This window comes from Meriones unguiculatus, chromosome 5 (genome assembly GCF_030254825.1).
Source record: "Meriones unguiculatus strain TT.TT164.6M chromosome 5, Bangor_MerUng_6.1, whole genome shotgun sequence".
In the NCBI taxonomy this organism is placed as follows: Eukaryota; Metazoa; Chordata; class Mammalia; order Rodentia; family Muridae; genus Meriones; species Meriones unguiculatus.
The window spans coordinates 12,187,392-12,331,570 of NC_083353.1; positions in this window are offsets into that span (position 1 = coordinate 12,187,392).

Consider the following 144,179-nt stretch of genomic DNA (forward strand, 5'->3'; position numbering starts at 1 on the left):
AAGCGTAGAAATAAAAACTCAATGAATAATAAAAATACTAGGGATGAAAGACACAGTTAAGAAAAATACATTTTGAGGAACAGCCTTGCTAGGTCACAGAGGAGGACATGGCAGCCAGTCCTGAAGATACCTGATAAGCAAGGGTCAGATGGAAGAGGACCTCCCCTAGCAGTGGACTTGGAAGGGGGCAGGGAAGAAATGAGGAGAGAGGGCTTGGGAAGGAATGAGGGAGGGAACTGTTCTTGGGATACAAAATAAATAACCTGTGATTAATATAAAAAAATAAAAATTAATAATAAAAAAAGAAAAATACATTAAATTACCTATAAAAAAAATTCTGGGATATAACCAATAAACCAAACCTAAAAATTCACAGGATAGAAGTAGCTGAATAATCAGAGAGCAGTCAACTGAGTTCATGATAGAGGCAGCCCCTTATCCTCTTCCTCAGAGATCAACATTGAGACTGAGCTACCAATCAGCCACATCTGAGCAGGGGGTCTAGGTCCTCTTCATGCATGGTCCTCCATTGGTGCATCAGTCTCCTCGGGACTCCCTGGGCTCAGATATTTTAGTTTTGTTGGCCTCCTTGTGGGACTCCTGTCCCCATCGTGTCCCTCTAATCCCACCAGTTGATTGCTCTCTGGTCACTTGCCGCTGATGATGCACCGACATGGAGGAAGAGGATCCAAGCAGTCCTGATGAGACTTAACAAGATATGGGCAGATGGCAATAGTGGACTAGGGGAAGAGGTAGGGGTAAGAGGGAAGGAAGGTGGAAATGGGGGAGTTGAGGAAGGGGCCTTCAATCGGGATATATAATGAATAAATTGTGAAGAAAAAATAAAAATTAAAAAAAAGAAGTAGCTGAATAAAAAGTCACAGATGATCTTTTCAATGAACTTACAGGAGAAAATTTTCCAAATAGGAAAAGAAATGGATACCAATTATAGAGGCATTTAGAACCCTCAAAAGACATGAATAGAGAAAAGTATCTCCATGAGATATTAAAGTGTCAATTATTTGACATATTAAGATGTCAAAACTACAGAGCAAAGAAACAATATTAAAACCTGAGTTGGAAACTATGGACCTACAAGGTAATGAGACCAGCTCTCATATCAACAACCCTGTAAAACAAAGGAAATCTCAAAGAATTTTTAAGCCCTAAAATAAATAAATGCAAATATTATTGCTGTGCCCAGATACATAAGAACATAAAATACAAGATACATAGATACATAACATTCTGAAACAAGCACAAAATAATTATTAATATTCAACTATTAATTTCAACTTAATAATTTGTGTGTACACACATTTATGTGCAAGTACAAATGGAGTCCAGAAGAGAACATCAGATACCCTAGAACTGAAATATCAGGTGGTCTACAACCACCTGATACAGATGTATAGAACCAAATTCTGGTCCTTTACAAAAGCATCAGGTGTTCTCACCAGCTCAGCCATCCTTCCATCCCTGAATGCCTTCTTCCTAATCTGCATTAACGACAGTACATGTAAAAGCGTAGGTCAAAATGTGATTGATAAGGCAAAACAGAATAACCTTTCTACTTCTAGTAGTAGAAGAATGTATCAAGAATGTGGTTTCCAATGGTTCTGAGTATTTGCTCTTTATACTTTCTCAAAATATCAATTTAAATAAGTAAATGCCAATTAGAGTCATATGCTTTCTTGTCCTAGTTAGGGTTTCTATTGTTGCAACAAAACACCATGACCAAATCTACTAGATGAGGAAATTATTTATTTTAGCTTGGGGTTATAGCTGATCATGAAGAGAAGTGAGGCCAGGAACTTAGGATGGAACCTGGAGGCAGGTAGGAGCCATGGAAGGGTGCTGCTCATTGGCCTGTTCTTTGTCTTGTGACCTACTTCACCTAAGACCACCTGCCCAGAGGTGGCACACCCACAGTGTGTTGGGAACCCACATCATTCGTTAATCAATAAAATGCCCTCACACACTTGCCCACAGGCCAATCTTACGCAAGCATTTTCTCAATTGAGATTCATTCTTCCAACAGTTTGTCCCAAGTTGGAAGAATAAGAAAAAAAAAAAAAAAAAACTAACCAGCACATTGGTCTTAAGCTCTAATAATCAAAACTTCAATCCAGAAAGCCGCATTCTCTGAGATGAGAGTTAATAAAATATTTAATGCAATAGTGTTTTCCTTCATGTCTGAAAGCATTTTCTTTTTTTACGTTATTTTCTTTTTTATTTATTATTATTTTTTTTACACTTTATTCACTTTGTATCCCCCCATAAGCCCCTCCCTCCTCCCCTCCCGGTCCTACCCTCCCTCCCCCTTCTTCATGCATGCCCCTCCCCAAGTCCACTGATAGAGGAGGTCCTCCTCCTTCCTTCTGATCTTAGTCTATCAGATCACATCAGGAGTGGCTGCATTGTCATCTTCTGTGGCCTGGTAAGGCTGCTCTCCCCTTAGGGGGAGGTCATCAAAGAGCAGGCCTATCAGATTGTGTCGGTGGCAGTCCCTCTTCCCATTACTATGTAACCCACTTAGACACTAAATTGCCATGGGCTACATCTGTGCAGGGGTTCTAGGTTATCTCCAGGCCTGGTACTTGGTTGGAGTATGAGTCGCTGGGAAGACCCCTGTGTTCAAATCTTCTAGTTCTGTTGCTCTCCTTATGGAGTTCCTGTCCTCTCCATAACCTACTATTTCCCACTTCTTACATAAGATTCCATGCACTCTGCCCAACAGTTGGTCGTAAAGTCTCAGCGTCTTTGATAATCTGCAGGGCAGAGCCTTTCAGAGGCCATCTGTGGCAGGTTCCTAGGTTGTTTCCTGTTTTCTTCTTCTTCTGATGTCCATCCTCTTTGCCTTTCGGGATGGGGATTGAGCGTTTTAGTCAGAGTCCTCTCTATTGATTAGTTTCTTTAGATGGACAGATTTTCCCAAAAAGGAGTAGAAAGCATTTTCTTTTGACCAATCCACTCCTTATTCTTCCCTCTGATTTCTACACAATCCTGTCTCTCTTCCAATTTCATTTCCAGTTAGTGTTGGTCTCTTGCATGTGAATATAGTGATGTTTACTGTGGCATGAGCAACCTACCATGAGTCCCAGGCCTGAAGAAAATTGACTTCCCTTTTATTTGTCCATTTCCTATAGCTTCTCATGTTGGGGTGGAGCCTTGTGGGTACACCCTCCCCAAGCCATGCTGGAATATTGACAGACTGACCTTGAACTGGGCTTGTGTAGCAAGCACAGCTGTTGCAAGTTTATGAATGCAACTACCTTTGTGTCCTGAAGATGTATCCCTAGATGTTCTCCTTAACTGCTGGCTCTTACAAACTTTCTTTTCCCTCTTTCTTTAGGGTTCCTGAATCTTAGATGTAAGGGTTGTGCTATAAATTTCTCGTATGGGGATAACCACCTCGAGCCACTTCTGCGTTCTAAAGAGCGTGTTTCTCTATCTTAACCTCCATCCACTGGAAAAAAAATATTGGCTTATCTGATGAAGGGTGAGAGCTCACCCTGCTCTCTGGTTATAAGGTAGATCAGTGTAGCAGACTAATAGCGTAATTTCTCCCCTATACCCTCTCACAGATTATTGTCCAAGTTTACAGAACCAGGAATGAGCTCCCTCCTGTTGAGTGAGATTTAGCAGTCAAATTCCTGCTCAACATCTAGAACTTAAGAAAAAGAAAAATAACTCCACAACTTGAGCACCAAAAGCCAAAGCAACCAACCAATAAATGGACTAATTAACTGAATAAATATTCTCAAATAATGAAATACAAATGGCCAATGAATATTTGAATTAGACTTCAATATCCTTAGCCCTTAAGGGAAATACAAATGAAAACTAATATGAAATTCTATCTCACCCAATTAACAATGGTTATCATCAGAGCAACAAGTGACAAGCTTGGAGGGTGGCTCAGTCAGTCCTTGCCTTCAAGCATAAGCCCCTGAACCAACATTTAAAAAAGGAAAGAAAGGAAAGAAAAGACCAGGCATAGTGTTGTGCCCTTGTAATTGTAGCATAGGGGACAGTCAAGTCACCCTAGTTTACCTTTGATATTTCAGATCACAGATGAAAACAACAACAGACACACACACACAGGGAAAGAGAGAGAGAAAGAGAGAGAGAGAGGGGGAGAGAGAGAGAGAGAGAGAGAGAGAGAGAGAGAGAGAGAACTTCAGCTTAAAACCTAGTGGATGGCACAATATCATGTGAGGTTGCCCTCTGGTCTCCACATGTACATATACACACAAAAGCCTGCGCTGTGCATCTTTGAGCACATGTGTACACGTATACACAAGAACACACACAAACCAGAGGAAGAACAAATGAGAATGAAACAGGATGCAGAAAAAGTGGAATTATGATGGTTGTAATGTAAACTCATGCTCTGAGGGAATAGCTGTGGATACTTGATGTTTCTTTAACAATAATTTAAAAACTTAAAACTAAAAATAGACCCACTATATGACCTTGCTATATTGCTTCTGTGTATAAAGTTCAATGATATGGGGCTAGAGGGGTGGCTCGGTGGTTGAGCATACTTGCTGCCCTTGAAGAGGACCTAAATTCAGTTCCCAACACCTAGGACTCCAGGAGATCCCACACCCTCTTGCACACGCACACACACACACACACAATTAAAAATAAAAGCAAAATTTAAGTGTGGATGATTCTAGGTAAGTATGGCACGGGGATCCTTACACATATATGTTTATTGCTGAGAGACCCACAATGTCCAAATACTCAGCCATCCTGGAAGCCCCACAAATGCAGAGCTAAGGAACATGTGACACACCTAGAGAATGGAAATTCATTCAACTGTAAAAATACCAAATTATGACATTCACCAGAAAATGGTTGGGACCAGAGATCACAGAGAGAATCCAAATTCCGTAATAAAAGTATTAAACATTTCCTCTCACATGTGAAATCTAGACTTAAATTTATGCATATACACATTTATTTGTTTGTACCTATATGTGTTTGCATATATGCATCTGTGTGTTTATGTGAGACATGAGGGTAGAAACAAAAATACAGGAGAAGAGAAAGGAGTCTTTCAGCAAAAGGAGGTGGGATCAGAAGTGAGTAATGGGATGCTCCCTCCTTCAACTCCCCTATGTCCCACCCTCCCTCCTCTTCCCACATCACCTTCCCCTAGAAGGGGGAATTCTCCACCATTGCCATCAGCCCATAGCTTGTTAAGTCTCATCAGGACTTAACATCAGGACTCATCATTTTCCTCCATGGCCTGGCAAGGTTCCATCACCAGGGACGCGTGATCAAAGAGCAGTCAACTGAGTTCATGATAGAGGCAACACCTGCTCCCCTCACTCAGAGATCCACAGGGAGACTGAGCTTCCAATCAGCCACATCTGAGCAGCGGGTCAAGGTCCTCTCTGTGTGTGGTCCTCAATCAGTGCTTCAGTCTCTGTAGGACCACCCCTCCCCAGGCTCAAATCCTTTAGCTTTGTTGTTCTCCTTGTGGGGATCCTGTCCCCTCCATGTCTGTCTATCCCTACACCCCTCTTTCTTTTTCCATAAGACTCTCTGCACTTTGCCCAAAGTTTGGTCATGAGTCTCAGCATCTGCTTCCATCCCCTGTGGGGTGGAGCCTTTCAGAGGACCATCCACAGTAGGCTCTCATCCTGTTTCCTCTCTTCCACTGCTTTTGGTATCTATCCTGTTTGCCATTCTGAATGAGATTTAAGCATCCTCCCCAAACAGTAAGAGGTATAACTTAAACATAATATAGTGTACCCATCCCCACAGTTTTATTTTTTTCTGTCTCATTTCTCAATGATTAATTATGGTTAACAGATTAAATTTTTTGCTAGGGTGATGTTCCATGGTAGAGTGCTTGCCCAGCATATACAAGGCCCTAAGTTCAATTTTCAAAGCCACAAAAACAAGATCAAAATTTTAATGACTTCAGAAGTAAATGACTCATGAATTTTAAAATGCAGTCTATTCTGAGTAACACAACAGAATCACTGCAGCTGACATGAGCCTGTCTGGGATAGAAATCATCTCCTTGCTCAGTAAGGCCATACTGCAAATGTCACCCTACCGACGGTCACTTAGGAACATCTTGTCTACTGTAATTGTTGTGGCATCAGAGTACTGGTATTCAAGAAATCCTCTTTGCATTAATAATGTAAAGGGTACAGATGTTGATAATTCAGATTACTTTGCAGAAGCCATAAAACATTTCTTGAGTAAGCAAAATTCTTTTGGCATATTTTTAAATTACAACAATTCTTGATAATCTCATGCATGTGTACAATAAAACATGATCACATCTACTCTCCATTTCTTCTCTCCTATGTTCCCCACATTCTTCCCAATTTCATATTGTATGTGTGTGTGTGTTTGTGTGTGTGTGTGTGTGTGTGTGTTTTAAATAATTCACTAAGTTCAACCAGTGTTGTCCACGTGTGCATTCGTATGGGCTCTCCACTAGTGCAAATGTGAAGATTTAAGGAATGGTTATCAGCTATATACTTCCATGAAAAGAGGAAATATCACCTTTCCTCCCATGTATGACAAAATAATATGAGGCTCACGAGGCCAGGAAGGGGGGATTAAAAACTCGAAGCAAGGATCCCCTGACAGTAAGATTCTCCACAGCAGCTGCATCTTGGACTTCAAACATGGGAAGTCCATTTTAAAGACTGAAAAAGAGGAAAACCGCACTGACAGTCTGCTCACAGGTAGACTGGAAATGGTCCCTATTTAGTAGACGTAATTCCTAGTTTTAATTTAGGAATTATCTTGAAATAAAAGTCTACAAAAATATAAATTCTGTCCTGGTCAAATTCTATTTAAGATAGCTTAGCTATGCAATTTTATTCTCCTAATAGCAAATAGCAACTTATTAAAAATCAGAATGTAACACAAAAACACACTTAAAATTTTTCTCTAGTACATTTGCTAAGTACTAAGAAATCAAATGTTTCACATTTTAAAAATCCATGGATCAGCACTGCAGATAAAAATGAGAGATACAGATATACAATATAGATATAAACATAAGAATCTGGCATTCTGCATATTAAAGATTCCAGATGCCAAGAAAAATCATCTTCAAATGCATGAGATATTTTCCCCCTTATGTGTGACTAAAACCTAGTTTACTGGGCTGGAGAGATGGCTCAGCCGTTAGAAGCTACCAAAATATATAAAACCTGGATTTCTGACCTGTGAGATAAGTCTGAATGTCTTCTTCCTATGCTGAGAGACTTTGCAAAAAAAAAAAATAGATAGATAGATAGATAGATAGATAGATAGATAGATAGATAGATAACTGAAGCAGATGTGTTTAATATGAACTTGGGAAATGGGCATATGACAAGTGAGGCAAAGAGAGTAAACCAAGGCAATCTGACCAGCCTCTTTCTATTTCAGAGTAAGAAAATTCCTAAATGTATGACTCAGTGGGAAATGAAACCCTCTTGCCTGGAATTATTCCTCCACCTGACCCTGTTAAATCTTTGAGGTTCCTATATCACAATTTTATATGAATTAAGACATTAAAACCTCATTTAAAAATTCATATCTTTGGTTTATGTGGAAGACAGACTATTAGTCTCTGAAGAATTCTACACTTTTAACCTCCATAACCTGGAAATATGTTGCATTGCAGGGCACAAAAATTACACAGATGTAATTCAGTTCTCAAGATAAGATGATTACCTGGCTTTCACAGAAGGGACCAATCTTATTACATAATCCTTAAATCCTTTCCCTGGCTAGATGAAAAAAAAAAAAAAAAAAAAAACAGCATAAGGAGACATTCAAAAGTACTGGTGAACTCAACCTGCCACAGATGTTTTTAGGAAGAGAAAGGAGTCAACTGTTGGTAACCTCTACCAAACTAGCAGTTGACAGGAAAACAAGGACCTTAAGGTTCTCTATCTCAAAGGATCAAATTCCACTAACAGTTGGTATGAATAGGAAATAAGTCATCATTCTACCCGTTTTCTTTTTTAAAAGGCTTTTATTTCATCTTTAATTATGTGAGTATGTATACATATGGGTCGCATACATATGAATGCTGATGCCTGCATAGTCCCAAAGAGGGCGTCATAGCCCCAAAAATGAGGTTACAAATAGCTGTGAGGCACCCTAATGGGTGCTGGGAAGCAAACTATGGTCATGTAGCAGAACATGTATGTAGTTTCAACTACTAAGCTGCCTCTCCAACCTCAAGTCCTTTTTCTGTTACAGACTCATATTGCAAACAATCACATCTAAAAATATCCCTTGCAAATTCTTCATTAGCTGAGATGAATATTCATATTTTAAAAGAAAAAAATAGACTTCATAAGTATTAGGAACATTCATATTTTAAAAGAAAAAATAGACTTCATAAGTATTAGGAATATGCTGTGTTCCAGTAAACAGGGTGAGGAAGAGAGTAGTGGTTTCACCAATGCTGGCCCTGTGGAGGACCCTGTCCATCACCCCTGAAGCTTGCTTAGCCTCACCCTCCTTCCTTCTAAGAGAGTGTTCACCTGTTTCAGACTGGGCACCGTAAGAAGCAGGATAAGCACAGTGTTGTGTGAGTCTGAGGAGCCAAGCAACCAGGGAAGCTGGTCTGGAGCAAGAGTGAGATTGAGGCATGTCCATACCCCAAGAATCTCATCTTAAGACCAGCAGGAGGGAGACAGTTCCCTCTTTCCCCAGGGCCTACATGTCCTGGTCCACGTGTCCTTACAGCACCACCTCTGCCACCCTTGAGCTGATCACCTTAAGGCTCATGGTCAGGTTGCAGGTTAAACTTCCTCTCTCCTTATAAAATCATGTCCAACAAGCACCCAGAATTCCTCTTCATGCAAATAAGTCATTCCCAACACCTTGGCACCAGGCCAATGATGTACACTCACCCAGAAAATCTCTACCCACTCCCCAAGCTTTAACTAACCTTTGTTTCCCCCAATTAAATGAGCCTTCTCACGGAAGCTGCCTCCTGAAATCTGTTTCTTGTGCAGTCACCCTCACCTGAGGTCCTCATCCCCCTGTTGTTCGTGCCTTGTTCCCTCCTCCAAGATCCATCAGTTGTGATCATGGGCACAGTTACAGGTGGGGAAGCAGGACCAGAAGTAGCAGTTTTGGGCATTAGATGACTTTTTCAGACAAGGTTGGAGGAAATGGCTCTAAGGAAGGAAAAGGCAAATTTTTGGATTTGTGAGGGAAAATCCAGCAAGACACCTTGTCCTCAGAGCCCTTCACAAACCAGTGCTCTGACTTTTATTCCTCCTCCTGAGGCCTCCAAGGAAGAAAATGAAAGGTCTAAGTGAGCAATTATCTCAACACATCACTTTGGATTGAGAAGTTCTGAGTGAACTGTGGCCATCGGGCTACTTGGGAAATTACTCTGGTTCTTTGCAGAGGAGTGGCTGTAAGAACTAATATACTTTCCAAGTGTAAACTCATGCATTTTCCAGAAGTAGCGTAGACACATGTCAGCACCAATCTACTGAGATGTCCTCAAAGTCAGACACATCTAAACTTGCCTTCTCCTGGGAATCACAGCAGCTGAGCAATGAAGATAGAGAGCTTTCACCTTGTGTTTGTCGGGATGTATGGGTGGTGAGGAAGGTAGTGTGTGCTAAGAAACCAGATGAAAAAAAAGCTTCTCACCTCTAGGTGAAGTCCTAAGCACTATGACTGTGTGTCTTCAGAAAGTCTTTCTTCCTCAACGAGCTGCCCCTCTCTAAGACTTTTGTCCTTACTTCTACAGTGCAGCCTGCTTCCTCCCTTGGCCGCTGTGTAACAATCATTAAAACAGAAAGACTATCCATCACCTATTTGGTCTCTAATTTATATCATAACCTGATGCCCTGTCAATCTACCTACAGCCCATTCAGTAACCAAGATACAAGTTACCTCTCACTTGTGTCCCAGACTTCAGAGCCTGGCTTGAAGGTCTTATCATTTTGACTTTATCCTTTCACCCATATATCTGTTCTTCTTCTAAGTGTTACATAAACTTATTAACAACACTCTGGATAGAATGTGCTCTTGGTTCTTTCTGGTGTGACTCCCTTTCCATGGCAGTTGTGTGGAGGTCAGAGGACAACTTGTGGAAATTTGTTCTCTCCTTCCAGCATGTGGAACTCGGGGATTGAAATCTAGTCTTCAGGCTTCGTGACTGATGCCCTTCCCTGATTAGCCACCTGGCTGGCTAGGCTTCCTTACTTCTTTTCTCATATTTGCTTTACTTTGCCCTAGACTCACATCATGCTTTAGCTTAACTATGGAGTATCTTTCAATCTCACCCAACAGATTGTCACTTCCCATATTTCATTAGCAAAGCAAGCTAGCACTGATCACACTGTCATTTGTTCACTAAGTTATAAATCCAAGGAATGTAAAATTGCTTTCTGATATAACTTATGGTCTGTGACTGTGTGCTAAGAGCCTGGCATGTAATACAAATAGAATCAAACAACAATTCAATCCACTGCATTGAGTTTCCATTTAATCACCTGATTATTCAGAGAGTCTTTATAGCATGATGGTTGAGTCCACCATCATCTGGGAACCAAACTAGCCGAATTTAGTTCAGTCTCTCCCTCTGCCATCTAGTATCTATCTGCTTGATCTTGGGAAAGTTACTAAATGAAAAATAATAGAAACCTCAGGGTCACCATAAAAATTAAATTAGTTGGTAAGAGTGAAGCATTTTAGGGTAGTCCACAATTGGTAAAGGTTAGCAAATTCATTTAGCTAAACTTTCCACAAATGATAATCACTGAAGAACAAAGACATGGTGATAACTTGCAAAAAAAAAAAAAAAAAAAAAAAAAAAACATTGTTTAGAATAAGGCAGGGAATTGTTCTAGCCTCTTAAACTATTAGCAGCTATGATTATCCAAAGGAGACCTGCACAAGATCAGGGCTTCTAACATTCCACCATAATGGGAAGATTACAAGAGGCTCCTTCTCTCCCTCTAAATATGGTAGGGGGGACTCATTAGAACCCACCCCTGTTCTTCAATAGGCAGTTAAGAGTTACTGGTATTTTTTTTCAGTGGTAAAGACACCCATAAGTTGTCCATGCTATGGTAGGTTGAATAAAAATGCCCCCTCCATAGGCTCATATATTTGAATTCTTAGACACCAAGGAGTATCACTGTTTGAAAAGACTATAAAGATTAAGAGATATGGCCTGGTTGGAAGAAGTATGTCACTGAGCTGTGGGCTAGCCCATGCCTAGCCCAGAATATTTGTCTGTCTGTCTGTCTGTCTGTCTGTCTGTCTGTCTGTCTGTCTCTCTCTCTCTCTCTGTGTGTGTGTGTCTCTCTCTCTGTCTGTCTCTCTGTCTCCTCCCCTCTGTCTCTCTGCTTGAGGATCAAGATGTAGCTCTGAGCTACTGTGCCATGTTCACTATCATAAAAATAATAGTCTAAGCCTCTGAAACTGTAAGCACTCTCCCAACTAAATGATTTCTTTCATAAGACTTGCCTGGGCCATGGTGTCTTTCCACAACAGCAGAACAGTTACTAAGACACATACTTTTGTCAGTAACCCTTCACCTATGTTCCCATAAATAACTTTAGTTAAACTCATTGGTTCTCCAAGCTGTATTTGGGTAGAATCATTTTGGCAAATTAACTGGTGTCCTATCTGGAATAAATAGATCTTTGTTCATAATCTCAGAAAAAGTTTATAAAACCCATAAAAGGAAATATTTGGAGTTAAAAAAATGACGTGGCAAATTCTACACATGAGGAAAACAGCAAGATGCTGTGAGTGCATGAAGGCATGAATGAGCAGAAAGATTCACATAGGTAAAAGTCAGACTAGCAGATCACAGAGTTCAAAATACCCATTCCCAAAATAGTTTTGGCTTACTGATTTCTCCAGCGTTGGGGAGTGATGGTTCATTAAACTTGGGTAATAACTTAGAGAAAACCAAACCCTACACCCAGCCCTACAAAAGTAATGACACAAAATTAACTTACCTCGCATTTCATGTACCACCTGTATCCCCAGGGCTATCTCCACATAGTCAGATCAGCACCCATTTCGCTTCTACATGTGGCTTACACTCTTTTATTTTCAACTTCCAAAGCTATAGAACACCCTTCTAGACAATATACAAACCTGAAGGAATGCAATGCAGAATGGCAATCAGTGCCTTCTCCTTTCAGCACCTAACTCATTTTCTCCTCATTAAGTATTCAAAATATTTAAAATTATTACATTATGCCTGAGTCATAATGTTGTTAAAGCTTATAAAAATCATCTCAGTGTTAATTCCCCAAACCCAACTTTTAAAATATATTCCTCTCCAGAATCTGTCCATATTATAACTAGCAAAGGTCTTTTTTCTTTAAGTTAAGAGTACACAGAAATAGATGAAGTAAAGAAGAAAAATTACTGGCTAAGTGGAGACAAAGTTTGGATTTAGAAGCTGTGATCATGGCTCACAGACCTTTTGTTGTAATAGAACACTTTTGTCCCTAGTCACATGTACCATTCCTTGTGGGCTGAGCAGAAAACTATGTCATGAGGAACAGTTATAATGGGGCTGGAGAAAGAGCCCAGTAGTTAAATGCATTTGCTGCTCTTGCAGAGGATACCAATTGAGTTTTAGCTTAATTTAATGGTGTCAATCTGTTGAAAACAAAAGTTTCCTTCATGAGGGGTGAAAACTACACTTTCGTATGGATATGATAACAAATATTTATAATGCATTAAAGATTATACTTGTTTAATGATTTTTCTTTGGAATTCATTTCTGCCTCACAAAAGGAGGTACATAAGGTGTAAAGTGGCCCAGTGATTTCCAGCATAATCAGGAACCATGTCAAAATTTGCTAACCGCAAAAGTCAGATAAGGAGACAAATAAACTAGAAGTTTAGTTGTTACAGTTGGAGGCTCAAAAGAGCTGCATACAAAGGCTAAGCCAGAAGTGCCAGGCACTGTGGGAGATTTACAGGGAGGGTATGGGCTAGCTATCACTTTTCTGAAAATAGACCAGACTCTCTCATCAAGATGATATAAAAAAGAATCATGATTCAAAAAGGATTAAGTCACAGTCAAAGAATAAGTTAGACAAAAGATGTCCTGAAACAGTGTGTCAATAAAAAGAACTCTTGGAATGCTCTGGCATGAAAAACTAGCATGTCTTTATCATAGGTGGCTGTGATTGCACAGGAAATGTAGGTGACTGCCAGCATTCACGAAACATGTAATTATGCAGAAAATCATGTGCTGTTACAAAGAGGGAGCCCGATTTTGATGATGTAGAAGAGACTAAAAAATTGTTGACTACTACAAAAAAACTGCCTTGCTCATTCAAACAAGTTGGTATGGCTTGTTTATCTATTTATGTTAGGTGTCTTATTCCTTAACACAAAAATTATATCTTTCAGTCAAGAAAGAATGAAAACCCATGTACCAGATGAGATATAAGATCTAATAGAAATAACTGAAGCTTCATGGTGCAGTTGAATAAGATAGATAATGAATTTACACATTGGCATTACAGGCTCCAGATCTAACACTGTACTTAGCCTCACTCACAGTCCTCAGTGCTTATTATCAACTTAGACCCTGTACCAAAAGTGATAGCTAAGACACACAGCATCCCATAGATAGGCCATTTCATATCAATACCTCATGAGTGAGGAAAAAAAGATACCCTGCTTAAGCAATTCAGCTAATTTCTGTTTGCAGACATTACTATTCAGAATTAAAGCTGAGACCACTGGGCAGAAAAGAGAGTATAGCAATTTGGGTCCTTTGAAAAAACAGATGCCATCCATAGGTGCATGTATTTGAACACTTGCTCTCTAGTGGATGGTGATTTGGGGGAAGGTTACTGAGCCTTTAGGTGGATGGGCTTTTGGTGTCTATAACCTCTCCCTGCTCTGGTTCACCCTCTCTGCTGACTGCATGCTGGGACGCCATCTCCCAGCTTCCTGTTCTTCCTGCCTGCCTTCCTTGCCATTATGACCATCTTACCTTCTAGTAGAGTAGACCCAAATCAACCTTTCCTTTTTCTAAGCTGCATTTAGTCATGAAATTTTATCACAGCAGCAGACATAACTAGTACAGGAGTGCACACAGAATCACAGAACGGATACAGTTCTTAGCATAACAATCAAACAGTGCATATTAGTATAAATGGTTCTGGTTTGGGAAATAGAAAAGAAATGACTAATGAGGTGCCTGCAATTACTTCAAGAAAAGGAAATTGTTAGAGCTGTTACATTCTATATATGAACTATGACTTCAGCAACCATCAATTTTCCTCTCTCTCTCTCTCTCTCTCTCTCTCTCTCTCTCTCTCCCCCCACCGCCGTGTGTGTATATGTGTAGGGGTGTGTTTGTGTGGGCTTGCATGAGAAAAAGAAAATGGTGAGGATTTCAAATTTGTAGTAAATATTTAGGATTTGGAAGGTTTTAACACAGTTTTTCTAAACCTATTGTATTTGTAATTAGTAAAATTAGTCATTTTCATTTCTTAAGCTGAAAATGTGTATTGGATTCATTTTGAAATATTTTAGCAGTAAGATACTAGAATCTTGTAAATAGAAGCAATGTGAAATCAAATTTTATTTCTAGAATATTGTTAATTAAAATATCCTATCATGACAAAAATCAAATTGTCTTTGAAAACATGAGTACATAAAAGCCTGCACTCTTCCTTTCTTTTTAAACAGTAGCAGCCAAGCATGTTGGTATCTGGCTGCCATCCCCAGTCCTCAAAAGACTAAACCAGGAAGATGAGAAGTTCAAGCAGAGCTGGAGCGATTTTGAAAGTCCTTGCTTCAAACCAGAAGCTTTTGAAGAAAGGGAAAAGGAAGGAAGCCTACCACAGATGTCTTCTGAAAAAACTCCACCCAGCAGGAGGTTGAAGCAGATGCAGAGACCCATAGCCAAACTTTGGTCAGAGCTCAGGAGTCTTATGGGAGAAGGTAGATAGAAGGACTCAGAGGGGACAGGAACTCCACAAGGAGACCAACAAAGCCAACAAATCTGGGCCCCAGGAGCTCTACTGAGACTGATGCATTAACCAAGGACCATTCATGGAGAGGATCTAGACCCCCTTTTCAGATGTAGCCCATAGCCAGCCCAGTCTCCAAGTGAGTCCCCTGATAGGGAAGCAGTGGCAGTCTCTGACATGAACTCAGTTCCCTGCTCTTTGTTCACTTCCCCCTGGCTGGGTGGCCTTAGCAGGCCAGGGAGGAAGAGGATCCAGGCAGTCCTGATAAGACTTGATAGCTACGGCCAGATAGTAGGGGAGGAGGACTACCCCTTTTTAATGCACTAAGGGAAGTGAGGGGGAAGAAGGCGGGAGGGGGACCAGGAGGAGATGAGGTAGGAGGCTACAATCATGATACGAAGTGAGTAAATTGTAAAAAAAAAAAAAGTAATAATTTAATTTCAAAAGGAAAATGTTTGTGAAAGTAGCATACACAAAAGTGTTAGCCATTTCCTTGTATCTGATACATGCCTGTCCATGCCTTATTGAAGATTCAAGTTCTCAATTAGATAATTATATTTTTTTTCCTTAATTAAGTTAGTGATGGTATTCTAGAATGTAGATGCCTTAGGCACCTATCTGAAACAAAACACAACAAACAAACAAAAAAGCTAATTTAACAATAGTGTTTGATTCACAGAGCCCCTGATTTCCAGGCTTGCCTTGTCATTATCACCTACTTATTTTGCTTATTTTATTTTTTTCCATCCTGTTTCCTTGGTTTTTTTATAACACATGACATGGGCACTTTGATGTTCTGACTGTCCCTGCCCTGCTGAAGTGTGTTATCACCTGCATTAATAAAGGCATGATATTAAGGTGCACTTCTTAAGAATGTGCATCAAGGAAGCCAGCTGCACTATGTTGAAGAACATACTGAGATCTGGTCTGAGAAAGAGTGCTGATGTGTTTGTCCAACTGTTATTAATACATGAATGAATTAATACATCATGAATTTATGAACAACTTTTGAGTCCTGAATGATAAACGCTTCAAGAATTGAAACTAAAAGTTTTCCAATGATGTTTGTAGTGAGCAGAAAAGGCTATCTTTTAGTGAGTTGAGTGGCTTTAAGGATTGATTTGTCCTGTTTACAGGGAGGGAGAACAAAAGACAACTGCATGATGGCAAGGATGCACAAACCCAAGATAGAAGCACAGAAAATTTACATAAAGACAAAGCTAGCACAAGCATCACAGTGTGTTGGAGTGTGGCCTGATGTTTCATATTTGTTAAGTGCTTGCCTCCAGAGATTTTCATAGTTTACACACAAACTGCCATGTACCCCAAGCATTGCTGTTTAACCTTACCTAAGAAATTATTTCTAATTGGCTGATTAAAAGACCTAAACCTGGTATATACTCACTCATATAGACATACAACATAGGACAAACCCACTAAAACCTGTGCATCTAAAGAAACTAAGCAAGAGAGAGGACCCTAACTAAAATGTCCAATCCCCATCCGGAAAGGCAAAGAGGATGGACATCAGAAGAAGAAGAAAACAGGAAACAACCTAGGAACCTACCACAGAGGGCCTCTGAAAGCCTCTGCCCTTCAGACTATCAAAGCAGATGCTGAGCCTGATGGGCAACTGTTGGGCAGGTGAACGGAATTTTAGGTAAGAACTGGGAAATAGTAAGAGCTGGAGAGGACAGGGTCTCCACAAGGAGAGCAACAGAACAAGAAAATTTGAACACATGGAACTTCCAAGAGACTCATACTCCAACCAAGGACTATTCATGGAGATAACCCAGAACCCCTGCACAGATGTAGCCCAGGGCAGTTCAGAGTCCAGTTGGGTTACATAGTAATGTGAAGAGGGACTGCCTCTGACATAATCTGATTGGCCTGCTCTTTGATCACCTCCTTCTGGGGGGGGAGCAGCCTTACCAGGCCATAGTAGAGGACAATACAGCCACTTTTGATGTGAACTGACAGACTAAGATCAGAAAGGAGAGGAGAACCTCCCCTATTAATGGACTTGGGGAGTGGCATGCAAGCAGAGGGAGGAGGGAGGGTGGGATTGGGAGGGGAGGAGGGAGGGGGTTATGGGGGGATGCAGAATGAATAAAGTGTAATTGATGAAAAATTTAAAAAAAAAGACCTAAACCTGGATAGGGAAGAATGGGATAGCCTTGGGACAGGAGAATCATGGGAAGGAGAAAGACAGGAAGAGAGGAAAGAGGAGGGAGCCACAATGGGTTAATGTGGAAAAGGAACCACGTGGGCCGGGAGAAAGGACTCTGAAAGTGACGTGGAAAGGAGCAATCCAGATGAAGTATTTATAGAATTATGGGTGGGAGATAGGCCAGATAGGAATTGTTAAGGCAGGTGGTACTGGATTTGATGGAGGCTGGGAGGTAGATATGGAAGTTATTAAAGTGGAATTATTTGCATAGGTGGAATTATTTGTCCAGCCCAAGGTGTTGTAAGGCAATTATAAAACCTAACAGGTGTCTGTGTTATGCCCAGAGTGCAAAGACTACAAAGGCTACCAGGAAACTGACCACGTATGCAAGAACAATGAGCCTTTATTTCAGGCTTAAGCTCAGACTCACCACTGTCTAACACAGTGGATTAGGGAGAGAACCTTGAGAAGCTGCAAAGCTGTTTATTATTGTTGTTGTTGTTGTTGTTGTTTGAGCAAGGAATGGGACGTTCCAACTTGGTCATGACATGATTAGTTCACATTTAGCAGAAGCAAGCCTGTCATAAAATGATTGGTTGGTGCTGATCTAGCGGATAGGGGCACTTCATGGAATGTCCAGGTAACAATATAAATACAAACAGGACCTAAGCGTCTGTGGAACATTACCAGGAAACAGAAACTAGGTCTACAGTATCAAGGCTGATTATGAAGCATGTATGGCAGTGCAGCTGCTTGGGCCCTTCAGTCTGTGTCTTATTGATTGTGATAGCAGGTTTGATAATAATTATAGGACTAATAAGAAACATCATTTAGCATGATAGCATTTTTTTTTTACCAACAACAAAGAAGTTTAGGAAGTAGAAAGTTCTGTATTCAGGAATGCTTTACATAGCTGGAAGAGTTTGGGTTAGATAAACAAGAAACTGTTTTATTTGACTCTTTTCATTTTGTTTTGTTTTCATGAGTTATGGTTTGAGATGAGCAATATTATCATTTTGGACTAACCTAAGAACATCTGCCCAGTAAAGCTGTGGATGTGACTTTGTTTCCTCAAATTGTACGAACTAGAAAACCAGAGACAAGAAACAACCTAAAGATCATCTAAGTCATTAATTACAAAAAGTAGTCTATGAGGAGAATATGGCCCATGGACATTTTGTGTGGTCCAAATTATCATTTAAAAAATATTAGTCAAAAGTTTAAAAAACTTGATGATTTACATACAAATCTGTTAGTGGTTTCACATAAAACAGTGAGCTATGGCAAAGCACTCCCCATCAGACTAAAAAGTATCCAGCATTGAAGGTTTTTAAAATAAAAATAGGCACTATTTATTTTAATTGCAAAAATATGGATACATAAACAATTTCAATAGATAGAGTTGTTTCAGGGGAGGAGGGGTTCTTCTGGTCTCCATGTAGAGACCAGCTGGACAATTCAAACATATAGGGGTCTAGATCCATGATGGCGGAGCCAAACCAAATCTGAGTGCCAGGAGCTCAGCGCCTGCAGTGCCAGCAAGCAGCTGCAAAGCTGAATCTAAATTCATAATGCCAGCACCCGTTTGCCCATGTGTTGTGACAGGTGGGCCTAGAACACTAAGGCCTGCTCATAATCCCGCTGATCTGCCTCATCCACCTGCGTCGTCCAGCCTGTTTTCCTCACCTCATGAAGGCCTGAGTCTGGCAGAGAAAACATTCAATTTAGAGCCCACTCCTGCTGACTCCTGATCTACCAGACCCATCAGAACCAAGCCCATCAGAAGCCATCTATACTGACCCATCTACCTGACCCATCAGAAGCCAGCTGTACTTGGGCTCCAACCCATATCATCTGTCTGTCATCCCTGGAGGCCTGTGGGGTGCCAGAGCAGCATTGGGCTTGAGGTCCTCTTCACCTAGTCCTAAACTCCCTGACATTCGAAGACTACCATACCTGCTAATACCAGAGACATCCAGAAGGCTAGAAGTCAGGATAAAAACACAAGCAACAAATCCCAGGGTCATTTGACATCACCAGAAGCCAGCAGTCCTATCACATCAAACTCTGGAGATACTGTCACACATGAAGTACAAGAAAAAAAGATTTTTAAATCTGAGCTTATAAAAATAATAGAGGCCTTAAAGGAAGAAAATAAATCGCTCAAAATAGCACAGGAAAATAAATCAAACAGCTAAACGAATTGAATAAATCCCTTAAAGAAATACAGGAAACTACAATCAAACAGAAGAAGAAAATTAATAAAACTGTTTAAGACCTAAAAATGCAACTAGAAGCAATAAAGAAAACACAATATGAGGCAATCCTGGAGATGGGAAACCTAGGGAAGAGAACATGAACTAAAGACACAAGCATCCCCAACAGAAGACAAAAGACAAAAGAAAGCTTCTCAGGGATAGAAGATACAATTGAAGAAATTGATACATCAGTCAAAGAAAATGTTAAGTCTAAACAGTTCCTGACACAGAACATCCAAGAAATCTGGGACACTATGAGAAGACCAAACCTAAGAATAATAGGAGTAGAAGAAGACTCCAAGATCCAAGGAAATAGTTTCAACAAAATCATAGAAGAAAACTTCCCAAACCTCAATGGCAGGCTCTTTGACCTCCCTAGCCCCCAAAGGAGGAGTAGTCCTGCTAGGCCACAGAGGAGGACTACTGCAGCCAGTACTGAATATACCTGATAAAATAGGGTCAGATGAAAAGGGAGAATGTCCTCCCCAATCGGTGGACATTTGCTCAGCCATCTTTGTAGCAGCTTTATTTGTAATAGCCAGAAGCTGGAAACAGCCCAGATGCCCCTCAACTGAAGAATGGATGCAGAAATTGTGGTTCATTTACACAATGGAGTATTTCTATACAATGAAAAATAACGAAATCATGAAATTTGCAGGTAAATGGTGGGACCTGGAAAGGATCATCCTGAGTGAGCTGTCCCAGAAGCAGAAAGGCATACATGGTATATACTCACTCATATAAACCTATAACATAGGATAAACCTACTAAATCTATGCATCTAAAGAAACTAATCAAGAGAGAGGACCCTGACTAAAATGCTCAATCCCCATCCCAAAAGGCAAAGAGGAAGGACATCAGAAGAAGAAAACAGGAAACAGGCTAGGAACCTGGCACAGAGGGCCTCTGAAAGGCTCTGCCCTGCAGACTATCAAAGCAGATGCTGAGACTTATGGCCAACTGTTGGGCAGAGTGCATGGAATCTTATGTAAGAAGTAGGAAATAGTAAGATCTGGAGAGGACAGAAACCCCACCAGGAGAACAACAGAACCAGAAAATTTGAACACAGGGGTCTTCCCAGAGACTCACTCCAACCAAGGACTATTCATGGAGATAACCTAGAACCCCTGCACAGATGTAGCCCATGGCAGTTCAGTGTCCAAGTAATGGGAAGAGGGACTGTCTCTGACATAATCTGATTGGCCTGCTCTTTGATCACCTCCTCCTGAGGGGAGAGCAGCCTTACCAGGCCACAGAAGATGACAATGCAGCCATTCCTGATGTGATCTGACAGACTAAGATCAGAAGGAAGGAGAGGAGGACCTCTCCTATCAGTGGACTTGGGGAGGGGCATGCGTGAAAAATGGGTAGGGGAGGGTAGGACCGAGAGGGGAGGGGGAGGGGCTTATGGGGGGATACAAAGTGAATAAAGTGTAATTAATAAAATTAAATTAAATTAAAACAACAACAAAAACAAAACAAAAGATGGATATGACCAAATGCACTGTACATATGCAAGAATTTTTCAATAAATTAAAGAAAGGAAAATTGATTCTATCAACTTCCTCTAAAAACAAACTGGAAAATGGATGAATGAAAACCATGTCTCAACTGTATTTTTCTTGTGACAGAAAGCTAACAAAGACCTAAGGGTAATTATTGAGGTAAGATGCCATTGACTGACATGCTTTATCATTGTAGGTAAGGATAAGGCAGAACTGACTGGAGCCTTGTTTATGGTTTTCTAAGACATGGAGGTTTATAACAGCAAATGAGGACCCTTGGAAGGGCCTCTCATTTCAGTGATATCTGTTCATTGCCTATTTTTCTCATTGATAAGCAGTAGATTCCTAGGGGCCGTTATAGGGAGGACTGAATACTTGGAAACAAGACAGCAGATTATTAGTTCCATACATTGACAGCCTTGGAAAAGACTGAAGCTATGTCATGCAGGGACACAGAAGAATTCACAGCTTCCACAAGTAGACAACAACTTGTTCCCGCACTGAGCATCTGGCTCCTCAGAGGCTGTGCTCGTGACTGACTGAGCATGGAGCTCATCTCAGTGCTGCAAGCAGGACATGACTTGGAAAGATCTACTTCCTGGGGATTAAGTGACAAAGGAAACTTGGAGATGAGACATCTGAGGCACTCCTGGTTTTCTCTAATGCCAAGCAATATGATACAGGTTCATAAATTTGGCATCATCCTACAATGAAGGAACCATGCTAATGTGGAGCTAAAAACCAAAGCCAAATCTTTGAAGAGTACGTACAGATCCAAGGAGATGAAAGAACACGGCAGTTGTTAAATGGGTGCTGGAGACGTTCGGTGCTTATGGTGGGAAATAAGGAAGAAAACTCTGGCAGAGTCAGTCACCGCCCTCCCAGTTTATTTATTACCCACTTAATGCTGGGAAGTCTGACATGCCATGAATTGTCATGTTTAAATTATCTATGAAACTGTGAGGTGACCAGTGTTTCTACAAGGAAATCAGCTCTCAGAGAAGATTTTTATGTAGATGTTAAGAAAAACAGAATCCAGACAGATATTTACATTCAGTAATTACATTTTAGAATCACTGATGATGACATAGGCTAGGAATGGGGCAGAAGAAGCTGCAATGAATAGAGTCCCAGCAAAGACCTCAGATACACACACAGGAAGCTAAGGGAGGCAGTGGCCCTGGTGGAAAGCCCTGTACTCCTGCATCAAGTAATCATTACAGACAAGCTGTCAGCATGGAGGAAATGCGACCTTGAGTAAAGGCAGCTCCCTGAAGCTGAGGCAAATCTCAGGGGAGGGACTCAACTCTGTCAGCCACAGAGGAACTCATTTGCTGAGAGATTAAGCATTGACATGCCAAAGGGTGGGGGTCGAAGTGAAACACCACAGAATCCACTGCAAAGGCTTTAACAACCTGCCTGTGTTCACACAGTCATTGGTGCCAGAACTTAAACCCAAGTCTCTCCTGTTTCAAATCCATGTTCATCTTAATAGTATCCAGTTAACTCTACTGCAGCACAGGAGAGGAATGAGCGTCCTCCTGGAACATAGCTGCAAACTGGGTCTGTGCTGTTAGGTTTGAGCACAGGCCCACGAGGACAGAGCCCTACACGTCCTCTTCCCAAGCTTCTGTGTTTCACTACTCCCATAAGAAACTCTATATTCAGGTGACATACACTAAGTTCTACTCATAGGCTGAGTTTGAACAACAATTTCCCAAAACAGTTTGCAAGGTGCCACTTTCCCTTGAAGCTCTGCACAACATATTTAATGTGTATGTGATACATGAATGCATCCAATATGTATCATATGTGGTATATATAAATGCATGTATCAGCAAGATTTCTACACTTAGTAACTTTCACATTTTTGTAACTTTGGCATTTTTGTGACGCTTTCATTGTTACCAAATCCATAGTGTCCTAATTTGCTTTCTGTTGTTTTGATAAATCACTGACCACTATCAGGGAAAGGGACTCAGGGCAGGAACCAGGAGGCAGGAACAGAAGCCAGGAGTATAAGGAAATGCTGCTTACTAGCTTTTAACCCTGGCTTGCTCAGCTACCTTTCTATGCAGGTGCCGCCTGCATAGGAGTGGCACCACCTACCATGGGCAGAGCCTTCCCACATCAATTATTAATCAATAAAATGCCCTACAGACGTGCCCACAGGCCAATCTGATGAAAGCGATGTATGTATGTATGGGTGTAGTATGTGTATAATCAATAATCTATGGACACTACCATGTGCAGCTGCACAGCCCAACACATGTGGACACCAGAGGAAGATGTTGGGTGTCTTCCTGTAACACTCTTTTTTTTTTTTTATCAGTTACATTTTATTAACTCTGTATCCCAGCCGTGTCCCGATCCCTCATTCCCTCCCAGTCCCTCCCTCCCTCCCTCATCTCCACCGCGCCCCTTTCCAAGTCCACTGATAGGGGGGACCTCCTCCCCATTCATCTGATCCTGTTTTATCAGGTATCTTCAGGACTGGCTGCAAAGCCCTCCTCTGTGGCCTAGCAGGACTGCTCCTCCCTTGGGGGTGGGGAGGCCAAAGAGCCAGTCATTGATTTCCTGTTAGAAATAGTCCTTGCTCCCCTCACTTTGGGAAACCAATTGGTTACTGAGCTACCACAGGCTACATCTGAGTGGAGGTTCTAGGTTATATCCATACATGGTCCTTGGTTGAATGTCAGTCTCAGAAAAGACCCTGTGCCCAGATATATTTGGTCCTTGTGGAGCTCCTATCCTTTCCCCATCAGACTAACTCCCCTTCTTTCTTATGATTCCCTGTACTCTGCCAAAGGTTTGGTCATGAGTCTTTGCTTTGAAAACACTGCTAGTTAGAGTCTTTCAGATGCGCTCAGTAGACTCCTGTCATATGTTCAATGCACATCCCATCTGTCTTTCTAAACGAGGACTGATCATCTTACCCCATGTCTGCTCAATTGATTATCTTTTTTAGATGTATAGATTTCATTATGTTTATCATATCTTATAGGTCTATATAAGTGAGTATATCCCATGTTTGTCTTTCTCCTTCTGGGATATTTCACTCAGAATGATCTTTTCTAGATCCCACCATTTGCCTGCAAATTTCATGATTTCCTCCTTTTTGATTGCTGAGTAGTATTCCATTGTATAAAAATACCACAATTTCTGTACCCATTCCACCGTTGATGGACATCTGGGTTGTTTCCAGGTTCTGGCTATTACAAATAGAGCTGCTATAAACATGGTTGAGCAAGTGTCCTTTTTGTGTACTTGAACAAACTTTGGGTATATACCTAGCAGTGGTATAGCTGGGTCTGGAGGAAGCACTATTCCTATTTGTCTTAGAAAGCGCCAGATAGCTTTCCAGAGTGGTTGTACCAGTTTACATTCCCACCAGCAGTGGAGGAGGGTTCCCCTTTCTCCACAACCTCTCCAGCATGTGTTATCGCTTGAGTTTTTCATCTTGGCCATTCTGATGGGTGTAAGGTGATATCTCAGGGTCGTTTTGATTTGCATTTCCCTGATGGCTAATGAGGATGAGCATTTCTTTAAGTGTTTTTCTGCCATTCGATATTCCTCTGTCGAGAATTCTCTGTTTAGCTCTGTTCCCCATTTTTTAATTGGATTACTTGAATTGCTGCTTTTCAGCTTCTTTAGTTCTTTGTATATACTGGATATTAGTCCTCTGTCAGATAAAGGGTTAGTGAAGATTCTTTCCCAATCTGTAGGCAGTCGTTTTGTCCTGTAACACTCTTGATTTTTTTTTTTTTAGGAGAGAAAGCAATATTGATGTTGTTGTTGTTTTTCTTTATGTGTGTGCCTGTGTAAGTGATTACCACATGTTTGGGGATACCAAAAGGATGTGTGAAATTGCGTGGATCAGTAGTGACAGGTGGTAGTAAGCAGCCCAACATGAATACTGAGAACCAAACTCAAGTTCTCTAGAAGAGAAACAAGTACTCTTAACTCTTGGGCTTCCAGGCTTTCATCTTGTTTTTAAGAAGTCTATCATTAAATATGAAGCTCATCATTTTGGGTAGGATTGCTGACAGGACATCTCTGAGGGATGTGTAATCATGTGTGCCTTTTATATGTGCTCTGAGAATTCGAACTCAGTTCTTGCATTTACAAAAAGTGCTCTTACCCATTGAGCCATCTCCCAGACATGACAAGCATATCTTTTTTAATTACAGTGTATTTACTTTGTATCCCCACTGTAGCCCCCTCCCTTGTCCCCTCACAATCTTGCCCTCCCTCCTTCTTCTCATCCCATGCTCCTCCCCTAGTCCACAGATAGGGAAGGTCCTCCTCCCCTTCCATCTGACTCTAGCATATCAGGTCTCATCAGGACTGGCTGCATTGCCTTCCTCTGCAGCCTGGTAAGGCTGCCCACTCCCCTGTCAGGGGGAGGTAATCAAAGAGCCAGCCACTGAGTTCATGTCAGAGACAGCCCCTGCTCCCCTTACTAGGAAACCCACTTGGAGATTAAACTGCCATGGGCTACATCTGTGCAGGAGTTCTAGGTTATCTCCATGCATGGTCTTGGTTGGAGTATCAGTCTCAGAAAAGACCCCTGGGCCCAGATCTTTTGAAGCATAACTTTATAAGTTGAATTTTTCATTAGAACAGAAAATGATAGTGAGAAGAAAATATAGAGGTGTATGCACAGATACTGCTTAATGTCACTCAAAATGACTGGGAATTTTCAATTTAGCCCTTGATTCTTGTGCAGCAAAGGGAGTTGGTAGGCAATGAGCATGTAATTAGGTCCAGTCCACATAGAATTGATGGGAAAGTATTCAGTCAGTCAATCTTACTGATTAAAAATGAAAAGTAAGTGTTTTAGACAGGATTGTAGTAAGTAAGTATAAAGCTGTGTGTGTGTGTGTATGTGTGTGTGAGAGAGAAAGAAAGAAAGACAGAGAGAGATCAATGGTGTTATAATTAGTGTTCTCTGCCTCGCCTGTCAGGGAGATAGTGTGAAAATACCACTCATTTGAACGATGCATTGGGATTAGCAGGTGGGAGGCCCTGTCTACTGGCCAGGCCTGCCCCCCGTTATATACCTAGTGCCAACCTGATAGGAGAAAACTCCAATTCAGCTTCCCACCTCAACACCTAAAAATAACACAGAAAGTTTTTTCTTTCTCAGAAGTTCAGATGATAACTAAAAAAAAATCCTAAAAAAAAAAAAAAAATGCAACTGGAGTTTGGAAACACTGGAACTTGTTTGAGCAAAGCATTCTTCTGTGACTAATTATCTTAGCACCTTGAACTCACAGACACAGTTCCACCTTCAGCGCTTCACCCAAAGTCCACTTTTGCAGATTATGAAACAAAGAGCCAAAAAGAAATCAGTTTGCTTTTCAAGATCAGAAAAGCAGATCAAGAGGTTGGATACACATATGTCCTGGTTCCAGGAACAGAGCCTCCCCCCTACACCCCCCCGCCATGGAGTCAGTCTGTGCTGAAAGCAATCTGTTTACATCGGAGGTTGTGGGAATGCCTGCATAAAACAACTTTTACAAGATTGCCATAACGCCTTTGTTTATTAGTTTCTCTGCAAATTCATTACAGTAGCCACTTAATTTATATTAGTCTCTTGACTCTGGTTGCTGGGTTGTGTTAGTTACTTTTCTCATTGCTATGACAAAATACACAAAGAAAGCAACTAAGCAAAGAAAAGGTTTCCCGGCTCATTGTGAGGACCAGCCACTGTGTTAGCCATGGCAAGGTAACAGGTGTAGGAGGCAGGAGCAGTTGCTCACGCTGTACCCACAGGCAGAAAGCAGAGAACAATGAGTGATGGTGTTCAGTTCAGGACCCTTTTCACTCAGGCCGGCGCTCAGACCACACAATGGCTTTCTATGTTTTAGGTAGTTCCGCCCATCTTAGTAACTCAATAGGAAGCTCCCTCACGAACATGCCCTGAGGCCTGCCCTCTAGATGATTCTCGGATCATTACAGACAGTCAGGCAACACTGCTACTCCAATCCTCCATACCTTCAAAGCACAAAGGGCAGAACAAATCCTGGACCTTGTGAACTGACCAGTTAGTTAGTGCAGATGAATTAAAATCATGATTTGCCCAAAGGTTTGCTACCGCTTTTTCCATGGTTTGCCCTTCCACAATTTCAGTTATCTCAGGCTAGTTGCAGTCTGAAAATCCTAAAAGAAAAATGACAGGGAGCACCAACTTGCACATTTCAAATTGCACACCATTGTGAGTAATACACAAAAATCCAATGCCACCCAGCTCCGTGCCGCTTAGAACATGAAACATCTCTTTATGCATGGCCATAGTTAGGGTTTCTATTGCTGTGAAGAGACACCACGAACATAGCAACCTTTATAAAGAAAAATATTTAATTGGGCAAGCATACAGTTTCAGAAGTTTTGTCCATTATTATCATCACAGGAAGCATGGCAGCCTCCAGGCAGACCTGGTGCTGGAGAAAAGCTGTGAGTTCTACATCTTGATCTGTAGGCAGCAGAAGACTAACTCACTAGACCCAGTATTATTCAGGCCAGGGACCTGCTTCTTCCAGTATACAGGTGCTGGACTCAACAGAATAAAGCTTAGCAGGGTCAACGGGATTCCAATTCAAAAGTGAGTACAGGGAAGGTGGAGGTAGGGCAGAATTGCATCCTTGACACAGCTCTTTTGATAACGCAGCCCTCTTAGTGACACAGCTCTTCAAGTAACACAGCTCCTTCAGTGATGCAGCTCTCTTTATTGGGGGAAATAAGGGCTATATAAACCTTGGGGAAGTGGATAGAGGTTTTCAGATGAGTGTTCATCATTGGCTGGGGCTGGAGTGCTTCATTTGTATGAAGAGGAATTCCAGGTGCTAGCTGGACATGTCCTGGTCACCATACTACATGACTACCTCTGAGAATGGCAGAGACAGGGCATACAAGCACAGAAATAGGAGAGAATGGTCCTTACTCCTGCCATTCTCAAGACTGAGATTTTGGGGATTTGGACATATATCAACCTCACTCTAGCTCTAGGCTGGTGTCCCAGGGTGACACAATTCACGTGCCCCACAGCCCAGCCTGAGCATATGAGACCTCTCTACAGAGACATATATCCTCCAACAATGATATATCTACTTCAGCAAGACCACATCTCCTGATAGTGCCACTGCCTGTGGCCAAGCATTCAAACGCAAGAGTCTATCAGAGACAGTCCTATTCAAACCACCACACACACTACACCCAACTCAGTGTATTGTCACAGCCACTCAGTCACCAGCTATACATGCTATTAAGGTGATGGTAGAGTTTATATTCAAGTGACCCTTTTATCATTCTTAACAGCTCCCCAAAGGAGCTGACAATTAAAGTATGTCAAAGAGAAGCATCAAAATGCTAACTTTAAATGAAATTATTCAAATTCTATACTTATCAAGGAAAGAAAATAATTCTGAGGTTAAGTTCTTGAGAGCCACAGTGGGAGAAAATCTTGTGTCTATGAAATTGTGAACAAAGGTAAATAAAGTTGTGAAATTTTGTTGTCATGCGTCAAATTGCCCAAGTTGCAGCTGCAGAGCATGAGACGGAAAATGCATTAGTGTGTGAGTAGAAGACAGGTGCAGAAAACATGTCCTAACTGCCGATACAGTGCATGAGAAGAGCTGAGCCTGTGAAAAGAATTAAGCCACAGATCCAGAAATAAGTGATGTCAGGCCGTTCATTGCAAGCAAGAAAGGGCTCAGAATGCTCTGGCATAGATTTCACAGAAAACATAAAAGTCACTCTAGAGAATGTGTCTGTTAACAATTAGCAGCAGAGGAGAAGACTCTGATTGGAGAGAAAGTATATCACAGAAAGCAAGTCTTCATTTACAGTGAAACTGGGTTCCTCTAGATAAATCTATACATAAATATGCCAAGTAGATTCCAGGCCATAAAGCATGGAAAAACAAGTTAATTCTGGTGATGTTGTGATCAGAGTCCTTGTCCATGAATGCTGGGGTTAATACTATGGAATAAAAAAGTAAAAGTAGGTAAGTGATAAAGGTTAAAGAGCCCAAACCTTCTGAAGAAATAAAACAAAATTAAAATGCCATGTTTTAGAAACATAGAGACACTGTAACATCTTGTTTACATAATGTTTCTACTTGACATGAAAAGGTACTTTGTGCCATTACTTAGTCACAGTGGTGTGCATCCATCCATCAAATAGTGTTAATGTTAAGGAATCAGAAGAACATGTTGAGTCATTTACAAAGAAAGAAGAACATGATGAAGAGGTTGAGACAGAAATATCAACATGGGCATTTCTAAACCCTACAAAAATGTTTCAAATTACAAAGACAAGATTCTGAACTATAATTCTCAGTTGGAAAACAATAATAGTCACCAAAGAGTAAATGTAGGGTTAAAGTTTGTGCAGCAAATTTTGATGAGCTAGAGAAGAATAGTGTAGGCTTAGGTTTTCCACATAACCTACTTTATTTTGGGTTCTTAAGCACCTTTACCTCCCCTCTAACCCCTGAAACTGAGATAGGAGATTCATAGGGAAAGGAGCTGTAGTCCTCTTTTATCTACTTCCTATTGACTAGCGCGGTGGGTTGTTAAGGAATTGCCAGACTCAGTCATCAGGATACCAGCAGTCCAGTCCAAAGGACAGCATGAAGGAGTGAAAGCCGAAAGACTCAGTTGGGTTGTTCAGAGAAGCTCTCTGTTTCTCTCTGTGAAGCCAAGTGTCGGAGCACAATGATCAGTGCAGCAATGTTGATCCAAAAAGTGATGTCTCACTTGCCTGGGCTTCTATATATGTCCTCTCCTCAAAGTCCACCCATGGATGTTCTCAGCTGACCAAAGTCACGCCTCTCACATGAGAGAAAAAAAAGTTATGTGCCCTCTCACAAGCCAACTTAGGTAAAACATCCCATACCCAGCTTGCAGCAAAACATCACATGACCAAACTCAATTCAGAAACTTCCACTTCAGAACAGGGAGAAGGGTAAAACTACAATCCGCGTTCTCCCACACTGTTAAAAGTATAAACAGCATCTTTCAACAATCAAAGATCCCCAACCAATAAACATGAATGTTTGTGCAATCCAACCATGGTCACTGAACCAAGGTCACTTGAATCCAATGACGGCACCAGCCTCCCTTCGTCAGAGTAGCCTACCACGGTCTCACAATGTCTGGATGGTTCTACTCAATTTATCTTACAAGGTATGTATTTCATTACCTCAAATTATTGAAAGTAGTATAAGCACAGCACAGAGGTACATTTCAGAGAAAAGGGGGTATTCATGTAATTTTTACCACAGTATGTCTTAGTTAAGCTTTCTATAGAAAAGACACTATGACCAAGGCAATTCTTGTGAAGGAAGAACACATTTACCTGGGGCTGGCTTACAGGTTTATAGGTATAGTCCATTATTGTCATGATGGGCAGCATGGTAGCGTGCAGACAGATAGGCTCTGGGGAAGGAGCTGAGAGTGCTACATCTGGATCCGCAGACAGCAGGAAGGCATAGTGAGCCACTGGGCCTAGCTTGGGCTTCTAAAACCTCAAAGCTCACTCCCAGTAACACACTTCCTCCAACAACGCCACACCTCCTAATAGTTCCACTCTCTATGGACCTATGAGGGTCATTTTCACTGAAAACGCCACATTGTGCATCATAGGAATCATTCTGTTTTATTGCTAATTTCTAAAACTAATTTCATTTAGTTTTTTGCTAATTTCTTACAGAAAGCATAAAAGTCACTCTAGAGAATGTGTTAGGTTCAGTACTAGCTGAAGTTGCAGGAATCCACTGGAGGTCGTAATATATTTCAAGCACAGGAGAGAAGTCTTTCATAATCCCATCCTTCATATTCTAAGATTGTAGTAAGTAAAAGAACCTACTGCAGTGGCAGGCAGTCTCCATCATAACTGACTCTCACTCTCACTGAATCCCCGGGAACCATTCCGAGTCTTGAATTCTGAACAAGCTGAAGAGTCTGCTTGTTTGTCTTCAGCTTGTTTCTATGCCCCCCGTTTTTTAGTTAGGAATGTCCCATTCTCCCCAGGGCAGCAGCCAGCCAATCCTATCCTGAGAGGCTCAATATCTTACAGAAAGGTTAGGGCTCACCCTGAATTCTGAGCTCTTGCTGCAGTATTTTTGTAAAATCCCAGCATCCGGACTGGGAGAGTCTGGCTAGGCAGAGTGCCTTCGCCTGCACTCTTCTGTCACGTGGCAAGCCTTCCAGCAGCACCCCTGAAGTGGCTCCTCTAATGATGCCCAGTTATGAAGCATGCCTGCCCTCACTGGCTTAGGGTACATCTTTTTGTCTTTTGGATAATGCTAGCTTTACCTTTAGAATAAATCCTATGATGAAGTCTGTTTCTCTTTGGCCAAAGTTAGAAAGTCTCTTGCACAGAGGAGACCTCTGTGGTAGCCAGGACATCCTGGGGAATTGAAAGTCTATTTTCCATGTCTCTTTTGGAAAAGATTGGGAGATCAGGATGAAGCTGGATTTTTCATCCAGTGAAAAGAAAAAGACTTCAGCCACTAAGAGGATGAAAGACACAGCTTTTCAAGGGCAAACAAAAGCTGGGAAACTGTAGTCTAGTGTTGCAGCTAAGCGATTTCAGCTTTATGCATATTCCTATGCCGAATGGCCTGAGGACACAGATCATACTTTGAATAAAATATGTTTTATTCATTTATTCATGGCTTTTTTTTATTCATTCAAAGTTGTGGTCAAAAAAAATCTCCAGTGGTTTCTTAAAGTAAACCCATAGGTATTAGGCTTGCCACAGGAAATACAAGCAGTACGCATGACTTTGGTAGCCTCTGGCGGTAAGCGCGCATGTCTCCAGCACTGTGTCAAGCAGCAGGACTCTATGCACCGCTCTGTCTGATAGTGGATGGAATTTGCTCCAGTATCTTTAGTCTGCCAGCATGTCATCTGATCCAAAAGAGATCCAAGTCTTGTTCTTCACGCCGAAGCCCTGAAAGACAAGCACATCCGAAACAGCCCATCTCAGCATCACACACAGTTATCCTCATGGATAACTGAAGGGACCAAACCACTGCAACAACTGTGGTCCTTGTAGGAGGAGGATGGAGTCCGGATGTTGCACGAGATGAAGGAGCCCTTTGTCCTTTGTGACATAGTGGAAGAAAGTCTTGGTGCCTGCAATGCTGCCCTTGCCTTCCAGCACAGGACTATGACTGCCAAAATGTTATAAATCTAAATGTTGTAACAGGTAATAATTTCACATATTGAAGTACAGGGTGACATCACAGTGCGTGTGCACAATGTGTACCGATCCATCCAGATAATTTATACTCCTATCTCCTTATCATTATTTCTTTCAGAGTCCTCTAGCCTGTTGCTTTTGTTACTGTGCTGCACATGAAATGTATACCTCTGTGTTTGAATGCCCATGGTGACACCTCACCATGCCCCTTGTGGTGATTAAACTTTGTTGTCAGTTCCACTAAATTTAAAACTAATTTGAGGTGACATGCTTTTGGGGGTATCTATGGTGTCAGTTCCTGGGAGATCAACTGTGGGAAGATCTAGCCTGAATATGATAAACCCCACTCCAAATAGGCTCTAACAATTGGAATAAAAGGAAAGAGGCAAAGGTGAAGTGATGGCTGGCATTCCTTATGGTTCTGTGTTCCTCTTTTATGATGTTAATAACTCACTGTGCCCTCCTACCACAATGGACTGAACCCCTGGAAACCATGAGAGAAATAAATGACATCTCTCTTTTAAGTCATGAATACCAGTTTTTTGATGACAGTCCTGAGAAAAGTAACTAATACCTCCTCTCTCCTGGGAATCCAGTATCCAGACTTTCTGCAGCTCTAAGCCACTTCTGTCTAGAAATGGAATCTAGACTGACTCTCTGGAGATGATGAATACTCTTTACTATAAAAAATCCTGCAGTAGACTCAGTGGAAGCAACAGAACTGACTTCGCCTCTCTTAGAGCCTTTTGGTAAGGAGGCCACAGCAGAGCAGCATGGTTGGAGACAGAACAGGCAGTGGCCTTCTGGGATCTCATACCATGGAATTCTAGTGTAAGAAGAGCCTACAGCTGTGGTCCAGCAGGAAATTTCAGCCCCACAGTGCGACATCTTCATATCTATCTGGTGGACCAGCAGTGGAGAGGACTCAGAAGTCATCTGTCCTACCCTGCCTGCTTCTGCCTTCCTACCTAGTCACAGCCACTGTTTTCTTCAGCTTAGCCTATGAGGTCTAATACAACAGTGTTTTTATTCTCAGTGGACAGAGGAAAAATAGAAGTCCACAAAGGTCATTTGATACCCATAGTGTCAGGAATATATTACACTATCTTTCCACTGTCTCTCTAGCTGGGTTTTATATTGATTTTCCTTTTATTTTCTTCTCTTGCCACCAAAAAAAAGAACAAATCACTTTCTGGGAAAACAATGAACATAATTACTTTTATATGAGTAATTTTAATCCTAAAATTCTCTTTTAGTTTATTATTATTATTATTTATAATTTATTCACTTTGTATCTTGGCTGTAGCCCCCTCCCTCATCTCCTATTGGCTCCATTCTCCCTCTCCCTTATCTCCTTTTGTCCCTCCCCTAGTCCTCTGATAGGTGAGGTCCTCCTCCCAATCTATTTGATCATGAAAAAAGAGAATTCTCAATAGAGGGATATGGATTGACAGAGAAACACTTAAAGAAATGCTCAACATCCTAAGTCAAATCAAAATGACCCTGATATTTCACCTTACGCCCATCATAGTGGCTAATATAAAAAACTCAAGTAACAACACATGCTGGAGGGATGTGGAGAAAGGGGAACTCTCCTCCATTGCTGGTGGGAATGTAAATGTGTACAACCACTTTGGAAATCAATCTGGCACTTTCTCAGACAATTAGGAATAGTGATTCCTCAAGATCCAGCTATACCACTCCTGCACATATACCCTAAAGATGCCCCACCATTCAACAAGAACATTTGCTCAGTTACATTCATTACAACTTTATGTGTAATAGCCAGAATCTGAAAACAACCTAAATGTCCCTCAACCGAGGAATGGATGCAGAAATTGTGGTACATTTACACAATGGACTACTAATCAGCAATTAAAACAAGGAAATCATGAAATTTGCAGGCAAATGGTGGGAACTAGAAAAGATCATCCTGAGTGAGGTATCCAAGAAGCAGAAAGATATGCATGGTATTTGCTTACTTATAAGTGGATTTTAGCTGTATAATATAGGATAAACATACTAAAATCTATAGTGCTAAAGAAGTTAAATAACAAGGAGGACCTTAGGGAAGATGCTTAAACTCCATTCAGAAGGGTAAACAGGATAGACATCAGAAGTGGGAGAAGACAGGGAACAGGACAGGAGCCCACCACAGAGGGCCTCTGAAAGACTCTACCCAGCAGATCAAAATCAAAGCAGATTCTGAGACTCATAGCCAAACCTTGGGCAGAGTGCAGGGAATCTTATGAAAGAAGGGGGAGATAGAAGACCTAAAGGGGACAGGAGTTCTACAAGGAGACCAACAGAGCCAAAAATCTGGGCCCAGGGGGGCTTTCGAGACTGATTAATCAACCAAGGATCATTCAAGGAGAGTACCTAGACTCCCGGCCCAGATGTAGCCCACGGGCAGCTCAGTCTTCATCGGGATCCGATGTAAGGGGAGCAGGAGCAGTCTCTGGCATGAACTTGGTTGCCTGCTCTTTGATCACCTCCCCCTGGTGAGGTGGCCTTATTGGGCCACAGAGAAAGAAGATCCAGACAGTCCTGATGAGATCATAAAATTCTTAACTTTAACTTCATTGTTAACATGTATGCAAAAATATTTGTGAATTTTACTTTTCTCTCCTATTGGGCATTGACTTTTCTATCCATCTTTATTGTTTGCAAAACACCAGTTTGTTTTTTTTTTTTTTTTTTTGCTCTTGGACAGGTTTTATTTATTTATTTTTATTAATAAAATCGCATTTTATTACAGAAAACTATAGCATAAAGAAATATAAATGAAGATTACAGCAAGCCTCCTTTTGTTAGGATATTTCATCACTTCAACAGATAACTAGGTCAAATATTATTGCAACTGAGTTATAACCTCTGCACATGATGTTAAATTTAAAGAAAAACTAAGATGCATTTATAAGTTGTAATTACACTTTAATTCCAAAAAATTAAGTTAAAATTATATAAGTCAAATTACTACTTATTTCTATATATCTATATTTGTCAAAAAGCTATCTTGTACCGTGATATTTCTTTTCTTTTTTTTATTTAACTTTTAATAATTACACTTTATTCCTTTTGTATCCCCCCATAAGCCCCTCCCTCCTCCCCTCCCGGTCCCACTCTCCCCCCCTTTCTGCATGCATGCCTCTCCCCAAGTCCACTGATAGGGGAGGTCCTCCTCTCCTTCTTTTTTTAAATGGAACATTTTAACTCCTTATTTCTGATTAAACCTACTTTATATTTTAAAACTCAACTGTTTTCTATCTTCTTGAGAAAATGTACATATCTTGAAAGAGATGACAAGCAGTAATGTTCCACTTTAATAAATCGTCTAGAATAACAATTCAAAAATATTTTTCATATCTTATCTGCCTTAAGTGATATTCTAAATCATTTCTAGGAGTCTGTGAGAGATTTTAAAATGAGAAATAACTCTAATTTACTTTTTTCCTATTGTTGCATACACTGCTCCTTTAACTGTTGATAAAACAGAACAATAGATGACTATCCCCATCTAGAGCCTGTTTGGAAAAAATGTAATTGCACCTAAGAAGTCACTTAGTATTCTGATGACAGGCTGCAGTGCAACCACTCATCAGTATGTCAGGAGGAAACATCATCAATAGGACTAACCTTGCATTGGGATGGACACTGTTACTCGGTTTCTATCCCCAGGATGCTGGTTTAGCTTTTATCAATGTGTCCTAAGATTGCAATGCACAAAGTAATTCAGTGCTTTATGACAAAAATGAACCAAACTGAGCTCTAACCTTCCTCTCTGCCCAATTCCACCCCTGCATAAGCAGTAAATAAATAATTTAGAGTCTATCTGTTAAGTTCGATCATAAAAAAAAGAAAAATGAACAAAAGGTTCATTTAAAGAATTGGAGCCTGGAAGCCAATCTTGGCACTTCAAGGAGAGTCCCCTGATAAAATGATATATGAGTTAAGTCATAAAAAGCATTTTAATGGTTTTTATTTTATTGTACACGATTTATTTATGTTGACCACACACATTTATTTTATTCCCTTTCTGCTTCTTATTTAATCATTTATCTACTTTTCTGCTTCTACCTTTTCAGTTTCTGTTAGTAGCTTTTACCCAGACCATCCTTCACTCGCTAGGTTTGCCAGCCCTCACAGGATGGGTTACTACCCCCCCAAAAAAATCCTCTCTTCTTGTGGTTCTCATGGTGCTTGACTGTAATAAATCTGACAATGGTCCATCTAGGCCACTTGATATATCCATGCATGATATCCCAGGCCCTGCTTTTTAAAAACTCTCTCAAACCATTGAAACCTACTTACACAATAGGACAGAAGTGTCAGGAGTTTGGTTCTCCTGAGACTAGCCTCTCAGCAAGGACTCACTGTGACTGAAGTGCTAATACTGATGTGCTCTCCTCAGATCTCTTCCTGAAAATAAGCATTTAGGAGCTTATCCCTGTGAGCTGTGTGACGCATTCTCCTTATTATCTCTCACCTCGCCACTCCTCCTATAGTGCTTCCTAGGATCATTTATCAAATAAATTCCTGGCATTTGAACTTGGTGTAAGTTAATATGTCTGTAAAAGAGAAGCTGACAAAAAAATTACCTTCCAGAATGAGTTTTATTAGAAGAGAGAGCCTCAAGACCACAAGAAGCCATAATCAGGCCTTGAAGTAGAATGTACTAGAAGAGATGGTGCGTTGTAGCCATTAGTCCCAAGGGGCACTGCATGAAGAAAGATGATCACCATGGGTAACATGACCGAACGGGGTCACAGATGGGGAGAAAGACCATTGAGTCCCAGAGAACTGGCACATGAGGGCCATCCTGTGTGATCCAGCTTTCCTAGCCCACATGTTAAGGTGAAGGGAGGCATGAACTAGATAGGCTCATAAACTTACTTTGCAACTGCAAGATACAGCAGGAGCAAGCGGGGGCATGGGTGGGGGCGCTAAGAGAAAGAGACAGATGGTGTCTGTATATCTAACAAAATCTTGTCTTGGATCTGTTTCCTAGAGAATCCAAAATTTTAATTCTGTAGTCAATTCTCTGTATATTTTTTTTTCTTTTATGTCTTCTCTCACTGGACATTCTGAGAGCTGTTTAAATGTTGGTAATTTTCCAGTCTCCACGCTTTCTTAGCACACATTCATGATCTTGCCTTCACCAATCATGAATATGTAATAACTTCCATGCAGGTTTCTGTAGGTGTAATGAAACTTGCCAAGACCCATCTTCACCAAAATGACTCTGTCCCATACCAGATGGTGAACTCACTGAGAAGTGGTGTGTATCTATTATGCCCCAAATAGTACCTGATACTCATAGACATTTAGCTAATAAAATTCAAATTGCTTTCAAAAATGAAAGTATATAAACAAATGTCAATTTGTTGTTTAGAAAATCCCAGAATCATTCTTTGCTGACATAATAAAGAAAATCTATCTGAACAATTCATACAAAAATATATTCAAATATGTGAAGAAAAAGACAGTGCAAGGGGTAGTTGCTTTAGGGAGCCCAAGAGCCTCCATATCCAAATACCTGATTGAATCTTTTGTTTTTGAGTTAAAGCTGTTGGTCAATTAATCAATTTGCACATTAAAATCTAAAAATAAGTATTTAGTAATTTTATTTTTCATCAAATAAATTAGTTATTTGAAAACTATCATGCCTGTAAGATGAATCTGCCCTGTATTCAGATATGTCAGCCCACAGAAACCACATTTCTTATGCTTGAAACAGGAAGAAACACAAGTAGATCTCTGCTTTCCACTTAGAAAATGGATGCCTGCCACCCAGAACCTTGCTAATAGCTGGCGTTCAAATTACTATTTCCTCAAGGCCAATAAAATATTTCATGTGTAAGTACTAAGGGTATAAGCAATAAATTAGGTACTTTTTTTCTATATCTATTAAAATAGCAGACTGTCAGCTTTTGTTGCCATTTAAATCAGCCACCTAATTACACAGGTGAAGAAGCCAAGATTCGGGCATGTTAGGCAGCTTATTGTAGAGCGCAGCAGAAGTGGTGAGCTCAGACCAAGACAATGACCTTCTGGTTGGGGGGGAGAGCTATTCCTTTGGGGATTTTTTGCACATATATGACTATGTGAAATGAGTATACATGCAGGCATTCACATGACATGTGTGTGTGATGGGGCACATTTGCTCATGTGCAGGTATGTGTGGAGGCCAGGGGTGATGGCATGTGTCTTTCACAGTTGCTCTCTACCTTGTGTATTGAGACAATGTAGCTCATGTGAAACCAGCACTCACTAATTCATCGAGTCCAGCTGATTGGTCTGCTCTGGGGAAACCCCATCTCTCCTTCTCAAAGGCAAGAACTACCACAGACCACTATGGACACCCAACATTTACTTAGGTGTTGGGACAAACAGGGAAAGCATTTCACCACTGAACCACCTCCCTGAACTTTGTGGGGGGTTTTCCTAAATTTTTTTCTATCCTATTTGTATATTGCTCCAAAAGTGTAGCACCCAAGATGCATGACTATGGGTTTGCCCCTTAAATTTACAGAGAGAGATTTTATAAGTCAGAAAACTCCCCATATAAAAATCAGTCTTAAAGATTGCCAAGTAAAAGAGTACTTCACAAGAGTACCAATTCTAAGTGTGTGTGTGATTGATAATTATATTGTTCCTGGTTGAAAATGAAAACTTATGGCCATTACAAACATTACTAACTTCCTTATGACAAACAATATAAAAGATAAACAAATGAAAACCAGAAGCACTTTGTCCAGCCATCTACTGCAAAACTGACACAAAGAGCACATTGCACTAGAAAATGGAGAAATGTAAGAACAAGATCAAAGCTTTCCAATACACATATGTGTATATGAAGAAACTATTGTTGGTCAAGGAAGTCCAAGTGACTCCTAAAATAATATAGGTCATTGCTGTTGCTCTTGGTTGCCTCTCAGAGGTTGAAGGCAAATCCCTATTGCTGAAGCCACTGAACACTTCAGACACAGGCATTAGAAATTTTGAGCTTGATCTAACTTGAAAGCCCCCTTTCTTAAGTCTAGCTTTCATAGTATAAAAAAGAACTGTGTGATATGCTGATGGACAAAAGCAACTGATAGTCCTAATAAGCTGTAATGCTTATAAAGCAAAACAAAATGATAAAATAACGCTAAAGATGTAATAATGGCACTCATATCTTGGTGCTAACCAACAGCTTAGGGCTCATTCAAAATGATGGGAAAACATGCCTGGTACTGGAAGATAGACAACTACCGAAGACTAATGGGGTCATGGAACAGAATCTACTACCTCCAATTTGCTAGACTAACATAATTCCTAACCATATTCTAAAACTTACCTTTATATTCAGATAACTGCAACTCTAAGCCTTCATCAAAGAAACTCTCTTTGAAACCAGTAGAAATCACCACAGAAAACCACAACCTGTTATAATGCAGAGATAATGAATAGTGAGGAGCCTAGCCCTGGTGGATACATTTGTAGCACACATGAATGACAGGGAAGCTACAGGCATGATACTGCAGTAGAATGGCTGGCCAAACAAGAACTAAATACTAACAACATCAACAGACATGCCAATGTGGAAGGATGAGAAATCCCTGGGGCTCCACACACAAAGAACTACAGACAAATAATGCCTGCTGAGAGAGGGAGACTCAGTCTCTCCCACGAATGAGCTTCTTAATTAATTATCCAGTACAAAGTGACTGGCCCTGAAATCATATACACACAAACAATAAAATGAATTCAGTAGGCTTTACATTTATTTTATGCATATGTTTACATATATATGTAACAATAATAATCAAAAGGAAAGGACATCAATTTAATAAAGAGTAAAGGGGAGAAAAGGGAATGGAGAGGATGACTATAATCATAGCATGATATGTTCATGTGTACAAATGTCAAAATGCAAGGTATTAATCTGACCACTGATAAGAGTTGATACTTACAATAAAAAAGGCAGAGATTGGAGAATGAACTAACCAGTAAAGAGAGGTTTTAACAACATATAAAGGACAGGATCCTCCTACAAATTCTAAACATTTGGTACTTGTTAGATCTTGCAGTTCAGAATGATTCCTCTCCTGTTTCAAATACAAACAGCATCCAGTACCAGTTGCTCAACTCACACCATGATATTTGCTTTTGATCCACTTGGACTTGAGTATTGTTCAGGGTAATAAATATGGGTCTGTTTGCATTTTTCTAAATGCAGACATCCAGTTAGACCAGCACCATTTGCTGAAGATGCTTTCTTTTTCCACTGTATGGTTTTTGCCTTCTTTGTTGAAAATCAAGTGTCTGAAGGAGTGTAGGTTTATTTCTGGGTCTTCAATTTGGTTCCATTGATGAACCTGTCTGTTCCAATACTAGTACCTACTATTAATATGTAATTTAAGATTTACTAATGTTTCTTTTACAAATGTGGTTGCCCTTGCATTTGGGGCATACATGTTCACCATTGAGATATCATCTTGGTCGATTTTTCTTAATTAATATGAAGTGCCCTTCCCAATCTCTTTTGATTAATTTTGGTTGAGAGTTTATTTTACTAGACAAGATACTACAATAACTACTCCAACTTGTTTCTTGTGTCCATTTGCTCAGAAAACCATTTTCCAGCCCTTTATTCTGAGGTAATGTTTATCATTATTGCTGAGGTATGTTTCTTGTATGCAACAGAATTATGGGTCAGTTTACACATCCATTCTGTTAGCCTGTGTCTTTTTATTACATAACAGATTTTGTATAAATCAGGAGGTCTATAATGACCTTATGAAAATCACCCTTACGTCTTACAGGGGTCCCAGAGCCTTAAGGGAGAAGCCTTAGGTTAAAGCATAATGCAAAGCAAAGCATCATGTGTTGGTCACTCAAAATCTATATGTTCACTTAAACAGTTTATTACCTGCCGTGTGATACCACTAGGGCATATGCAGATTCTGTAGACTTCAAATATATAAAAAGATGTTTATATTTTCCTGTTAGCAGTGGCTTGATACCTCTGCTTGTGACAAGTTATACAGTAGGTGTGTTTCTAAAGAGAGAACAAAGAGAAGGTTTAACAATAAAATCAGCCTGAGTCAAGGTCATCCTTTTAAGGAAAAAAATATAATCATTCTTAATGTGTAAAAATGCAAATCCTCAACTATTTCAAAACCATTGCCCCTCCCTCAGTTCCCCAGTGAACTAAAAAAGCAATAGTCTTGGTAAAATTACTTTATTTGCTTAGATAAGATTTATTTTCAAGCAATATTGGGCTTTCCTAGTCAAGTGGGAAAGGCCTCAAAGAAAATAAAGAAGGCTCTGGTCTAATGTTTTCTTAGTAGTTGAATTAATTCCCTCCTCCATTGGTTTTGTTTACTCTTTCTTCCCTAATTCTCCATCTTTTAGTCTATAGTTTAGAAACCCAAAGATTCCAAGGTAAAGGAGTAAGTCAGAAGATGATTCAGCTAAAAGCCCAAGCCTGTGTCAGCTTATCTTCAAGCTCTGTCTCTAGGAAAGCATTCTTGTAGTAGTTGCTACTGTCATTGCCACGATAAACACCTGCAAAGGGAATCTGAGAAAAGAAGAGCTTTTTGAGCTCAGCGTTTGAGGGTTTAGCCCTCATTGTGTGAGTTCATGGTTTCAGGCATGTGACACAGCTGGTCACATGCACGCACTTACAGGAAGCAGAGAGGTGAATGAAATCACTCCACTCTGCTCATTTCCTTCTTTGTATTAGGCATAGAACTCCAGCCTATGGAATGTTGCTGCCCATATTTAAAGCAAATCTTCCTATGTCCATTACCCTAATCTAGAAGCTCACAGACATTACTTGTGATTACCTAGATTGTCTCCTCAGTTACAATAAGCTGGTCCCGTAAAGTTATCAATGTCAACTATCACAACTATGAATGGTTCCCAGATGGAAAACTCAACCTAAGGGTTCAAAATGTTAGCCATCACTTACTTGTTTGACAAATTCCACCATAGTTCAATAGTATAGGAATAGTGTTTAACTTTCACCACCCCCTCATATTCAATATTTCCATGGAATATGGAAAGGAGGGGAAACACAAACCTGTAATCTAATAATTAGAAAGTTCTGCCAAATAGCATTGTGGTTGTTTGGATGAGAAATGTCCTCCAAAGGTTCCCTGTTGATGGTGATATTTGGGAAATTACAGAAAATTTATCAAGTGAAGCTTTGCTAGAGAAATGTGTCATATGTTAAGATTTGAGTGTGGATAGCCTGGTCTCACATCCTCTTCTCTCTCTCCTCCCTGTGTATGGATGAAAATGTGATCAGCCAGTGTACTGATCCTGACACCATGATTTCCTTGACTTTCCATGCCTTCACAATCATCATGGACTCTGCTTCTCCTACACTAAGCCAATGTAAACCCTTTCTTTTCTAAATTGCTTTCATAGCAACAGAAGAGTAGCTAACATAACCATTGATCCACTGAAGAAATGATACGTAAGTCCAGATACTTAAGTAAATACTTGACCACCTTTTCCAATCTACCATCAATTTTATCCTTAATCATCTTTCCATTGTTAGAGACAAAGAACATTAATGCTTTGTAAATGTTAGCCATCTCAAGAAAAAGACAATTTCATCTACAATTTCATATTCCAGAGCAAAGAAAAATCTGCTTTACACAACCCAGTAGAACTTACCCAACTTTTTATTTTCCACCTACCAGAAAAAATATTTAAGGACAGCATTCAAATATGAATCATCTAAAAATATCTTTTCATCTTGAATTCTTTTTCCTACTCTAGGAAGTGAATAAAAAAATCTTCAGTGGGAGTGTCTACAGAGCAGGAAAGCTTTAAAACTTACAGTTTTCCCCAGTATTTCAGAAACATTATTGATTGGCTTAACTAATTTATCTTCAAGTGAATATCTTTTTACTTATATATTTTATTTTATGTATTATTCATTATTTCACACATCCACATATTATATGTATTTATATCTCTTGAGCCACATAAAACTTGAAAAACTTTTTTCCTGTGAGATTACATACAGAGCTAAATATTAAATATTTGGCATTAGTTATTAGAGTAAATTTTTCTGTTTCCCTGAAGAATGTTTGATGGTAAATATATCCACAAGGTAAAGATAAAAAAGAAATGAAAAACAAAGAACAAAAAATCAGCCTCTGTTTCTACAAGGAATGTCTGAGCTAGAACACAGATATCACCTACATCTTGGGGTAGTTCGTGTTTTGATGTATGCATGCCCTTGGCAAAGAAAAAAAAATCAAACAAGGCAAAAGCTCAGCAAGTAACAGTAAGACGCTGCTCACACTTTCCCCTGAGGGAATACCATTTCCTGGAGGAAGGTACGCAAGGGACTGTCTGCTTGTAATCTCCTCTGTGGGAGTCACTCCTAACAAACACAATCTGCTAGGTGATTCGCATATTTCTGCCTCAGATTCCATTGAAGACAAGATTTTCCTGGAGGTCTCTAACCTCTTATTGGCTATAACCTAACCTAATATGTAAACCAAAGGTCAACAGGGGCTGACTATCTAGCAATGATCAAACCACTACTGTAGACGATGTGAGACACCATGCTAAGGAAAAGTCTGTCAGCCATGTACAAATAATTCAGTGAGTACGGTGCCTTGAAGCCTGCAGTGTCCAGTACCCCAACCAAGGACCATGCATGGAGAGGACCTATATCCCCTGCTCAGATGTAGCCCATGGCAGCTCAGTGTCCAAGTGGGTTCCCTAGTAAGGGGAGCAGTTCTCTGACATGAACTCAGTGGCTGGTTTTTTGATCATCTCCTCCTGGGGTATGCAACCTTGCCAAGCCACAGAGAAAGACAATACAGCCACACCTGATGAGACCTAATAGGCTAGGGTCAGATAAAAGGGGAGGAGGATCTCCCCTATCAGTGAACTAACAGAGGGGCATGGGAGAAGATGAGGTACGGGGCCATAGCCGAGATACAAATTGAATAAATTGTGATAAATAATAAAAATTAAGAAAGGAAAACCATTTCAGTACCGATAATGACTACCTTAAAAACCAGAGTTGTTAATCTCACTGCCAGTGGTCTGTGTCAGAACATCACCGAGGAAAACATCTGCTCATTGGAGGGAAAACTAACAACGGACTCTGGAATCCCACAGACTTGTGCATTTCTTCCTCCTCTGCCCCCAATTTAAATGACTTCAAGTCAGAAAAAGCATACTCTTGTCACCAGATGCCACTTGCTACATTCCAAGAATGTAGCTCCATCTGCTCCATTAAATGCCTCCATTGGCCACTTCATAAAAGGCTCTAGAAAGAGCTCCTAAATTGATCTGGATTCCTTCCAGTTTGTTAAGCTGATTTTCACAGACAACCAGCCTTGTGAACTTGGCAGTAATTGATATGTCACAGTCATTCACTAATCTTCCAGGGCCACATGTGAACATTTCTCTTTTTCCCCCTACGTCATTTTGCTGAAAAGGATCTATCCAATACCAGCTCTCATGAAGTCATCTTTCTATCCAATCCAATCCCAGCTCTGTTGAAGTCATCTTGGAGCCAGAGCAAACATGGAAGGAAGCATTTGTCATAGTTTAAATGTGAAAGATCCTGAAAGGCTCTTATGTTGAACACTTGGTCCCCAGTCAGTGCTGCTGTTTTGAAAGACTGTGGAACTTTTAGAACTCTCTAGAGATGAGTATTGTTTAGTAGCCTAGCTCACCTCTTCTCTTTTCCTGACTGCAAAATGACCAATCATAACTCATTGACATTATGCCTTCTTAAGCACGCTGGACTGTATTCTTTCTTAAACTCTAGGCCACAACATGACCTGCCTCCCTCAAGTCATCACCTGCTGGGTATTTGGGGCTACAGAGTAAGAGCAGTTAAGCACTCTTGCTGCTCTTACAGAAGATCCGGAATCAATTCTCAGCACCAATATGCACTCACAACCATTCTCAACTCCAGTGCCAGGAGGATCCAAGCCCTCTTCTGGTCTCTACAGACACTGCAGGCATGTGGTGCATCACACACATAAGCAAAACACTTACACAAATAAAAGAAAGATAAATAAATATTTTGTAATGAATTGTATAAGAATCTATTTTAGTTAAAGTGATAAGATTTTAAAACACTGCTGATTTTAGACCCCCACATTTTGATACTTAAATGATTGTGCTGAGAAGGGCAGTGATTTGGTCTTAAGAATGTGTCATGCTCTTTTTTCTTCACTTTCAGGGATCTAAAGAAGAGCAATAAAATAATGCCTATATGATTGTAAAAGTATGTGGGTTTTTGCTGTTTATTGATTCTTTGTTGTTGTTTTGTTTAGGTTTATGGTATTTTTGGTTTTGAGTGTGTGTGTGTGTGTGTGTGTGTGTGTGTGTGTTTCTCTCCATTTCATGTTACTCTCATAAGGAGAGTATTGGATTTCTCAAAGAATCTTCAGCCAGATCACACCCACTGAAGACTGAACACTAAGAAGACTTAACCACAAACCCTGTCCCCTCACCCAAGCCCCTTATTCTCTCTAGTTATAATCTTAGAGGAGACCCTTCTAAGACAAAGTCCAAGTTAATGGTAGATGCCTCTAATCCCATTGCTTGGTAAGTGGAAGCAAGAAGGTAGGGAGCTGAAGGTCAGCCTCAAAGGTGCATAGTAAGTTTGAGGCTAGATTAAGCTATACAAAATCCTGTCTCAAAAAAATAAAATAAAGCAAGCCACTTGGGTGAAAATTCCGTAATGAAACCTGTTACTTCATATGGCAACTGAAAAAAATATTTTAAATCCCAGAGTCTGAAAAAAAATAATATAGTTATATCAACATGCCATACTTTTAAAAAGAAGAACAAGAAGAAGAGGAAGAAGAAGAAGCTGGGCATGGTGGTGCATGTCTATAATCCTAGTACTCAGGGAGACAGAGGCAGGAGGATCGCTGTGAGTTCGAGGCCAGCCTGGTCTACAAAGCAAGTCCAGGACAGTCAAGGCTACACAGAGAAACCTTATCTTGACAACCCCGAAAGAGAGAGAGATGCTAGAAAGATGACTCAGGTTTCAAGTCTCAGCATCTATATCTGATAGCTCACAGCTGCCTGTAACTCTAGCTCCAGGTGATCTGATGATTCTGGTCTTTGCAGGCACTGAATTTACACACACACACACACAAATGCACATATATGCATGCATGCATAATTAAAAATAAATTTCAAAAGTACAAAAAGCATCAAATCAAGTCTGGGTCTAGCCTGAGACTAAATGTTAAATAATACTCCTTTCTGTTTCTGTTTTTGGAGAAAAAAAAAAAACATAGTATAATTCCTCTGTTACTAAAATGTTTAATTCAACAAGAAGAATATGGAGTTCCTGGTCTTAGTGAGATGTGGACAGGTGGCCTGGGGAACTTCAGAATTCAGTTTGGGGAGCAATGTTGCAGCAGCTGGGGAGCAGCACTCATCACTGCAAGGCAGTGAACCCCTCCTGGCATAACAACCAGACCCCATTTCCTAGCACTCTGTCCCTTTTCCTGGGCTCTGTAAGAACGTCTCCTCCTGGATCCTCTCAGGTCTGATATACTGAGTTTCACTATCTTTTGATTAGTGTTCTATTTCCACCCTCTTATATCTTATGCTTGCCAGCTTTACCTACAGTAACTGAAAACCCTCTGGTCTAACTTGTATTTATGGCCTCCACATCATATTTCTAGTCCCAACTCTTCCAAAACAATATCATCTGTCTAGTTACCTGCACAGAGATATGCATGCACTCAAGGCTGGACTCTGTGGCAAAGGGCTCGAGAGAAACCTCTCTATGCTAATCGCCCTGCCATCTCAGAAGCAGAACTTAATAGAAACCCTTAGGCTTCTTCTAAGTCAACACCCACATCCTATCACTTATCATTCTTGTTCATTCTCTTTCTTTTTCTGCCTCTTCTCTCTGGCTTATGTCAGCATCTACTTCCTCTGCAACCTCCAGTTTACCAGCTCTGAAATCCACCCTACATCCTATCCATAACTACTCGTTACTAACCCAGATCTGATCTTCTTGCTCCTTTGGCTCCAGATTTCCTGTAATGAGTGAGTTCAGGCTATTCAGCGTGGTCACACAAAGCCCTTAGAGGCTAGCCCCCAAGTTTTCACTACTCTTACCAGACAACACATGCACCCTACCTCTCCATTCCACTTTCCTAAGTGACCACCCCCACTCCCCAAACAGGCTCTTAATCAGTTATCTCAGAAGCAGACTCTCCAACAGGAATTCCTACTAAGTGTAAAAGATTTTAAATTAAAAAGGAAAGACAAAGATTGCCAAGCAACCTGTGTAGCTCATCCTCCCAGGTAGCTCTACCCAACCTATCTTTGAGCATCTTACAGTCCTACAAACTGTAGAAGTCATTAATTCTAGTAATTCTTATCCACATTCATGCATGCTGTTTCTGGTGGAATGCAAAAGACCATCACCCTGTAGATAGTCTCGAGCTGGTCAGGATTTCCTCTGTTTATAAATTTAGCTCACATATCTGTGGAGTAGCTTGAGTTTTCCTTTGATTAGGGTTGTAGTCTGTAACACAAAATACATGATAAACAGATAGACTTGAATATCAAGTAGACAATGATTTCATTTTGAAAAATTATTAAGTTGTTTATCTGAAGATCAAGATTATTTAGGAATCCTGTACTTTAACAATCATGCCTTTGATTCAGATTCGACAACTTACTGGTTGCCTTGTTAGTAAAGAAAATGAGAATTTTTAATATGGATTCATTCCATATTGTATCAAAGTCTGGGTTCTGCCTTAAAATTGTCCTTAATTGCATACTTGTTATTTCTTTGAGAATCAGAATAACAGGGAAGTGCAATAGAGATAAGCGTCAGCTACTAGGTCACTAATGTGCACAACTGGAGCTTATTCCTTAGAGAGCTCCCATCCGTGAGGTGAGCATTCCTCAGTTAGAGACAGATGAGGAAGTTGGCCACTGTCCACAGCTCCTCAGTTTGCCCCAGCCTCGATCTCTCCTTGCCATAAGCCATGCATCTATAAAAGAAGGCTACCCAGAAAGGAATAACTTCAAGTGTGTTCCACCTGCTGTCGGGTGAGCAAAGAGCTGGCTCCAATGGCAAATGAAGCACTTTTCTCCAGTGTTATTACAGCAAAAGAAAGCTATAGTCAAGTCACCGACACCTTGGTCTCTGTCCCTTCACTGCCTGTGCTTCCTGTCATGATGGGTAAACCCTTCAAACCGTCACGTGTTCCCACCATGACGTGCTACCTCAACAACCAGGAATCATAGAGCTCAGTGACCACAGACTGAAACCTGTGAAACCAGAAGCCAGAATAAGCCAAAATTTCCTTCATTAAGTCAATTGTTCAGATGTTTTGTCATAACTATAAATGATAACACCAAAAATGGTACACTGCAGGCATCCATCAGTATCTCCAGGGAGCCTTATCAAAGCATGGTTAGAATGCACACTTCTCCATTAAATTCCATAATAATGGTAACAGTTAATAATATAGCACTATCCACCTTCTCTTTTTAATGACTTTATTATATGTGTGTATGTGGTGTAGTGTGTATGTTTGTGGTGTGGTATGTATGTAAGTACATGTATGTGAGGTGTGTGTGTGAGTGTGTATGTGTGAGTGTGTGTGCGTGTGTGTGTGAGAGAGAGAGAGAGAGAGAGAGAGACAGAGAGACAGAGAGAGAGTGGGTATGTGTGTCTATGTACTCATAGGTGCCTGTGGAGGCCAGACAAGGATATCAGGTTTCCTGGAGCTGTAGTTATAGCAGCGGTGAACAAGTCAATGTGGGCTGAAGAGAAGGTCCTCTGCAAGAGCAACAAGTTCCCTTAACCTCTGAGCCTTCTCTCCAGCTCCAATATCCCCTGCACCTTCACTATGACGCCTCTCCTAATTCCCAAAGGCAATGATGGTCCATTGTTCTGTAAGTGTGTTACATTTCATAAACTCCTCCAATAGAAATTTTGACAACTATTACATTTAATTTAATTTTCATGACATATGTATCTCCTCCAACAAGGAAAGGGCAAGGAAGTCCTTTGAGGGGCAGAAGTCAAAGTAAGACAATGAATGAAGAGAGATGATTTTCTAAGACATATTTTGTCTCATTCTTTTCAATAGGAAATGCTTCTTCTCACCTGTATGCTCTTCCTCCTTTGGTTCCGAAGCATCTTCGGAGTACCTCCGAGAAGATCTTTAAAAAGAGCGGCTTGACTGCGCTGTTTACTGCAGGTTCTCACAGAGTAAATATCTCCCAGAAGCAGCAGCAAATGTTCTATCTGAAGCAATCACAGTGAAGGGTACCAGCCGTGCGTGCTGTCATTTCTCTCCAACAAGGCCATGATCGCATTGTTTTTCTTATGCAATTAAGATTTTCACACACTTGCCAAGGTTGGTGGTAGGTATATAAAGTACATAATTAAAGTCATCCCGTTCTGAGTTTCTAACCATAGGAACCTCAAAAGCATGAAATTTAAAAACCAATGTAAAAACCTCCTTTTGTATCCTGGTGTAACATCAGATTTCCCGACATATAAAATAGCTTGTCAACCCAATAATGATATCCTGAAAACCTCTGTTTCTCTTTCTTGGAATTTAGTTTTTTTTTTTTATTTAAAAGCTGAGATATAGAAAACAAGAGCCATGTAGACTAGCCAATTAAGAAATGCTGGAATGTGTGAATAATTAAGAAAGCATGGTGACTAAAATTAATGAAAACAAATACCTTGGTATTAATCAAGTATTGTTAACCGATAACTTTTTTCTTTGTACTGAGAAACTTAAAATTTTTGAGGATGAGAGACAAGAGAAGGGAGAGAAAGGAAGGAGTAGAGAATAGAAGGAAGGAAAAAACAGGAGATAAGGGAAGGGAAAGGAATGGCACAATAGCCAGTGCCTTTCTCCCCTCCCACAGTGGTGACAGGGATATGGAGGACATTCTGACCTGGAAGTGCACAAGGTCTTTCTACACTCAAATAATCAAAGGGATAAAAAAAAAATCTGAAATGCTCATCAAAACATTGAAAGCAGAGGGTACCACCAACTGCATTTGTATCTTGTTTTGAGCATCCTATCATTTTTTGGTATCTTTCTTTTCCTTCTGTAGGAAAAAAAATATATAGCAAATTTTGGTAAAGGAGTAAGTTCAAACTTCATCCAATATTAAGGAATACAAACAATGAACAAAAAGGGATAACAAAAGACACATAAATATTTTATAACCACCAAATTAGAAGCCATATCACAGACACTATTTTTTAAATGCCACACCATGTATATATTTAAGCTGTCCAATACTGATTAAAGGAATATGTAAATCATATATTTGAAAATATGGATGATGGCTACTTTGATATAAATAGTCTAGAATCTCAAAATAGTAAGTGCATCTATGTTTAGTAAAGAAGAATACATTATAATTACTTGAAATTTTCTGCACATATGCTGATATATTATACACCGGTACTATTAAAAGTTTCCACGTTCAGCTCCTAACCAGAGACACCCATACATGGACAACCAGAATCTGGTGGAATTCACTGCAGTGATCCTGTTAGGGCAGCGGTCCTGTGAGGGCAGCAGTCCTGTGAGGGAGCCATACTGTGAGGGAGCCATACTGTGACAGCAGCCATCCTCTGAGGGAGCCACACTGTGAGGGCAGCGATCCTGTGAGGGCAGCCATCCTGTGAGGTGGATGATGTTAGAAAGAGATTAGTTTTAGTAACTAAGAGAGGAAATTTTGGAGAACAAAACAGTGGAGTCCCGAGTACTTTCAGAGGAGCCTTGACTGAGGAGTGTGCTCACATCAGTCATAGTCAATACAGCTTCAGGAACTGGAAAGACAAAGAAAGACTCAGAAGCTCTTGCACTGTACTTACACGAGCATATCTCTCCTTTCATCTATGTATTTATCTATCATCAGATCTATCTAACATCTACTTATCTATCACCCAGTATTAGTGGGTGTGTGGAAGGGAACTTTTTAAAACTGCTAAAAGTGGGTTCCTGCCTTCTTTCTTTTTGAGGCAGGGTCTCTCTGACTTCTGCTGTGCTGCCTACTCCAGCTAGCTGGCCTGAGAGCTTCTAGACTGTTGTCCATTCTTGGCCCATCTCACTGTAAGAGAACTGCAAATGCAGATGCAGCTTTACTTCATCTGTTGTTGTTTTTTTCTTTTTTAATGTGAGTTCCAAGGATCAAACCCAGAATCCCAGGCTGTACAGATTGTCCTTCTTCCTGCTGAGTTATAACTTTGTTACCCAAGTACCAGATAATTCAATGAGAAGACAGAAGAGTAGGAGACCAAAGTGTGGTGATAGAAAAGTTCATATGCACACAGAAAAACAGACATACACACACACACATACATATACACACAATTGTCTCCATAAAAAATGAGTCCCATTTATAATGTTGTTATATTGGCTTACGATTTCTTTAGTATTCCAATACTGTTACAGCTATCGTGAAGTCTTCTGTTGAAGCACCTGTATGTACAGTGCTTGAGCATGGGCTTGCTTTAAGTTTACACCATATATCTTCCGTGCTAATACAACTTTGTTGCTTCTCCATTTGTTGGTCTAAATCTAAGCCTACATCAAGGTGGAACACATAGACATTTTCCCACTCCGCCCAGTGTACCTCTGAGCTTAGGCTCAGTTACTCTGCAGGAGACATGTTCGAACCTGTGACATCCACAAAACCTTGGTTTTGGATTATGTCACCTGTTCTGTGCAGATTATCTGCAGTTTTCCTCCAAATCATCTTGTTTTGGACACAGACTAAGAAGCGTGTCAAAAACATGCCAGTCTTAAGTCAGCAAGAGGAGAGCATGGTGAAACTTCACCATGACCCTTAAAGTGTCTATTGTGGTGAAGTTAATATCACTGCCACTTATACATCATTGGATTAAAAATAAAATCTTATCTCTAGATCCGATGTGAGCAGAACAGAGACATATACTCATAATAGATAAAGGGACAGTAAGTACTGTAACATAAAGTTTTCCCCTTGCATTGAGGTTCTCACTGCAAGTCCTGACATTATAAACAAGCAGCAAATTAATTTATCAAATCACCCTGGCTTGAACATTTAACAAGACAAAAGTAAGCAATTATTGAAATTTTATTTTTATCCTATATTCTAACTGACATTCAATCGTTTTTATTTTTTTTTTTTTGACATTCAATCTTGAAACTTGCTGCCCTATCAATTTTCCAATAACTGAAATTCTGTTTTGTTCCTGCCTCTGGAATATTAAAATCCCATCTTCTTTTCCCCCGTGGAATGATTCAGGAACCTAAAAAATGATACATCCCTTTCCTAAGCTGTAGTAAATACTTCATTGGTCATCTATCTGCTCCTTGATTCCTGAGAGCACTGATAGGAGTTCAACATGTGAGCAAACTAACAATATTGTCTAGTAAACATAATTTTTAACCATGAATCTCAAAGAGAATAGTTCACAATTTATACCTGTTTACTGTGCCCCACAATAAGCGTTATGTGTTCCATAAAAAGCCAGATAAACTGTGTGTTAAGGTTTATTTCATACAACAATAAATGGTGCATATATATTTACTTATTGCTAAGGAAATCATGAATCATCCACTCTAACTTAGGAGCATAGTAATGATGTTAATAAAATTGTTCATCATCATCTTGAACAAACTGTGACCCCCATAATGATCATAAACTCCTGCTGTTTTATTCAATTAAATAAAAGTTACAACATTTTCTCTCTAAACATAAACTATTCCTTGCACAATAAAAGTTCAATTTTAAAGTTATATTGGCGAAAAATGAAAAATACATTCAAGACTCAAATTGGTGAACTTCACAGAGATTTTACCTTGTGTTACAGGTGAGTACCCTATCTTGAGTCAGTGAAATTATGTGCTAAATGAACTAAGATATGAGTTCCAAAAGCCAGAATTAAACAAGATGTAAATAAGTTATTACTGAACATAATAAAGCACCATTCACAAATTATATGATTTTTGAGTGACCAAAAGATATCTCTGCTCTATTCAGTCTACCGTATAATTTCTTGAGATGGAGAAAATAAAGCTGAAGCCAGTAGACCAAGAAAGGAGACAAGCAATTACATTTCCCCTGCAAATAGGAATTTTCCAAACTGAAAAAGATTTAGGCATTACCTGGGCTCATTTTGTTAGCTGATCCTACGGATACCATCTTTTTGAATTCCGTGCGCTAGGAATAGCTGAGTGATGAGTCGAATACAATGAAAATGGTGTCCGCTGGAGTATGAAATTGGTAGCATCAAGTCCAACCTTCTCACTTAATACACTCATGAAGTCAGACCCAGGGAGAGGAGACATCTGTCCTGATAGCTCTGTGAATGTGGCTTTGACAGGAAGTTTTGAACTAGTTGCATGACAAGTCCCCATATCGCTGTACCTGTAGTTCTACACAAGTGACCTTGGACATGTGATCAAGCCTGAGCCTTTGGTAGTTCAGTCCCCATCTTTATCCATCCAGTGTTCTCCAAGTAAAGAAGACAGTAGGTTTTGCTTAATGGACCAAGTGGGATTCCCCAGACTTGGATGTCAGGAAGATAAGCTTAGCCTGGTGACACAATGGTGAGAGGGATCTAACAGAATCTGGACAACATGCAATGAAAATGGAACTTAGAGGACACAGTGAAGTGGAAGTTTCTGGTTTCTTTGATGACTCAGTTTTGTCATGTAATGTTTTGCTGTAAGCTGGGCACGTGGCGTTTTTGCTGGAGGTTGGCTTGTGAAATGGCATGTGATGTTCTGCTGTGAGCTCTCTCATGTGAGGGGCCTGACTTTGGCCAGCTGAGAACTCTGAGGAGAGGAGATATATAGAGGCCCGCAGACAGTGAGGCATCACTCTCTGGATCAACATCGTTGTGATGATCTTCATGCTTCAACACTCGACTTTGCAGAGAGAAACATCCCAGAGAACTGCAGGCAATCCAACTGAGTCTTGTGGCTTTCTCAGACTTCAAGCTGCTGCTTGTTGTTGCCTCTGAACTAGACTTATGGTATCCTTATGACTGAGTTTGATAATCCCTAAAGACCCATCAACCTTACTCAGGAGGAAGTAGATAAAAGAGGTCTACATCCCTATCCCTACTAATCTCCTATTTAAGGTTGCGGGGGCAGGTTGGACGGGAGGTATAGGTGTTTAAGAACCCTAAATATAGTACGTTTGGGGGAAAATCTAAGTCTATAACAAAGGCTATGGCTAGGCCTCTGCTAACCTCTCTTTCTAGTCTGCTCTCTCAGGGCTTGATATGTACCACTTCAGAACCTAGCTCTTGTTTGTGCTATGTGAAGTCTGAAATACCTACTTTGAGTTAAATTTCATTCTGCTCTAGCAATCAACTGTTTAGTTCCTTTGTACAGACTTGAACTTACATACCATCAACTTGATAGTGTGATGTAGATCATGACAAATGTAATGCCAAGTTGTACTGGAACCTGTGTGGTAGGAGAAAACATGGTGTGGGGGAAATAAGAGTGGACAGAAACACAAAACACCAAGTTAACAGATACCCTAATCAGAACACTTTATCACCCTTCCTTTTTAGGTTTTTGTGGTTGCTACTGGTGTCAGCAACAATACTCCCCATTTTTATCTCTACCCACAGGACAGAGTACATTTTTCTTGCTTCCACTGAAATGGTGTGAGTTGAGGACATTGTCCTGGCCAGTGAGGTGGGGGTGGGAAGGTTTCAGCTAATGAAGACAGCTAATGCACATGACTTGGTTTAGTTTGGTTGGTGAGTGGCTTGGTTTTCCATTCATTATGTTTTCCCAGTCTGCTTTCTTCCACCCTGCTGACTACAGTGCAAAATTGCAGCCTGACGATATTTCAGAGCATTGAGTGAAACTGACCTGACACTCTGACACCGCCACATAGACATAAAACCACCCTATTCCTCTGTTAAAATATTTTCACATGATAATATGCTCTCTCCTTCTCTAAGCTATATCATTTCTTATATCAGAAACTGAAAATAATCCTAACTGATATTATTTTGATGTATAGATATGAAAGAAAGGAAATGTCCATTCAATAGCAAGACCAATGGAAGAGTTTTTGATGACTGAGGTCATTTATGACTATAAAATCTGTGTTGTTTACATTAGAAAACACAATATTCTGGTCACTATAGAGAGGGATTAATAATAGAAAATAGCTCAAAAACAAAGGGGATAAATTAAATTCCTTGAGGTCTGAAGCAATCATTCATATCTGTTCCACTCAATACCAACCTTGTCAAAATGAAGGAAATAATCAGGACTGAGTCGCAGATTTTATTCTTGACCAAAGGAGTGAAAGACAGCGTGAGAGAGTTATGATAGGTTTGAAACCAGCAAATTGTCAAGTCTCAACATCCCTCTCAGCTTCCTCAGCACTGAGACAACTTACTAACTCAACAGAATAGGACTTTTTTTTTTAATGTCTGAGTACATTTTAATAGACATGTGTTAACTTTTTTCAAATGTTATACTGTATTATACTGGAAAAGTTGCATCCACCCAAACAGATAATAAGCTTCTAAAACAGCTTTTACAGTTTTATATTTTATGAAATGTAAAGTGACCAGATAAAAATTTCATATCTACATCAATACATGGTCACAGATGAATCTGTGCAGATAGGAGACTAGATGGCTGAGTAGTTAGACAATGGCTAGTATGCTTTTCAACTTAATTTTTAAAATTTATTTGACATATTATATAGTACCTTTGCTTAGTCACGTCTCCTTTACTTTAGTTTGTGTATGGTGCAGATGCACATATCAGAGGACTATTCACAGAAGTCAGTAGTCTCTTTCAACTGTGTAGGTCCTGAGGATCAAACCAGGGTCATTGGGCTTGGCAGCCAAGTACCGTTCTAGCTGATACATCTTATCTGCTTCAGTTAAGGCCCATAGTTCTAAATCAGGATATTTTGGCAAGGCAGGAATTCTGAGATCCAAAGAAATTACATTACATCCTACAAATCGAAGTTCCCCCTTGATATAACCACCCTCCCCTCAGAAAACAAATAACAATATCTGTTGGGCATGAATATGAAGAGACGTGTCATCAATCACAACATCTGAAGCTCTACTGATTATGCTTCCTAAGCATGAAATTAAAGAGCACTTCCTACATAATTTATGGAACAATACTCTTCAGGAATCATGACAGGCAGCATATGAGAAAAGTGAGAAAGTGAAAGACTGAGTGCTTAACCCTAAATGAAACCCCTATATCAAATCTACCCCACTTTTTAGGACACCAAGGCTCACAGAACAACTTGGAAGAGGATGCAGAACAAATATAAGAGCTGGAGGATGGGGTGGAATGCAGTGAAATGCAGTCTCCTGGACATGACATGTCTATGTCACTTACAGACTCACAGCAACTGTGGTAACCTATACAAAACTCATGCCAGCTGGGTGTGGTTGACCTACCAGGAAGACAGTCTTAATTAAAACTAACTTTCCTTCTCACAGCAGTGATAAAACATCAATACATCCTCTTTTAGGGATTGACTTGGTGTCATCTTCATTTAATCTGGGCTTGAGAATGTACAGCTCTCGTGCATGCTGTCATAACTGCTATGAGATCATGTATGTATGTATGTATGTATGTATGGATGGATGGATGGATGGATGGATACGTGTCTTCCTTGTTAGGTAAATTCTAGATGGTTGCCAAGGGCAATGACAATAGTCTATATTACTTGCTTGTCTGTGAGATCCTACTACCCAACAACTACCCAAAACAGCATCCCATTTCTGGTACTGGACTTTTTCTTAGCCTGTGGTGTCTAGTAGGGACATTGTTGCCCCATTGTAAGGTAATTCTATTTAAATCTTTATATCTGCAGTAGTAGGTTTTCATAGGATTTTTTTCAGAAGGTTTTTAATGTTGGTAACCTATCCTGATACGTTATCCTGAACTCTGCCTTCCTATGCCCTGTCCCATCTAGCCCTTCATGCTCCATTATCCCCTTTGCCCCTTTATACCGCTGTGTTCTATCTTCCCTCCCTTGAAGGCACCTTCCATGACCCCTCACTGGTTTCCTTGATTCTGTGATTATTGAAAATGAAAAAAAAAAAACGTGAAAAGAAACTAAGACAAAATTTGGAACTAGATGCAATGTTTTGTTGATGCATACTTGCTCGTGGCCTCCCAGTCACCTTGCCTATGTGTCTTCTCTGGAGTATTACTAACTGACCAAATTCCACTTAGCCAAACTACCTTGGATCATTACATTGCCTTAGATCTTACTGTCAATTTTAAGCAAAATCTTCTGAATGGATTTCAAGCATCCTTGAAAGAATGCTTGTTTTCCTAATTTTTCTGAGCCGCCCACATTAATAATAGCAATGATAAAATAACAGTAATAATCATGTCTCCCTTCTTTTTTTCATTTGGTGATTTTGTTGTCTTTATGTCACTTTTATTTTCTTATGATGAGTTTCTTCCTATAGTAGCTAGACAGTCCTCTATGATAGCCTATGTTCAAAATAGGCTTCTGGCCCTTTGAGTAAAATTGGCATCAGCACAAGAAGAAGCAGTGGCTACATAAAAGATCTCCTAGGGCACTACTTAATTGTTTCTGTTTTGCTCTAGACTACATTGCCTGTGGCTTAGGATATTATTTGGTCAGGCAAGTAATGTGAGATTAGCCCTCTGGACTCAAACACCTAGTGTATTCAGTCAGAGAAAGTCATTTCAGGGAAGCAATTAGTTCAACTAGCTGCTTGGCTGCTCTAATAAAATCAGCCAGTTGTCTGACCTTCTATAGAAGCTGGGAAGGAAATATCTTCCCCGCATGACTCTCTCAGGGGCATTGTTCTGCCTTCTCTTGATCTAAAAGGAGCATTGGAGTCCCGGTGTTTAAGTGACCAACAGTCGAGGCATTAACAGGTTCAGAAAAAACTAATCCATTCCTGAGCTATGTGAGAATCTCTCATTTAAAGATTTAGTGAAGACCTATTTGCAGAAGTTTGAGAAAGTATTTTGAATTGTAATAAAGGACACATTAAAATGGTGTTCTTTGTCTTGTTTAAAAAATCCAGTAAGAATATTTTACCTGTCAATAAAAATGTACAAGAGCTTAAGAGATGGCTCAGTAACAGCTCTTCCAGAGGACCCAGTCTTGATTCCAAGTTCACAATGTATAACTCCAGTTCTCAGGGAACCAGTTTTCCTCGTTTGGCCTCTAGAAACAATGCATACACAGGGCACACATGTATACATACAGGCAAACAGTCCTGTTGTCTGAAAAGTCAAAAGGAATCATAGAATTAACTGCCTAAAAAAATTCATGATACATATCTGTGTATAAATATGCATATATGTTTTAAATGAAAATTTTCCACCTGAGTTGACAGTGATCATTCCAAGAGCCAAAGATGGTCTAATAAACACCACAACACCAAATCCTCTCTTGAATTGGTGGTCAGCGTTGTCCAAGAGACTCTCAAAACGTTATAGCTATTACCCTTGATTGCCTCCCAAAAGTGGAAAGTAAGTCCCTATCTCTGAAGACACCATGCATTTCATATGCAGACTCATAATTAAAACATAAAATAAGTCTTAAAAAACGAAACCATATATACATACAGGTGTGTGTGTGTGTCTGTGTGTGTCTGTGTGTGTGTTTGCTTGTCTTTCAGGCAAAATAAAGAAAACGTATCCTAGATCATTTAGCTAGCACAGATAAATAGGTCTTGTACTAATCCAGATTTGATGTTGATGGGGGGGGGGCAAGGAAAAGCAAAGATTTTCTAAGAATTAGTAGGAACGTAGAGTGTGTGTAAAGCAGAATTTTCCACACAGCATTCACTGTGAGTGGAACCAGTGAGGCCAGAAGCTCGGCCTCAGTCCAGTGACTTAATCTCCTTCTATGAAGCCAAGGTACACCCGCCTTCACAAAATCTCCTCTTAGAGAAAATCAGGCTTTTGCAAAAGCCAAGTACAGCCACCCAGTAGGACACCAGGAAGCTATGGAAGTGTGTCTGAAAGGAGGTGGCTCAAACCAGCAGGGACAGGCAACAGGTAGCTTTAAAAAGACATAGTTAAAAAAAAATAGGTAAAAAAAATGGGTCAAGACTTACTGAAGCCACAATCTGTCAACAGTGTACTTTGTGTCTTTGTACAAGTCCTGATGGCCTCAGGCTGCACTTAAGGATTAACCAGTGCCTTGAAGTAAAGTGCAGCCCATTCTCTGAGGGAGGCAGAGCATGTCAATCTGACAGACAAAGAACTGAGGACTGTCCAGTGGCTGTTGTTCTGAAGTTTTGACATTCCACTTGCTCAGGGTTCTCTAATTTGCAACTTCATGCTTGCAGCTCTCTGTCAAGGTCTACAAATGGCTGCTGGCCCCTGGTTGTGTGCAAGTGAGCTGATAAGGATATTTGTAATTTTAAGTTTAAAAAGATAACATGAAGTTCAAATCCTAGAAGTGTTATCGCGATGCATTCATGCCCATTAACTTAAACATGTACATTTGCTTTTTCATAAATGGCAGAGTTGAGTATGACAAAGAGACACAGAGTCCAGCAACCCAAAATACTCATCTAGTTCATTTCAGTTCTCCAGCCTCTGCTCTAGGCTCACTATTTTTCTTGATGTTCTTTTACCTGCTATGTTCAATGGTCTCAATGGAACTTCTATCTTCATTTCTCAACTTACTTAAGGTACCCTCTCTTCCACCCTCAACCACACATGCCCTGCTTCCCAGACTGGTTTTGTAAATGTGAGGGTTGTAAGTCTGGTTGGACCACTGCTTGTTTGCACTAGGAAAATAAAATGTCTGCCCTCTGTGTAAGGACTCCTCTCAGCTTGGTGCACACATTAGCATCTAATGAAGATTTAGAAGCTACTATCACTTGATATGGGGTGTGAGTACCCACGTTTGTTACAATTGGAGAGTTCAGCCATGTGCAGTGAGGTAAAGCAGTCCTGCACAGGAAAGACCAGAAGCAGCGCAGCTGTGAGAGCTGAAATGAAATTAAACTAATAAATACTTTCTAATGCAGTATTCTTCATGCTGGACTTGTCTGTGAAGAACTGGAAGATTAAGAAATCAATTGTTTTTGAAGACTTACTATGTTCTAGTTAATATACTTTGAATCCTATAAGCATCATCATCCTAGATCATCAATTCATCCCCATAAAGCCAACACAATATTCATTTGTGCTCATGAGAAAACCAAGTCCCTGTGTAGCCACATAGATAATGACATAATCAAAACTAAGACTCTCATTCCCCTGACACCACAGCTAGTAGTGATCCCCACCACACGGTACAGCAGCACTTTGCAAAACTGCTTAAAATAAGGACAAATGTCTTTTGCACATAAAAAAAAAAAATACAAAACACAGGTGAGTATGTACAAGCCACAGCAGAGTGGTGGGGGAAAGAGAAAAGTAGATTCCTCTTTTCTGGGTCTCAAAAAAAAAAAAGAAAGAAAAGAAAAGAAAATCTCACTAATATGCTTCACTCAATAGTGAAATTTAGCTCATAATGAACTGATATTTGATCTAATCAAGGAAAGGTTGAACAGATGCCTGGAAGAGAGGGCACCTATCAGGGACAACAATTTTCCTGTGTAGACATCACAGCCTGTAGGATAAAAACAATTAAGAAGGCACTCCAGGACCCCACTGATCCCATATATAGCCTTTGCTTTTTACAGGTGTTTAATTAAAGCCCCACATGCAAGATGATTGTCCTGGAGTCATACAACTGTTAGTGGCAGGTGCCAGACTGCACAGCATTATCCATCACACTACAGCCCATGCCACAGTGACAGGAGCCATAGAGAAAAGGCAAACCACGTGGTTTCACAACTGTGAAGTTGGCCTGGTGTCTGGAAGTCATGGTTCCACCTTTTCTAACACATTTTTGCTCATCTCCAGATGAGCAAAAAGTTCATCCTAGCTCAGAGAAGTTCTTCATATTCCATTAAAAATAATTCAGAGTTGTGTATCCTGTAAAATGTCTGCACAATGGCCATTGCTCCAAGGAGAAAGTCTTAGTAAAGATACCTGAAGGAACTGGACTTAGAGACTAAACACCACCACCAATGACCTCCTTTCTTGCTGAGCCAAATAACCAATAAAGAATAGAATTATCATCCTTGGTCTTCGTGAGTCCCTATGGAAGACTGTTCCTCTTTCTTGAGGTCCTTACCTAGAGTAGTCTTTCTTGGGCTTAATATTACTAATGGTTCAAATAACATTTTATATTACTTAGGAATAATTCTTATACTGTTTTTCTAAGTTATCTGTTAGTATCTTTAAAGGAACAAAACTGATTGAATGAATGGGAGGGGAGCAGCACTGTTTTGTTAGATTGGCTTACAGAATATGGGCCAGGAGTCCATCAATGGTTCTCTGATAACAGAAAGGCTAGGCTTCTGGTGGTATTTCACAAGGCTTGGTGTCTCTATAGTCCCAGTTTGGAGCAGGACCACTGGGGGATCCCTGAAAGGCTGCTGGTATTCAGTGTATACTGGGATCTTGAGGTAGCTGTTCTAACAACCGTAGATGGATGATGCCTCCTCATTGGGATAGATGCTGGCCAGTGAGAGTGAGGACAAGCAGGGAAAGGACAAGGTTTCCTTTTCATGTGTCCTTTCATGTGGGCTGCCACCAGAAATCATGGTGGAGACTTAGGGTGGTTCTTCTTGATTCAAATAATCTGCTTAAGGAAGTCCCTCACAGCCATGCCCAGAAGCCTGGGTTTTAGTTGATTTCAGATGTAATCAAGTTGACAACCAAGATTAGAAAAGGTTATGTTAGTTCTTGAGAACAGAAAGGTCTTGCTGGATTTATTCATTTCAATAAACATGATTATATTGCTAAAATGTCCAAGAAGTTTTACCTAGAGCAGGGAGACTCTTCACAAGAACCCTCTGGGATGGGTTTCATTGTCTCTATCATGCATTAGTAAATGAGCCCCTTTAAGGTTTAAGTAACTGCTCATATGTCACAGAAAGTGTTAAAACTGGAATATTATCCTTACATCATAGCACGTTATCATCACAGACCATGCCAACCAAGATAAATTACTGATCATGTGGTCCTTCATTTTGCCAACGAGAATAAACAAAGCACAGGAGTCTAAAACCACTTTCTTATTCCGTGTGGCTTATAACCTGGAGAGTCGGGTTTTATTTTTTTTTCCTTTTTTTAAATTTTTATTTACTGTTTAGATTATTACAATTTTTTTACTTCGTATCCCAGCTGTAGACCCCTCCCTCATCCACTCCAAATCCCACTCTCCCTCTCTCTTCTCCTCCCATGCCCCTTCCTCGGTCCACTGATAAGAGATGTCCTTCTCCCCTTCCATCTGACCCTAGATTATCAGGTCTCATCAGGACTGATGCACTGTCTTTCTCTTTGGCCTGGTAAGGCTGCTCCCCGCTCAGGGGCTCCACTCTCAGGGGGAGGTGATCAAAAAGCCAGCCACTGAGTTCATGTCAGAGACAGTCCCTTTTCCCATTACTAAGGCACCCACTTGGACACTGAGCTGCCATGGCTACATCTGAGCAAGGTGTCTAGGTTATCTCCATGCATGGTCTTTGGTTGGAGTATTGGTCTTTCTAAAGACACCTAGGCCCAGATTTTTTGCTTCTGTTGGTCTCCTTTTGGAGCTCCTGTCCTTTCCAGGTCTTTCCATCTCCCCCTTCTTTCCTAAGATTCCCTGCACTCTGCCCAAAGTTTGGCTGAGTCTCAACATCTGCCTCAATCCCCTGCTGAGCAGAGTCTCTCAGAGGCCCTCTGTGTGAAAAAAAAAAAAAAAAAAAAAAAAAAAGCAGATGGGACAGGCACCTGAAGAGGGAGAATACAGAGAGTCGGGTTTTAGACTTGAGTTTTCTGACTCAATTCTGCAGTTTTATCAAATACCACAAAGACTTTTCTCTACCTACTCATTTTAGCCAGTTAACTTTCTTTAGGAAATGGTTGACAGGAATACAGAAGTATGGGACTGAATTCCCACTATCCCTTTTCCTTTCTTTTTAATTGTTTTTTTTCTTTTGTATTTTTGAGATTGTAATTACAACATTTCTCACTTCCATTTCCTCCCTCCAAATCCTCCAATACACTCTCTTTCAAACTCATGACCTCTTTTTTCTTGTTATTGAATGCATACATGTATCTGTATAGCCACATACATCCTTAAATACATAAATACAATCTACTTAGTCTGTATAATACTACATGCTTATATGTTTCAGAGATGACCATCCTTTTCTGCTAAATTATGAGCATATTGTTTGTGATCTTCGTGATCAGGTTGGGGATAGGCACTATATGTCTGCTAGGAGAAACAGAACAAAGCTCTATACTGGTTTCCCGAATTCTGACGTTTCTCTGGAGATGTTGTTGGTATTTGGGGGCATAAGAGCTATTTTGGCCTCTCTCACAATGGTTCCAATATGTTTGTCATAATAATTCTCTTTCATTTTCCTGTAAGTGGGATGCACTACTAAAACAGATCAGTTCGTCTACGTTGTGAATCATACATGGGAAAGATACAAATTGAAAGTGTTCCCATCCTCTCCTCTCAGGGAGAGGATTAGATTACACAATCACACTTGAAGGCAACTGAGACACAAAGGATCTGGGGACACTCCAGATTCTGTTTTAGGAAGGCGGTTTCAGTGGAAGATTGCAAACAAGCCATTATTTTGTCAGCTGGAACAAAAGCCCTGATTAAAAATTAAAAGACATTCTGTACTGATAAACAGACAGCTGCCTAATTACTTGCAAGATTTATATTTTGCTGCGTTAATTCTCTCATAACGGCTCTTTCCTACTCCGTGTAAACCTGGACACAGTGAGCTTGACAGTGATAGGCCTTCCTAAACCCTTGGCTGTGCCTTTTATTAGATAGATGAGTTCCTGATTATTAATGGGTCTTCAAAACCCCACTTAAAAGCTTCACTAGAAGAGAACTGGGCCTGCTTCACCACATGGCATTCAACTTAAGATGAAAATTCATATTTAGAGACACCTAATTATGGCTGATTTAAAATTTTGTATCTTTGAAATGGACCCTCTAATTTGCCATCATCCAACTGTCACCAACATTGAAATATGTAGACATGTCGCATAATATAAAGTAGTAAAAACATCAAACAGCATAAAATAGAAGGAATAAAAACAGCTCCCAGACATCTAGAGGCAGTTTTGAACAAGAAAGGGAAATGATAAAGCTAAATGGAGGAGAAAGTGACATCAGCAGAGGAGGAAGCTTCAATAGCAAATCCCTCCAATAGCCAATCCCTCCACAGCATCCTTTCAAACACAAGCAAAATTTGTTGGTGTCAACTGTGTCAGATTTCTAAAGAACAGCTACAAGTTTGTAACAAGTGAGTGCTAAATCAAAAATCAAACAGTCATTTGAGCAGCAGAGATGATTCAGCAGTTAAATGTATTCCTTGCTTTCTTTTAATTTATTTGTTCACTTTACATCCTGATTGCAATCCCCTCCTTCCTATCCTCCCTGTCCCACCCTTCATCTCTCTTCCCCCATGCTCCCTCTCCTATTCCTCAGAAAAAGGAGAACACCCCCTACTAACCCACCCCAGCTCATCAAGTCCCTATTAGGATTGAACATGTCCTTTTCTACTGTGGTCTGGTGAGGCATCCCAGACAGGGAAAAGGGATCAAAACCATGCAATAGAGTCCATGTTGTAGACAGCCCCTGCTCGCTTCATAGGGAACCCACATGAAATCAGAGCTGCCCATTGGCTACACCTTTGTAGAGCCCCTAGGTCCAGTTTATGCATTGTCCTTAGTTGGTGCTTCAATCTTCACAAGCCCCTCTGGGCTCTGATTACTTGTCTCTGTTGGTCTTCTTGTGGAGTTCCTGTCCCCTCAAGGTCTTTTTATCCCCCACACACATACTTGGCTGTGGCTCTCAGCATCTGTTTCAATCTGCTGCTGGATGGAGTTTCTCAGAGGACAGTTATGCTATGCTCCTGTCTGCAAGCTTAGCAGAGTATTGTTTTTAGTGTCAGGGGTTGACTTTCTCCCATGGAGTGTGTCAGCTTGGGCCAGGCATTGGTAGGACATTCCCTCAACCTCTGCTCTATCTTTATCCCTGCACATCTTGTAAGCAGGATAATTTTTGATCAAAGTTTTTGTGGGTGGGCTGGTGTTCTCCTCCCTCCACTGGAAGTCCTATCTAGTTAGAGGGTGTCCACTTCAGTCTCCATGAGTCCTGCTACTAGGATTTTTCAGCTAGAGTCAGCCCCATATCCTCCCAGAAGCCTGCCCTGTCATAGGTCTCCATCTTGTCACAGAGATGCCTGCATCCATGTCCATGGTTTCTCTTCTTTCTTCAGACCCTTTGTTCTCCTGCCCCAACTCTCCCCAGGTCTGATCTCCAGCTCATTTCTCTCTTCACTCTCTCTCCTTTTTTGTTCCCTTTCTTCAGCTACTTCCACTGTCTATTCTATTTCATCTTCTGAATGAGATTTAAGCATCTTCCCTCAGATCCTCCTTATTAGTTATTTTCTTTGGATCTGTCAATTATAGTATGTTTATCCTGAACTATTTGGCTAAAATTTGCTTGTAAGTAAGTAATGCGTGTCCTTCTGGGTCTGGGTTATCTCACTCAGGATTATCTTGTCTAGTTTCATGCCTGCAAATTTCATAATTACCTTGTTTGTAATAGCTGACTAGTATTCCATTGTGTAAATGTACCACAGTTTATCTATTCTTCGGTTGAGGGACATCAAAGTTGTTTCTAGATTCTGGTTATTACAGATAAAGCGTCTATGAACATAGTTGATCAAGTGTCTTTGTTGTATGGTAGAGCATCTTTTGGGTATATGCCCAGGAAAAATATAGCTGGGTCTTGAGGAAGTGCTAGTCCTAATTTTCTGAGAATTTGCCAGATTGATTTCCAAAGTGGTTGTACAAGTTTGCATTCCCACCAGCAATGGAAATGAGTTTCTCTTTCTCCACAGAAGATTTGAGTTCTATCTCAGCGCCCCCTGGGGCTCGCAGTCTTCTGAAACTCCAGTACCAGGGACTCTGACACCACCTTCTGATGTTCTTCAGGCATCAGGCATGGACATGCACGCAAGCAAAACACCACATGTACAATAAAAATAAGAACCTAAATGGAAAAAAAAAACATTTTTAAATGCTGTTTTTATGATAGGTTTGTTGCACTTTGTGCTCAGTAGTTGTCTAGGAGACAGCAACCCATGGGCTTGAGGAAGAACAATGGATCCCAGTTCTGGAAGGAACAGAGCAAACAAGATTTGCACTGATTTGTGTGCTCTACAGAAAAAAAATGAACTATACTCCATTTCACAGAAGTTTCTCTCTCACACACATGCACATGCACACACACACACACACACATACACACACAACCAATTCAAAGTGAAATAAAGAGTGAAACAACTCTTTACTTGAAACTGTAAATTTCTGGATGTGTCTGTAAGGGGAAATATAAATATCATTAGTCTTTCCAATGATTTTTTTTTTAGATATGAACCCCAAAGCATAAGCAAATCCTGTAAACAGGAGACAGGATTAGATCAAACTAACCATCTTCCTTTTAACAATATATATATATATATATATATGTGTGTGTGTGTGTGTGTGTGTGTGTGTGTGTGTGTGAAGGTAAAGAATTTAAGATAAACTGAAATGGAAAAAATATGTTTGCAAACTACACAGGGCTTAATTCCCAAAATAGGAAAGGAGCCTAACTCAATAACAAGAAAATAATACAGTCAGCAAAAAGTATATATAAATGGGTAAAGAGTCTAAATAGACAGAGGACATTAAAATGATTGACCACTAAAGAGAGAGAGAGAGCTGCCAAATAGCACTGACAATGAAGAAAATGAAAATCAGAACCACAGTGGACTATAAAATTGTAATGTTGGGTGAAATATATAGAAAATAGGAGCCTCATGTGTTAAGGATGATAGAAATTATCATAGCTAGGGACCAATGTGAATGTTCCTTAAAAACTTGAAAATAAAATTACTGGGTTGAAAAGATGGCCCAGAAATAAAGGTATTTTCTGTTCAAGCTTGACAACTTGAGTTCAGTGCCTGAGACCCCAGTACAGACAGAGAGAGCCCACATGAGCTGGTAATCTCAACTCTGTGTATAAAGCCAAAGGAGACGAAAGCAATATGATGAAGGGATATCAGACATCACTGTTCATAGAACATTATTCACAGTAGCTAAATAAGACAATTAATATAAAAATCCATGAATGGATGGGTGGATAAACTATATATTTTTATGCCATGTATATAGAGAGAGGAATACAATTCCTTTCATATTGTTTTACACATGACTTTATTTGTTAAATAAATGAATATTTTCAGTGTGTGCATAACTACAAGGAGTGAATACTAAATTTAGAGCAAAATATTTGGGATCTATTACACAAAGCCATTTACCAGCTATGAGGGCTCCGGTGAAGAGCTGAACCTGATCTCAGCTTCCTCAGCTGTAAGAATAAGCTGTAACACCTCACGGCCTCTTCACTGCTGGCTCATTGCAAGGTTCAAATGCATGAACATGTGAAAGTGCCCTGGTCAAAACTGTGAGCAACACAAATATAACAAATAACAGCAACTGAATTTCATGTTGAGGAATACTGTCATACCTTTCCATTCTACTCGTGTGGTCAACGGAAAGTGGCAGAGTCACTACTTGGTTATGGAGGAGAATGAAAAAGCCTTTTTTCAAAGTAGAAAGAATTCTGCAATATTCTGTAGCTTGTCCTAGTAAAGAGTCACTTCCCCAACTTCATGATGCCTATAACTCTCTTGCAGATGCACAGGGAACAAATGTTTCTCATTTTTTTATATGTAGGATGGGTTGGCTACAGTCACAATGGATGCAGTGAGCATGCCTGGGAGCAGAAAGATAGCACAGCTGGACATGGCTTAAGGGGTGGAGCATCAGCTTTTTATTGAAAAAGAAAAAAGGGAATATAAACAAATAAGGAAAAATAAATAGGTTGATTCTCATAAGTAGCAATTTGAGTGACCATGAATTACTGTGCTAAGTGAAATAATCCATACATAGTAGCATATGATCTCAGGTTCAAAGTTTACATAAAAGAAACTCTTTGAAATGGGGAATAGAATGATGGTAACCATTGGATGGACAGTAGTGCAACTGAGAAGCTCCAAGAATAAAAAAAATTTCTGTGGGAAGAACTTCAAGATTGCCCAGTCTCTTAAATGACAAATTGAAGATAATAGGGTATGGACCTGAAAGTTGTCAAGAAAATAGATATGTTAACAGGGTAATGTGAATGTTAACTAGCTTGACTTACGTATTCCACATGCATATACATTTCAATTTTCATTTTTCCCACTAAAAACATAGATATGAAACTGGTTGATGGATTAGATAGAGAAATATAGATGGAAAGACAGATGATATATTAGAGACAGATAAATAGATGATAGGTGATACAGATAAATAATACACAGATGATATATACATATATACATACACACACATACATAGACACACAGATATTGATAGGTGGTATATGATCTATAACAGAGGTAATATTGAGCAATGCAGAAATAAAAGTAAAGGAGCTGAAGTCAGAGAGAGAAGTGACCAGATTTGAAAATGAGAGAACACAGGAGAAAGACCATTCCTTCCACCAAAACCCCTCTAACTCATCCTGTACACACCTGTCAGTTTATATTCCCTTAAAAAATATGATCTTCACCTCCTTTCCAGCAGGCTCCAGTAGAGAACCTGTTTTCTACCCCTTCTGCTACTGCCCACGTGGCCGTCTCTCTGGTCCAGTGGGGCTCACTTTTTTCCCTCCAGCTCCAGATGTTTGTCTTCCTCCTTGTTCCCGGGGCTAGCTGTTCCAGCACCACTTTGTCCTCCTGAACATTACAGAATTTATTACATTTCTGTGTCTTTACTATTAGAATTTCTTGGCTAATCTTCTTAATTAGCACAAATGCCATTTTTATTAAATCATTGCCAAGAACGTTTAAGTGTAAAATAACTCATAGTATGAAGAATACTGTCTTTAACATGAGCTAAACACAAGTCATCTGAACTGATCTGTGTCAACTATGTGTTCTGAAGTACTTTATTTACCTCTGTGAAATGAGGTTAATATCATCAATTGATATAGTAAGTAATATTAAAAACCTGTCCAGAGACCCCCTTTCCTGGCAGATAATTATGTATCTATTCCCCATTCCCATTAGATCATGAGAAGTATCTGTTTATTTTTCTTTATAAAATATTTCTCCAAGTGTATATAGTATGATTCTTTCAAAACATCTTAACTTACAGTCTCTCTTTTAATCTACAGAAAAACATTTAGTGGCTGATTGTATGGATTGAGCAGGATAAAATCAACACTCCAAGAAGCCAACATTTTCTTTTCTTCTTTTCAGATGTCTCAGAATTTGCAGGGCTCAACATATGCCCTGATCAATGAATCAATGACTATGGGACTTTCCATAATTCTCATCTTCTCCTCAGCATAAACTTCATCGTGTGGCTGCTCTCAAAGCCAGAAGAAGGACAGCATTGATGGATGGGAATGCACAGTGATTTGAACAAATGTAGCTGGAGACAGACTCTTCATTAGACATGCATGTTCCCTCTCTTCAGTCTGATTATATTTAATTATGAAATAAATATAGACCAGTAGCCAAAAGCACCTGTCAGAAAAAAATGACATTCAATAATCAGTTACACCAATAGTGTAAAGCAAAATGGGCTTAAGGAAGCTAATCTTAGGTCCCACAATAAATATACACTATTTTTTCTAGAAAAAAAAATATCTCAAATTACATAGTAATCAATGGCACAGAAGTTATCTTGTATACCAAAATGACTGGTGTATGATCTTATACATTCATCAAAATCCAAAGACTACACGCCACTGAGACTGACACTTGATGAGTTGGCTTTGGATGATAATGGTATCTGAAAGCATGTTCACTGATTATAACAGATGTGCTATTCAGGTTGGCAGGGATATCTGTTTGAGGAGTGGGGAGAGCAATCGTGTGAAAACATTTCTGGGGATTGAAAAATGGTCTGGAAATAAAGCCTACTGTTTGCAAACAGAGCTGAGGCTCTAGGTTTCCTTTTGTAGCCTATGTAAAACAGATAAGAGGCAATCACCTCGCCCTAGGGCACTGGGTAGGTGCCCAATATTTTTAAAGAACTGCTAAAAATCTGTTCCAATAACCACCAGTATTAATGATAGGTGCCGTAATTTTTTATTGAAAGTACTCCTTCTGGCCTTCTGATGTTCATTGTTCTAATAAGCAGAGACAGTGGGGGATGGGCAACCTGATTCCTTAATTAGCAGCTATTGGATTCTCCTTTACTTTTCTCACTGCCTTGAGCAAAAGGGTTGTCAGTCAAACAGCGAGAAAGACTACCTTTATGGCCATCTGAAGCACACTTAATGGATAAAGTTTTGCAGTGATCACAACTAATGCTTAAAGCACAGCCCCAGCTGATGTGCTGTTTAGAACACCTTGGTAAACTCTAGATGACCCTACGACCATTTACTCCTAGCAGAGTAGCAGGACTGCTTCAGCTCGTGCTGAAGAGGCCACCTGTACACAAGCCAGCACACAGGCTAAGGCTACGATGGATCCAACTTCCCTTCTCTGTGCTACCTTCCCTAATATTGCAGCACGAAGCTTGGCAAAAGGCTTCTCCCACATGGCTTTTTCTTACCTACTTTCACCATCACTGATTAAGCTGTTTTGAAAAATGGCAGAAATAGAAAACGGGAACTCCCAGCAAACATGATGGGGCCTGTCAGTGAAAGAGCCACAGGCCAAAGCGTGACATCAACAGGGCAGCCAGCTGTGCAGAAAAAGCAGTAGCTCAAAGGTGGCCATGGCAGGAAAAGGGCAGGCAGGAGGAGAGTGGAAGCAGCAGAGGACTAAGACCAAGATGAAAGGCAGTATCTACGTAGCCAATAAAGAGAGCTTTCAATCCCTAATCACTTGAGAGCTCTAGAGAGCTGGCAAGTACTTGGGGCCAAAAGCTATAATCCTAGCTGGAGTTCAGGACTAACAAATTCTGACTTTTTGAGTTTACACAAGAGCCACTGTGCGGGGCTGGGGAATTTCTTAGACCCACACAAGAACTATACACTTGTAGGGCTAAGGGTCTCCATATAGGAGCCCTGCAAGAGGACCACAGGGTACCAATGCTTCTGTTCCCACTGATCTCCAGCCTGTTGATATTAAACAGAAAAGGGAAATGAAAACTACCAGAGACCAGCACTTGAAAAACTTTGCCCTGCCTAGCCATGATTCCTACCCACGTGGGAACAAAAGATCCCAGGCACTGGGTTAGTAACACAAGGACCTTCTGCATGGATGCCATCACTTTACAGCTCTTCTCTCCACCATTGGCCGTGGCTCAAGTTTGCGCTTCTGCTAGCTCTCTTCACAGAGCAAGACAATCTCTTCTGGAATTCCGAACATTACACCCATAGAATTTGAACTGGTAAAGAAATAGCTTTCTGTGCTCTCTTGTTTAATAGATGTCTTTAAGGAAAACTGTTCTTTTGGCTTGGGGATGGAATTCAATCACATGACTCATTGGATAAGAAAATGAGACCACTACGTTTTTCATCAGAATGTATCTGGAATCATATGAAGAATGGGTAGACACTTAAATGTGAGTTGTGATTAGGGTAAAATAAAGAAATAAAAGTCATCGGCATAACGTTTTGGAATTCAAGTGATAAACAAAAAATTCTAGTGGTTTCCAGATGAAAAAAGAAACAACCCAAAGAGGAAAAGGGGCCAGCAGATATCTTTGAAATTTGGCAGGAGTCTTTTAACCTAAAATATTTTGTCTAACCAAACTCGCCTCAAATGTTGAGGGTTAAGCGAGGGTATTTTTAGATATTGAAGAATTCCAGAGGTTTATTTCTTGTATACTCTTTTTGAAAGAATTGCTTTAGCAATCCAGGTGCTCTCAATCCCATCAAAATACATGCAAAAAAATCAAAATGTAAAATTAGAACATGAACCATCGCATTATTTGGGAATTAAGGGAAGACAATGTTATGACCTAAATGTTAAGGTGAAGGCTACATTTAATATCATAACTATTGGAGGGCGAAGAGAGATCTGTCTAACCATGCCCAGAGGAGGTAACACGGGTGTCTATAAGCAGTGGGGTAGGAGTGAGCAGATAAGTCCAACTGGAACTTCGTTGATCAAAAGGAAAAATGGCTTCATCTTCTACCATGGTATGAAATTTTATATTAAAACTTAAATTTTTAATTCTTAAAAATTAAATGACTAGGATTAGAGACTAACTATTAGAAAAGAAATCAATAATCTCTGCTCCTGAGGAAGCTTACTTCCTAGAAGGCAGGGTCATTCCACCTTTCTCTTTTCCCCCAATGGCCACATGAAAGTCCAAATGAAGTGGCTTCTCCATGAAGAGCCAAAGACAACCATGTTTTCATGGCCTATCAACCAGGCTATGATCCCATGCCTTTCAAAGAAGTTAGTTTTGAAAAAGCCTGCTTTCTTTACAGTATGACTATGCTAGAAACCTCAGCTTTGTCAGTGTGTTCCTGCCAACACTATCATACCCAGCAGATCACTGGAAAGAATGGCAAAAGATGTCTTCAGTATGCTTTTCTGTTTTCTCTTTATGTTTGTCTGCAACCTTTAAAGACTCACAGTGCCTTTAGAGAGGATAGTCTTGTCTTCAGAGTTCAGTTCATACTCTCTTAAACAGAGTTGTTCATTTAGAGGTCAAGAGAACTTTAAAATCAGGTAACAATGAAGATGCATTGTGCATAGCCTGGGTTTTCAGTTTGGTAACATCAGAAACATTTTCATGGGTCTATAAAATTGTGCATAAGCCTGTAACTCTAAGATTCTAGAACCTTATCTTGAACTAGGGTTGGTCAGAAGTCACAAGATACAATCACTGAGTGATACTTATTTGTTGAAGCAAGTATGGCTATATTATGGAGTGTGATATAAAATTGCATATACTTAAAAGTGTGTGTGCACGTGAGCACGCACTGCATGTGTTGATATGTGTGCAAGTGTTCATGTGTGGTTTGCACATGTGTGCAAACGTGTATGGAGGCCAGAAGACAACCTAAGTCGTCATTCTTCAAGCACAGCGCAATTTGGATTTTTAAAAACAGGAACCCTAGCTGGTCCAGACTTCATCAACTATGCTATGCTGCCAGTGAGCTGCATCTGTCCTCTGGGTCCACCTCCTCAGTGCCGGCATTATAAGCATACACAACCATGGCTCCATTTCTTTCTTTCTTTCTTTCTTTCTTTCTTTCTTTCTTTCTTTCTTTCTTTCTTTCTTTCTTTCTTTTTTACATATGCTCTATAGATATGCTCAGGTCCTCTTGCTTGCACAGTAAGCAGTTACTGGCTGAGCAGTAACTCATAAGCCCCTACATACTTTTTTAAGGTGAAATATAATCATTCAAGAGTTTGAAGGGCTGGAGCAATTGGCTCTGTAGGTTAGGAGCATTTACTGCTCTTGTAAAGAACCAGGGTTCCTTTCCGGCACCCACACAGTGGTTCACTGTAACTCCTACTCCAGGGGGGCCAACATCTTCTGACCTCGCTGGGCACAAATGTGCATATGATACCCAGACATACATGCAGACAAAACACCCATACACAAATAAAAATCTTTAAATGTAAGTTTCTGCAGTATTTTCTGGGAATTTCCTATATCCCTCCAAGATAGAATCCAGCTTAGAGATTTTGAGTTTTGTTAATCACTGCAGAAAGGACAGGGGAAGTTTGAAACACTTCCAGGTAAGGCATATAGTAAACAGCCCCTGGGGGAGCCGTGGCAGGCAAAATGGTTTAATGAGGACTGTATGCAGAATTCATTACGCAGCCGGTGTCTAATACTCGGAAATCTCAGTCTTAAAATGACACAGATGTTCTTTATGGTTTAATAAAACCTCCGGCTCGGGGTCTGCATTATGAAGTCTTCTTGGCCTTTGCTGCAGCTGGTTCAGGTTTGTCCTTACACGTCCTCGCCCTGGTAAGTCAGCATGCTGTGTCATAATCTGCAATCAATCCACATAAATAAAACAATTCAGTGCAGATGTGACCTGAATACACTTTTAGACTCCACTAATTACACAAAGGTTTCAAGGTCAGAGATGCCAACAGTGGATTTGCTCTGCAGAAAAACCCAGAAGGGACTGTGCTGCTGCCACTTATTACTGTAATTGCTCATTTAGAGCATTTCAGAGTGCTTGCCGCTCTGAAGACTTCCTGTCACCCACACCAATTGTCTTTTCCTTGGGTCACATAAGGAAAAGGCTTGGGTGCTATGTAACTATAGAAAGAGATCAGGTTGTTGCCTGAGCACTCGTATAGACAAGAAAAAGCAAAGAAGATTGTGTAATCTGGTAAAGGACTCTTCTTGTTTATTATGTAGCCTACCACCCAGACTGTTGTGCTGAGGCTCAATGAACAGCATTAGATTCTGATATCCAACAAGAAGAGATGATGTGGACTGTGGGCTCCTCCTAAGATCCTTATGGGCTGGAGAATCTATGAGACAAACCTCTACAGATCTGGGAAATAATAGATGACTCTGGAAAATGCTCAGAAAGTGGAAGATTACTTGAATTATTTTGATGGTTTGGAGGTCAAGGTTCTAGCAGATAGCAGGACCTACCAATATATCAGAGGGACAGCAGGCAAAGAGAAATATTAATCCAGAAACGAGGGTGGAAACCCTAAGGTCAGCTCTCGATGACCCACGTCACCCAGTTCTCCACTTCTTAAAGGCTTCACAGTCCTCTAATATTCTAAAACAGTATCACTAGCTGGACCACATGTTAAAACATGTGAGCCCATGTGTAGTGTGACAAACTGAAACCACGACATTGCACTCCTGAGCTCCATTAGCTCACTGACAGTGCAAAAAGCATCTGTTCCAATTTCTAACATGTTCTGTGGTCTTACAATTTCAACACTATTAAAAAAAATAGTCTGTGTCTCTTCTGTGAACCCTTATAAAACAAAAATGTTTAAAGTCACATGCCTTTGAGATAGACTCATGCAGGGAAAACCTTCCCATTCCAAAAGGAAGGCAAAGAAGGATCACCATCGGTAAGATGCCAGGTTTTAGAACATTCCAATTGTTCTCCAACTCTCAACCAGTAACCATTTATCCATAGGCCAAGTAAATATAATTCCTATCAGCTTTATTTTTATAAATTTGCATCATGTAAATTTTAGTACACACAAACTTATACATGTTCTGTCTTTGGTTCCTGTTTTTTTTTTCATCTATCTTAATTTTTTAATTTTTATTCATGTCTTAAAGTTTTTTATGATTTATTTACTTTTTATTAATTACAGTTTATTCACCTTGTATTCCAACTGTAGCCCCCTCCTTTATCTCCTCCCAATCCCATCCTCACTTCCTCTTCTCTACCTATGCCCCGCCCCCAGCCCACTGACAGGGGCAGTCCTCCTCCCCTTCCATCTGATTCTAGTCTAACAAGTCTCATCAGGAGTGACTGCATTGTCTTCTTCTATGGCTTTTGCGCACCCCCCTCAAAGGGAGGTGATCAAAGAGCAGGCCACTGAGTTCATGTCAGAGACAGCCCTGTTCCCATTATTAGGGTAACCACTTGGAGACTGAGCTGCCATGGGCTACATCTGTGCAGGGGTTCTAGGTTATCTCCATGAATGGTCCTTGGTTGGAGTATCAGTCTCAGAAAAGATCCCGGAGCCCATGTTTTTTTTTCCCCTTGTGGAGCTCCTGTCCCTTCCAGATCTATCTCCCCCTTCCTTCATAAGATTCCTTGCACTCTGCCAAAAGTTTGGCTATGAGTCTCAGCCTTTGCTTTGATATCTTCAGAGTAGAGTAATTCAGAGTCTTTCTGTGGTAGACTCATGTCCTGTTCCCTGTTTTTTGTTTTTTTTTTTTTTCTGGAGTCCATTCCATTTGCCTTTCTGAATGAGGATTGATTCTCTTACCCAAGGTCTTCCTTCTTAACTAGCTTCTTAGGGTGTACAGATTTTAGTATGTTTAACCTATTTTATAGGTCTAATATCCACTTATAAGTGAGTATCTGCTATGTGTGTTTCTGCTTCTGGGATATCTCACTCAGGATGATCTTTTCTTGTTCTCACCATTTGCCTGCAAATTTCATGATTTCCTTATTTTTAATTACTGAGTAGCATTCCATTGTAAAAATGTCCCACAATTTCTGTATCCATTATTTCCTTAAGGAACACCTAAGTTCCAGATTCTGGCTATTACAAATAAAGCTGCTATGAACATAGTTGAGTAAATGTCCTTATTGAATGTCGGGCATCTTTTGGGTATATGCCCAGGGGTGGTATAGCTGGATCTTGAGGTAGCACTATTCCTAATTGTCTGAGGAAGTAACAGATTGATTTCCAAAGTGGTTGTATAAGTTTACATTCCCACCAGCAATGGAGGAGGGCTCCTTTTTCTCCACATCCTCAGCATGTGCTGTCACTTGAGTTTTTGATCTTAGCCATTCTGGTGGGTGTAAAGTGAAATCTCACGGTCGTTTTGATTTGCATTTCCCTGATAGCTAAGGATGTTGAGCATTTCTTTAAGTGTTTCTCTGCCATTCAATATTCCTTTATTGAGAATTCTCTGTTTAGCTCTGTACCCCAAGTTTTAATTGGATTACTTGATTTTCTCAGTGTTTTTTTTTAACTTTTCATTGCTGAACAATATTCATTTCATTGATCTGATACATTTTCTTTACCCAATAAACATTTAATGAATATTCAAATCATTTTCCCTAGTACAATTCTTCTATAAATACTTGAGTACAAACCTTTATGTAGGCTTTTATTTTTCTTTACTCTTCACAATATTCCTATTACTGGAATTATAGATTGTGTAATAAATTTGTGTTAAACTTTTTAAGAACCACCAAACTTTCCTAAATTGTGATCATATCATGTTTTGCTGGTTAGGGCTTTTTGGTTGTTGGTTGGTTGGTTGGTTGGTTGGTTTGGTTTGGTTTTTGTTTTTTTGTTTGTTGTTGTTGTTGTTTTCTTGTCAACTTGACACAAACTCAAGTAACTTGAGAAGAGTGATCCTCAAATGAGAAAATGCCTCCCTCAGATTAGTCTAGGGCTAGTCTTATAGGGTGTGTCCTTCGTTAATGATTGATGTGGCAGGGGCCAGCCCACTGAAGGCAATGCCACCACTGGAGTATGGAGTCCTGGATGTCTAAATAAAAACATAAGTGACTGTGAACCTGGATAGCAAGGGAGAAAGCAGCATTTCTCCGTGTGGCCCGTGCTTCCATTTCTACCTGAAGGACCAGTACTGTGTGACCTCTCTACAAGTTCCTTGCTTAAAGAGAACGGAGGCCCCCAAAACAACACAGGTAAATGCCACAGCTGTCTGCTGCCCATAAAACTAGATGGAAAGATTAATAATGACATTATCACACTTTCTGATCATAGATAAATCAAGCCGGAACAGGATCAGAATCTTCCTCTTTGCTGATAAGCTCTCAGAATTCCAGACGGTGCTATGCAGGCTATTGGGACAGAACTGTCATCAACTGCCTTACTCAGCTGTGGACATTGGGAACAAAAGCACCAACCAAACAGGCAAGATGTGCTCACCCCTACAGTAGTGGGGTATTGTTATGCTTTATGATTGGATTTGCTGCCTGCATCATAGGAGGGAACTCGTGACTGGTGCTATAAACCTGGTCCAAATTCAATGGATCACAGATTAATGCTGCAGCAGTAGATGATCAAAGACTGGCAACTTTGGAGACTCACAGCTGTTCAAAGTCCCAAGAATCATTGAGTACTAAATAGGCATCCATATATAGGAAATCTATATCACCTCCTCCAAGGATCAGAGAATGGCACAGAAAGGCTAGAAAGAATCTAAGAGCTATAACAAGAGAGAGCAGTATAGAATGCTGACTTCAAGGCATGGCATAACTGTTGTACCTTCAAACTCACAGAAGTTGTGATTTTCCTGCACAAGACCTGCCCAAGATTGGACCCTGTCAACTCCTTGTCATGGTGGGATAGAGGGTGTGTAGGTCCTGACCCACCCCTGAGCATTCATATGCAGCTAGTAGCTGGTGGCAAGAAAAGATGCTTTCTTCAGTGATGTGGCCTCTCGTAAAGCATCTGTGTTGCTTTAACATCCTCATGCATGTTCTTGTAAGCAACCCTGAAAAACCTTATTGAAACACACACACACTCACACTCACACATACACACCACACACCATGAAAGTAAAGAAGGGGAGCCTAAGGAAAAGCGGATCATCAGTAGTAAAAAGGAAACAAAGAAGGTTAATGGGTGTGAGTACGCTCATTGTAAGTTAGGTACATGTTTGAAAAGGTCAGAACAAACCCATTGTTCTATATAATTAATATGTCAATAAAACATCAAACTATAATAAAGTCCTGACCAGAGTGACTTACGAATGGCTATTCCTTGAGTGAGTAAAAGGCTGTTCTCCCTCAGACAGCTTTACTGTCACCAGCAGCTCCTGTCACCTGTCACTGCTGCCCTGTGCCCACAAAAATGGCCCAAATACCACAGGGACAGAAAGAACCCTGTCTTTACATATCTCCCAGAAAGAAAGAAAAAAGATGTCATTTATATGTACACATATATGTAACACAGCAGCTAACTGCTTCAGAACATAATGTAGGTCCGATGTGTGACAAGAGCCACATAACCACGAAGGTTTTCAATTCTCTATCATGTTGAGCCTAAAGACTTAACACACACACCACACTATGATAGCCAGGTATTTTTTGCTATAATTTTAAAGCACATACCATACCTGTTGTTAAAGGTGTATAACTGAGTTCCCAATGTGAGTAAAAATTAGCTTGACCTGCCTGCTCATTAATCATAATGAGGTACGCTGAGAAACTCTGAAACACCAGGGCTTTTTGTTCCTTAATGAAAATTAAAGCATAAATAAACTTACCAGAGAAACTGGGGGATGGATAGGTGTTTTAGTTAGGAATGAAGAAGAATCATACTGCAGACATGAACAAACATGCAGACATCAAGGGTGGTCCATAGGCTAGAAGTGCAGTGCTTGCTCAGCGTGTGCAAAGCCCTGGGTATGATTCTTAGCAGAAATTTAAAAAAAAGAGAAGAGAGAAGGGGAGGACAAGAAGGAAAAGGCAAGAGGCAGAAGCAAGAAGAGAGAAAGTGGAAGGGGAGAGAAGAGAAGGGAAGGGGAGGGGAGGGGAGGGGAGGGGAGGGGAGGGGAGGGGAGGGAAGGGAAGGGAAGGGAAGGGAAGGGAGAGAAATTCTAGTGATCCTACAAGCCATCCTGACTGCACTTCATGAACACAACATGGAGATAGGTGTGACAAGGATAGCTCTTTCTGTCCCATTTCCACTATCTCAACTTGTGACTTTTGTCTTGACTTTTGTTTTGACTTGTATTTGTTTTCTTTATCTGCAAACAAAAAGGCCTGGGTTTCATCATGCCTGTTGGGACATCTAATCATTACCAAAATTCTGCTGGCTCTGTCCCTACACTGTCTTTTGAATTTGTTTGCTCATTGTCCTCACCATTGACACATTTTCACACTAGGTCCTGCCTTGTCTGAATTACTGCAATTGTCTCCTGGGCTCCTTGCCAATTATTTTAGCCCCTTCAATCCAGTCTCCACAAGCAGTCAGTGAACTTGCTGAAATGCACATGAGGCCTTTAATGACTCCCCAAGGAGAAGGGACTAGCACCTACTTAAACTAGGCTCCACAGGAACTGGCCCCTACTTGAACGCACAAACACCTCATCTTTTCTCGGTCCTTCTTATACTTTTCATGTCAGTCTGAAAGAATTAATCCTGGTTTACACATAGAAATCAGGAGTCACAGTTTTGTATTTAGAAAGCAGCAGAGTAATTTCTCTCAGAGGATCTATAGGCAGATAATGGTTACCAGTGATGAGACATTTTCTTCAGCAATGCAGCCACTGGTAAAGTCCGCATGCTCCTGTAAATACCTCTCACCTAGATGCCCTGGAACTAGAGTTACAGTAGTGAATTATCATGTGAGACGACAGAACTATCCAGTGCTCTTAACCCACCAGCCCCTCCTGAGGATTATTGGTCAGAGATGGCCGAGTGACTTAACTTGGTCCAATGGCAGAATTAACACAATGGCTCTCTTCCCCTCGGTGTGTAACCAAGAAAACATAGTGTCTCTGGCACAGCTGGAAGTTTCATAATAAGAAATCTTCTGCCATAGCCGCAAGCAGGGCAGTGGAAGTTTCTATTATGTAATTTTGCCCTCAAGCCTGCATTGTATCTATATCTGAGAGCTTATGAAATGACAAATTTCCTAATTCATAAAGCTAGTTTTAATTAGGGTCTTATTATCTACAGCCAGCTCATCTTGATAGCTGTGTTCAATGCTTGTTACTTATGGTCCCAGAAATTTTATAGACAATATCCCATTTCCAGCAACCCACTTAAGCTTGGCACTTTTAGTCTTTTTCCCACTATGTGCTGTTTCCAGAAGAAGATGCCTTCTTGCTATCTCCCTGTCCAGTGGGATTTCAGACTGTCATTGTTGACAGAGTGTGGTGTGACCCCATTATTCACCTTGTTGGGGGTGTCTGCCACTATTAGATTCTGTAAATACCGAGGTTAGTAGATGTGATCTGTGTCTTCGCACTGCACATCTAAAGCCAAAGCTCAGAGCATCCCATTGGGGCACAGCACTGCTCACAACCCAGAACCACAGGTAGAGTGGATGGGGTTTGTCGGTATTGTCTTCATGGAGAAAATGGAGTGCTCTGGGAGGGGAAATACTTTAGTGAGCTGTAGAAGACCCAGGCATATATGAACAAAGTCTCATTCTATTCCTCTCTCCCTGGACCCCTTATTCAAAGTCAGGTTGCAAGCTGCATGTTTAATCCTGACCACATGAGTGAGAAGCCATACTGTCTGGGCCTTGTAGTCATTCTGCTTGATTATGCATGCTCTTCCATGATGTCTGCTCTGAAAATGAAGGCCTCACAGGTAAACATGCCAAAGCACCTAACCCAGGCACTTCTTGCATAGCTGGCCCCACTTCCACCAGAGTGAATATCAGATAACAGGCATATTTTCTGAGCTGTTAATACGTTAAGTTGTTTTCTTACAGCAGCTAGTGTTTCTTACAACAAATACAATACTCAATAAATGTTTGTTGAATGAGTGGGTTGGCTTGCAGCAGATGTCCCTTTTATGGTGATCTCTGCCAAAGAAAACCAAAAGAAAGTTGACCTGAATTGTATTCAAAATTGTATATTCTCCTGCTCCACCAAGAAGTCTAGAGCATCCTGAGCTGATACTGTTCATTCAATATTATACTTTCAACATTATACTTTCCACATTGTACTCTCAACAAACACACCTGATGCAATCTATGTGCTTCATAAACAAGAGCTGCAGCTTTAACTGAAAGGTAACTACTCATTAAGTCAATACTGGGAGTTTCATGGTGTCTTTCTAGTACTTGACTTTATAGAGAGATACACATTTTATAAAATCAGAATTGATTTCTTTTTATTATTACGTCTTTCATGCTCTTTCCATCTGTACACATTCATCACTGCTATATTACAATCAGAAAAAGTCAATCTCTAGAAATTATAAATGAATGCTACAAAATTAGAAAAGGGCAAGATAATACCATCAAATTAAGATTGAACTAACAAAACAAGTACTAGAGAAATCAAGTAATATATTCTGAAACATTAGCTATAAAAATGATCATTATGAAGGGATTCTATTGGGGAAACAATTCAAGCAAATACATACAATTACAAAAAAATCAGCATGATATGTTTCTTCTCTTCAGTTATAGCAAAATAAAATGGTCGAAGCTATTTTAAGCTTCTGGAAAATCAGTTTCTATCACCTAAAAGCCAAGCACATGATTTAACATCGCAATCCTTAATGGGCTAGGATAAAATACATGGTGCCTTTTCAACCCAAACAAAAACTGACAGCAGTCTTCACTTCCAGATATGGAAGGTGAGCAAGTGCGAGATGATGGTGAGGGAGAGTCAGCCCCAGAGGGACAAGGAAACCTGGCAGCCTGGGACTCCTATACTTGATTTAGCATCATACTCAACCACTCAGCATCCTGTTCCCTAGGGAATATTTATCTTTAAGTTTTGTGGGAAGAGTGTAAATCTCCCATAGGAATTAATTAATTTAATGCTTCAGTGTCCAACCTAATCAGATGATAAATCACTATCTCGGACCATATCTCTTACAATCATGACATCTCTAAGAAGCAAATTTGTAGATTAACTTATTGATTAAATGTGGAAGAGTGAGAGGCATAGAGGGAGGACTTACTGCCAGGCTTTGGCATGAACAATTGGGTGACTAATGGTGCCATTTATTGTGGCAGGCCACATACTCTAATATGGGTGGGAATCACCTAAAGAACATTTAACTATTTCAGACCCCCAGTCCACGCTGTGAAATTCTCACTGCGTAGAGTAACAGAAGAAGTCTGGTGATTTGAATATTTCTTAAAATGCCCTGGATGATTCTGGTATGAATGGGCAAAAATTTGCCTTCAGTGGTATTTACAGTAGGAAGCACATGTGAGGAGAAAAAGCTTTAGGGAGGAAGCTCCTGCTTTAGTTACTATTCTCCATACTGCGCCAAACTCCTGAGAAGAAGCAATATAAGAGCAGAAGGGTTTGCTTTGGCTCACAGTTTGAGGAGATACAATCCGCCAAGGGTGGGGGAAGCTTGGCAACAGAAGAGGGAAGTGGCAGGTCATATTGTGGCCACACAGCCAGGAAGCAGAGACGAGTGCTGGTGCTGTTTGCTTCATCTTTTTGATTGAGTGTGGGGTCTGAGCCACATGAAGGATGCTTCCCACATTGCAGGCATGTCTTTGCACTTCAGTTATCCTCTTTGGAAACACCCTCACATTTATGACCAGAGGTTCATCTCCAAGGATATTCTCAATTCTGTCAGATTGGCAATGGACATTAATCATCAGAGACCCTAGCTGTGAACCCTTCTGCTCATATAAACCTGAATGATTTTTTTTCTATCTCTAAGCCGCAACTGGAAAATGAGAATTATACAGTCAAAATATTGGGTAATCTCCAAACCATTACATTGGAAGCAGCTTTAAAGCCAAGAACTATGTGAGCATAGACAAAGAAATTAACTTCAAAAGATTGTATACTCCAAGCCTAGGAAAGGATGCAGTAGGTGGATTAAAATCAACAATATCACACAAACAGCCTGTACTCATGAGGACACTGTCAGCATTCCATTTTCAGTCAGATACCTTAATATTTGCTCCATAAAGTTTTAACATATTCTGTTCATTGAATGCCTAGTATAATTTCATGCTTACCAAGTGTACTCATCCATTTTCTGAGGCTATTATGTGCAATAGACTGGATGATATGTAAACAATAGAAGGTTCAGGAGGAGAATAGGAAGTCTAGATGCACGGGACTGGTGTCAGGCAAGGGAAGTCTATGCACACAGCACAGCATTAGTCAAGGGAAGTCTAGGTGCATGGGACTGGGGTCAGGTAAGGGTGCTGTGCTGTGTGATCTCGTAGCAGAGAGTGAAAATAATGTTCCAGAGAAAACTCAGGAGAATTCACTCAGAAATGCAGTTCTGTCAGGACACTAATCCATTCATGAAGGCAGAGTCCTCAAGGCCTCGTGAGGTCTCTACTTCTTGATGCTCTTATAATGGCAATGGAGTCTGAGTATGGCTCTTGTTGAAGTCACTCTGGTCACAACACAAACAGCAACAAGCATTACTGTGTGACAGAGAGGAGACAAGAAGCACACAGAGGTAAGTGCCCCTGCCCTGAAGAGGGAAAGCAGCTGGTGTGGGATGTTGTATGGACTTCCAGCAGAGAAAGCTCAGCTACATTAATCTTTCCCTCCAGGCAACAGAAAGCAGAAGAAAGGACTGTATTGGTCATGTCATTCTCACTGACCGTAGAAGTTCTGAGAAAAAGGATTTATCGTTTCATTTAAATGTTTGAAGGTAGCATCCTTAAAAGAACTTTAAAATCCCATCTTTAACTATCCTTGTGTGTGCGAACGCTTCTTAACCTCCAGGTAAGGTAATGCCACCAGCTTCCTCAATTTAACGGGGTTCTGGAAATTCAGAGTGACCATGAATAAGGCAGAGATTTGCTTCTCTCCTCAGGGGATGAGAAAGACAATTCTGTGACACTATTAAAAGGCAGCATGGAGAAGAATTTTGAATCAAATTCAAAGACCATTCCTCTGTCTCATCCTCAATGATTTTTTCAAAAATCTCTCTCCTAGTGGATCCATCATAACCCCATTCCTCTCGACGCTAGGATGCTTCATTAGCATGCCACTGAATTTATCAGCTTCTAAAGCCAAAGGGGTGAGTCCCGGTGGTATCCAAGGAAACAAAATTAGACTCATTCACCTCACCAGCAATTTGGGACCTAAATCTGTCCATGTTGAGTATGTTTTTATGCCAAAGTTCTATTTTCAAGATCACACATTTCAGCTGTTCTTCTTCAAATCAAACTGGCTGTACGATAGATAAGAGCTGAAGAACGTGTGAGTTTGTTTTTCCGTATCTATGTTGGGCAGCTCACAGCACCCATAACTCCAGCTCTGAGAGATCTGATGCCCTCTTCTAGCCTCTGCAAGCAACTGCACTCATGGGCACAGACCCACATACAGAGAAACATTCATTTAATTAAAACTTAATTTTTTTAAAAGTGATCCCCCCACAAAAATGCTGACACTTATTTTGTTAAAGTGCCTATCAAGTGTTAAACTTAGATAATAGTTTAAACAAATGTTTAGAATTCTTTGATAGCCTTGAATGATCAGGAATTTGATGTTTTAATGTATCTAAATGGAATAAAGGTACTTCAGTTCATTAGAGAACAGGTTGATATGTAATTAATTACTTACAATTACAGGCATTCACACATTTATTATTTAGTACAAGACATTTCTTAGGAAGATATGTGAACTCTCTAGGCATGAGTCCATTTTCAAAGTCTAGTTTTTGCTGAAACAAACAAGAACAAAAAATGCCAGAAGCCAAAAAGCTGTTTTTTAAAAAAAAAAAAGAAAAACAATTGCTGACTGCAGAGACAACCACCTGTGGAGCAGCTGGCATTCTGGAGTGTTTTCACGGCAGAAGACAATAGGACATCAAACTGTATGAACTCCTGGGAGCTGCAGAGCTTAAACTGTAAAATAAGAAGGCTTCAGAGAAAATTGGAGGCAAGCAGATTTGATGTGTGAAAGTCCCTGGAGATGACAAATGGGAATGTAGGGGTTGGACAGGGAAGGTTTTGGTTGTGTGTCCTGCACTGGATGGTTGCTGTATACCTTCCCTACTTATCTCTGGCCTAGAAGTGCTAAATTGTATTTCCTGCTCATCCTTACACCACTTCTCATTTGATGGAAAAAATGCTAGGCTCAGCATAATCATCGTCAGAGAGACTCCATCCAACAACCAAAGGGAGCAGGTGCAGACTCCCACAGCCAAACATTACGTGGAGCTCGGGGAGGCCTATAGAAGAGCAGAAGGGACACTTGGAGTAACCAGAGGGGTCAGGGACACCACAAGAACATGACCCAAAGCTTCATCTGACAGGAACTCCTGAAGGCTTTCAGAAATCTTGGAGCCAATAAGGGTCTGACCCAGGTCCTCTGCATATATGCTATGGCTAAGTAACTCGGTGTTCCTGGGTCATTTCTCATGGTGGGAGCAGGGTCTGTCTCTGTCTCTTTTGCCTGCTGTGGGTGGGACCCTATTTCTCCTACTGGGTTGCCTGGTCCAGCCTTGATGTGATGGTGTGTGCCTGGTCTTATTGTAGCTTGTTGTGCCATGTTTGGTTGATGTCCCTGGGAGGACTGCAGTTCTCTAAAGGAAGAGGGAAGATGGGGAAAGATACTAAGGAAGGGGAAGGAGGAGAAACTGCAGTCTGAATGTAATATATGAAAGAAGAATAAAAATTCTTGTTAAAAAAAAGAAAAGTGCTGGGCTCAAGGAGGCTGTCTTGAACTTCACTTAATTTACATATCTACATAAAGTGTAATCATTGAGATGAAACTGCAGGCCATTTTAAATCCCAAGCCACATGCCTAGCACTGGAGAAGGCAAATTTGAAGTTAGGTCTAACTGAACACAGGGACAAAATCTATGCAATGCCAAATTCTGCTGTGCTTGCTCTATTTATCAAATTCGATATTGTTCAGCTGGAGAGATGACTCAGAAATTAAGAGCATTAGTTGCTCTTACAAAGAACCAAGTTTGATTCCCACAGGTTACAACCACCTGGAACTCCATATCTAGAGAATTTTATATCCTCTTCTGGCCTCTGTAGGCACTCACACATCTCTCTCTCTCTCTCTCTCTCTCTCTCTCTCTCTCTCTCACACACACACACACACACACACACACACACACACACACTTTAAAAGGGGTATTTGAAGAAGTTATTTACTAAGCTGTCTACGGTGGTTTGAATAGGAATGGTCCCCACTGGTTCATGCACTTCAGTGCTTGGTTATTAGGGAGTGATGATACTTGACAGGAATTAGGAGGTGTGGAGTACATGAGGGGTGTGGCCCTGCTGGGGAAAGTGTGCGTGTCACTGAAGATGTGATTTGGGGTTGCAAATGCTCAAGCCAGGTCCTGTGTCTCTCTCTCCCTAAAGCCTTCAGAGCTGGATGCAGAACTCTCACCTTTCCAGCATCATGTCTGCCTGCATGCTGTGCTTTATGCCATGATGACAATGTTCTCACCCTCTGAAACTGTGAAGCAGCCCTGAGTAAATGCTTTCCTTTATAAGAGTCAACTGTAAGCCTAGCACTCAGGGTGCAGAGGCAGGAGGCAGAGAGTTTCAGTGTCATCTTTGGTTAAGTAGTAGATGAAAGCCAGTCTGAGCTACATGAGGTCTCAATGAAGAAGAGGAAGAGGGGGATGGAGTTACTGAGAAATTAAGATCAAGAATCTATCCAATGAAATGAGAATTTCATAAAATTCTCATAAAATTTCATAAAATTGCATAAAATGTATTTTTCTAGAGATTAAAAAAAGAGAAAAAGAAAATCTCTAAGATTGAAAGAACACATAACAACAAAAAAAAGCCACTACAAAGTATTTGCTAGCAGAGCACATGGTGAGGTTGCTTCATTTGAAAAATATACAAATATTATGATATTTGATAAAATTAAAATGTGAATAACAAACTTCTTTCACCCTAGAGGTAAAAGAGGAAAAAATTAGAGGGCTGATTTGGTCTTCCATCTTAGCAGGGAGCTTTATTATATGCACTGAAATCCATAACAAAAAAAAAAAGCACATTGTTTCTGAATTTTCACATCCATCATGCTCTTGTCTGCAGTGCGGAAGGAACTTTTAGGAAAAAGTATGCTTGTAGAGAAGAAATATTTATACAAAATTCAATAATTCCTTCTGTTTCATTTTTCTTTTCCTTTAAAAAAAAGACAATTAGAATTAAAATAATATTGGGGCTGGAGAAATAGCTCAGTTGTCTAGAGAATTTGCTGCTCTTACAGATGATCTGTGATCAGTTCCACATGGTGGACCCCCAACCATCTGTAACTTCAGTTCAGAGGAATTACAAGCTCTCTTCTGGATTCCTCAGGCACCAGACATATACACAGTGCACATTCATACATGCAGGAAAAACACTTGCACATATAAAATGAAATATATAAACCTAAACAAAATTAAATTATATCTTATATTATGCATCACATCAAAGTTTCACTAAATTGCTTTAATCCATCTGAATAGAAACTGAAATCAGGAAAGGAGGAGGGATTTTCTTTTAATACGAGCCTTCACCTTTATTTTCTTGACTTATTAACTATACACTATATTTTCATGTTTCTCACTTTTTTCTGTTTGATTTTTAATAAGTATGATCATTTTATTAGACACAGGAAAAAAATTCAAGAACTGTATTTACAGACAGTTTAAGGATGTTCTTCTAATTTTCCAAGAAAATATTTTCTTGTAATCATATAGCTCAATTACTTCAACAAATATTGAACAAACATTTTATCTAAAGTATTATACTGGGGGGCTCAAGTCACCAAAAGAAAGAAATAAGAATGTAAAGAAACTGTGGTATATTTACACAATGGAATACTACTCAGCTATTGAAAACAAGAAACTCATGCAGTTTTCAGGCAAATGGTGGGAACTAGAAAAGATCATCCTTAGTGAGGTCTTTCCAGAGTGAGAAAGACACACATGGTATGTACTCACTTATAAATGGATATTAACCATATAGTACAGGGTGATTATACTACAATCCACAGACCCAAAGAAGCTAAGAAACAAGGAGGGCCTAAAGGAAGTTACTGGAATGTCACTCAGAAGTGGAAATAAAATAGGCAGAGGAAGTGGATGAAGAAAAGGAACTGGGTAGGAGACTGGTTAGGGAGGGAAATGAGAGTGGGGATCAGATGTGGGGAGAGCTGGAAGAGAGAAGGAAAACTTAGGAGGGTCATCTCTGAGACAAACTGGAGATCTTCCACAGAGCAGACGCCTGGAAGGAAATGGGGGTGACTCTAGCTGAGACTCCTAGCAATAGGGACATGGAGATTGAACTGGCCACATTCTAACTAGGCGGCACTCCTAGTGAAGGGAGGGGAACACCAACCAACCCACAGAACCTTTGACCCAAAATGTACCCTGCCTACAGGAAGTGCAGGGGTAAAGAGGGAGCTGCGATTGAGAGAATGGCCAATGACTGGTCCAACCTGAGGCCTAACCCTGACACTATTGATGCTACTCTGTTAGGAGCCTTTGGATAACTGTCCTCTGAGAGGCTCCACCCAGAAACAGATCAAAACAGATGTCCCAAATGTGGGGCAGAGCTTGGGGAGTCTTGTAGGACTGTGGGGGAGAAATAGAGGGACCCAGAGGGGACAAGAACTCCACAAGAAGACCAACATTGTCAGCTAACCTAGGCCCACTGGGACTTAAAGAGACTGAAGCACCAACCAAAGAGCATGCATGGTGTGGACCTCGGCCCCTACACGTATGTAACTGATGAGTAGCTTGGTCTTCGTGGGGATAGCCTAGCAAGTGGATCAGGGGCTGTTTCTGATACAGACTCTGTTGCCTGCTATTGGATCACTTCCTCCTCGCAGGCCTGCCTAGAAAAGAGTGTGCTCAATCCTAATGAGACCTGCTGTGCTGGAGTAAATTGATACAGGGTTGGGGGGGAGGGGGAAGTGAGAGGGAGTGTGGGACCAGGAGAACAGGGAGCAGGATGCTCCCTGTTAAATAAATAAATAAATAAATAAATAAATAAATAAATAAAGTTAATTTTTAAAAGACTTAATAAAAATAATTTTAGGGGAAAATAATGTAACAGGAACGGAACAGTTATGAATATATATATATATATATAACTGTTTTTTCAAGTCAGGGTTTTTCTGTGTAGCCAAACTGATCTCTGCCTCCCAAGTCCTGGGATTAAGGGCATGCACCACTACCATCCACCATTAATAAAGAGAAGTTTTAATATAATGTGCTCCACCCAAGGGAGAGTTATATAAGAGCTATGCATGGAACAAAAATAACAGCTTCCCAAATCTGACAGTCTCTATGAAGGCTTCAAGTCAGGAGGAACACCTGAGCTGAGCATTAGGGAAAGGCTGGGAGTTCTAGAAAGCAGAAGGAAGGCACTCATTTGAGGCAGAGAGAATAGCAAAAGTGAAATTCTGTGGATCCAGATGTGGTCAACAGAGTAAGATACTGCTGAAGAAACATAACAAGCTAACCAATTATAAATACAGTGAATTAAGCTCCTATAGGAAAATGGTGTATAGAAGGAATACAATCTTCCTGATAAGAGAGAGGTGGGGAGTTGTATAATTCTGATGTAGAAAGAAGAGGAAACACAACAGCTGTCCCAAAAGTCCCTTGAGCAAGTGTATGTGCTCCCAACTCTAGCCTTCCTCAACAATGTAAACAGTTAGATTTCTCCTGTAGCAACAGATACTTAACAAGAAAAATATAAAAAAGGAAGAATTGGTGGAAATGATGTAAAAACAATAACATGTAGGAGATTTTTAAATATATATTCATATGTATGTATATATATATATGTGTGTGTGTGTGTGTGTGTGTGTATTAGACGTGTGTATGTGTGTGTGTGTTAAGCAAGGAAGGGTTAGGGCTGAAGAGATGGCTCAGCAGTTACAATTACTTGCTACTTTTTCAGAGGACCTGAGTTTTATTCCCAGCACTCATATTAGGTGACTTACAACTCCAGTTCCATGGAATCTGATACTTTCTTCATGCTTTTGTGAGTACCCACACACAAATACACACACACACAGACACATGAATAAAAACAAAATAAATTTCTTTAATAGAAGAAATGAAATTTTCATTTTGGCTCACTTTTTAAAATACAGTTCATCATGGCAGGTAGTCATGATAGCAGGAGACTAAGGAACCTGGTAATATTGCATCTGCCATCAGGAATCAGCTTTCTTTCTTTTTTTCCTGGCAAGAGCCGAGTCCATAGGATAATACTGCTCATAGTTGGAAGGGGTCATCCTCCTCATACAGCCATGTCTAGAATTTCCCATTGAGCTAGGGCTTAGTTTAATTGGCAAAGCACTCTGCTCATTTAGCATGCACAAGGCCCTGGGTTTGCTCTTCAGCACTCCATGTACTGGGTACGATGACACATGTCTGTCATCCCAGCACTTGGGAAACAGAATCCAAAGAACCAGAAGTGCTTTGTTGCCGCTCAACAATTTGGGGAAAGTTATGGATACTGGGGGAGTGGTGAGTCCAATTAAATGTGTTCTTTTGGTTCTCAAAGAACCAAAAGAATTAATTAAAATACTTTAAAAATAACTCCCTCATAATCATATCCAGGGAACTGTCTTTTAGGCGATTCTAGATCCTCAAGCAGTCAGCATGAGCCAGCACATTGGAAGTCTCCATGGGGCCTTGTTTCTAAATCAGTTCAGCTGTCCCAGTTCCTCAGCAGGGACTTCACGCATCTGAAACCCTTCATTGTATGCCTGTAAAGGAGGAAGAGAAGGCAGGACAGTCTGCTAACACGAGGGGAGTAAAGCTTGGTTGATGGGCTACACGTGACCTTTGAGGTCATGTCTATTTTTTAAACATTTCCATTCACACATAATTGGTGAGAACTTTTGTGATTAATTATTTTGGCTTATTCAGTTTTGTGAAATTAGAGAAACAAGGGTACTTCTGTACCCAGAACAATATGACACAAAGTGGAAGAAATTTGAGTGTAATTGTGTAAAATCCCTAAACCAAACTAGTGACACAGCAACAAAAGATGGGATAAAATTTACCCTCACTCCCTCCATTCCATACCCCTACCATCATTTTAAACCCACAGATGAACATATGTAGTTGTAAGCTTCTGGTTATTTTTTAGTAAGGTGTGGATTCCTGAAGAAAAGGAAAACAGAAGAACCTGTGAGTTTAAACATGCTACTGATCACCTCATGAATCTGTGTGCATGTGTAAGAGAGAGAAACAGAGACAGAGACAGAAACAAATACACACACACACACACAGAGAGAGAGAGAGAGAGAGAGAGAGAGAGAGAGAGAGAGAGAAACACAGAAAGACCTGAGTGAATAAATAACTAGGTGTAGAAAGCTTTAAGAAAAGAAATAAGACTTCTAAGAATATGGTGGAGTGGCTACACACTCTTGGAGGGTCCTCTAAATAAAAACCTCAGTGATAAGAGCAATGTTTGGCACTGAACGAGCAAGAGTATGTAGAACTGCCCCTGATACAATGCTCCTTTGGAGTGGAGTTCGGACTTTGCCCAGGGACTAAATATACCTACCTGTTCCAGTACAGCTGGCAGAATACTATATTTTGGATGGTTTTGTCATTGTCTTAGTGTAAAAGGAGAAACAAAATACCAGTAAATTAAATAGATTCCTATTCCTTCAAAGTAACAAATGACTTGTTGTTTGATGTAAAGCACTGTGTAATGAGCACAGGTTATACTTATGTCTTTCTGACAGTGTGAAGATAAAAAGAAATTCTACACAGAGACGAAACAGTCTCCTCAGTGGGGTTCATGCACAGCAGATGAGTGGAGCTGGCTGTCCTTTCTGCCCTCTCCTCTCTACCCAGCACCCCCAGCCACACTTCCTTGCTATCTCAGGAAAGTCCTGTCATGAAACTACTAGACAAAGACCTTCCCAGTCCACCAGACTCACCCAAGCACCTCAGGTGTGAACTTGGGGTGAGAGTTCATGAAGGAAAAGCATTTAAATGTAGTCCTCAGTAACCAAAGAGGATTTCCAGCGCTGAGGTTGTGGCTTCTGTTCTCTGAAGAGTCTCCCCGGACTCCTAACAGAGAGTATAAGTTAGACTGACTAGAGATGGAGTCTTGATCTATAGAAGTTGCCCCATTGAGCCCAGATGTAACAGTGTGGAAACTCTGCCCTTGAACATTCTCAGATTTTGGCATTTAACAACAACCTTCCTAGGAATGGTAATTTGGGGGTTTTAAAGATCACACAGAAATATAATTTTCTGACCTCAGTCTCAATCAAGTCAAAGACAATTTTTCATAACTACCACTGAGTTTTACAGTAGTAATTGAAAAGAAATGCCTTACTGAATCAACATTTGTATAAATCTCTTTTCATGACACGGCCATTTTCAAATTACCTATTCCTAGTTTTGAGGAAGGCTCAAGAGTGTACCTTCAGAGAACCAATTTGCTATATTCTGTTTTTAATTTCAGCTATAACTCCTGTGTGTGGAGAGAACACATGGGAAAGGTATCCATCTGTATAAAACTTCTTTTCTGGAAGGACCGCAGCTTAGAATCTGTGCCCAGCTATCCTGACCTGTGTGGTAGCAATGAAGAAGGGCACCGGAGGAGATGAGGGAGGGAGGGTGAGATTGGGAGGGAATGAGGGGGAGGGCCTACAGCTGGGGTACCAAGTTAATAAACTGTAACTAATATAAAAAAGTAAAAGCCATTTGTCTCTTGTTTGTTTGTTAGGCATAATGCTCCAGGACCATCAGGAACCTGTTCTTTACAGTCACTCACAGCCCCGGCTAAGAGAGTTGCCACCATCTTCAATGCTACCCATGTGAAAAAAGTTCTAGAAGGCCTCAAGTTTTTATGTAAAGATTTCTTTCAAACTGGAATGACTCCCATGGAGGGAGATGGCAGAAACTTTCAAGGTCCCTCCCCACAATTAAAGGAGCAACTGCTCGGGAGAGGAGACTCTTCCGCTCCAGAAATACAGGTTTTGTAAGCCAATGCCCAAGCTGAGGTGGTATTTTCAGAGATACAACCACCTATGAGCTCTCTGGTGGAATAATTTCTTTGCTCTGTCATCAGTACCCTAAATGGGATGACTAGACATTTGTTGAGAAAAATTGCATAAGGCATGCTAACATCATTTCCTACTCTGTCGTCATCGGGTGAGTTAGCTGTATGTCCTCCATGGTACCACAAGGGAACCCTGAAATATAATCTAATAGATTACTGTGAAGAGACAAAAGGGAACATTCTGTAAATGGAATTCATGATAAGCAGAGTTGTTCTTCAGAATATTTAAGGCTATCTGCTCTTTAGAGTATGTCTCTTGAGTCAGACAAGCCTGGAACGAAAATGCCCCTTGCTGTTTTTCCAAGTAAGTTTTTACAATTTTCTCAATTCTCTGAATTTAAATAGCCTCACCTATTAAATAAGAGCAACAAAACTTTAGTCATCCGGTTTTTGAGGTTGCAAGTGTTGCTGTTAGCACAGGAGGAAGGAGCTTGCTTGGCAGGAGGTCCTTCCTGCAGAGCAGACACCAGGGTGTCTTCTATAGCAGAAGTTGGGTTGGACACAGAAAATAATGTTTTTCACAGGGAGAAATGAGGCAACAAAAAAGAACTGTGCTGGAAATGCTTCAAGACACTGTCTCTAAGAAACCTCCAGGCACTTTCCCTTGTTGCAAATGCTGCCTGTCCTGCAGTTAGAGTGGTCTGTTGGAAGACTCCGTGCCTCTTCTAAGTTCTTTGTTTTCCATTTCCTTGGCTTATTCATTACTTTGTTTCAGTGAGTCTTTGCATTTCCTGTATTAATAAGACAATCCATGAAGACATTTTTGGCATTTGCTTGTTCCAGGAAACAAGAAAAATCCTATGAGATACTGTCCAGTTACTCAAGGAAGAATGTCCTTTGCTCTTCACGAAAGCTCCAGGCCAATGTAGTATTAGTCTGGAGTAGATACAAGGGCTTTTGAACAAGTAAATGAAGAAATATGTTTAATTTACATTTTTTTATCTAAAAAGGCAAGTTCTAGAGAAAGACAGAAATATTTAATTAAATCAATTATTAGACTAACACCAACAGAGGCACAAAAGGTGAAATTGACTGATTCGACAAAAAAAGTCAATTGTTAGCTGTAACTTGAACTCTGTGTACCAAACACACCGCATCTCTATCCTTCAGTCTATATTTGAGCCAAATAAACTCCCGTAACATCTTCAAGCAACTCAAGTATGATCAAAAAATCACAAAAAAAAGAAAGAAAACTTGAATAACTTCTTGGACTGAACTTTCAAAGGCCCGCATGGAATGTTGCTGTATTGCTCCAATCTCTTTTTCTGATACTGAAACCCACCAGGTAAAATAGAATTGAAATCACACTGTTAATGGCTACCAATCCCCCGGTGTCAGGGAAATCACTTAAGAATGAGCACTGGACAGCAGCCTACCAAAAAAGGCACAAGAGAAATGACAAACAATATGAATCAAAGGCAGAACAGATGGCAGAACAGCTGGGGCATGACAGCCATACCCAGAATATAGTGTCCCTCTTCCCCTTGTAGGTCGTGTCCCCTCATGCCACTCCAGCAAAGAAGCAGACCAGAGTTCATTGGGGCCCTTCGAAGGCGGTGCTCACTGCCTGCCCTTGTAAGTAAAGCCTTCTCCTCAGGGTGGGCCATGTTCGTATCCTTACATCCGCATTTGGAGTTCATAGCTACACTCTCTGTCCTCACTTCCCACTCTTTCTTCTGCAAGAAATTCTAGTTAAATTGGATGCTACCAGCTAGGTGTACACAAAAGCCCAGACACTTGGTTTTGCACAGAATCACATAGCTTGTTTCTCTGATAAAAATATTTGTAAATAGTACTCACTGTTGATTTTTATTGTTACTCTCCTGTAAAAGTTTGACATATTTTAATCAGTATGATTTTAATTTGTTTTCTGAGAGTTTCACACATGTATATGATATATTTTGACTATATTCACCCCAACTCTTCCTCTTCACTTCTTCTAGATCCACCCTTTACTTCTTCACTATATACCAACTGCTTGGTATCTTTTTAAAATCTAAGTCATCAGTTCCAATTCGCACAGCCCCTGTGAGTGTGGAGCCGTCCACTGGAGCACAGTCAAACTCCCGGTGACCACACCCTTGAAGAAAACTGACTTTCTCTCACCTAGGAGCCATCAGTAGCTGTCAAAGCAATAGTTCCTCAGTTAGAAGGGGGGAGCTCTTCTTGGAGTGTTGGCTGCCTTGATCTTGTACCAGAAATGAATAGGTACCAAAGTTGTTCTGAGTTCATGAGTGCTGCTATCCTGCCATGTCTAGAAAATACTGCTTCCCTGCAGTCATCCCCTCCCTCTTTCATAAGATCCTTCTGCCACCTCTTCCAATGAGTATTCCACAAACACTTATTCTCTGTGTTTTGAAAATTTCTGTATATGTACACATACACATATATCTATGCACATATACACATACACATTACAAATGTTTTAAATATTCTTATAAAATAATGTTTCCCTGAGGCTTTTTAAATACAGCATTAGTGTTATTTACCCTCTTCCTTCCCTCTAATAGAAACTGTCAAATGAACTTTGAGGAACAGTTGACCTTAAATTATCAACTGAAGAACCAGAATGAGCTTTCTCAGGATTGGATGTCTTTAAAGAGACCTTGATAACTACTACAAAGTTTTAAGTCCTGCTATAGGAGTCCAACCCTTTGTCTAACACTGGAAAGGATTCTCAGAAGAGAGCATTGTGGGAACACAGGGATATGAAAGGTACATAATTAATGAGGGAAAGTGAGAGAGTTGGAAAAATGTGGATAGAACGCAAGAAAATAATGCGAGGGCATCTATCTGTTGGAACTGTTGTTGTAACAGTGTGTGGTGAAGGGAGGACAAGTGACTTCTTTTTCATTCTCTCATGTATTATATCCTGGCTGCAGTTTCCCCTTCCAGCACTCCCTCCAGTCCCTCCTCTGACCTTCTCCCTGCCCCAGATCCACTCCTCATCATTTCCCTTCAGAAAAGAACAAGCCTCCCAGGGTTATCAACCAAATTTGGTATCATATCAAGGCTGAATGAGGCAATCCAGTAGGATGAAAAGGGTCCCAAGAGCAGACCAAAGAGGCATAGACAGCTCCTATTTCCACTGTAGGAATCCCACGAGAACACCAAGCTACATAACCCTGACATATACACAGAGGACCTAACTCAAGCCCGTGCAGGCTCCATGATTGTCACGTCAGTCTTTGTGAGCCCCTATGAGCTCTATTTAGATGATTCTGTGGGGCATATTCTCCTCCTGGCATTGACTCCTCTGGTTTCTACAACTATATCCTTCTAGTCTTTGGGGTTTTCTAAGCTCTGCAAAAGTTCCCATAAGCTTCTGGATGAAGCCTCTCCAGCTATGATTGGGCTAGGCTCCAGTCTCTGGAGACTCACGTATTTAAATGGAGGCAATATCCATGAAAATCTGCCAACGACATGTCTGTGGGAACATGGGAGAGAAGGCACTTCATCCTTGTGGCAGCAAAAGACTCTTCAAGAAAAAAAAAAAAAAAAAAAAAAAAAAACAAGGAAAGAAAAGGTAGCTCTGTTGGTCCTCAGCAAATTCCTTGGAACATATGGCAGAGATGACCTATGGTATCTACCAGAATTTAATTCCCTGAACTATACTCACTGCATTTACTTATAAATCTATGTATATAAATAGATATATAACTAGATATATATCACTGCATAACCTCAGACCCAGCCCAGTAAAATCTCCTGGGATTCATTTTACCTCAGAGACCATTTTACTGGATGATCCCAGTAGCACTCAACTGGATCCTTGAAAGAAAGTCAACATTGTACACTTCTACTCTTCATCCTAGTTTGTTGGGGATTTATCTTCTCTTCTCTTCTCTTTCTCTTTTGCTTTCTTTTCTCTTCCTCTCCTCTTCCCTTACCTTACCATCTCCTCCCTTCTTTTTTCCTCCTCTTCCTTCCTTTCCCTCTCCATATTCTTTGTTCAGTTGTCACAAGCTTAATGGAATAAACAGAATAGTATGATGAGGAATGAAAAGATTGGTGGTCAACAGATATTCAGTGTGACCTTAGAAACATGCTTTTACTTCTCGTATAGTTGTTTGCACTTATCTATAAACTCCTAACTATGGAAATGTACAGTGCTTGTTGAAAGTGTGCATGTGCCTAGGTTTGTGGCCATTGTGAAGCATTCTATTTATTAGTAAGTTAAAATTTAACTTTCTGTGAGTTCAGAAAGTCATAAAATTACTTGCTTGCATATATTTTCTTGTAATAATTTAATAAGCCGAAGACTAGAATAAAGTTTATAGCTTATTTTCATTTCTAATCCTATTTTATTTTCTAAACCATTAGCAAACATCATCTCACGGGCGCCAAAGATAATTCTTCTCCCTCCATCCATCTCATATGTGAAGAACTATAACCAATGTGTTTCGTCTCTTTAATTACACATGCAGATGTTGAGAATAACAACACTGGCAATAAAATATTGTGGACTCTATCCACTGGCAAGCAATAATATTTCTTTTCAAATTATGATAAATAAAGAGAAAGCTAAATGTGCACAGATAGTGCATCAGAATAATGGAATGGTTTCTAATTTTCACTTCTTATTTGCATGTGATGATTTAGCAAATATAAAATTCTGGTTCCTACATCCAAGATACAAACAAAATAAACTTTTGTGCAAATACCATAGAAACGCTTTATGGAGGGCCTGCAATGGGTGTCTAGTTGAGTCTATATTATTCCACTTCAGAGGCTCTAATTAGATATCCAGGTGGAAGCTTTAACTAGAAGTATGTGGTCTTGTTTGTCTTTGCGTACCATCATAAGGTGCAAAGGACTTACATGTTATCCTTCAGAAGACCAAGGTCCCCTCTACTGGGTAAGTGAGATCCCTGGGTCTTCACTTGATCTTCTTTTGCCATTTACCATTGTCTAAATTCTAGCCTGAGATACTCATTCTATTTCTAACTTCTTACCTAAAACCGGTTCTTAATGAATTATGAACCTCAATTAAAAAGAGTACATGGTTGGGAAGATACCTCAAGGTATAAATTCTTAGCCTAGCTAGCATAAATACCTGAGTTTGAATTCCAAGAATTAGCATTAAAAGCTACTATGCCAGGACTCACCAAAAGTCCCAGTGATGGGAGAGAAATGAGGCAGACCTAGGGGGATTCCCTGGAAGCTCTTGGCCTGGCTAGTGGTGCTCTAAACCAATGAGAGAGCCTCTCTGAGACAAATGGCAGAAGACACCTGAGTACCAACAGGTTATCTTATGGCCTCCACATATGCACAATATAGACATGCAGAGTCTCTCTCTCTCTCTCTCTCTCTCTCTCTCTCTCTCTCTCTCTCTCACACACACACACACACACACACACACACACACTACATCAAAGACACCCATTGATTTCTTTAAACTATGCACACTGTCAACTGAGCCTTCATGTAAGAAATATAATACTGTTTGCTCATTTTCATCTTTAAGTTTTATTTGGTATCCCAGGCATGGTAGTCCACCCCTTAACCCCAGGAGAGGTTAAAAAGCAGAGGCAGCCAGATTTCTACGAGTCCAAGAGGAACCTAGTCTACATAAATATTTCAGGACAGCCAAGGCAATATAGTAAGACTCTGCCTCAAAAGAAGTTTTATATAATTTTCTCCTAGTGTGAGGGTAAGTGGTCTGCTTAACTCTTGGTCTTGGCTAAGTTGAGGCTTTGGTGGATGAAAAGGCAGAGACAGAGAGGAGATGGAGAGGAGGAGGAGTGGAAGGTGGACTGCAGGGTTGGGTGGAGATGCAGCCTTCCCCTGCACTGCTGAGCCTGTTCTCACTTGGCATGTGAGAACAAATGCTTCTGTTGGGCTACAGTCCACAGAAAACACTCACCCAGTAATATGTCTGATGTCTTCACATCAGGAAAGAGAGGGGTTTGGGGAAACATCACAGAAATAATGTCACGATTGTAAGTACATCACCACTGCATCAGAAGGGAGAGATAGCCATAAAGAACCATTTATCTGACAGCCACACAGATAAATGTTTTCAAAAAGTTTTACATAACTGCAAGGTACCGAATTTACATCATTATTGGACATTGTGAAATGTGTTTTCTTTTCCTAAGTGCCTCTTAATAAACCACTGCAGGTCTATTTTTTTGTCTTCATTGTCCTCTCCAATAGACCATCTGTTAGAAAGACAGAGCGGAAAGTGTGGGTTTGCTGACCACAGATGAGCACTGGCTTTCCCTCACGTCAGCCAAGTGACCTTGAGCTACTCTGTGTTCGGCTAGACTTTCTGCTTTGCAATACACATTGAAAAGTGTCCAGTGAGGACTGGCACCAGAGGCAGGACAGACTGTAAGCTGAAGTGTGTGTGTGTGTGTGTGTGTGTGTGTGTGCGTGTGCACCCATGTATGTGCACTCACATGCTGTGTGTTTAATTAATTAATTACAGATGCTGTGGATGGAATATGATATTGTGGCTACAGAGATGACTGTAGGAAGAGAGAGACAGGAACAGTTTGTGGTTCTGAGAGAGGCAGACATCAATGGGTCAGGAAGCTTTAGAAAGGGTCTGCGAAGGAACTGATATGTCTGACACATGCTGGACAAACCTTTTGACAAGTGAAAAGTTTTGAAAGGCAAACATGCCATTTTATTGAAAAGGAACTAGAGATGCTTTATAACTTAATAAGTAGAGACTAGGACTGGTGATAAATGTCCTTCAGTGCTCTAGACAGTCCACCACAACAAAGAATTACCTACACTAAAATATCTATAAAACCAAAGTTTAAATAAACACTTTCAAAGTTCAAAGAAAACTATCTCCCAACTGAAGGCCTGGATCCCCATAGTTATATTTTCTTTTTCCTCTTCCATGCTGGATCCTGCTCTGCTCCTTAGTCCCTCACTCTAAACCTAAACGCTGTGGTCATATAGATTCCAGCATGTCTTAAGACTTAAAAGCTAACATCCACATATAAGAGTATACATACAATGTTTGTCTTTTGGGGTCTGACTTACCTCACATGAGATGATTTTTTTTCTAGCTCCATCCAATTAAATAGAAGTTCATATATATAAATCCTGTCTCTAGTGTGGTCAGCAAACAGTGTTGGTAGATGACAGATTAGAGAATTAACTAGAAGTAATAATAGTTGCTAATTAATAGCAACTAATTGTTACAAGATGGATGCAATGGTTAGTCTTTATTGTCATCTTGATTGTATCTGGAATCAACTAAAAGCAAGCTACTGGGCACTTCAGTAAGAAGAAATTTATACAACATTTATTTGTTTGTTTGTTTATTTATCTGGTAAATATTTATTTCCTGCTCACACATGAGACGGGCTTCTCCAGTTATAGGCCAAACATATATCAGTGAGCTCTAGGGAAACGCAGCAATTGGTTGTCGATGTCACCAAGCCCAGTTACATGCTGGATAAAGCACTTCCCTCCATTCTCTGTCCTCACTCTGATGTTACATAATCTCTATAGCTTGGAGGAAGGAGTTGGGGTTTTGCTGCAGAGTTCTTGGCTAATTGGCACTGCTGACATCACCAAGCAACTACAGCTCTTCCAAACCCTCTCAACACTTTGATCCCACTGAAGAACTAGTAGCAAGTCAGGCTGTGTCTTTTTGAAGGTGTGCTAGCATACTGTAGCCCAGACATTTTCGGCATCACCATTTTAATGGTTACTAGTGTTTTGATGGCCTTTCTTTTTAACTTTTATTAATTACACTTTATTCACTTTGTATCCCCCCATAAACCCCTCCCTTCTCCCCTCCTAATCCTAGCTTCCCTCCCCTTCTTCACTCATGCCCCTCCCCAAGTCCACTGATAAAGGAGGTCCTCCTCTCTTTCCTTCTGATCTTAGTCTATCAGATCTCATCAGGAGTGGCTGCATTGTCATCTTCTGTGGCCTGGTAAGGCTGCTCCCTGATCAAGGAGAGGTGAACAAACAGCAGGCCAATCAGTTTATGTCAGAAGCAGTTCCTCTTCCAATTACTATGGAACCAACTTGGACACTGAACTGTCATGGGCTACATCTGTGCAGGGGTTCTAGGTTATCTCCATGCCTGGTACTTGGTTGGAGTATGAGTATCTGGAAAGACCCCTGTGTTCAATTTTTTTTGTTCTGTTGCTCTCCTTGTGGAGCTCCTGTCCTCTCCAGATCTTACTATTTCCCACTTCTTCCATAAGATTCCCTGCATTCTGCCCAACAGTTGGCCATAAGTCTCAGCATCTGCTTTGATAGTCTGCAAGGGAGAGCCTTTCAGAGGCCCTCTGTGGCAGGTTCCTAACTTGTTTCCTGTTTTCTTCTTCTTCTTCTTCTTCTGATGTCCATCCTCTTTGCCTTTCAGGATGGGGATTGAGCATTTTAGTCAGAGTCCTCCCTCTTGATTAGTTTCTTTAGGTGTACAGATTTTAGTAGGTTTATCCTATATTATATGTCTATATGAGTGAGTATATACCATATGTGTCTTTCTGCTTCTGGGATAGCTCACTCAGAATGATCCTTTCCAGTTCCCACCATTTACCTGCAAATTTCATGATTTCCTTGTTTTTCATTACTGAGTAATATTCAATTGTATAGATGTACCACAATTTCTGTATCTATTCTTCAGTTGAGGAGCATCTGGGTTGTTTCCAGCTTCTGGCTATTACAAATAAAGCTGCTACAAACATGGTTGAGCAAATGTCCTTATTGTGTACTTGAGCCTCTTTTGGATTGATGGCCTTTCTTAAGGGCCCAAAACTGTGAGGTAGGTGAGAGCCTGTCAGCTACTTAGCCTGACATATTCCTGCATCTCTTTGATTTTTCTTTTTGGTTCGCCATCACACTCCACTCTTTGGGGTTGATGTTTGATGAGATTCCAGTGTTTTGGTTTCTGTCCTAGGTCAACAACACTGACAATGCCAGAATCTTGCCAAAAGCCAACCATGGTGTCTAGGAAGAGCAAGAAGAAGAACATGGTAACATGTTCAATTTGTCCTTGGCTCAGTGGCTTCTAGAATGCTGGCCAGAAAGAAGTGTAGAGTACAGCAGGTTAGCCCACCGAGATGCTACTTTACCGGGCCAAGACAAGACACATAGGTACATCAAATCCACCTTATGACAGTCATATTCATCATACATTTATGATGTGTGAGGATTAACCCATCTGATTGGTGAAAACATGGTGAATGTACATATTCTGTTTATGAGCAAGCCCTAGGCCTGCATAGATTTAAAATCAATCAAAGGTGAACACACACACACACACACACACACACACAAAGCCTTAGTGGTCTCCTGTTCTTCAGTTCTATAAATGTCCCTGCAATCTTTTATGCTCTTTCCTTCATGGTACACTGCAGCAAGCTCACATTGGATTCTATTAGTTACAAGGAAAAGAGTCCTAAATCTTACTTAATCATAATGGTCAAAAGGACCCATTTATGCTATGAACAATATTGAGTTGGCATTCATAAAGCCAAATATGACAGGAATCTGAGAAATTGACAGAAACTTAATTGTGGTGGAAATTTTAATACTTGTTTCTCCACACTTGACTGATGAAGAAGAACAAATAGGTAAGAATGTGTGTTGTGAGTACTGAAACTAATAAGCTTTAATATTGGGGTACATTTCAAACTGTTTGTTCTACCAAAGTCACTCTTCCTTTTAACATATTTTTGAGAGATTATGGTCCTTTGAAAGTGTGCTAAGCAATAGTTTTTCTGCAAGTTATAAATAAGGGTTGTACATTTTCCGTGTGGACACACATCTGAAGTTGTAACAAATGCATATTCAATTATAAAGTGCATTAAGTTTTATAATGGGAAAGCACAAAGAGACCACAACACGGAGGCACAGACTCCATTGGATCAGGCGGTCCGGAAAAGTTCTCTTTTTTTTTTTTTTTTCAATGCAGTTTATTCAGGAACCTTGAACAATCATCTGACCCTGGGGAAAGCCAGCCCACAGCTTAAATAGCCTCTGGGTAGCCAACCCAGGCGTGCCACGTGGGCAATGCAGATAGGTCCACATACATGGAAGCAAGCCAGATCCTCAGCCTTAACCAAATGTGGAATTATTCGTGACAGAGAGCGCTCACCACCGGGAAGGTGGAAGGCGGAAACCAGCTCCATCTTTAAGGTGCGGCATTACCCAGCTCTTAGAGTTCCCCCTTTTTGTTTTAGACGCATCAGGCAAGAGTAGAGGTCTGATCTCTGATATTAGAAATAAATTGGGACTTTGTACTGATGTTCATTTAGGTGTCATCCACCCAAAGAGCATCAGACCCGTCCGATACCTTTTTCTCAGAGGTGGGACCTGGGGCATCAACCCGCATGCAATCAGACATCCTCTTCTCTGGGTCCAAAGCGGCTGACCCTGAGTGCAGTGCTTAGCCTCGCATCCTGAGCGTAACATTTTAGCTTTTTATGGTAGCCAACCATGCTTGGGGCGAATGTCCTGCTTCAATGGCTGTAAAGGCCTGAATGATCATGGCTGCATCACACTGTTGTGAGACTTTAATCTTGCATATATACCACAGGCAAACCAAGGAGACCAACACCAGAAGGCCTGCTAACGCTCCCATGCCCGCCCATTCCTTCAGATGATTCATGGCTGCAGCAATCCATGATGATAATCCTGTGAAAAGTTCTCTTTAGAAAGAGGGTTATTTAACTAAATCACAGTAAGCAAGTAGGAAAGGAGGCTGTGGTCAGATGCGGGGGAAAGGTGGGTCCTCAACCCTACAATGCATCCAGGCCTTTTTTATGTCCTAGGTGTAAAAAGAAACATAGCATTCTGTAATGGATGTAAACATGTTTTTTTTATGTTTACAAGTGTGAGATGTGAAAATGTTTTTGATATACCCCCTCCCACACACACACACAGAAAACAACTCCCTGTGAAAAGGCGTATAATGTCTGTCAACTGGAAACTGCCCCATGCAGGGGGCATGGGTTTTGCCAGCTGAAAAACATCCTGTATAGTTCATACAGGATGACCCAAAAGCAAAGAGAGAGCTTTGCATCACTTCACATCTCTTGGCTTCACTTCATATCACTTTGAGATGATCCTCGAGAGAAACACTCCAGAGAACACTTCAAAGTTGCAGCTGAGGTTGCTGTTGTATTTGCTGGATTGCTGGTTTGCCTGGAACGCTGAAATCCTAACAATGAAAATTGGAATCACCCCAAGGAACTGAGTCTTAAAAAGGTCTACTCATTTGTCCCTAATAATCTTTTCTCTTTCCTACCTATGGTCAGTGTATTGGAAGGAAGGTAGAGGCATTAAGGAACCTCAAATAAAATAGGTTTTAAAAGATCAAAGCCTACATCATTCTGTGAACTGGAGAAGGGACTCAGCTACTTGGCTTCTTTAAATCACCTGGATGACAGTCAACAATTGATTGCAAAGGAGCAAGAGTCAGACTGGGCCTGAGAGAGCAATACCAGTGGACCAACGGGATAAAAATGTGGCTGCTTGGAGGGAGGTGGGAGTTACAACTTTTGAAACAGATGTTGATAAGATATTTTTCTTGACATCTGATAGAATTTGGTAATAAACTGGATTTGAGTAGTGTAGGAAAGGGAACAATTGCAAATACCTTTGAGAAAAATAAATGTTTTATTGAAAACTTTGTGGAGCATTTACAAAATTTGTATCTGATATTTAGTCAATAAACTATCCCACTTAGAAATGCATATGCTGTTTTCTCTGTCATTCAATAAAATAAAAGCAAAAATAAATGACCACATGGATATTAAAAAGTAAAAAGCCATAATAAAACAAGGACTATTACTGTCTTAAATAATAACTCTTGAGCTAATGAAGAAATCCACAGTGAAATTACACATTATTAGATGAGAAAGAGTATGTATCAATTTCAATAAGGTACAGAGTAAAAGTCATGCTTGGAGACAATATCATAAACATAAATGACTTCATTAGTAAGCCAAAAGCAAGGGAAATAAATTGTACTTTAAGTTCAAGTTATATAAAGAACAAAAATAAAACTTCATACAAAGCAACAGAGAAAAACTGAGAAGAATACAAATAAAAATAATATAAAGCCCAGAGTGGGGAAAATTGGCCTGGAGAAAGAGATGAAGTGATTGGTCCTTTGAAAGCAAAATATCTCTCAAACTAGGCAAAGCTAAATAACATCAAATTAAACACAATAAAGAGAAAACAGAAATATGTAAAATTAAGAATTGCTGACTCTCAGCCTGGTGTGATGATGCACACCTGTAATCCCAGAGCATGGGAGGAGGGAGCAGGAGGAGCAGGATTTTAAGATCATCTTCAAATACCTAAGTGAGTTGGAAAAAACGTGGGCTAGAGAGGACCCTGTCTCCAAATAATAGATAGATAGATAGATAGATAGATAGATAGATAGATAGATAGATAGATAGATAGATATAGATGATAGATAGATAGATGATAGATAGATAGATAGATAGATAGATAGATAGATAGATAGATAGATAGTTTTTCTACCAAGTGGCCCATACTAGGGATTCCTAATCCTGATTGCATGCAAAAAGGTCTCAGATTGGCTTGTAGAGAAAATAAAATACTTGCAGAAGTTTCAGAAAAAAACAAGTCATCTTTCACTCCTTATCTCATAGAAGGGGTGGTTCACAGAAACGGGCATTGTGTACTCCCAACTATCTATTTAAACCCCTAAGCCCTGATTCCATGCTTATTAAGATGTGGAGCCTTTGAGAGGAGCATAAGTCATAGGAAAGGAGTCTATAACAGAATTAGTGTCTGTACTAGGGTTCTCTAGAGTAAAAGAAAAGAGAGAGTGAGTACTAAGGGGAAGATTATTAAATTAGTTTACAGAATATAGTCAGAGTAGCCTAATGGCCTCATCTCATAGTGGCAAACCCCAGATGTTTCTCAGTCTGGGAGGCTCGGTGCCTCAGCAGTCACAGTCTGGTGTCAGAGGCCAGGATTCCTGTATAGTGGCTGGTCTTCAGTCCACATGGCAAGCCTGAAGAAGGTAGTTCTAATACGGGTGAAGAAATCAGCACTGACATCAGGGTAAGTAAACTTGGTAAGCAGGCAGAAAGCAAAAGCATCCCCTTTTCCATTTCCTTTTATCTGAGCTGCTACCAGAAAGCACTGCCTACATTTAGAGGGGTCTTCCTGCCTCAGTTAAGGCAGTCAAGAGAATCTCAACACAGATGTACCTACAGGCCAAGCTGATGGAGCTAAGCCTTCTCTGTGAACTTTGTGAACTTGATCTAGTAAATCCCTCATGGAGGCTTTTGTCCCAGGAGATTCTAAGTCATTACAAGTGAATAATTAGAACTGATACAGTGTTCTTACAAAAGAAAGAAAGCTAGCTTGCTCTCTTTCCACTGTGAGAGGAGACAATGAGTCAGCAGTCTACACTAAAGCAGAAACCCACACTCAGTGGCTAAAAGAAAATGTTAGCAATCTGGCCTTGGATTTCCAGCCTTCATAACTAGAAAAATCAAGGTTCATAATTTGTGAGTGCATAACAGCCCCAACAAGAATGGCCATGATTTTTATCCTCATCAGCATAGGTGCTCACTCATGCTGATCCCTACTAATTGCTTAATGAGTGCAAGGTACATTAAGGGCTCTACAGGGGTGTCTTAAAGAAGTCTCACAAATATCCCTGTACTAAGGATCCTATTACCCATTTTTTTTGCTATCTGCCAGAAAGTAGTTTTGAATAAACACTGTGGCACACTGGTTTTGAGTGCTACTGTTACAAATAGTGCTGGTGCCAATTCTCTGTCAAATTAATGTACAAGATTAATAAAAGTGATCCAAGATGGTGGCAACCAGCGCCCACCGTATCTGAGAGGCAGAGGATCTGAAACTCCGAAATTGGAGAATGGAGGGGCAAGTGAAGCCAGAAAATCGACATTGAGGCTTCCTAAACAAGAGGGGACATCACATGAGCTGAAACCATTTAGATTCAGGTCACCCTCGGACTTCTCTGGGCACAGAGAGTGGCAAATATTCGAACCGCCTGTATTTCTCCGTCTGGGCCCTCCCTCCTCCATGGTGGAGCTGGCTCACATTGCCAGAGACTTAGCACAGAACACACTGGCTGGGGACTGCGACAGCAGAGGCAGGGCTCCTAGCTCCTCAGCCCTGGCTGCCAGCGGTACCAGCCTTCTGATGATCTGCTATATCATCCTCCTGGGCCCTGGGTCTGCAAGTGGTTGTAAGGACGCTGCAGGGCCTCCCAGCCAGTCACTGTATGGGCCGCCGAATCCTTCAGTGGTGGGCAGCCGGCTGTACAGCCACCAAATTCGCCAGACCAGCCAAACCACCCAGGTACGCCAGGCGCTGGGCCACCTAGAGGTGTGGACCACTGATGTGGCTCCACAGGACTTCCCAACAGGCACCTGGAATGGCCTCCCAGTTCCATACTGCAGCTGGACTTCCCAGTTTGTCAGCTGCAGCACCACTGACCTGAAGGAGCTTCTACACCCAAATTTGACTCAGCAGGCCCAAAACTGAGAGTAGAGAACAGGGGAAACCCCTTTGCTTTACGATTTGACCTGCTAGAGAGTGAGTGCGCCTTCAAGTACCTGCAGAGCCCCAGATCTAGGGTCTTTCTAAGCTAGCAGGCAGACATCAGATCCATCCCACCCACACAACCACTGTGGGAAACAGAGGGACAGTGTTCTCAACATTGAAGCCCCTGTTCTGCAGGTCTACCAGTGGAATTCAGGCAAATAACTTCTGGAGCTCAGACAGAGCTGAATACCAGTGGCCTGCAGGCCATTGAGGTATTCAGGGAATCTGCACAAGTGAAATGTGCCTGAGAAGACCTCAAGCGCCTGCAATCCCTTTGGTGACTGCACAGTGCCCCTGGCCCACACTTCAGGCATCTACATCCTCTAACACCCTGTCCTTCAAGGCACACTTCCACACAAACACGTGCGCGCGTGCGCGCGCGCACCCACCCACACACACACACACACACATGCTCCCCCTCATTTGTCCTTCTCATCAAAGGTAAATTCCACCAAGAGGACATCACAATTTTGAACATCTATGCCCCAAATACAAGATCACCTACATTTGTAAATGAAACATTATTAATGCTGAAATCACACATCGATGCCAACACCTTAATAATGGGAGACTTCAACACTCCATTCTCACCAAAGGACAAATCATTCAGACAGAAGCTAAACAGGGAAATAAGGGCACTTACAGAGGTCCTAAATCAAATGGACCTAATAGATGTCTACAGAACTTTTCACCCAAATTCAAAAGAGTATACCTTCTTTTCAGCACCTCATAGAACCTTCCCCAAAATAGACCACAGAGTTGGTAACAAAGCAAGCCTCAGCAGATCCAAGAAGATTGAAATAATCCCTTGTATCCTATCTGACCACCATGTCTAAAGTTGGACCTCAACAACAACAGAAACAGCAAAAAGCCTACACACACATGGAAACTGAACAACTCAGTACTCAATGATGGCTGGGTTATGGAAGAAATAAAGAATGAAATTAAAGACTTCCTAGAATTCAATGAATTCAACTTAATAGTTCACCAGAAAGCTCTTAGAAAAAAATAAGCAGACACACCCAAGAGGAGTAGACAGCTGGAAATACTCAAGCTCAGGGCAGAAATCAATAAATTAGAAACAAATAAAACAATTCAAAGAATCAATGAAACTAAGAGCTGGTTCTTTGAGAAAATCAACAAGATAGGCAAGCCCTTAGCCAAGCTAACTAAAAGGCAGAGAAAAAATGTCCAAATCAGCAAAATAAAAAATGAAAAGGAAAACATAACAACATACACTGAGGAAATACAAACAATCATTAGGTCTTACTACAAAAGCCTATATGCCACAAAATTTGAAAATCTAAATGAAATGGACAATTTTCTTGAAATTTGCAAGCAAATGGTGAGATCTAGAAAAGATCATCCTGAGTGAGGTATCCCAGAAGCAGAAAGACATACATGGTATATACTCACTTATAAGTGGATACCAGACCTAAAAGATAGGATAAACATACTAAAATCTGTACACCTAAAGAAGCTAAACAAGAAAGAGGATCTGGGGTAAGATGATCAATCTTCACTTAGAAAGACAAATGGGATGGACATCGGAAGTAGGAGAAAACAAGAAACAGGACATGAGCCTACCATAGAGGGCCTCTGAAAGACTCTACTCTGCAGTGTTATCAAAGCAGATGCTGACTCATAGCCAAACCTTAAGCGAATGAAAGAAGAGGAAGTTAGTAAGACCTGGAGAGGACAGGAACCCCACAAGGACCAAATATATCTGGGCACAGGGGTCTTTTATGAGACTGGTTCTCCAACCAAGGACCATGTATGGATATAATCTAGAACCCCTGATTAGACATAGCCCATGGCAGCTCAGTATCCAAGTGGGTTTCCCTAGTAAGGGGAACAGGGACTGTCTCTGACATGAACTCAGTGGCTCTTTGACCTCCCCCACGAAGGAGGAGCAGTCTTGCTAGGCCACAGAGGAGGACATTGCAGCCAGTCCTGATGAGATCTGAGAATCTAGGGTCAGATGGAAGGGGAGGAGAACCTCCCTTATCAGTGGTCTTAGAGAGGGGCAGAGAGGAGATGAGAGAGAGTGGGATTGGGAGGGAATGAGGGAGAGGGCTGCAGCTGGAATACAAAGTAAATAAGCTGTAATTAATATAAAAACTAAAAATAATTTTAAAAAGTACAATCAAATCCCAATGCAATCTTTAAACTTACTGCAGTATGGCATTTCCTGGGGAGACCTAAATAGAGGATTCTGTTTCTCAGACGTGGATCTGATTTCAAGCCAAAGAAATTATTCCACCCAAGATTACGAGGATGACCCAGTGAGTTCACTGTGGTTATGTATATAAGCTTAGGTGAAGGCTTGGGTTACTTACAGAAACCCGGATGAGTCAAGGCAGCTGCATCCCTGGAATGTCCCTCCCAGGATGGGTGACAACTCACTAATGCTGCAACTCTGGATCTCCCTGGATCCAACTTGCAGATCACGCCACCTGAGAAACCGTTCTTCACTGCATTGCTGATCACTCTGCCAGAGAGGCCTTCTCTCACCTGCACTGCAGATGTCACACCACACAGATATCTTCACCCTGAAACTGATATTCCATGTATAATCTTGAAGACGGTTTTCATGACATTTCTAACTTCCGAGTCCAGTTATTTTCATTAATTCTCTAAGCTTTATACACATCCCTCTCAGAAAGGATGTTTCAAGATGGGTAATAGCTGTACTACACATACCCAAGTATATTTTGGGCTTTCCCCCTTGGGGAAAAATGATGAGTGAATATATCCAAGATTTTTTTAATTAAAAAAAGAAACCAAAGAAATGTTTCTCTAACAAATATTAAAACAGTTCGGAAAGCCACTGAAGAGCTAACCCAGAAAATATCACTCCAGGACAAAACAGATGTTAGGATATGATAAAAAGTTATTTCAGATCAGTGGAGAAATTATGAATTATTCAGGAAACAGTACTAGGGCAATTGACTTCATGATCTGAAATTCAAAGGAGCATGGATGACTGACCAAATGAATAAATACATTACCATATAATATTGCCTTTCTTTGTACTGGTTGGCTACCCTTGAAGTAGAACATTTTCTGGCAGAATAAAATTATTATACCTACAGTTATGTAGTCTTCTTGTGTCGTTTCCTTTCTGAGATGAAAGAAGTGTGGGAAAAAGTGTGCCCCATGCAGTCTGGCTCACTTACTGCCTGTGAGCATCTGAGCACCAGAAGTTTATTAACTATCTGCTGGTGTATGCCATTGGTAGCAGAACACAAATGAGGCCAGTGATGGAGGACAGAAGTTGAGATTGTCAGGAAAATACTCATAAAACGGTAAAGCTTTGGGAACGATTAGCAAGGGAAACCTTGAGCAGTAAAGGGACTTGAAACTGAAAAGAAGAATGAGAGGGGAAATCCAGAAGAGAGATCGAGGAGATACAAAAATAATAAGGGGAAAGAGAGAGGGTGCCTCTGAGATGGAAGAGAGGTTGTGGAAGGGAGAAGAGCCGTGACAGCAAGGCAGAGGAGCTGCACATGAGAGGAGGAGCAAACACTTGTAAGCAAGTGAGTGATCCAGAAAGACAGATCAGAATTACAGGAAGATGCTCCTGTCAGAAGGACAGACGAGGAGAGAGAAATGAAATCACAGGGTCTGACATGAAGGCTAACACCATAATCCAATGTGACGTGACAGGGAGCAAGCAAAACTGATGATGGTGACAAAGTGTGAAGTGGCCATCTCCACAGCAGGCTGGAGTTTCATTACAGTCACCCTGAATGCCAGGGGCAGCAGCAAGTGTAAGACCTGTTAGCACGCAGTAGACAGAGGACGCCTGCCACCAGCATGTCAAGCCAACTGTTTCATATAAAGAAAAATGTTGATCACAAGAGTCTTTTTCTCACTTTTCCCTGGAGATGGCCTTCGTTTTATTCGTCATCTTAGTCATTATGCAATCCAATTTCTTTTCAAGTGTCTGAAAAGAACAATTTTTTTTTATGTTTGTAGCAGCTTTATTTGTTTTTTTTTTTTTTTTTCAATGCAGTTTATTCAGGAACCTTGAACAATCCTCGGACCCTGGAGAAAGCCAGCCCACAGCTTAAATAGTCTCTGGGTAGCCAACCCAGGCGTGCCACATGGGCAATGCAGATAGGTCCACATACATGGAAGCAGGCCAGATCCTCAGCCTTAGCCAAATGTGGAATTGTTCGTGACAGAGAGCACTCACCATCGGGAAGGTGGAAGGCGGAAACCAGCTCCATCTTTAAGGCATAGCATTCCGCAGCTCTCTACAGTTCCCCCTTTTTGTTTTAGACGCATCAGGCAAGAGTAGAGGTCTGATCTCTGATATTAGAAATAAATTGGGACTTTGTACCGATGTTCATTTAGGTGTCATCCACCCAAAGAGCATCAGACCCGTCCGATACCGAAAAGAACAAATTTTACCTGGGTGCTTCAATCCTAAGTCAAAAGTATTAGGCCGAAGTGTGTGTGAGTGTGTGTGAGTGTGTGTGTGTGTGTGTGTGTGTGTGTGTGTGTGTGTGTGTATGTGTGTGTGTGTGTGTGTTTGTGTGTGTTGTGATTGTTTCTGTGTGTGTTATAATGTGTGTGTCATATGCCGTGATTTGTTTCTGTGTGTGGTATTGTGTGTATGTGTTTTGTATGTATGAGTGTTGCGATATGTTTATGTATGTGGTATAATGTGTGTTGTGATTTGTTTCTGTTTCTGGTATAGTATGTGTGTGTTTGTATGTGTGTATGCTGTGATGTCTTTATGTATGTGGTATAATGTGTGTGTTCTGTGTTAAGATTGGTTTCTGTTTATGGTATAGTGTGTGTGTGTGTGTGTGTGTGTGTGTGTGTGTGTGTGTGTGTCTTTATAAAGGAAGATAATTTGGAAAAACAGAAGTAAATTATCCCTGAATTCTCATCAGTGCTAACACTGCACATTTGTGCAACTTTATAACTTCTCTTAATATCAGAGATACTACTACTTTCCAGAAATACTGTGAAATTTAAAGATATGTCACATGTATTAGCATGCCAGCCTAGTGTTAAATACATAAAAGATAAAGAGATATTGTTAACAATTGTGAACATGGTGCCTTAAGAATATTAAGACACTGTTTCTAAAACAGCAATATTTGCTTTTCTCCTTAAAATTCAATTATAGCAATAGCCCTCATGACAAATCGTACACAAACAATTGATTTCTGTCCCCTTACTATAGTATAATTGAATTCATCTTCTTTTATTAAGTAAACTTCCTCTCTCTGAGAGTGGCACTACCGAATGCGACCTCTCTCCGGGACAGTTTGATGAAATGGTTTGCTGTAATTAGTTTTCCCAGAGGAAAAATGAATAAAAGCCTCTCGTTGGGTGTCGGGACTTTGTCGCTTCTCCAAGCCCCTGAAATCCCATTATTTATTCTATGCATCTGGATGGTAAATGGAGCCTCTCGTCCACTGTTTCTGTAGGTTGCCTTCAAACTGGCTTAGTAAGAGGAAGAGGGGTATGAGTGGGTTTCCAACTGTTAAAGGTACTTTTCTCATTTTTCATGTTGACATTCTCAAAACTAATTTGTCTCATTGACTTCCTGGCTCACTGCCTCCTCTGGAATGGAAATCCCAATTTAACGAAAGCAAAGAAGGGCTATCCCTGTGCTCCTCTATGAAGAGACATTGTAGTCTCGTACAGGGACACAGGAACGCTGGTTGAGTAGCCCTGCACACATGCACAGAATTCACAGATGTGTGTGCTGTCTTTTTGTTGATGGAGTTTACTGTGGAATACTGAGACTTAGAGGAAATGAAGTGAACCAAATGTACGGGAGACGGAGACACAGGGGGTGGGAGGCATCAGTTCAGCAAAGAAAAGCAATATCAAGATCTAGACAAGTGACCTGTGACACTAGCTACTGATTTGGATCCCATGGGAAGTTTTGAAAACTCCCAGTATCCAGGGGTTTAACCCAAACCAATCAAATCATATTCTCTGGCAATGGTACTCAACCACTAACATTTTTTAAATATTGGAAGGTGATTCCAAAGTGTTGGTAAGACTGAGAATCACCAACATAGAGGCAAAGAGCTAACGGTCAGAAGCATGACCATTGCATAAAGAGAGGTTGAGTGGCCATGGAGACTGTGAGTACTGAATGTGCTTCCTGGCACTAACAGTGAGAAGAGGTTTTGAGAGACTAATTGACACAGGAGCTTTGCTGAGTGAGAGCCCTGCAGAAAGCCATGACTAACAAGGTTACAGAAGACATGGTTCAGGTTACGAGCAGATTCTTAGTGAGGCAGGCAGAAGTGGTTTCAGAGATGCAGAATTTAACCTACGGAGCTCACTCTGCTCTCTGCTGCGCTCGAGTGAAACAGAAGCACAGTACAAACTTGGTGTTAGTTGAACATGGGTGGGAGGGAGAGAGAGGATGGGTAGAAGAATTAAGATCTGAAGAGAGGCCCTGAGCCTGAGCCCTGTCTAGTTCCCTGGATCAGCAACAGTGACAGCAGGACCAATGAGAACCGCACAGCCCTAGGGAAGGAGATGTTCACTGTGGAATGAAAGAGTAGAAGAGCAAGGTACTACAAAAATTCACCTGACAATTGTGACTCTCACCTTCACCCTCCTGCTGCTGGAAACATCTGTCTCCTCAAGTGGAAAGCCTAGGGTTGAACAAATGTTGGCAGTAGCTGATAAACATGAGGGCATATATTGTATGATTTATCATGCTGGTGGACACAGCAACTCATTTTTCAGGGCAGTGAGGGGCTTTTTAGCCTGAAATTTTTATTTTTTATTTTTTTGTTGAAAACTAAAAACTAAGAACAGTAGTTTATGGGCACATCTGTGACCTCTGAAGCTATTCCCAATACCCTGCTCCTTGTCAATGCCTGTGGACCTTACCGCTCTGGTCAAAGTCATCTGATCCTTCTCTCCCTTGCTTTCAGGTGTCTTGTACCTGAGACCCTTCCAGGAAATCAGACCGTCCAGCTCCCACCATTGGGTGCACATTGCTTAGCAGCAGCGGTGTCCTGCCCTCTCCCCATCTGTAGCCTTCCTGTTGCGATGGCTCTTTCTGCATTCTTACATTAGCGGATCCTCAGCAATTGTTCTAAAATTATGCCAGAATTTGTTTTCAGCAGGCATGCACAGAAAAGATTGCCACCTTGGGACAAATCTTTGCTCTCAATCCCTGGAAAAAGGGATGTTCCCCACACAAAGAGGATTAAAGGGGAAGAACCACATTGGTCCAGATGAAGAAAGTCATTGAATACAGTCTGGGTCATGCACTGGGGGCCTTGCAAGGAGGTACAAGGAAGAGGGTGGTCTGAGAAAGTTGGGCAGAGCCCAACTCAGTAACCTGTTGGCTGTCCAGGGTACTGAGCTAACTGGCATGTGCATTTGTTATTTTTCTCAACACTGTGAGAAAATATGCCACTACAGCAACTCAGGGAAGGCAGAGCTTCTTTTAGCTTGATGTGTGAGTGTACAGTCAATCATAGCCATGAAAGCCGGGGAGCAGGAGTGTGGGACATCTCTGTGTCAAGAAGCAGGGGGACATGAAAGCTCATGCTCAGCTTGCTTTCTCCCTTCTTCAAACTAAAAGGTGTAATATCAAATCTATTGTGATAAATTTGTAATAGGTAGAATAGACAATTTAGATCACAAATTAAAATATAAAATTCAGTGTTAGGATGGATTTCTTGAATACTTGAAAATTTTAAACCTAATGCTAATGGTTAATAAGGTAAAGAAAACCAAAATATTGGATTTTGTTGTAGTTCTTTGTCCAACTTGACATTTACAGATAGATCTTGACAGTTATGTTTTTAACATATTCTCTTTTCCCCCAGTCCAAGGAGTCCACATTTTAAGATGATTCTTCCCACCATCATTAACATCACCTATAAATTCCATCACAAAAATCCCCCAGAGGTTTGTCTAGATTCCATCAAGGTGACAAATAATATTAGCCATCACAGGAGTGCTGGAATTATTTAGAGCAAGGGGACAATTAACTTGGTATACAAATTTGATCAAAGGAGATGGCTGAATATGGGCTCACAACTGATTGGTTTATATTTTAAAAAGAAACACTATCAAATAAGTTTTTGCTACCTATAAAAATTAGGTAGCCCTCAGAGAGGCAAAGTATCAGAGATCCAGGAAATTTAAAAAAATGCCAATATATCAGGACCCTCAAGACCTATGAATAGTATCCATTTCCTCCTTATCTCAATCGCATGCCACCATCTCTCCACTTCCTGTAGATTCCTTAGCCTGTTGGACACCTTATAAACAATTGTTTCACCAGGATGTGGCATTGCATGCCTATAATTCAATGCTTGGGAAGTAAAGGCAGAAATATCGGTAATTTAAGACCAACCTCTCCTGCAGAGCTGACTCAAGGCTTCCCAGTCAAACCATCCTTTCTCAGATAGATAAAGAAACAGACAGACAGACAGACAGATGAATGATCCTTTTATTAAGCTTTCCAATTAACCCTCTGAGTGGTCATGTAATCCCCACCAGACCCTATATTGCAATTGCTAACCTCTCTTTTGCCCTGGGCCATATTAATATCTCACTGTACCACATTTCTTGTATCATAAAATTCTCTGTATAGAATAAGTGATTCTTGGGACTACAGAGCAATCTTTTCATTTAGAATGATATGTCTGTTTATTAAGATTAGTTATGAAAAGAGCAGTCATCCATAACTAATTTTCCAACATTTTCAGTGTATCCCTTAATCTTATTTCTAAATGCCTCAAGGGTCAGCTCCGTAATCAAAACTACTGTTCTCCGATTAAGGCTGTGAAGCTCCCACGGCTCAACAACCACCCTGTGGTTCCAGCTCTGCGGAATTTTCATTTCTTTTCTCCAACAATGTGTGGAATGGGCTCCAGGCAGAGCAGAGGGATTCCAAAACGAGCAGACCCGGTGGGAACTCCAAGTCTATGCGTTTGATCTTCCGCACAAACTTCAGTCCCACCCGGCTGTTTGGAGTCCTCGCCTCGAATGGACTAATGTCTGTTCCGTTTTAGCGGAGTGTCCCCCCGCATGAACTGCTCCCCCATGCCCACCATGACAAGTTCTTTCACACATAACTGCTACTTATTTATTCTTCTATTTTCAACTAAAAGAACACAAGGTGAATAGTAAGTGGGTGAATGAAAAAGCACTGATGAAACTCCTTCACGGGTCAGATCTTTTCTTTGCGGTTATCACACTGCCTGTGCATCTGTGCCTCTTACTAACTTGACTATAGCTTTGGGTCTCTTTTTATACTGAAAATGCTTAAGATGTATAACAGAGATGGTAACTTGAGTAAGTGATGTCATTCAACAGAACTATGCTCTCCTGAGTGATCTCAGATAATACCTGGTTTTGTTTGGTTTGGGGTTTTTTTGTTTTGCTTTGTTTTGCTTTGCTTTGCTCTTTCACAGATTATGATAAGGGCCAAATACCATTATGAATCCATCAATATTATATGAGTGTAATAAGCTATAGCAATTTCTCATTATTTAGAAAATTATTCCACCATCTATATATCTACAGAAAAGTTTATATATACTGGTTATGGATTATCTTAAAGAAAGCATTGGCTTGCATGTATTTGTTTTGTAACTGGCCACTTCATTTAGTTCTATCATTCTCCTGCTTTTCACAAAGCTTTTCAATTTAATCTTCTTCATATATAGAAACTATTACCTAGTTTCAATATTTACTAGGTTTAGATCCTACCTGGGGAGTTGAGTTTCCATGGTAAAAGAGATCTGGAAGTAATCTTAAAGTAGAGAGTAAAAGGCAGACCCCAGTACTGTGTATGAATGATGAACTGCCTGAACACACAGGGACTCAAGATGTGGATACAGATCCTTAGGGGATGGATGGGAAGAAGATGAAATGAGGGCTTCTGGAGGTGTTTATAGCAACCGTGAATTCATGTGAGTTAGACGTATGAGGAACTTCCAAGTTCCTTAGGTTTATAGGCTCTCTGTATGTGTAAAGACAATTGGATCCAAAGAAACAGGAATCTTCTGATAGGTTAGGTTAGGTTAGTGTCTAAGTCAGGATTACAGTGCAACTCAGGACACTTTCTACTCTCAGTGCATTGTACTTGTAGCAGAGGAACAAACCAAGAAGTCAGAGAAACAGTACCTTTAGCATATTTATATTCCCTTTAGTAGATGAAGGGTAGAGCACTTCACGCCCTCATTTCTACAGGGTCATAAGGAAGGAGATAGATAGATAGATAGATAGATAGATAGATAGATAGATAGATAGATAGATAGACAAACTGACAGATAACAGATAAAATTCTTTCCCTTCTATGAATCAACCATTGGGCCCTGGAGAAGCTCACCTTGCTCCTTAATAGATTCCGCTATTATGTGTCTTAAAATACAAAATGCACCCTTAGAATAGAGGCTGTCTCTAGCCCTTGTATATGTGTTGAGATTTTTTTTTCTATGCTATATAACAATTATAATTATTTGACTGAATTTAGAAATTTTGAAAGTCCTGCCATCCTGCCGGAATGCTGCATGGTACAGTTACCCGTGTGCAGAAGTACAACTCATTGTCTGCCATCCCTCCCATCCCCCTCATTCATTCATGTTGCCTACCTATCTCCAATGGGCTTATCTAACATGATGGCACAGTCTTCTCCACAAACTATGAATTTCTAGGAACCTGTGGAGCTGATTCTTGGTGTGATCTCAGAAAATACATCTCAATAATGGTTTATCCACATGTCTGTCACTATGAGTCCCTCTTTTTCTGTGTTAAGCCACCTCTACTTCCTACTATCCCAACACACCTTCTTTACTGCAATCCCAGAGCCTCTGTCTGCCATATGGATGGTCTCTGTCTCCTCCCAGGGTAATAAATGAATCAGCAGTAAATGGTGGCCATTGTGTAAAGAAAGAGAAGCCACTATTGACAACAGTTGCTTTGACCATGAGAAGCTCCTGTAGAAGAGAAGAGAAATCAAGTAGAGCTCACATCTAGGAACAGATACTACCCTGTGTAAGCTGACAGGGCTACCCTAATAACCCTGTGCAAAGGTGGTTAGGAGGCTTGAGAGGTGAGGAATGGAAAGACAATAGATAAGCCTACAGCCAAGACCAGAGCTTTCAGACCAAGCATTGTTAATGTTTTGAAGTAGTAAAGGAAGGTGGCAGAGTAAGAAACATCCAGGCAAAAACATGAAAGTAGAAAACATGAGAGGGAGGGAGGGAGGGAGGGAGGAAGGGAACTCAAATTTACTATATCCTTAAATTAATTGATACATATTTATTCCCAAATCTTTTCCTGTCATTATATTTTCATTATAAATGACATTGCAATCCCCCAGTTGCCTAAATAGAACCTTCTTTACCATGCATCCTCCTTATGTGTTGTAATACTCAGAAGACGCAGTGTTTATTTCTGTCTCACAACAATCTAAACTTACCTTCCATTTCACTTCTAATTAGGAAGGCAGCTCTAGACTGCATCTTTCCTTGTGTCTATTTCTGCCTCTATAATCTGCATACTACGCAAATGAAATCCCATCAAATTATTAATCAGTTTATTCAATTCTCTCTTCTCTGAAATTAGGAGCATGTGAATGAATATGTATGAACATGTATAATTACAGTGACTTACACATAAATTATCCAGCAGGCCTCCTGGTACTAAGTTCAGAGAAGCAAGGTGCTGGTTTCCATCTGTCTTCCTGTATCCTCCTTTAGCTGGTATGTCTGTGTCAACTCTGAAGCATCAGGCTCCACAGGCAAACCAGCTAAAGACTTGACTCTTCTCCTCAGGAATGCTGGGACCCTCCAGCGGTATTTCTGGGTGGGTATCCCTGTGGGACTAGGAGAGGGGAAGCTTGTATAGCTAGCTTTGAGCTCCAGCATGCCCTAGGAGGCTGTGTGTTCCTCTTGTTGGTGCTCTTTACATAGAATTAGTTGATGATTCCAAACCATCTGTTCTTTAACTTGAAAAATGAAAGAAGATGCTATCTTTTTTCCGTTGTATGGTTTTGGCATCTTTATATGGTTTTGGTGTCCATAACTGTGTGGGTTTATTTCTGGGTCTTCTGTTCTATCCCATGGATCCACCAGCCAGTTTCTGTGCCGGTACCATGCAGTTTTTACTGTTGCTCTATAGTACAGCTTGAGATCAGGGATGGAGATACCTCCAGAAGATTGTAGAGGATTCTATTGTAGTGATTCTGGGTTTCTTGTTATTCCATATGAAGTTCATACTTTTTTTTCAAGGTCTGTAAAGAATTGTGTTGGTAATTTGATGGAAATTGCATTGAATCTGTAGACTGCTTTTGGTAAGATGGCCATTTTTACTATGTTAATCCTGCCAAGCCATGAGCATGGGAGATCTTTCCATCTTCTGATATCTCCTCCTATTTCTTTCTTCGGAGAGTGAAAGCTTTTTTTTCATACAATTATTTAACTTGCTTGATTAGAGTTACACCATGGTACTTTATGTCCTTTGTGGTTATTGTGAAAGATGTTGTTTCCCTAATTTCTTTCTTAGCTCATTTGTCTTTTGCATAGAGGAGGGCTACTGAATATTTTCAATAAATGGTGCTGCTCTAATTGGATATCTACATGTAGAAAAATCCAAATAGATCCAATCTTATCACCCTGCACAAAACTAAAGTCCGAGTGGATCAAATACCTCAATATAAAACCAGACACACTAAACCTGATAGAAGAAAAAGTGGAGAAGAGACTTGAACTCATTGGCACAGGAGACAATTTCCTGAACAGAACACTGATAGCACAGGCTCAAAGATAAACAATCATTAAATGGAACCTCATGAAACTGAAAAGCTTCTGTAAAGCAAAACAAAACAACAACCTGCAGATTGGGAAAGGATCTTCACCAACCCTATATCTAACAAAGGGCTCATATCTAGAATATATAAAGAACTCCAGAAGTTAAACAGCAACAAATCAAGTAATCCAATTAAAAAATGGAGTACAGAGCTAAACAGAGAATTCTCTGTAGAGGAACATAGAAAGGCAGAGAAACACTTAAAGAAATGTTCAACATCCTTAGTCATCAGGGAAATGCAAATCAAAATGACCCCTACATTTCACCTTACCCCATCAGCATGGCTAAGATCAAAAACTCAAGTGACAACACATGCTAGAGAGGATATAGAGAAAGAGGAACCATCCTCCACTGCTGGTGGGAATGTAAACTTGTACAACCACTTTGGAAATCAATCTGGCGCTTTCTCAGACAATTAGGAATAGTGCTACCTCAAGATCCAGCGATACCACTTCTAGACATATATCCAAAAGATGCTCAAGTATACAAGGACATTTGCTCAACTGTGTTCATAGCAGTTTTATTTGTAATAGCCAAAAGCTAGAAACAACCCAGATGTCCCTCAAAAGAGGAATGGATACAGAATTGTGGTACATTTACACAATGGAATACTACTCAGCAATTGAAAACAAAGAAATCATGAAATTTGCATGCAAATGGTGGGATCTAGAAAAGATCATCTTGAGTGAGATACCCAGAAACAGAAAGACACACATGACATATACTCACTTATAAGTGGATATTAGACACCTAAAGAAGCTAATAAAGGAGGAGGACCCTGGGTAAGATGATCAGTCCTCATTCAGAAAGGCAAATGGGGTGGACACCAAAAGAAAGAGAAAACGGGAAACAGGACAGAAGCCTACCACAGAGGGACTCTGAAAGACTCCACCCTTCAGAGTATCAAAGCAGAGGCTGAGACTCATAGCCATACTTTGAGCAGAGTGCAGGAAATCTGTCAAAGCAGATGCTGAGACTTATGGTCAACCTTTGGGCAGATTGCAGGGAATCTTATGAAAGAAATGGGAAATAGTAAGATCTGGAGGGGACAGAAGCTCCACAAGGAGAGCAACAGAACCAAAAATTCTAAGCACAGGATTCTTCCCTGAGATTGATACTCCAACCAAGTAGCATGCATGGAGATAACCCAGAACCCCTGCACAGATGTAGCCCATGACAGTTCAGTGTCCAAGTGGGTTTCATAGTAATGGGAACAGGGACTGTCTCTGACATGAACTCAGTGGACTCTTCTTTGATCACCTCCCTCTGAGGGGGGTGCAGCCTTACCAAGCCACAAAGGAAGACAATGCAGCCACTCCTGGTGAAACCTGATAGACTCTAGGGTCAGATGGAAGAGGAGGAGGACCTCCCCTATCAGTAGACTGGGGGAGGGGCATGGATAGAGAAGAGGGAGGGAGGGTGCAATTGGGAGTACATGAGGGAGGGGGGCTACAGTTGGGATACAAAGTGAATAAACTGTAATTAATAAAAAATAAATAATTTTTAATCGGCTAATAAAAAAACTGCTAAAAAATGAAAGAACATGGGAAATGGGAAATCACATTTCCATGTAGTGTCATGTCAAGAATTAGTAAATGATGCCAGTAAGTTGTGTTTCTGGAACACTCTCAAGATATACTTGCTGTGTGCTAATCCTTAGTGTGAACCATTCATGCTAACTCTGCAGACATGCCTACCATAGCCCCAGAAAAAGAGCACAGTGAGAACACAGCAAGAATGCTCAGAAAGCATGTCCTATGAACTGCGGAAAGATGTTTGCAACCTTTGTAAGAGTCAACATAAAAAGAACAGGCTTTGAGATGATAAGATGCTGGTTCAAATCCAAGCTCCGCTATCGTATAAACTCAATGAAATTCATTAGCTAACTCAGACTCTAGCTTTACAATATATAAATTGACCAACGTCTCATGAACTAGTGAGAAAACTAAGCACAGCAGTGTGTAAAAACACTTAGCAAAATTCCTAGTGTTTGGTGAGCAGCTGGTCATATTCTCTTCCTCTCTCTGTCTCAGGGACAACTGGAGCAATGAACAGTTATTCATTATTGACATTTGTATAAATGTTAATATATAATAGGCATAATATGTGTAATATGTTAAATGAATAAATTGTAGGAAATTTATTTGTTATGGCTCTATGTTTAATAATACAGTATTTTACGCATTAAAATTTGTTATGAGTCTCATGTTAAGAATTCTTAGCAGCAGACAAGATGGCTCATCAGGCAAAGGCACGTGCCACAAACCTTATAACCTGAGTTCAATTCCAAGGACACACACAATGGAAGAAAAGAATAGATTTTAACAAGTTGATTATTGCCTACCTACACACATACACACACTTACATGCACACACGTACATAAATGTACACATAATAAAGAAAAAGATAGATAGAGAGAAAGAGAGAGATGTTTAAGGCACACATGTTTGGAGGCAGTAGACAAGTTCATTGCCTTGATTCTGGAGCTAATATTACAGCACTTTCATGTGCATACTAAACTATATACATTAAATACATAGATGTGGGTTTATCTGTGTTGGCATAGTAAAGCTGTTTTAATAGAAAATAAGTTTGGTTTGGGTAATCATTTTACTGAGTCTTCATATTCCCAATATCTGACTTTAGGTAATCTCTTGAGAAAATAAGACCCTTTTATAACAAAGCGTAATTTTATCCAGAATACCAAATCTTCCAAATCCAAGCCATAAAATGGCTACTGCCTCACTTCTTTATTTTTATTGCTATTATTATTATCATTTATTATAATCTATTCAATTTGTATAGCATATACTGTGGCCCCCTTCCTTGTCTCCTCTCAAACCCACTCTCCCTCCCTCTCCTTTCCCTCTGCCCTCCCCTATTCCACTGATTTAAAAATAGGCTCAACTTATTTATCAACGTGCAGGATCAGAACCATAGGGCCTGATTTAAGATACCTAGAAGTCAGGGAGCAGTCAACTGTCTCATATGAGCAAACCCAAAGGATAAGAACAGGCCATCACGAACTTAGATTAGAAGACAAAGGTACCATCACCAGATCTAAGACACTGGCAGAATGCTTAGACTGGAAGCTCCCAATTACAAGCTATTAAAAATTCCACCAATACTGAATGAAGTGCAGGGTTTAGAGTGTTCCACCAAGACCGCGAGTTACAAACAGCCAGCCTTTGATTTCCCTCTGACCTACCCATTCAAATCCCTTCTCCACTGGCCAATGATATGCTTATGGACTACCTCTTGGCTCCTGGTCAGGAACGTACAGCGCTTCATTTTTAAAAATCTACTTCTAGAGACTGGCGTCTATGCATGTCATATAGGCAAGCCCATGCCTACCTAACATAGATAAAAGTGAATTCTTGGACCCTTAGGGAAATGAAAGTTCAGGAACTCCTTTGTTACAATGGTCATACTGGTTAGAAATGGATGACACCAGACAAACAGACACATAGTAGATTTATGTGTATAAAGGTGACTTTCGAACTCTGATCTAAATTACTATTAAAGGTTACTAAAAATTTAAGTGAAAGCCTACAAGATGTTACTAAATTCTGTAATTTGCTTCTGCTCAGTCTCTCTGTTCTACAGTTCTAGGCAATCCCAGGAAGAAGCCCTTACTCTCAGTACAAGTCCTCATGTTGCTACTCAGTAAACAGTGATACAATTTCACCCATGGGTCTGAACACTGTCTTCAGTAAGTAGTGGCTTTCATTGGATACAATTCTTTCTTTTTATTTAAAAAATTATATAATATATTTTGATTATATTCTTCTTCCTCTTCCCAGATGTCCTTTTTAGATCCTCCCCAGCTCCCTCCCTTCCCTAGCTCTCTTTTTCTCTTTCTCTTTCTCTCTTTCTCTCTGTCTCTCTCACTCTCTCTCTCTCTCTCTCACACACACACACAGAAAACTATCAAAACAAAGCAAAAGACTACCAAAAAAATCTTTAAACTCATGGCATTAGTTTACCATTATTGATTATGCTTACCATAGAGTATTTAATTAAGTTCTTCTTAATTCTTTGATAATCCCATATGACGTATTTTGATCATAATCACCTCTAACTCCTCTCCTTAACTTTTCCGAGATCCACCATCACTTCCTTACCCCACAATTTAGTGTTCTTTTAGGTTTTTTTAACTTAATAGTCTATTGAGTCTATTTGTGCTATCCTATTCTTCTGGGCATGGACCATCCGCTAAAGCAATAGTCACCTTAACTGGACACATTCCATACTTGAGAATTGATTAGCTTTGTCATGTGAAGACAACTACAACTGCTGTGAGTTCATGAGTGCAATGAATTGGGTAAAGAAGGAATTTTTAATGTCTAGACTTTTTATGAAATAATTTTTAAGATTTATTTATTTTTATTTTGCTTGCCTAGGTGTTCTGCCTGCATGTATGGCTATGCACCACATACGTGCATTGCCTATGGAAACCAGAATAGGATGTCAGAGCCCCTGAAAGTGGAGCTACAGACAGTTGTCAGCTGCCATGTGGATGTTGCTTTAGTTATGTATCACAGCCACAGATACCTTCTCTTAAAGTCTATGGGGCATATTGAGTTAGCATTGGCAAGCACTATAGCACAGAAGAATACCAAGGGGTTACTGGCAGGCAGATTAAAGGCTTCATTTTGTTATAAAAACAGCCCTGTTACAGCTTGTAGGGGCTGTAGAGTTTATATGTTCTAAACTCTCTAAAAAATAAAGTCAGTGCCTAGAAGAGCTGTGTCTCTCCATTAACCCATAATTAAATCAGTAAATAATTCAATGCCTTTTACACTTACTGTTTAACATTAAAAAAAAATCCTGAGGTCTTTACTTCATTTTTGTGTTCATTGTCTCTTTTCCATGTTTCCTTCACTAACATTAGATGCTTTTTTCTTATCAAAACCCAGATACCAAAGTGGTAAACAATGCTCCAGTTCTTCATACCAGAGAGCATGTCTCTGAGCTCCACACAACTCAGAATCCTTGTGCTTAATGTTACTTCTTACATTATACTCTTAACCACCTTTTTCCTAAAATGAAAGTCCTAAATTTCCCTTAAAATCCAATTTTCAACTTAACTCATACTTTTTAAATGATCATCCTTGACCATTTATTTCCATACCAGTCAAGCATCACTGTGAAACAACAATTAATTGGCTTATAACAATGAACATTTATGTCTTTCTCATGAGTTTGGAAATTGCTGATCTAAGTTGGGTTTAGAGATGACTATGTTTCAGTCTAAAGCTTTGTGAGTCTATATCAGCTCTGTGTCTCCCAACTTCCTTCATGGGCAATCACGATAGCAAGTATCACTAGTCACATGGGTTAGAAGTTAGACAACCATACACAAAACACAAGTATAATTCCACCCTTCCTATACCTCATGCTTGCTCCAGTCCATTGGCAAAAGTAGACAGATGGTAAACTAAAGTCAGGGACAATGAAATACAATTTTTTTTCCCATGGAGATGAAATGATATCCAAAAGTCACATAGCAAAGACCATGAACATAGGAGTCAAAAATATGTACCAAGTCAATTTACTGTCAGATTGACTATAACAATTATAATAGCCAATCTCATCTTCACTAACCTTGAGTTATGTCCATGCTTCTCTATTGCATGTAAATGTGATGCAGTGGAAGGACTTTGAACAGTCTGCAGCTAATGGCAGGGCCATGGTACTCATGTGTTGACAGAAAATACAGCTGCCCAGAAAAAAAATCTGAACCTGAAGAAGTCAAACTTTCCCTCATGGAGAACAGAGGGGCTTATGAAGTCCCCTGCTTAATTGAACAGGTATTGGCTGTTGGTTGCGGCTCAGGGAGGGAAAGTCAGGATTTCCCAGGAATGCAGCCCCTGGCAGGTTATTCAGAGTCCTGTGGATGGTCCTACACTCATGCTTGTAAGAGCAGCATAAGAGAGAGGATATGAAGTTGGGAGGGGGAAGTGGTGGTAGGGTCTGTGAGGAGGGAAAGTAGGGGTGGGTATGATCAAAATACATTGGACACATATGACACTCTCAAAGAACACGTAGAAATATTTTTAAAAAATAATAACACAATTCAGCGAATACACTGAGCACCAGGTGGATCATTAAAATCTTTATGGGTAAAAATCCCAGCAGAGCTTCTCAGCAAAGAAAAGGAAGGAAGGAAGGAAGGAAGGAAGGAAGGAAGGAAGGAAGGAAGGAAGAAAGAAAGAAAGAGGGAGGGAGGGAGGGAGGGAGGGAGGGAGGGAGGGAGGGAGGGAGGGAGGGAGGGAGGGAGGGAGGGGGGAGGGAGGGAGGGAGGGAGGAAGGAAGGAAGGAAGGAAGGAAGGAAGGAAGGAAGGAAGGAAGGAAGGAAGGAAATGTTAATCATTATCCTGAATTCATAAGGAGGAAAGCTACAGAGGGGTATTATGCAGCTTTGGCGAGACCACAAACCTCAGAGTGAAATCTCAAAACTAAGGCTACCCCATAGTCTTTTTTTTTTTCAGTGTTTCAACTTAACTGTAGTTATGTTGTTAATATTCACTTTTGAAGCTCTGATTTAATTACAACATTCCTCCCCTGCCCTTTTTCTCATCAAATCCTTTCAAATACCCTCCCCCAACTCTCCTTCAAATTCAGTGCCCCGTTTTTTTTCATTAATTGTTATTACATGATTTCTTTGCTGAGTAGTATGCCACTGTGTAATTGTACCACAATTTCTGTATCCATTCCTCAGTTGAGAGACATCTCGGTTGTTTTGAAAGGGTTAGGCTAACTTTGTAACCTATATGTCTTCTAAAGCCTACAGTTTTTAGTTTTAGGTCCAGGTTAAGCTAAAGCCTCTTAGTACCTTTCCAGAGAATAGAAGAATGTGACCCTATCTGTGAGAACAGATATAAAAAAAGACAAGCAAGCAATGACCTTCACTCAGCAAAAGAAGGACCAGACCCTTGTCTTTGAGATAGCGTTTCTTAGCAACGAACCTAGACTTCTGAGTAGCTTTTGACCTCCAGCCAAAAGTCCGCAGCCCCTAATCTTCAAGGATGAGTTAACAACCCCCACCTTCAGTTGCAGCTGCATCCACACTTGGCAGGACTGGCCAAGCTTGAGCACCTAAGACTAACCAATTATCTTACTTTATAGCTTCCTCATCCAATCCTAAATTGCCAAGACTGCAACTTCAAATTTCCCGCAATTTTTCTTCTAAAAACCTAAAGGCCTTTGTCTCCCGGTGCCACTCTTTGCTGACCAGCAAGAGTGACCCCATTGTGCAATGGTTAATAAACCTCTTGCTTTTGCAACGAGTCTTGGTCTGGGGGAGTTTCTGGGAAGGGCATGATCTTGAACTCCTGAGCTGTGAGACCCCAGGTCTTACATTTTCTAGATTCTGGCTATTAAAAATAAAGGTGCTACAAACACAACTGAGCAAATGTCCTTATTGTGTACTTGAGCATCTATTGGATATATGCCCTGGAGTGGTAATAGCTGTTTCATGAGGTAGCACTATTCCTAATTTTCTGAGAACGCACCAGATTGATTTCCAATATGGTTGTACAAGTTTACATTCCCACCGGCAATGGAGGAGGGTTCCCTTTCTCCACATCCTCTTCAGCATGTGTTGAGTTTGCAATCTTAGACATTTTGATTGGTGTAAAGTGAAATCTCAGGGTCATTTTGATTTGCAATTCCCTGATGACTAAGGATGTTGAGCATTTCTTTAAGTGTTTCTCTGCCATTCAATATTCCTTTACAGAGAATTCTCTGTTTAGCTCTGTACTCCATTTTTTAATTGGATTACTTGATTTGTTGCTGTTCAACTTCTTAAGTTCTTTATACATTCCAGATATTAGTCCTCTGTCAGGAATAAGGTTAGTAAATATTCTTTCCCTGTCTATAGGCTGTCGTTTTGTTCTGATGACAGTGTCCTTTGCTTTACAGAAGCTTTTTAGTTTCATGAGGTCCCATTTGTTGATTGTTTATCTCAGAGCCTGGGCTGTTGGTGTTCTGTTCAAGAAGTTGTCTCCTGTGCCAATGAGTTCAAGGTTCTTCCCAATTTTTCTTCTAATAGGTTTAGAGTGTCTGGTTTTATGTTGAGGTGTTTGATACACTTGGACTTTAGTTTTGTGCATGGTCGTAAGTATGGATCTATTTGAATTTTATTACTCAACAATTAAAAACAAGGAAACCATGAAATTTGTAGGCAAATGGTGGGTAGTAGAAAAGATCATTCTGAGTGAGCTATCCCAGAAGCAGAAAGACACACATAGTATATACTCACTTATAAGTGGATATTAGACATATAAAATAGTATAATCATAATAAAATCTGTACACCTAAAGAAGCTAAGCAAGAAGGAGGACCCTGGGTAAGATGATCAATCCTCATTCAGAATGGCAAATGGGATAGTCATAGGAAGAAGGTGAAAACAAGGAACAAAACAGGAGCCTACCACAGAAGGCCTCTGAAAGACTCTAGCCAGCAGGGTATTGAAACAGATGCTGAGACTCATAGACAAACTTTTGGCAGAGTGCAAGTAATCTTATGAAATAAGGGGGAGATAGAAAGACCTGGAAGGGGTCGGAGCAAAACAAGGAGAGCAACAGAACCAAAAAATCTGAGCCCAGGGGTCTTTTCTGAGACTGATAGTCCAACCAAGGACCATTCATGGAGGTAACCTAGAACCCCTGCACAGATGTAGCCCATGGCAGCTCAGTCTGCAAATGGGCTTCCTACTAAGGGGAACAGGGGTTGTCTGGCATGAACTCAGTGGCTGGCTCTTTGACCACCTCCCCCTGATGAGGGGGAGCAGCCTTACCAGACCACAGAGGAAGACTATGAAAGACAGTCCTGATGAGACCTGATAGGCTAGGGTCAGATGGAACTGGGGAAGGGGCATGGGAGGGAGGGCAGAATTGGGAGGGAATGAGGGTGGGGCTACAGCTGGGCTACAAAGTGAATAAACTGTAATAAATAAAAAATTATATTTAAAAATAATAAACACTAGTAAACAAAGGGCAGAAACTATACTAGGTTATTTTGAGATTTCCTTTACCAATGAAATTAATCAAAATCTCTTCACTTTATCCTTGGGCAGACTCCTTAGACAAAGGCAAAACGCAGTTGTTTTTTTTTTTCCTTCACCAAAATATCACAAGAACCATCTCTAGGCAACATACTAAAATTCTTCTCCTCTGAAAACTCTTGAACCAGGCCCCTACAGTTCATATCAGCCTCAGTACCACTGTCTTCCATGTTCCTACTAGAATGGTCCATTAAGCTCCACTTAAAGCGTTCAACTGTTTTTCTAAGCCACAGTCCCAAACTCCATATTCTTCCAAACAAAAGCATGGTCAGGCCTATCACAGCAATACCCTAGTCCCTGTACCAACTTCTATCTTAGTTTGGGTTTTATTGCTAGGAAGAGACACCATGACCACAGAAACTCTGACAAAAGAAAAGCATTTAATTGGGCTGGCTTACAGTTTCAGAGGTTTGGCCCATTATCATCATGGTGGAAAGCATGGCAGCATGCAGGCAGACGAGGAGGAGCAGGAAGCTGTAGATCTTGATCAAAAGGCACTAGGCATAGCTTGGGAATTAAAAACCTCAAAGCCTGCCCCCACAGTGACTCTTTTGCTCCAACAAGGTCACATCTTCTGATGATGCTACTTTCTATGGGTGAAGACCTCAAACACATGAGTGTATGGGTACCATTCCTATTCAAATCATCACAGGTCTTACTGGAGTAGGTGTGTCACTGAGGCTATGCTCTGAGGTTTCCAAAGCTCATCCCAGACCTGGTCTCTATCTCCACGCTCTGCCTGCAGACCAGCTTGTAAGTTCTCAGCTACTACTCCAGCACCATGCCTGTCTGCATGTCTCCATGATCCCTCCATGATGATAATGGACTCACCCTCTGACACTCTAAGCAAGCCCCCAATAAACTGCTGCCTTGTTTCAGGCACCTCTTCACAGAAATATAACAGTAACTAAATAATGTGATCTGGAGTCTGCTGAAGAAAAATACAGCACCCAGCTCTCCATGTTTATTACAGATAACTTGAGTGGTGGAACTGTTGCCTGAACAGGGAGCCAGGGTTATTGCACACAGATCAACAAGGGGGTGGGTTGTGTGGTATAAAGAGACAGTTCACCTCAGTAGGCACGCTCTTTGTAGAGGAGCAAGTCCCACAAACACGGGAGAAAGGAATGTCGGAGACTATGGTTGACAGGGATTTTCTACACACACTATCAACATCCACCCTTGGAGAGAGGAATGCTTTCCCATGCCCTGAGCCTCACCCCACGAGAAATGTCTGGCCATTTTTCCATGATCCTGAGGCTCTTTGACACATTTCATGTCAACAACACACACTTACTCAGGAATGCACTCACTCCGGGTGTTCTCCAGCTCCTACGCTTACAGATAGAAAAGATCAAAACAAGACCTTTATTGGATTTAGTTTTCATCAACCCAGTAACTAGAGCAGAACATGAACAATCATAAAAACTCAATACTTATTGAATTAAAATTTACCAGCTCCAATTTGTCTTTTCCACTACGTTCCTTCTACTACCTCTATGTTTAACCCTCTGCCAGACATTTACACAACTTGGTTACTCAATAGCTAATATTCTACCAGTTATCTAAAGTTAATTTCACCCTAGATCATACAGAGAATTTCAGAAGTTTAAAATACATACTATCTCATTGTGGTTACCTCCATCTATAACTAGAATGAGTTTGATGCCATCTGCTTCCAGGGGCTCTTGGGTGCCTTTGTGAAATGCATCTTGTCTGCTAAGTGACATCTAACGATCTCCTCTAAAATCCATGTTTTATTTACTGTCATAAACATTCTTTCTAGAGTGATAGTTGCAACGGCCAGAATGGCATACTATATATCATAAATACAGAGTATACTAGGAAAGTTTGTGCATTTAAATCAAAAGATCTGTGCTCTGTCTAATCCATTCATCCTTTTCACACCCTTCTCCTAACTGACCTCAGCTCTCAACTGTTAATCCATTCATTCTCCTCACACGCTCCCTCTTTCTGATCTCAGCTCTCAGCTATTAAGTTGATGAGCTGTGGGCTTGTCAATGAGCAGGTCTAAAATCCTGTGTGAAAGCATCTATTAATCATAAGCCTATAGTAAAAATGCAAGACTCACCAGTCATTAATGAAGCATAGACTGTGCGCCCGTAGAGTTTATGTATAGAGTGTCCTTTAATGCCAGGTAAATTTTCAAAGGACATATTTTCAACTTCAGAAAAGTTGCTTATAATGCTCCTACACTTATTATGGCTAGAAATGTAAACAGGAGCATGAAAGTTTTTAAAAAAGCAATATAATCCAAAGAAAATATATGCATATAGATATTCCTAGAGAAGAAAATGCAAAAGCAATTTATTCAATATGATCAAAGCAGTTCTGTCAATTTAGTAGATCACTTACATTCAGTATAACCATAACACATGCACATTCTACAATATATAAAAAATATTCATAATAATGTCAGAGGTGATCAAGTGAAATAAGAATTTGAGAATGTGTTTCACTGGGCTTCCCAAACTGACCTAGGTCTTCCTGTATAACCTCACTCTTCCAATTTTGCTGTGAGTACACTGAGATTCAACATACTAAACAATAACTCAGTTTTAATTAATTAAAAATAAATCAGAAACAGTTTCAAGTAATTAAAATATTATTGTATAAATTAAGAAAGATATATTTAGCTAATGTAATGACATTGCATGTGCATAAAACAGGTGTATTCTAGTTCAAAAGATATTAAAATGAGTATACTTAAATTTAAAAAGATCATAACACACTTTGTATTTGGTTCTTATTCCACTAGAATTCTGTAATTAAATATGAAACTTATTACTTATGAATGTCAATAAAAGCATGTTTTTGATTGGCCTGATAAAGTCTTTTTTCTCATTTATTTATTTCATTCACTTTACATCCTTGTAGTTCATTCCCTCCTCTCCTCCCAGCCCCACCCACTCTTTCTCTCTCCCTCCTTCCTCCTCCTCTTTTCCTCAGAAAAAGAGAGCTCCCTTTCCCATCCACCATAGCTCATCAAGTTGTGTCAGGACTGAAAGTGTTCTCTTCCCCCGTGGCCTGGCATGCAGTCCCACCATAGTAAAGTGATCTAAAAGCTAGCAAGTGAGTCCCTGTCCAATGCAGTCCCCACTTTCCTTATTAGTGGACTCACATGAAGCCTAACCTTCCCATTGGCTACCTCTTTGTATGGGGCCTAGGTCCAGTTCATGCATGGTTCTTGGTTGATGCTTGGTTAGTTGGTTTTGTTGTTTTTCTTGTGGAGCTCACTATTCTCAGGATCCTTTTCTCACTATTCTCCAAGACTCCCTACGCATTCACCAGTGTTTGGCTATGAGTCTCAGCATCGGCTTTGAGGCATTGCTTAATAAAATCTTAATATAAGTTCTTCTATTTTTATTCAGTGGTCAGCACTTTACATGCTGTATATCAAAAACAGTTGGCCAATACAAATATAGATATTTTGTGTTTGTTTTGTATTTTTAAGAGAGAGAATGTGGGTGGTTAGAGAAAGAGGAGGGGGACCTGGGAGGAGTTGAGGAAAAGGAAAAAATTTAATCAAAATATATTGTACAAAAAGTTTTAAATATAAAAGAATAATTATGATGTTTTATTTTCTTGACTGAAGAGAATATGGTTTCTAAAAATAAGACTATTGATAGATTTTTGAACATTTAACCCACAATGGAAAATTTTGTAAAAACTCTCATTTTATAGGGAAATTATATATCAAATGCATTTAACTGTATTTAAATTTTATTAATTATTTCTACAACCTCCTATAATAAGCTTAATGTTCAATTTTGTAAATTATATTGGAAGGCAAATCAGAAATTGAAATAATAGAAACACTAGAATTTCATTTATTTTTTACTGTCCTTTATAAAATATATTTTAACAAATTGTATGTGTGAGACGGGGAGACAGAGAGACCAAGAGAGAGGCAGGGGAAGATTGGGTAAAACATGTTTATTAGGGTTTGTTTTGATATAAAATTATCCTGAAATATAAGAAGTGTCTGAAATAAAGGCTAATGTCTCACTCATTTCTGAGTCTAATTAAAGAAAGCAGAGAGTGGCGGATTGTCTCTATTCTGTGCTATCATTGTAGGGACTCAGGACCCTTCCACTAGCGGTTCTGCCATTTTCCAGTGTCTCATCCTCTGGGAGAAGGGAAAAGCCAAATCTGCTCTTAAGTACTATCACGTGTAAAGACAACCAAAGCTTCTGTCCAGGGATGTGGCCAAATATTAGCAATGTCTCTTCCAGGTCCACTTGGATAGATATACTGGAAGGAACAATATGAGTTGTATCCAGGAAGAGTGTCCATGGTGAGCACAGGCTGGTCTGTGCCTCAGTGTATCTGGGAATGAAGAGGAGACAGTTGTGAGCTTGGAGGAAGTTAATTTACTTAACAGGCAGGTTTACTTGCTATGTTACTCTGTTATTTATGTCACATTATACAAAAGATATATAAAAGCAAAAGATACAGCCTAAAATACTTAGTTTAAATAATATGTAAGACCAGTTCTGTCTTTACTATCCATTGCTTAGTAACTGTGGCATATTGAGATTTTAAACTCCAGCCTCATCTCTGCTACATCTTCTCATGTGTTCCAATAACTGACACCTCAAAAAATATGGTCTCAATTTTGAAAGCCATTTAATGGGAGATCTGAAGCTTGGGCATTCATTAATAGGATAGAAAGTTTTAATTAAGCCCCATATGCAATTATAACTTTGCTGGTTATTAACAGTGATGAGAAAAATTATACTGCTATGATCACAGCAGAACTATTAATGGGTTTCTTGATGACATAACATTTGTTTAATGGAAGTGTTTCATTTTGTGTGCAAGTGCCATCCGATGGCAATTTGTCATTGTTATTAATTTAGGACCATTTGATCTGTCACTCAATTCTAGGCCCAATTATGAGGTAGAAGATGTCAGAAGTTTTCATCTTGGCCTCTTGCCTTGCAGAGATTTTATAACAAAAATAAAATTGGGACAAACATCAAAGCGGTTTCTCTGTTAAAGGTTGAACCACTTAAAAGACACAGATGACCAGGGGTATAGTACAAAGAGAAATTCCAGAAAGTGTTTATGTGTTTTGGGTCATTAGAGAAAAAATTTTCATGCATATTAAAATGATTTTTTTAACAACTAAATGAGCTAACTTGAAGCCCTGTCCACAGCTTTCCCAGTCTCTAATGAATCTGCAGCTGCCCCAGCCAAAATGGGTTATCCACTTTGAGTAGGATTTGGGGGCCAGAGATGATTCTTTCTGTCTGATGGAAACTGCCCTGAAAAACACCCCACAGAGTGAAGGCTGCAGCAACAGGAAGTGACTCTCTCACAGATCTGGGCTCGTGGAAGGTTGAGACAGCAGAGCCAGAGCGTTTCTTCTGAAGCTTCTCTCCTTGCTTTGCAGACAGCCATCTCCCTGCGGCCTTTTCCAAACCCAGCACTCCTACTTTCTCTTTCTCTTTATCATGATTGAAAATGGGTAAAAGTCACATTGTCATCAGCTCCTTTAGCTTTAGTTATCTCTTTGGTGGCCCTGATTCCAATAAGGTCCATCTCACAGAAAGGTAGAACTTCAAGAAAGGAGGAAATTCAGTCCTTAACAGGGATCATTTTACTTTTCTTTATTTGTGTGCATGAGTGTATGTGTGTGTAGGTGTGTGTATGTGTGTACGTGTGTGTATGTGTATGCATATCTGTATGTGTGTACATGTATGTGTGTGTGTATATGTGTTTATATACATGCACACGAGGTGGGTGTGCCTGTGGACAGCAGGTACCTTCCTCTGTCACGGCCCACCTTATTGTTTTAGCCAGGGTAGCTCACTAAATTCAGTTATGCCATCCGGCCAAGTCTCTGGGATCCTTCTGTGTCCTAGCACTAGAGTTCCAGCTGGCCAGGCACCGGCACCATAGCCAGCTTCAGATGGTGTCTGGGACCCACGCAGGTCTGCACGCTTTACCTACGGAGCCATCTCCCCAGCCCCCCTTTCCACCTCCAGTTCTAACACAAATGAAGTGGATCTCCAAGCTCTAGTCTCCTGATTCACTGGGAACCTAGAAATGAAGGCAGAAACACCGTGCCCCCTCCCCTGCTGTAGTCACTGCTCTCCTACTGAACTTTCCCGCTCCACTTCCTCCTTACAAGTTTTCCTGGGGCCTCCTTCTGTAGATGAAAGGATATGAGTGAGGGATTTGCACTGACTTTAGACCCAGCTTCTCTCGGCTTCTATGTCGTTTGGCTCAGGTTTAAAATCTCGGTAAGCCAAGAATCACTCTGGAGACGGGAGGGGATTAGGAGAAGGAGGTCGGGTGCTCCGTCTGTGGGCCCCTCCCATTCATGTCCTTGTCGAGGAGGCAGACAACAACACCAAGGCGGAGGGCTGGGGAAGTTCCGTCTGCAAAGTGCTTACAAATGTGAAGACCTGAGTTTGATCCCCAGAGCCCATAGAAGACAGCCAGCTGCAGTGGATCATTTGCTGTCCCGGTGTCAGGGAAGGAGAGAGCAGATCCCTGTCCAGCCAGCCAGTGTAGGCTTCTCAGTGAGCCCATGGCTCCAGAACCAAGAGAGTGATGCTTCTGAGGAATGACTCCTGAGGTTACTAACTTCACACAGGCGCACACACACGCGCGCACACACACACACACACACACACACACACGTGCAAACAGATACATACACACGCAGACATGGGCACACAGACACACACGTACATAAACATATACACACCATATGCACATAAATACACCACACACATTCATGTGCACACATGAGTACACAAACACACACAACTCCAAAATGAAAAGTTAAAGCTCAGTGTGGTAGGCCTCAAGACGCCGGTATAGCTCCCGAGCTTTCAGACACAGGAGCTGCGGATGGAGGGAGAGGGCAGTTCCCAGTGTGTTGAGTGGAGTACCCAGGGTTGAACCAGGAAGTTATGTTTAGATTTGGGTGAGTGTTAGACAGGTGTATGGAGCTTCGTACAACTGAAGTTGAAGACAGAGTAAGGAGAAACCGAACAGTAAAGAGAATAGAGGAAAAACAATTTGGCTTTCTCCTCTTAGAATATATGTCGCTCTGGTTGGCCTTGAGCTGACTGACCTGGAACTCACAGAGAACCACATCCCTACAGACTTCTGAGACTAAAGACATGTGCCAACCATGCCTGCATTCCTCTTGAAATTTTAGATTAATAGGCTGTATTCTAGCTCAAATACTTCCTAGTAGGGTGAGAGTGGGAAAACTACTCCTTTTATCATTGTTCCTCAGCTTTGCCTTTAAAAAATAACTAATAAAAACATTTATTCACAGCATCACTGAGGAAATTAGAAAAAATAATGAAGGCAAAACACGCCATAAACGTTTTCTGTGTATTACTACCTTCTGGCACTAAGGAAATAAGTTCAATTCTGTTTTTAGTTCTCGCCTGAAAAATGTAGTTAACTGTACCACATTAGAGAGACTTCTTCACTCTTGTAACCAAAAAGCTGACAACACAAACTTAAGGGATGGAAGGTATATTTGGGCTAACGGTTTGGGAGCTGTTTCGCTCATCCTCCTTGACACCGCTGATTGTTACTGTGTTGAGGTGGAGCCACACAGTATGGCCGAGGAAGGCGCTGTTTCTGTCTGGTGGACAGCAAGGAGAGAGGGAAAGAGAGTGGGGTCAAGAACAACTTTCGAGGTGATCCACTTCCTCAAGGTAGCTACCACCTCCCAAAGTCTCTGGATACACAGGAGCTGCGACCCCCACATGCTATACAGGCACCTCTGCAAGAGAAGCCATAGTCAAACCATACAAGCACTGTTCTCAAAAGAGTGCTGTGAGAAATGCTTCTGTTTTCTAGACTTCCTTCACATATTTATTTAAGGTAACTGTGCAAATAAATTTAGAAATTACAAATAACTTATAGGTAAATGTGATTTAACCACACAGTATGTGTTATTTTTAGATGAGTGGTTTTCTCTTTACATTTGAGAGAGCACACGCAATTTGTCATTCTGACAATATATTTAAGAGGAGCCACAGCAACATGCCAGTGATAGCTACCAGTAGGGTTGGATGAGTGTGGTTCTCCAAGGCTGCTAATAGGGTATAGTTATGCACAGAGAATCGCAATAATCAAACCAACTGAGAATCAGACTGTGCTGTAGTCTATATGCTGGTACATGCCCTGGCAATTCTAGACATCTTTAATAACAAACTACTTCTCCTCTCTCTAGAAAACCATTTGCACTTTGCCATCATTTTCTCATACCCCTCCAACTTTTCCCCTTCCCTAAAGATGCTCTGCACAGGTCTGTTGGCCTGGACAACAGTATTAACAGAGAGGACCCTGCACACATACCAGTTTAAGTTATATCCAGTGGTCCAAGGATTTACTCTACTGATTATGTCTGCATGTGTGAAGTACTTAGCTTTGCAGTGCATTCAGCACTGATCTGATTTGCAGCTGCCAAGGTTAGGTCATCCTGATTGAGATTCAACACATTTTCTGGATGCCTGCTCTCTATTAGCACTCAGTCTGGCTGCAGTGAGGATCAGCTGGGAATCAGCTGAAAAGATCGATGGCTGTGCTTCACTTCCGGCCAATTAAACCAGAATTTCTCAAGGCTGAAGCCTGGTCACTGAGAACGTTGCAATCTTCTCAAGTAATTCTGCTACGAAGCTCAGGGTGAGAAGAGCTGAGGTGGGTAGCTCAGCATGATGAGCCTGGCTTTGTGGTCATGGATCCAAGAGCCTCTTACTGCCTCATTTTTTCTCATCTGTGAGGAGAATGAGAGACTCTATTTCAGTGAGTTATCATGAGATATAAATGAGATCATCCATACAATGCATTTGGGACAGAGCCTGGCACACAGTATGAAGCTGATAAATACTATTACAGTCTAACAGTATTTTTTGCACGTGGCCCTGCAGAGAGCAAATGTGGCTCCTTATATGAATGAGGAAAACGCCTTGCTTATTCAGCAGAGATTTTGTAAGAAAGCAAAAAACTGTTAACTTAGAGCTCACTATCATGGTACCAAAACATCTTGTTGTCATTAAAACCTACTGAACATAGGTTCCTACACGCCTATAAACAGAGTGCAAATGTCATAGCTATTATTTTCTATTGTTTATTTCCAGTCAGTACCATGCTTTAGACGCTAACAAGGAGTATCCTGCCTTGGCTCTGGGCGCAGGGTACTTCCACGCTTTGAAACATCTTCCTGTGTATTTTATATCTCCTTCTGTGAGAAGCAGATGATAAAGGCAAAAAGCTCAGGGACCCTGAACCTGACCATGCAGGGTCCAGTTCTTGCCTAGAACAAATCATTGCCACTGTATGGGGTAATTTTCCTTCACTGATGTTGCAGAAGATTGGACTGCCAGATAGAGCTGACATGAACTCAAACTGTTGAAAGAGGTAAATAAATGCACACCCCCTGGAGGCAGCTCCCACACTGTATGGTTTACATAAATCATGCACTCATCAAGACTCTACTCTCACATTTGAGCAGGGGAATTGCTGGAGCCATTGTCACTGCAGTCTCCTAGGCCCACCTGTCTTTTATTAATACAAGCCAAAGAAGACAATCCAATAAATATGCATATTCAGAAAAGGGTCATAGTGCAGCTTGAAAGGAGCAATATAAGGCACTCCAAAAATGCTCGTGAAACATAAAAACATGATCCTATGTTTTGTGTCCCCTAGCCCAATGGGGTAAAGAAAGACTGTTGGGTTAATGTATCATGCTTGTACCTACTTAATTCCTAAAGCATACTTTCCTCATGTGCAAAAGAGAACTAATCACAATACATTCTGCAGAACTGTTAAATAGAATGAAAAAAAAAAAAAAAACAAATAGTGACTAGCCTAGCACAATGTAACTAAGGAAAGCCACAGTGGCATGCTAATTATACTAAAGGTTACATAAGGAACATCACCAATACTTATTAAATGTGGGCCTTGGGGCAGCCTGTAATCAGCATACAATGAAGCTACAATCAGTATCAGCTGGGTGAACTCAAATAAAGGAATTCCTACTTCAAGAAAGTGCAATGCTTTTTAGAAAGGTGTAAATAAATCCATCTTGGAAGGAAAATGGTTCCTTTCCATTGGGAATACAGACTGGAACATGAGAATAGAAAAAGAAGAAAAGCCTGTATGGACCTCCAGTCACTATTCAGGGATTAATGGGCCAGACTGACCCCATCTTATGATTAGAAGCCATTTTATTACAAGGTCAAAATAATTTCATTTCTGTTTTCAGTAAAACTTAAGTTTTACTTGACCCATTTTCTGAAATTTGACGTGTTCCACACCCTATACTCTGATGATACCCTGACCTCTGCCCTGATAAGATGAAGTGGTTTTGCCAAATAAATTTGGTATTTTCTGCCAAATTCCTAGGTAACCAAAACCCCTCCAACCCCCGCCCCAGCCTTGCAGTTTGGGGGATCTAGATAAGCCTCTCTGTCCCTTGTGTTTAGATATGCTCCACTCTCAGAACACACATTTAGGGAGCAGCAGTTGCTGGACCAGCTCTTTACTCTTGTTCAGTGGGATTAACACCATGGGTGACGTGCTTGAGTGAAGACTTCAAGGAGCAGGTGAATGATAAGCTTAAAAACTTTCCCCATAAACTAACAAACACTTCAAACTTCCCAGTGGGCTTTCAGTGATCCCTATAGTCAGGATGATAACTGGTGACTTTGGCATCTGCCTTTCGTGTGATGAGCAGAAGAATTACATTTCTAACACTTGAGACAGATACAGCTGACAAAATTATCCCAACATCAAGCCAATCAGAACAACCTTTTGCTAACCAAAAGAGTATTGTGGGACTCTTTCTGAAACAATCACCTATGGAATGGTGAGTAAATGAATATCCAACCTATGGACCAAAGACAGGGTGGCTCCTGAAAGGTTTTGTTTCTGGGTCCAATATTGGCATACTTTTTTAAAAATTCTTTTATTTACCTTTCTTATCTTTTTCTCCCTGCCCCACCTCAATCCCTTCCAACACCCCAACACCAGGTTGGAGAAAGAAAGGATTAATGGGAGAGGGGTCTCAGTTCTTTCCTAGCTGCTTCGTGCTAGTTAGGGTCATCAGGTTCCTTGGAGCCAGTCCAACCCTCATTTCAGTAGATCTCCAACTTCTTGTTTCACAGCAGCAACCAGGAGCAGCAAGGGAAAAGCAGGAGCAGTCTTGTTATTTCTCCATCTCCACTCTCTGGGCTCTGGCATTTATTCTCTCTCCAGAGTCCTCAGATTCAAACAATCCGCATCTGGCAAAGAGCTCCTCTCAGCGCCCACATGAGGCAAATAGTCTGCTGCTGTGGACCATCTGAATCAGTCCCACACCACACACCTGGGTCCAAACCAAAAATGTTTTATCCACAATAGTCCAGTTTGCATTTTTATTTTAGATTCTAAAACCACAAGATGGGGTGCATAAGATATGGAGATTCTACAGATGCTTACCTGGCAGCTAAAAGCAACAGTCGTTTGTTTCAGCTATTTCTCCAAGTCTTTCTAGTCCAAGTAAAAAATGAGGTCACACTTGGCAAAGAGCCAGTAAGAGCAGTGCTTTAAGTAAATTATTAAATAAATCATTATCTAATTATTGGTCTATTACCTTATTTTACTTCAAGATGAGTTCTCTCTGTGTCTCTCTGCCTCTTTCTCCCTCTGCATGTGTGTGCGTGCATGCGCGCGCGCGTGTGTGTGTGTGTGTGTGTGTGTGTGTGTGTGTGTGTGTGTGTGTGACTGATGCGTGTGTGATATGTGTATGCAGGCATATGTACGCGTGTGTATGAAGGTCAAAGGGCAATGTCAGGTGTCTCCTCCAGTTACTCTTCATCTTATGTTTTAGTGTTTCACTACACCTGGAACTTGCTGATTCCATTAGGCTGGCTGCCCAACAAGCCCCGTTAAGCCTCTTGTGCCCACCTCCCCAGTGCTGGGATTGCAGCTGTGTGCCACCATGTCCATCTGTTTATTTTTAACGTGGGTATTGAAGATCCAGCCCCAGACTCTTATGCTCACATGACAGGTCGTGTGCTGAGTCGCCTCCCAGTCCCAGATGAGGATAGTTTTGTTTGGTTGTGTTTTTTTGTTTGTTTGTTTGTTTTTAATTATTTTTATTAATTACAGTTTATTCACTTTGTATCCCTTCTCTACCTACCTCCCTCCCTCCTCCCCTCCCAATCCCACCCTTCCTCTTTCCTAGCCATGCAAAGAGCTGGCTTGTGTCAACCCTAAATACTGATCAAATCTGGGCTTCAGTTGCACTCTTGTGGCTTCTCCAGAAAGAGGTGGATCTACTAGCTGTGTCAGCAATAATAACAATAATAAAAGAATAACAGCTTTAAAAAATACAAGTCAAATGAACACCAGTCACTTGTGGGAGACCTGGAGTTTTGGCAAAGCAACATGGCAGGTTCTGAGCTCTGAAGAGTTGACAAAAAGCAGATGTGTTGGGGGGTGATTAAAACCTCTAGTTGTGGGGCAAGGTCATCGTTATCATAAGATTTTTTAAAATTTATCCTTTGAGAATGCCATACATGTATACAGTGTATTTTGTTCATACTCATACACCATAACAACTCTGAAGCCAGCCAGCCCACATCCCAAACGCTAACACACCACAGTCTGAGGAGAAGTCCCGGCTGAGGAGGGTGGTGCTCAGCAGGAGTACATCTGGTGCACAGGAGTACATCTGTCCTGTGCAGCCATTGTCTCTGTCAGCTTGTGTGCTTTAAAGGGCTAAGTAGTCACACAAGCAAATGCACAGGTGAGCACACAGATCCGTGTGTGGCTTGCTTACCTAGTAGGAACGCAGCCACAGCACCACCATGCTGGCTGAGAAACACTGGCCACATCATTCAAATGGCTCTGGGAGGGGATGTAAGGGGCTGCACACACCAATCACCGCACTGAAGTCCGGAGCCCTGAGAGAGCCTGCAGCCTGGAGCAAGAACAATCTGTTACCAGCTTTGGACGCAATAGCCACAGAAGTTTGACTTAAACTCCTTCCAGGTAATAAGTGCGGAACAGGTTTAAAAAATTGTTATTCTCAGAGTTCCCACAAGGGGATTGTTTGTGTGTAGGTTTAGTCTGGATGGTGACACAACTGGGCTTGGGAAAGTTCTTTCCTATTGAGGCCATGACTGATAACAGTGGGTCAATCTAACAACTTGCTTATATAACATATAAGCAAGGAGAAGTTGAGAACTAGAGGAGGGAGACAAGAAGTGTGGGGAGGGCCTTTATGACAGAAAGTGGCTGCAAAGCAAAGTGGCATGTAGGAAGTTTCCGGGGGCAGGGGAGCTGAGGAACGTTGTGAAACAAACGTAGCTAGCACCGCAGTTACAACTGTTGATGTGATGGAAGCCATCTTTTGTCTTCCCCCATTTCATCAGTGGGCCTGTGACACATTTCAATACTGTTGCTGTTTTGCTGGGGTAGCATTTGAAGGCAGAGTTCTGTGTTCTGAAGCTAGGGAAGCTGAGTGGAAGTAGTGAAAATGACCATAAAAATGAGCTGGAAAATGATAAGGGTGCAGGGACAGGTGCTGGATCACAACCCCAGGGATCCTTGGGAATCTAGTGAAGAAGCTGAGTTTCTCACAGGGTGTCCAATGGGTGGGGGCAATTTATTCACATCTCAAAAATCAGGGTCGTTTGTGTATAGAATACATTCAAATAACATCCAAAATGTCTGACAGGCACAGCTTTCCCTGTAACCACAACCAATTCAGAGCACACCAAACACTGTTCGCATATAAATATATATACACATATTCCTAATTTCTTTTTAATCTTAGACAATTTTATGCATATATATATATATAACTCATGTCTGTTATACCTACCCCCAACTCTCTCCTCCAATTTTATCCAGACATCTCCCAACATGTCACCCTCCCACTTTCACATACCCCGCCCCTGCACACATTCCTTTCTCTTTTGTAACCTCCTAATCCAACTAGTGCTGGCTGCTAAAATGATGACTGATCTTTTTGCATTGAACTTGTGCAGATTTTATGGGGGTAATCACAGCTGCAATGAGTTCATGAGAAGACACATACGATTTAAGGCCTATTTTTTGAAGCAAATGGGCAATGATAATTTTCCCCATCACTTTGCATTCTGGTTAAGCT